The sequence below is a fragment of the Sturnira hondurensis genome, unplaced genomic scaffold (assembly GCF_014824575.4).
Source record: "Sturnira hondurensis isolate 20B ecotype Veracruz unplaced genomic scaffold, ASM1482457v3 Scaffold0004136, whole genome shotgun sequence".
Lineage (NCBI taxonomy): Eukaryota > Metazoa > Chordata > Mammalia > Chiroptera > Phyllostomidae > Sturnira > Sturnira hondurensis.
The window spans coordinates 41,680,193-41,788,940 of record NW_028076767.1 but is presented as its reverse complement, the minus strand read 5'-3'; the positions used below and the strand labels follow the sequence as shown (position 1 = coordinate 41,788,940).

General features: G+C 39.4%; 1 protein-coding gene across 3 annotated transcripts; it reads right to left on the bottom strand.

The window, feature by feature from the left end:
- Window positions 1-38,870: 38,870 nt before the first annotated feature.
- On the bottom strand, window positions 38,871-97,996 carry SP3 (Sp3 transcription factor). 3 transcript variants are annotated; one of them, XM_037044432.1, is made up of 7 exons: window positions 97,334-97,996; window positions 96,570-96,721; window positions 95,966-96,094; window positions 86,051-87,410; window positions 49,026-49,218; window positions 43,615-43,811; window positions 38,871-40,600 (listed from the first exon to the last, which is right to left on the bottom strand). In XM_037044432.1, the coding sequence occupies exons 1-7, from the start codon at window positions 97,338-97,340 to the stop codon at window positions 40,284-40,286; spliced, it is 2,355 nt and encodes a 784-aa protein (XP_036900327.1). In that variant the 5' UTR covers window positions 97,341-97,996; the 3' UTR covers window positions 38,871-40,283. The 3 variants fall into 3 exon arrangements, with proteins under 3 accessions (XP_036900327.1, XP_036900328.1, XP_036900329.1); XM_037044433.1 differs by having other exon boundaries at window positions 95,966-96,085; XM_037044434.1 differs by having other exon boundaries at window positions 96,570-96,710.
- Window positions 97,997-108,748: the final 10,752 nt, after the last annotated feature.

Genomic DNA, 108,748 nt, shown 5'->3' with positions numbered 1-108,748 from the left:
ATTCCAGTAGCATTGTTGTAGCTTCTTTTTCCGTTGGTATTACTAGAAGTTGCTATTTTAAACCTTTTATCTACCATTAATCTAACACAACTATACTAGATTAAATTGTTTCATACCACTTCATTTAGGGGGGTTCCATTGTCACTCCTCAATAGACGGTATTTCTCATAGACTTCCTCATTCATTAGTTCGTTCAGTTCTGCAGGGTTACTCAGTGTCGTCTTGTTAAGCCAACCATCTTTATAATAAGATTCGTGTGGGGATTACAGCGGGGAGGGAGTATAAGGGGACTAAATGGTAATGAAAAAAGTACAAAAAAATTAAGTGAAAAAGAAAAGATGTGTGGACAGGTCCTGGATTTTCTGCATGAGCTTCATTAATTTCTGTCACTTCTCCTGATAGAGGAGCACAGAGTTCGCTAGCAGCTTTCACACATTCCAGAGCACCAGACTCATCTTGTGTGTTCAATTTTGTCTCAACTTCAGGCAGACTACGGTAAACAACATCTCCCAAAGCTTGCTATGCAAAATGGCTCATTCCCAGTGTCCCAACACCATACTCTGTTTTTGTCCTTTCATGTTTCTCTGTGAATTTTCACACAGAGAGCAGATTGGGGCAGGTGTGCAGTGCTTAGACAGCGCCAGCCCTCAGGGGCCACAGCCAAGCACGGGCAGGGTGTGCTGGGCCCACGGGTGCACAGGCTGCAGGCTGCAGGACTTGGCCACATGCTCCGTGCCACTGGGAGCACCACATTCGCAGAGGTACTTTTCAAGCCCTGTAGGCCTCCCAGAGAAGGTGACCTTACATTAAGACCCAAATAACTTATAATATTGTAACAGCGATCTGGAGGGAAGAGCGTTGCAGGCGTCATAAACAGCCAGTGCAAGGGCCCTGGGTCCAGAGTGTGGCTGGCTTGCTGGAAGGGCAAGGATTTCTGTATGGCTGCAGAGGAAGGAACAAGAGGAGTAGGAGAGATGGTCAGAGTCAGCACAAGGCCAGACCTGTTGGGCCTTACACAGCACATTTAGAATTTTCACTTTTATCAAGAGTGAGCTGGCAAAGCAAAGAGGGTTTTGAGCAGTGGCATGATGTGGTCTGACTTATGTTGTAACAGGATCTCTCTGGCTGCTGGGGCAAGGATAGGCAGAAGCAGGGAGAGCCATAAGCAGGCTGGAAGAGTCCAGCCAGGGGACTTGGAGCTTGGTGATAGCGGCGGCTGCAGTGAGGAGAGGCTGGATTCTGGATATTGAGTGAAGGTAGAGCCAAGAGGATTTCCTGGCCTGTTGTTGAATGTGGAGTGACTCCAGGATTTTTGGACTGAATCCCTGGGAAGATGAAGTTGCCATTTTCTGAAATAAGGAAGACCGCAGGCAGGTCAAGCCAAACAAAAGATTCTGAAACAGCAGAGCATGGTGCAAAGCATTGGAGGAAAAAAAAACATGTCATGTTTTTATTTCACCTGTTCTGGGAGCAAGTAGTTTTTAGTTTTAGTCGGAAAAGTGAAGTTAGGTGTTTGCTCCTCCTTTACTTTAAAGGATGAACGAGAATATCCAATTACCAGATCCTTGCCAAATGTCAGCAGTGAGCTGGCACCAAATGCGCGTGAGTTGGTACATCGCGCTGGGCACAAACAGTGAGGATCCTGCTCCCTGCAATGGAAACCATAGCTGGATCGAAACAAGAAACTGGGTGAGCGCTGTGAGTCACGCTTCCTGGCACTCCTGCAACGTCTTGATTCTCTCAGAACAAGCCTTTACTTAATGCTGCTTGGTGCTTGGCTTCTTCAGTCACAAGGGAGAAGAGCCCTTCTCTGCCTTACAGGGCCGCTAACAGGGCCAGCGGAAGACCTGCCCAGGCACAGTGTGGCCAGGCTGATGGGCAGTTGGAGAACTCTTTTTCTCCAGCTTATAATGGACATCCCACATTGTGTAAATTTAAGGAATACAATGTCATGATTTGAGAAATGTATGCATTTTGAAATGTTTACCACCGTAAGGTTAGTTAACACATCACATAAGTAGCATTTTGTTGTGGCTGTTGCTACAATGAGAACATTAAAGCTCTGTTCTCACAGCAACTTTCAAGTATACATCATAGCACTGTTAACTATAGTCACTGTGCAGTGCATTGCATTCCTGAAACTGATTCACCTAACAACTGTAAGATTACACCCTATCACTAACATTTCCCCGTTTTCCCCGCCCATCAGCCCTGGCAACGACCATTCTACTCTCTGCTTCCCTGAGCTCAGCGATGCCACATGAAGTGAGATCGTGTGATATTTGTCTTTCTCTGCCTGACTTACTCCACTTAACATAATGCCCTCAATGTCCATCCATATTGTTGCAAATTGTTGTAGGGTTTCCTTCTTTGCTGTGGCTGAGTAATACTCCATCACGTACCTATGATACATTTCTTTATCCACTCATCTCTTGATGGACACTTGGGTCGTTTCCATGTTTTGGCTATTCTGAATAATGTTGCAATGAATTGGGGAATGCAGATATCTCTTCAAGATAGTGATTTCATCTCCTTTGGATATGTACCCATAAAATGGAATTACTGAATCATAAGGTAGTTCTTTTTTTAAGTTGTTCAGGAACCTCTATACTGTTTTTCACAGTGACTACACCAATTTACATCTACCAACAGTGCACTAGGAATTCCTTTTCTGCACATCCTCACCAGCATTTTTCATCTCTTGTCTGTTCAGTAATAGCTATTCTGGCAGGTGTGAGGTGAAATGTTAGTGTGGCTTTGCTGTGTATTTGCCCAATAGTTAGTGACGGTGAGTGCCTTCTCATGTACATGTTAATCATTTGTATGTCTTTGTTGGAAAAATATTTATTCAACTACTCTCCCACTTTCTAATTGGACTGTTTGGACTTTTTTGCTACTGAGATGTATGAATGTCTTACATATTTTGGATATTAACTTTATCAGGTATTCGGTTTACAAAGACTTTCTTCCACTCCATAGGTTGCCTACTCATCTTTTAAAAATAATTCTATTGTATTTTTTCCATTACCATTTAGTCCCCTCCCACCCCTCTCCCTGCCACAATTACCACACTGATGTCCATACCCATGAGTCTTTTTTCCTCTTTGCTTAATCAATATCCTCCCATGCTTAGCTGTCATCCTGCTCTTTATGACTCTCTGTTTTGCATGTTAGTTCAGTTTGTCCATTAGATTCCACATATGAGTGAAATCACGTGGTATTTGTATTTCTCTGGCTTATTCCACATAACATAATTTTCTGGACTACTACTCAGCCATAAAAAAAGAAGGAAGTTTTACCCTTTGTAAGAGTATGGATGGACCTGGAGAACATTCATCTTTTTTATTGTTTCTTTTGCAGTGCAGAAGCTTTTTAGTTTGATGTAGTCACACTTACTGATTTTTGCTTTTGTTGCTTGTGGTTTTGGTGTGGTATCCAAAAGAAAATCATTGCTAAGACTTGTGTTAAGAAGCTTTTTTCCTATGTTTTCTTCTAGTTTTATAGTTTCAGTTCTTATGCTTAAGTCTTCAGTCCATTTTGAGTTAATTTTTATGAGTGGTATAATAATATAGGGTCCAATGTCATTCCTGTGTCTGCAGATACCCAGTCCGCCCAACACCATTGGGCAAGTTGAAGAGACTGTCTCTTCCCCACCGAGTATTGCTGGCAGTTGGAGACCTCTTTATTGAACCTTTACGAAAACTGATAATGCTAAGGCCACCTGAGATTCAAATCTGGTTGTCGTCTTTAAAAAAAGCCCACAATGTATACACTACCCTCAGAAAAATTTGGCTTATATTATGCATATTCAGCACTGGGATCTTTTTCAAAATTCATCAATTTAATGAGTTTACAGATGGTGAAAAGAGTCTACAGACTAGCTAGAGCTACACAGTTAGTTAGAGGCAGAACCAAAACAAAGATACCCTCGACCCTGACTCCGTCACATCCAACTTCCGGGACCAGGCTGGGCAGCGTACCGGGTGCACCGCAGGCAGGCCAAGAAATGGCAGGCCCCACAAGCTCTTGCAGAAAGAACACGCTGGAACTGCTTCTTATGTATCTAGTCAAAATTATGTTTGAGTAGGACTTGCATAGCTCTCTCTGGAAACACCCCAAATTGCTAATTACTACTTCAACCTGTGTGAGATTTCAGTGACGCGGCTGCCTCCAGAGCGTGCTCTAGCGCAGGGGTGTCAGACTCACTTTCACCGGCCTCACAGTCGCCCTCCAAGGGACACACGTAAGTTTAGGACTGAATAAATGTAACTACTCCTTAACAGTGATGCCGCCGGGTAGAAACAAGGTGTTGGGCCAGATAAAGCAGGGTGGAGGGCCAGATTCAGCCCGCAGGCCCGTGTGTGCCCCCCGTGCTCTGGAGCAATCACACCACACCGCCCCTCCAGGGCAGGACCTGGAGTAGTCACACTACACCACACCCCCCAGCTGGGCCTCTCAAATACTGTGAGTTTGGTCGGTACCATGATAAGAGAAGGGTCAATAACTTTCCCATTCTTTTTATATTTTATTTTTTATAATAATCTTAAAATATATCGATGTCGATCCCTCTATTTTCCAGCCCATCAACCCCCGAACAATATTGCATGTTTCTCAGAGAGCATGGCTGAGAGTCATCTGAGACGCATCCTCCACTCCAGTGCCCACGAAAGACGCTCAGTGGGGCACGCCGTCTGCGGACGGAGACTGTGCCAACACAGGCGTCAGCCTCACGGCGACAGGACCCTGTCAGGTGTACTCGGGCTCCAGAAGAAATCTAACACCCTTTGACTGGGATTGGTTTCCTCCTATTAGATGTTTAAAATTGCTTCCAAGCCCTGCAATACTATACTTGTAGGGGTTCTCGGACTTTTTCTTCCCTCACTCTAGGTCCAATTCTTTAAGTCCTCTAGATTCAATGTTGTTAATCTTAGGGATGAGGTGTGTGTGAGCTGCCGTGAAAAGTATGTCCAATCAATGTGTGATGAAAGAATTATTGCAGTCAGAGTCTGTAAGTTACATGACAAAGTAAGATGTGATCCTGGTCATCAGCTTTAACTGAGTGGTACAGAGGAGTTTTCGAAGTTGTAAGAAAAATAGTCAATAGGTTTATTCAACAAAATAGAAGAAACAAATGGTAAAAGACAAAATACAATACAATAAAAAAATAGATTCACTGAGACAAAATTCAGCAAGTACCATCAATGTATTAGTACTAAAATGGTGTGATGTGATATGGAGAATATTTCTTAATAATCCACAAAACAACCAAATGGCAGAATGTCTCGCTGCTTTATTTAAAGAAGAATCACTGCTTTATTATTGTATCCAAGGATGATGTAAACCACCTGGAAATTACTATAACATTTGAAGCACAGGACAAAGCCTTCTAGCTAGAAATGTACAACTGTAAATGAGATGCGCTCACACACTTGGACTCACTATGCATTCTAATGGGATTTCAATTGTGCACAACATACTTGATTCTTTAAAGTTACTTAGTTAAAAGTTTCCTCTCTGCTCTTATATTTAAGCTCCTCTACTTCTTCCTTTTGGGAAGTCAGGGAACGAAAGGTCCACAGACCTTTCATCATGTCATATGGATATGCAATCAATATTAACACAAAATAACTTAAACAGTATATTTTCCATAAAAATAGGCCTTTGTTACTTTTTGTACTCTGAGTGGGCATTCACACACAAATACAAACACAAACACAAATCCCCTACAAATTAACTATGTATGTTTCCAGGAATACTCACTAAAACAGTACCATAGGAAATATTCTAGCCTGGATTCCTACCCCTTTAACACACAAACACAACAGCTGTATGGCTGTCAGTGAACCTGTGGGAATACTCTACTATACTTATAAGTACTCATTTGTGCTGCTTACCCATCCCTCTGTCTTCTTCTGTATTGCCAGAGACTATGCCAAGCCATCCTTTACTACATCACCCTGCAGTACCTCCCAGAGACCAACGCTGCATGCCATATGAAACCTCGCCATTCCTCGACTGGAGCACACAGGAGACTTCTCATGCCTCAACCCCTTTGCTCTTGGGCAAAGCCACATTACCAATGGGCTGTGGGAAGAAGGGAATATCATTTCTGGGATGAAGGTCCAAAAAGCCCAGGGGGCATCTTCCAGGGTGACGAGGAAGCAGCCTACTCCAGATGGCGCAGCTGTGAGACCATGGAGCTCTGTGTTTTGGGTTTCTAGGTGACTGTGTGGAGCAGAGCCTCCTGCCAATGTGGGTGGAACATATAAGCGGAGCTAGAAATGAAGGTTACTGTATGAAAACACTGAGCTTGGGGGTTGCTTGTTTCTACCGTAGTCTAAGGAATCCCATGACTGTAGCTGGCATTGTTTCAAAGCCACTTGGACCAGGTATTCTCCCTATAAACGTTCTGCACGCTCTCAGCAAGCCCCACTTTTCAGCCCTGGGGAAGGACACATAAATTCAGTCGCCAAGACCCAGAACTCCTCCGGGACATGCCTTCTACCTCAAGAAATACCCCCTTCCGCTGGCCCACCTCGCACACCTGTCCTGCTTTGCCACAACACGCTCAGGGGCATTCTGGGAAGACAATTGCTGGTAATCGCAGTGCGGCCAGGACTCACTTCCAGGAGCCTCCTCCCAGGAAGCTTCTGCCCAGACACCGGCTCCCTCAGGACAGTATCCTTAGCTGGCCTCCTGGCTCCCCTCCAGCCCATTCAGTGAGTTCAATGCACAGCCAGTTTTTCCGAACACAGGAGACTGAGACTCATCTCAGTGCCTACTAGAGGTGCCACTTCCTGCCTCTCTTCTTAAGTAATCACTCCTATTTCTGCATTTCTCTCTCTTCCACCGTAAAGGAATCAACCACTTCCCACTGGGAGCCAAAGCCGAAGGTTGAAATGCGGTCCTGAGGTCACCAGAATGATCTCATAGCTTATGTCATCTCCTCCAGCGCAGGCGGTTCCCACGCAGATGCTGACAACTAACCCTCCTCCAGGCTCCACTTCTGATTTTCCAGGGTTTCCTTGTCAGCGGAAGCCTGCCCCCTCCTGTTATTTTTAGATCCAGTTTTACTTTAAGAATATCAAGGGCCAGGGGTGGGGACAGGGATAATTTTTTTCTTTTTAACTAGAAGCAGACGACAAAGACAACTCAGTCATGGAAAATAATAGGAGTCATCATGTCTTGCTGGCTCCCATTTACATATTTCCATTTGCAGAGAAGCAACAACGCTAATTGAGTCTCCTCCGCCTTTTCTAGAAGGTACACATTGTCTAAGCAGATGGCTACCAGGATTCCATTAGAAAACTGCACATGTTATTCTTGCCTTTTCAGTCCTATTCGCAGAACGGTTGTATTTTGGAGCTGGAAGGACACTTGACTGTGTGTTCTATGACTAAAGGGAGGGGCCCAAGGCCAAGGGCAGTCAAGGGGGGGGGTGACTGAGAAGATCCAACCTACTGAGGTCTCTCCATGCTTACCTCCCCACCCACCACTGGGCCTGTCTATTGAACCCGTGTTTCTCAGCTGCCCTAACAGTCAAAATAGACCAAGAGCTCCTTCAGATGAGGCCCCTGCCTTGTATGTTCTGTTCCTCAAGTTCTCGGGAACTTCAGGACAGACCACTGCTCATGGTGAAGCAACGGGCTTTCGGTCAGTCTTCTATGTATTCTTTTTTTAGTTTACCTCCTTTCTAATTTTTTCCTCTCTGTCAGCCAAATCTAGCCTTGTGCACACTCTATGAACTTGGATGTTTGTGTGCTCGCCTGTTTGTTAACTCACAGACAGTTTAATTCCAGATTTTCTGCCAATACTTTATCTGCGGGTAAATTCAGCCTTCAAAGTTGCATTATTCAATGCGTTTCCAGGGAAGACGTTCTAGTATTACATACAGTAACTGAAAAGTCCCGCTCTCAGCGTGCAGGTAACCCACATAGAACAGAACACAGCGCTCACTGGAGCCGTGGCATGGGATTCGGTTCCGTATTGTCAGACTCTTGCCTTTCTTCCTGGTTTCTTCAAATATAAGAAGAAGGCCAGAGGATGAGAGTGACCAGGTAAAAGCATTTACAGGTAGGTCACCCATGAGACGAAGCCAGGGAGGCCTGAAGACAACCACATCAATGCCATATGGCACAGCGAAAGTGCGTGTCCCGGAACCCCTGTCCTGCTCACGAGCTAAATAAAGACCCTCAATTGTCAGAGATGGAAACCCTAACCACCCGTATTTTCCCACGTATAATGTGCACTTTTTGCCCAAATTTTTGTGGGAAAAAACTAAGGATGCACATTATACATGGGTAGTACTAATTCTGTATCTATATAAAATGTTTTTAATTCTTTTTAAAATTTCTTGTACCTTGTACCTGTTCTTGTGTTTTGTAATTATTTGTCACGTAAAATTTCTCATACCATAATATGTTCAAAAATAAATGCCAAAATTCCTTTATAATACAAAAAAACAAGTATCTAAATATAAACAAATTAAACTATTGAAACATTCAGGGGTTTTTACCCGAAACTTTGAGCCAAAACCGTAGGTGTGCATTATACATGGCAAAATTAAGTAGCTTGAGCAAAAAGGAAAACATTATTAGAAGGCCGATATCCTCATCTGGGCAGAGCAGAGATGCTACTGGACATCGGAGACAGCTGGGACCCGGCTGGGACCAGGGACAAGCCCCCAGCATGCCCTTTTCCCCACAGCTCTCTCTGCGTCAGCATTACTTCTCCCAGGCCAGCCGTGTCTACACAGTGAAGCCGTGAGCTCTCCCTCATCTCCAGTTCAACCATCAAGGACAGATTAGCTTCCTCTCCCCAGTCCCAGTTGCAAAAGCTCCAGTGAATGACGTGTTTGGCTTGACAAGGGCCATGTGCCTCCTCCTACCCCCGGGTATCAGAGGTCTTTCTCATAAGAGGGAAAGTCGTTGAGTCCCCCAGTGGCCTTAATTCATGTCTACCAACCTGTGCAGCAACAGGTAGCTGCCTTCACTTCTCTGAGCCTCATAAAATGAAGAAGTTGGAACATGGCAAAATAAATCTGTCTTCAAAGAGCCATTGGTCATTTTACATCGATAACCCATGTCAAAGGCTGGTGCAGTGTCTGGTACATACGAAACATCAGTAACATTCATTTTTATTTCAAGGTGAGTGTTGAAGTCTGCAAGTTCAAATAGAGAGGAAAATTATTTGGAGCCCAGGACACTACATGGGAACTGCTATACAATTCAGAGCAAGAGGCACTACAGGAGTTGTTAAAAGGACAGTAATTGAGCCTTCAATCATTCCCACTCGTAAATTACCCACGAGATCTGTATTCTGGAAAAAGGGGGGCCAGAGGTAGCTATTGGGAACCTATATTGTCAAGTTGACCAATTAATCTTCAGCTTGGGAGACACTCTTTGCTCTCAAGGGGAAGACTGTTTCAGTCAAGTAACCTTTTAGTGCCCAGGTAAAGAGAGCTGTAAGGGATTTGGAGGCTGATGAACTCCGAGGGGCAGAAGCTGCATTTGCAGGTGTTCCCTCTTTACCTCTTTGGAGTGAGGCCAATGAACATGCCCAGCTATGCAAGGATAAACTGAATTGATTACTAGTGGTTCTACAAAAATATTCCCCATGTTGTCTTCTCTCATACGTCTCATCCTTAAGATTTTTTTTTATTTTTAGATTTTATTTATTTGCTTCTAGAGAAAGGAGAAGGGAGGGAGAAAGAGAGGGAGAAAAACAGCAATGTGAGAAAGATACATTGATTGGTTCCCTCTCACACGTCGCCAACTGGGGACCTAGTCCGCAACCCAAAGATGTACCCTGACTGGGAATCGAACTGGCAACCTTTCGGCTTGCAGGCCAGCGCTCAGTTCACTGAGCCACACTAGCCAGGCTCATCCTTAAGTTTTATCAGAGGGAAAATAGACCTCATATTATATATTTCCTAGGTAATATTACTACACCAGTGGAGCACTGAAATCAAGAGATCATAAAATTTCCAGTTTTTTCAAAGCTTAGAGAATTTAGTACATCCAAGTTTTGGCTTTTTTTTTGTATTTTAATCAATTGACTCACACCAACATCTGTTCTTGTAAAATAATATGAAGTATAATGTCTGCATGATGGCACAGAATCAAACTTCACCCCCTCTCCTTGCTTCTCACCCCTTTTTTCAACGGTCCTCACCCATGTCCTCTGTCCCTCCAACTGGTAAATAACTATGTCTGACAACTCACTAGAACTCACCTGCCTCAGGTCCCCATTTCCCTAGATGCATGAGGGCTCCTAATGACATCTTCCTCTACGAGTTGTCCTGTAGGTCTAGAACAAAGCATATGGAGATAAAAGGAAACAAGGTGCCTTCAGGGATGACGTGAAGCTGTGGCCAGGAGATGGGCAAGCATCCCAAATCCTGGTCCAGGGACTGAATGGCCTGCATCCTGACCAATCACCAAAAAGCAGGTTCTGTGATCTAGGGCAAGTCATTGAATCTTTCTGAGCCCAAGAAAATGTATAGAAAATCTACCAACGTATATACAGATTCCCCCCTTGGAGGCAGCAGAGCAAGTTCCTACAGGGCTACACAAGCATCCGTTTGAAGGTCTAAGTCAGTGGGTCCATTGTCAACCTAACACAAGATTTGCCTCCCCAGGAGAAAACCACCTGCAGGCCTAGCGGCTGCTGGAACAATCATCACAAGGTGGGCAGAGCCATCGAAACCACTAACAGGTGACCCTCAGAACTAAGGAGCAGCGAGTCCCTTCTCCCTGGACACGGGGGGAGCCCAAGCATCCCCCCCAGATGGGCTATGGGAAGGAGAGCTGGGAAAGGAAAGGCACTGGCGTGCCCCCAGAGGGGCAGAGCCAGATCTGGGGGGTGTACAGTTCTGGCTGCCCAAGTAGCACCCCTTCCAGGTCAAATCAGAACGTCCCCGAATGTCCTGGGGTGGAAGCCACGACAAGTGGAATAGGGAAACTGAGGCAGATAGTTAACCAGTCAAGCCCTTTACTGCCATTTAGTAAATGGAAAAATCCAATCCTCCCTAAACCAAGGACACGTAAGAGTAAATGGTTTACACTTCTCCTCCCAACCAGAGACTAAATAGCTCAATCACCCCACTCAGAGAGACAGGTAACAAAAATCCCATTAGAGGTTTCAGCAGCAACCACACCAAAGGATGGATGAAGTCAGGGGAATAAATCTCATTTTGGTGCGTCGGGATAAAACTGATAGATATTCTACTGAGATCTCCCCCCCAAGACCTCTCCCAAACTCCCAGCCTATAAAACCCTCAGGATGAAGGGCCCACCCATGCTCTCCCTCTCCGGGGTGCACCCACGCCTTTCCCACCCCCTCTTCTTCCTCCCGGGAGCTCCTCCCCTAAGCTCCAAGGGTCCTTTTTGCCTCTTGTAATTGGTTTCTTGAGCCCATTTCTTCTATGGCTCACTTTGACTACCTCTGAACTTTCTAAATAAACTTTTTTCTTGGAATTTGAGTTCTTGGCTCTAAATTCTTTCTTTGCCCAACTCAGGAACCAAGGTCCAACTTTGCCAGTGACAAATGGTGCTGTTTTGCCACCTGCAGTGCCGGCAACAATTACAGTGTGTAGAGAAGTTTAGGGACCACTCTCAAATCGCCCAACAAAGGCCCTGAGATCAGAGTTGCCAGAAAAGACAAGAACTATGAAATACAGAAAATAGGTTGGGACAGCAGAGGGCAGGCCCAGCAGGAAACGAAGATCCGTTAGGAGATGAAATGACTAGAAGCAGCTTCCCAGAAGTCGCTGGAAGATAGAGAACACACACCATTTGGATGTTCTTCAAGGATCAGCAAGAAGCAGATAGTTCAAAACGGGAAGGATGAAGGTTCTCCCCCACATCGCAGGCCCTTTCTGAACACGCTCGAGCACTGTTAGCATCCTATGATTATCGCCTGACCCCTAATGGGATTGGGTGAATAGCTACCCAGTAGACTGGATCCCAGGGTGCAGAATGATGGTGAAGAGAAGGGGGAGGGGAGGCAGGGGGTGGGGGAGAGGAGGAGAGCTAACCTCCTTGAGAGCTTCCTGTATATTCAGGGCCTCGGTCATTTTCTCATCTAACCAACCGCACACAGCAACTGCATTTCACAGTGGGCAGTGGGCAGTCTTGTTACAGAGAGATCTGCTCAGATCCCTGGGGAAGAGCAGGGAGGGGCTGTAGGAGGAGGTTGCCCAAGGCAATGGCAAACAGCCTAGGATGGGACGGCTGAGAAGCTGAAAGCCTCCAGATGGGAAGGCTACTCAAGGAGCAAGGATGCTAGGGGGCAAGAAAGAGACCCCGAGGGGGCAGATGAAGGTTCCAGGGGATGGGCAGGGGCCAGATCTGTAGCCTGGAGAAGCACTTCAAAACTCAGCTTCATCATCTGGTCCGGTCCAGGTGTGGTGTTCTGGATCGTGGGGGCAACACGATGAGGGGTTCCTGCGGGGGACGAAGCAGCCCGGTGAGGAAGAGGGTGTGGGCCGGGGCAGTCTACCGGTGGGCATGGGCAGAGTTCCACCTTCAAACAGCCAGGGTGCACATCGGTGTGTACCAGCAAAATATGAGTCCTAGTTTAACTTGCTACAGATACACAGCATAAGGTTTTTGTGGTTTAGGAGGTTTAACATTTTAAAACATTTTTTATTGATTTGAGAGAGGAACATCAATGTTTTGTTGTTCCAGTTATTGATGCATTCATTGGTTGCGTCCTATACGTGCCCTGACCAGAGATTGAACCCACAACCTTGACATATTGGGGACGATGCTCCAACCAACTGAGCTACCTGGCCAGGGGGAGATTTAAATTTTTAAAAAGCCCTCTGGCATCCTCCCAAACTGACCTTCAGTGAGGTCCCAGAAGCCTCAACTGGACCACCAGCATAAGCACCTCTACCTGCATCCGGAGCACACGGCTCCCCTCCCTCCACCCCAAGGCCATCCTGGAGCTCTGTCTGGAAGCTGAGGACGACAATTGTTGCATATGAAGAACCTGGCAGGTAGAGTGGTAGGGAGAGAGGGGAAGAAGCTCCTAAAACATCACCCAAATTTATCTCAGACTTCCCGTTTGAGCTGGGAAAGACACACCCAGTGTGTCACCAACAGGAGCAGCCCATTGCTTTGCTTCAGTGCTGTACGTTTTCAGTCTGTTAGGCAAGAGTATCACAGTTTTGACAATTTCTGAGAAAACGTCACCCAGTGCCGAGGGGGAGGGGGAGGAAGGAGGGAAACAGGGAAGAGGGAGAAGAAAGGAGGGAGCAAGGAGGAGGAAGGAAGCCCACAGGAATGTCAGCGGATTGCAGCAGAGCTGGGTGTCAGCAGGATACAGTGAAAACAAATCACGGGTTTGCTGCCGCAGAGATGCTAACCAAATTCTGGAAGAAAAGCTGTAGAGAAAACATGGGCTGACATATCTCGTCTGGGCAGTGCTCTGGCAATCACTTACACAGACTGAAGGAGCTCAGAGCACAAGAAAAGGGGCCTCCAGTGCCAGTGCCCATGTAGGGCAAATGGGTGAGGGGCCCTGGTCTGAACTTGAGCCAAGCCTCGCGCATCAGTCAATAGTTACAGGGTAACAGTAAAAACGGAGCTCTTTGATGTAAAACCCACCTGAAAGCTGAAGGTTAGCACTGCAGAGATTCCAGTTACTAACCAGTGTTTACAGTCAGAACTGCCAGCACCCTCAGCACCCACTGAAGGGCACTGCCCTGCTGTGTTCTGGATGCCACCGCATGCAGTCCACCCTAACCCACAGGGCAACGCCAAGTGCAAGGTGCCAGTCCTAGTCCCGTGTTACAAAGAAGGAGGCAAGGAGCCCACATGGCAGTCCGTGGCAAAGTCAAGGTTTGGCTCCAAATAGCCAGCTTCTAGGGCCCATGATTTTCTTATATTTATAGGCCTTTTTGCTTCTAATCTTAATCACCAACATGTATAGGCACTTGCTATGTTCCAGACACTGTGCTAAGGGGTTCACGGGTGTTAATTCATCTAATTCTCATTGTTAGGAAATACTCTTTTCAACCTATTTTTATTTATTTTACTTATTATTATTTTCTGGCAAATGGGAAAACTAAGGCACAGAGAAGAGAGGCGAATTTCCCAAGATGTCACACGTCGGACATGGTGGAGTCAGCGTCCCAAACTCGGCAGCCTGGCTCTAGGACACATGCCCTTGACCAGCCAGTGAGAGCCTACGAAACACGTGTCAGGGTGGAGGAAAAGCAGTCCCTGAGATCTGAAAGCGGTCAGGGAATACCTCTGCCTGAAATCCGATCAAGGTCATGAGTGGGGCACACTTCCATCTGGCTGCCCACATTAGGGACACGGGAGTCACGGGGACATTTTATAAGCACACCCCTTGAGGTTACTGCTGTGCGAGCTGGGGCCCCAGTGCATCAGGTGTGGTTTTGCCCCAAGTACCCCCCTCTCGGCACAGGTGGGACGGCTCTCCCCGCAGGTCAGGGCATTCCGTTTGTGGTCTCAAAAAGTTAGCCTCTCCGTGTGGTTTCTCCAGAGTGCGGGTCTGCCCTGACTAGCACCTCAGGTTCTGAGCACTGCAACCCCCACAGGAGAACGGAGGCTCAGGATGACTGCCAGCGGCCCCAGCCCAAACCCTGCTGGAGGAAGTGACGGGTACAGAAGGACGTACTTACTCTACAACCTGGCCTTGGACTTAGAAGGACCACCGGAAAGGGAAGTGCTCAGGTGGTGTTGTCCTGGTCCCTGGTAGAATTTCTTCCCTTCAGTTGCGTTTAGACATTTTGCTGTGAACATTTATCAAAAATCCTTTGTGATGCAGTCAAATGAAACTCTTACAGTATTTGCAATGGGGGAAATTTGGGAGGTATTTTCCACTGGGACACCCAGTCCCCATAGGAAAGATCACATTAAAAAAAAACCCTTTTTTTAAAACTGAGAAAAGCTTTGTTATACCTTGGGGAAATAATGTTTTGTCACTTTTAAGAATGCAAATTATTTCCTAATGCCCCCCATCCCCCAATCTCATTCTCAATTGTTAAAGCAGCCTGGAAGCCCGGAGTCACACTTGAAATTCAAACACAGCCCAGGGTCTTTGCAGCTTATCCCAGGGGCCTCAAGCTTTTTTTCCTCACAAGCTCCAAAGGAAAAAAATTAAAGATGACCCCCTAAAATGGTTACTTATTCATCTATTTATTTATAAATTACATGCACATACCTGATTATATGTTATTACCTGATATTTTAAAGCACAATGTACTCAGAAGCCAAAGTCACTGTCCATGGCCTGAGGACGCAAATCCAGTACTTTGGATTAGTGCCTCCTAGTACTTCCAGAATTGTCTTAGCTCCGCTCAGCCCCTGCTGGCCTGAACTGTCTTCAGATTTACTGTTAATGAGCCGACAAGGGGTTCCTCAGAGGAGCATGAGAGGGACCAGCTCTGTGGTTTTCTTCTTGGCTTGAAGGTAATACTAGGTTGACAAGCCAAATCAGCCGTTTTTTTGCAGGGGTATTTTGAAGTCTCTGTCCTTTAGTGAGGCTTTACAGAAATGGGTGATATAAGCAAAAGTCCAACCTCTTTGTTGCCACATGTGAAGCAAGATGTCACAGTCTGCCAAGAGCACCCAGCAAACAAGGAGGTTCTGTGGCCTCTCTAGGGCGGATATCTGCCCAGGGCTCAGACACCTTTAGAGGTGTCATGGGCCAGCTGAGGGAAGAAGGGACAAATGTGTGGGAAATAGCTCTAATCCGTAACCTCTTGTCTCAGTATACAAAATGTCTCTCACTGAGCATCCTCATGAACTTTCTCCCCGGGCTACGTTGGTCTCGTGCGTCCACACTCCCAGGGCCCACCGTCCTGTGCCTCCATCCATTCCCACCCTTCCGGGGGCCCGGCCTTCTCCTCACTCTATTCCCTGCCCTCACTCTGCTTTCACTCATCCTACCGTCACGTTTGGCCTGTGTCCTACACCCTACAGGAGTGAGAGTGTACAGCCCTGTACGTTGTGGACAGACCATACAAAAAACTGACCAAGAACTCTTTCCAATGTCTTTCTTGTCACTTCAGCCAACCGTGTATTTGGGAATCTGTACATTTTGGATTATTCGATAGACCCATCTCTCCAACACTTGAAGGTCATGTCCAGAGGAGTAAATGTGGGTTGGCAATGATGACTGACTGCAACTGAAGTATCTAGGCTTTAAGATGTTAAGTATTTACCAAATCAGGGTAAGTTTGGTGACAGCTTTGGTGACAGCACACAGTGAGTGACTTTAACACACTAGATTTTATTTTTAAAATCAGGGAGGAGGGATCTTGGGTTCACAACAGTCTCTGCCGCATCTTCAACGTGAGATTTCCATGAGCAAAGTACAGGCCTCAATATGACAACTACATTCAGTAGAATTCTAATTCCAGACTATCAACTTATAACTGATTCTGATCTTCACCCCCTCCCCCTCCGCCCAAGATCCACTACCTATTACCATCCAGGGGTAGTTGAAATAAGAATCACCTCAGAAATGCATTGTACATTGTAAAAGCCCTGAAAATGTCCCTGTGAATGCATAGTTAATGCAGATGATCCCAAAGACTCTGTCTTGCAGAATCCGGGATAGGTATCTTCCTAAGACGTTGTCATACACCAGAGTTTGCAAATTTGATTCTCCTCCAAACATATCAGGAAAGTTTGCTATTTAATGAAGTCCACAGAGGGCGGGGGAGGACTTCCATTTCACAACGTGAGCAATCCCACTCTGACATCTGCGTCAGAATCCGCAACGTCCACTTACCAGGCTTCCCTCAGTTAGTGCGATCTCATCACTGATTGTAACTGACTGACGGGCAGCCTCTGAAACAGACCCACACTACAAATCTCCTCCTGGGCCCTCATTGCCATTTGAAGCCTCATTCCAGCCACTGCCGTGCGTCTAGTGGAGACCCCGTTGGGGAAACGGTCGTGGGGGGTAATGCCGCTTCCCCATTAACTGACTTCAACAGCTGGAGACGTGGGCAGATGCTGGGGACAGTTTTCTGTCGCCGAACATGAGTCAGGGAGAGACTTCATTATGCAACAGCACACATTTCTCATCTTTCGGATGCCAAATGTTCAAAGCATAAAAATACCTCAGCTGGTCACTCACTAGAGTGAGGCTGGCAGCGTTCCACCCATGAGCTCACACGGCAGAAGTGACATCACACTCTAACCATGAGGGCCTGTGCAGTTTATAACCCATCAACCAGGACGCTTAAAAGAGACAGCGTCTCCTCCGTGGGGCCTCGCCTCCCTCACCAGATCTGGAGGGCTTCCTCTACTGAGTTTACAGGAACCGCCCAAGAATTTGGAAGGCTTCCACTGAGCTGAAGAGTAAAACTCACTGGGGACAGGGGTGGACTCTCACTGTGTGCCTGTGAGCGATGACACTGCCATAGGAAGGGGTGTGGTTTCCTGAAAGATGACACCAACTGATCGCATTCACTCCACCCACCGACATTGACCTCCAACCCGTAGGGAGCAAAGAAAATCTCTTCCTGTGTTTTGCATATTTTTTCCCCTTTGAGTTTTCAGGGAAAGGGGAAAATTATAAAATCAGGGGCCTCCATACCCCCTGAGACATTTAAATGTAAGCTGGACCAAGCCTCACCGTGTATCACAGGCAACAATTTCACCCTGGCAGGGAAGTGGACTAAGTGACTTAATGGGTATTTTCCATCTCTAATTTCCATGATTAAAAGAAAGAGGTTGAGAGGGGTACATGTGGAGCCTATTGTGAGTTTGCCAATGAATCCTAATTTAGATCAAAGGGAGTCTATGTGACACTGAACCATAAACACCCTAGTGTGCGTTACTTCAAGGGAGTTGTTAGCGTGTCCCCGATGGCTATTATGCGATACAGTTGCGCTCTAGAGCCTGCATCCTTTAATTACTAATATAGAAGAAAATCCCATATAAGAGGGAGGAATGTAAATGAGACCTCTGCTCTTTTGAACATTTTATGCATTTGCTAAATTAAAATTTGCTGTGGACTTTGGTTTTTCCTGATCACTGTTGGTAGTGATCATTTGGCTCATGGGATTAAATCCGACTTTCCAAAGACTATTTCCGATCAGTGTGCGGGTTTCAGATATTTATGTGTGCTTTGCACTGAGACTTGGATCATCAGAACCAGATTGGGAATAATTTCTTTGAAGTTTTCAAAGGTAAGGAAGAAATCCTCTTTTATTCTCATCTTTCCTCCTGCCGCGCGTCATTCGGGGAAAGTCGAGGGGGCCGAGGCAGGGAGCTGGGCCTGTGGAAACCAGAGGAACAACATCATACCACACGCAAATGCCCCCGGCACATGGGTGTAGCTTCTGCGCAGAGAGGACCATGATGTAGGGACAGGGGTCTGGATCCATGCGCATAACCACACTCACTGCGGTGGGGTCAGACCACACTGAGTTTTAAAGCACAGTGTCAAGGTCAGGACAACCGCAGATGTCAACTTAAACAGCACGATTTTAATGGCCCTTCCTTCTCTAGGATTCTGCCACCCTCAGCTCATGTGTACAAAGAGGATTGATAACAATGTTGCACATAAATTAAGAGCTGAGTGTAGGGCCGGGGCCTGCACAAAAGTGAGGATACGTAATAGACAGAATGATTACTGAAGACGTTAACCATTCAGGGAGATCTGCCGTGCCCGATTCTGCATCTTGTTCAATAAAGCAAACTCTTTCTTTGCCATCTGTCTCACACTACAAAGAGATAATAATAATAAAACCGTTGCTTAATGAGTAAACTAAGTAGAGGATAATTCTCTGGTAGATCACACTGACGTTCTTCTCCAAAGGATGCCGTGTTCTCAATGAGGCAGAGAACACAGGGGAGAGTGCGTGACCGTGCACAAACGGGAATGCCTAAAATCAAAAACCAATGCAGCATATGTCAGTATTTAAATCCCCATCAAAGAAACATCCAACTTTTCAGCTGTAACCCAAATATAAATTTTCCTTACCCTGTCAATTAGTAGATTACAAAACTTCTGTAGCAGGAAGACCGTTCTGCCAGCAAAGCCGTAGTGTTTGGACTGGGTCCAGGTCAGACAGATGGTGTGGAAAAGGGGTGCAATGAGACGTTCCCCGTCGGCAGACTCAACTGCTCTTCCCTGCAGCAGACATACGGAACCTTTGAAGGGCGGGGCCACAAGGTGAAGTGCGCCTCCGCACAGCTGCAGAAGCACACACACATCTAGAGGCAGAGAAGCAGTGAGTGTGACGCTCACAGCGGCGGGCTGGCACAAGGGAGGCACTTAGAGAAGAAAAATATGCAAAACATTAAATAATTAGCAACCTTGTTCTTTGGCAACTAAAAAGTGCCGTCCCCCCGCCCCCCCGCCCCACACGCACAACCCTAAGCCAATAGGCACGAAGAATAGAACCCTCTCTTCTCCAAATAGGACATGATTGTTAAGTTAGTACAATAGGAAATTTTTGCTGTCTTCGGAAGAAGACATGCTGACTGTACGATAAATAGTCAAATGGTGTAACCACAAATGGAAGACAAAGGATGGTCACTGTACTATTATTAAATGCCACCTGTACAAGTCACAGTCTGCTTGCAGAACTGGCTCACTCACAAAGAGCACCTACTGAGTTGCACAGAAGCCTGACTCAGAAGTTGATAATTAATGAAGTTACTATGCATAGTAATAAATCACAGCCCACAGAATATTAAAAGTGAGTTTTAAAATGTAAACACTAATCGATGACTTTTTAAAACTTTTTAAGAATTTAAAATCCTTTTCATTAAGGTCAAAGAAGCCAAGCTACTTCATTAACTTAAACACTTTTAGGTAAAAGTGTCTGTTGCCATCTCTTTTAAATTAATAGTAACCAGCCACCTGTAAGCACCAATAATGCACCTCTTACTTTGTATGTGTCAACGTACCTAATCCTCTAAATAACCCTGCAAAACGGAATAGCTCTCATCACTTTAGAGGTAAGAGATTAAAGAGCTGAGAAAGGAACATGGCCAACTCCTACAGTAACTCAAAGCACAGCTCGTCCCGTCCCTGGGGTCTGGCCAAAAAGCCTGTGTTCTCTCCTCTCCGTGGCAGTGACCCTCAAGAGGGAGTGGGCTCCTCACATATTCCAAGGCCAACTTGTGTCTTCAAATGGAGAACTCCCACCTGATGAACTACAGATGAACAGGCTCAGGGCAAAAGAGCCAGTGGATTTATGACCTGGCTTTTATTTTAGTGAGTCCTAGGGCCTGGCCCAGGGAACGTGACTGTGCACCACGAAGCAAGGTGGGCCCAGGCACGAGCTGGAGTCGTAGCCTTAGGCCATTCTTCCAGCCACTGTTCCTGCTTCCACCCTGATGCCTGTCTCGGCCAAGTGAGACATACGCGACATCAGGTGGTCACTGCACTCTTTGCCTCCACGGTGCCCTTCCTCCACGGTATCTGATTCTTCTGTTATTTTTGCACCCACTCACAGAAGCCGGGGGCGGGGGGGGGGCGCTCCGTGTGGAAACCGTGTAGAGAGGACACTGAGGCTATTATCTTGATGATGCTAAACAACTCTTTTCAGCTTGCTTCAGCGACAGTGGAGTTTGCCTTCATACTGAGGCTGGTTTTTCTTGGACACGATCTTGACGGAACAAAATAGGAGAGAACTCACATGTCACGATCTGTCTACAACGGTCCCCTATTAAAGAGACTATAGACCTGGCAACACATCTGATGCCACAGAGATTTCGGAGCCAGAGCACAGCTGACCCGCCAAGCCTGCCGCGCAATTTTATGACTAGCACCACTGTTTTCACTTCCGAACAACCCATCAGAAAGATGATCCGATGATTAAAACAACAATGAACTTGGTCATCAGTTTAAACGTTTCAATCCAGGCCCCTGCCCTGTATTTAAACCCTGTGAAGAGAAGGAGGAAAAAAAAGCACAAAGCCTCATAGAAGTAACAATCGCCTATTTTAATGTTGGCAACGTATAAGTGACAATTATGTTGTTAATTGATAGTTATTTCAATGAGTTGTCATCCATGTAGATTGTTCAGATTAGCAATGTTGCTTTTGCATGATGATTACCCCGCCGAGGAGCTGCACAGAAACGGCTGTGCTCCATCGCAGATACTTTCGAAGTACCAGAGGAGAGACGGGACAGGCCCCTTTAAAGATACAGAGGACTTGTAAAAGGGGCCAGGAGGCACAACGTCTTGTTAAAATGTGATTTTCAGCAGAATGCTAGATTAAGGAAATGCAATGTTTAACCAAAGAAGTTTCTCTCTGTGTGTAAGTGAAGCATTAATTAGACGGAAGGCAATCAAAGAGGGAGAGACAGTTAGCAGCCCGGTTATTGAGTAAACCAAGTAAAACATTAGCCCTGACTCCTAAAAGGCTCACAGAGCCCACACTTGTTCCTGGAACTCTCTCTCACACTCAGAGCTGGTTTCTTTTTAGGGTTAGAGATCAGAGCAAGTACAATCCCAAAGAAGTCTGTCCTGAAAGATTTAGAATAAATTTATAGCCCAAGAGTAAACAGCGATTGTTAACTGTGCATCTTAACAACAACAACAAAGAAACCTCTACCTCTTATTTAAGTTTTCCATGGCTTTCCAATCTTGCAAGAACAGATTGAATTTCAAAGTTTTTCTACTGTATAAAAGTTTTAAGCTATAGCCATTTGATTAGTAACATCAAAAGAACTGACCTCAAAATCTGTGGGCAGCAACTCAAGGCCCCAGGGGCCCTTCAGTCTCATGGGCATTCCTCACCACAAAGTGGCGGCTGCCCAAATCTTGGGTCGTGTGGCTTGTTGAAATGAAAGAGTTTAGAAGCCATATTATAGTGTCCACATGAATTTGGACCAAAAAAAATTCAAGTTGTCAAGCTTCTATTTATTTCTTCTGGTTAGGTCAAGCTAACAAGCCTGGCAATAACTCTTGTTAAATTGGAGTGGTATTCCTTTTCCTATCAACTATACATACACCTTTTAAAATTCCCCTTTTTGTGGTCATTCACACCTGTACAGTATACAAACACGCCCCCTCTCCACCCCTATGCCTCTCAGCACGGACACTACTGTCCCATTCGATGGCACCGGTAGACATGAGTGCGTTTAACACGCCCAGAGTTACTTTCCTTTCTTCTGACACCTGCACTCTAATTTTCCTTTGGAGAAACATCCCTTATATACACCATTCCCTGTGGATGGAGTGGGACAGTCACCCCTCCCAGGCTCGGGGCCGGGCCCATTTCTCAGGCATGACCAGCCAAACTGCCCCAGCCCTCTGGCCACAGCAGATGGGTCGAGGATGAGCACTGAGCCCAGTCATTCCAGTAAGAACACATCTTGGAACTTTTTCTGGAACTTGTAGGAAAGAGAAAACAGTACTTTCTTCAAGGGTTATTGGAAAGTGTAAACTCAAAGATGCTGGGCCGCCACATGGAGAGAGTCTGACTGAGAGAGGCTTACACAGCAGAAAGCAGAGTCGAGAAAGAAGGGTACTCTTACAGANAACTGCCCCAGCCCTCTGGCCACAGCAGATGGGTCGAGGATGAGCACTGAACCCAGTCATTCCAGTAAGAACACATCTTGGAACTTTTTCTGGAACTTGTAGGAAAGAGAAAACAGCACTTTCTTCAAGGGTTATTGGAAAGTGTAAACTCAAAGATGCTGGGCCGCCACATGGAGAGAGTCTGACTGAGAGAGGCTTACACAGCAGAAAGCAGAGTCGAGAAAGAAGGGTACTCTTACAGAGAAATGGGTTAGTGATTGGGAGACTATATATTTTCACTAGGGTTGAGCAAATATATAAATATATTGTAGATAAAGAAAGGCAGTTTGCTGTCAGAGAAAGAAGTTAAAAATAAGGAAAGAGGGGAGGCTAACTAAACAATCCTGGGGTTTTGGATTGGAATTGGAGGTAATAGTATGAATTCCGGTTTTTTAAATACATACCCAGATAGACAGACACAGAAATAAATATAGTTGTGTGTGCATGCACAGATTAGTGTATTTCCTCACCTTGTCTTCTGAGGAGGCCGTAATGTAACACCGCCCCAGCAGTAGTGAGCACACCTGCCACCCAGATCTTGGGTTCTAAATATCATCCTCCAACTGAAATCCAGCCCAAGCCCCCCGGCCAAACCCGAAAGGGGGCTGCCTCTCCCGGACCCACGCCTTCTCTGACTGTTGCAAATGTTTTGCAGTGACAGCCCTGCATCAAAGTCATTTTCAAGCCTGTTTCCCCCATGGAAGGACAAGAGCATGCTGATACCTCCTGGTGACGCAATCTTCCACTTTGCGGAATGTGACAAGGGACCTCATTGCCTTCTACCTCAACTATGCACCCAGGCCACTGTCACCCCAGTCACCCTCCTGACACTCAGGCTTGTTTTGGAGGAGGCAGAAGGGTGAGGACAGGAGGCTGTTGCTGAAGAAAGAACTTCACAGCAGTTATCAAATTATTTTCAGTGACAGGGCTACCGGAGGGAAGTCTCTACTGGAACCCGGGTGTGTGCTGACCTGCTGTCCCGGGAGGTTAGAAGAGAGGGGCAGTGGGGGAAGGCTTCCCTTCTACCACAGTCCCAGTCAATGGAAATCAAAACCAGAACACCTTCATCCTGTTGTCTGCTACATTATTTACTGCAAACAATGCTACAGTGAGAGAAATCCCTGTGCCCTGCAAGGTACTTCTTCCTAGCGCTTTCAGAATGGTGACTTTGCAGGATGGCTTCTAACATATTTTGTCAGGAGAAAGTGACAGATCAGTACATTCTCTCTCTCTTTAGAGCACTGTGGAGCGGTTCAGAGAAAATCCCGTCTGGCCTTAGAGTGTCTTACCTGGTGGAGGCAATGAGCAAATGCTCTTTTGGGTTTGGGCCAAACTCTTTTTCTGCAGCTTTTTCTCTGGCCATTGGGCAAAGTTGAGGCTCCCTTTGGACCAGTGAGCTGCCAAGATTGCTGCCACCTCCACAGAGCACTGCACACCCTTGATGAGCCCAAATTCTACTTGTAACGGGAGACTGTCACTAGCATTTTTTCCTCGGGTTTTCCTTTCAGTCTCCCAATCAATGACATGATGCAGGTACTGAATGTAGAGGAGGCAGTCACCTAGGAGCTTTTAATTTGGAACACTGTCCGCCACTAAGTTTTCCCTCCCCAAAGTCAGCTCCTGCCCAAATATTTGCATAGGGTCAAGGTATGGTGTCTCCAAATGGCCCTGCTAAGTGCAAGCAGGATACTTCAAAAGGACAGAACATCAGTAGCCCTTTCCTCAGTCAGGCAATGAATATTTAGTGACTCCCTGCTATACTCAGTCAAGGCCCCTCTGGGCCCAGAGAAAACAGTGGAGTCTCCTAATTGGCCTCTCTTACCTGATTCTTTTTCATCTTCAGCTCTCATCACTCCTCCAGGAAGCCTTCCATGAGGCCCATCTCTGGTTGAAATGACCCTCTCCTATTCCTCTGTTCAGGGCACGCCCCAATGGCACCTGACACCAGAAGGGAACTCCCAGTTCCCAGGATCTAAAATAAGGGCAAAGGCTGGCTTATATCTCAAAATCTCCTTTCATTTTCACTTGTTATAGAAGATCACACACACACACACACACACACACACACACAAACCTTTTAAGACATCATTCTTAAGCACTACTCAAAGGAGGGAAAAATTGATATTCATTGCACAAAATCTGGAAAACATAGTCTATATTGCTCATAATGGCAAGTGGGGTTGTGGGTCATGAATCTGGTCTAAATCACTAAAATCCATAAAAGTAGTTACAGCTTGTTCATAAAACACCTCTTGCGAGACCCTGCATGAGAAACTTTAGAAGGTAATGAAACATCAGATAATGGGGAGAGCTAATTAACTCTGGCAGGGACTTGATAAGCGCTGCGTTATTACCGTAATTAGGCATGTTGCGAACACTGCGCCCCCAGACACACACCTTGTCCGCCCTGGTTCCCAGTGCCGGTGAGCGGAAGGACAGACCTTGCTGCCACCAGACTTACACAGCCCAGATTTTATGTTTTGAGTTTCACAATGTACCTTCTTCTGTCTTTCTGCACATTTTGGGGTTACCGAATAGAAGGATTTTGATGAATAGAGCTTATAATTGAGAATCGAGACTGTTCAAGGGTCCAGGTCCTGTGCTCACAATCTGGAATCAAAATCAGGCCTACAAATCATAGTGAAAGATGTACCAAGAAAGTGAAACCCAAGGGGAGAAAAATGATCAAACAGGCTAAGAAAACACTGTTCTGTCTAGCTTATCTCAAGTGTTGAAATGCACAGTCCCTCGGATTCCGAAAGCCCTTTTTATTCTTTCTCTGCCTTCCCCTGTTTTAAATCCATGATCATTCTCAGCTTCCCCAGGCCCATTAGCCACTTTGTATGACCGTGGTATTTAGGATCAGCTTGAGCTTCTGACAAAAGTAGAGGCAACTTCCCAGCACGGAGAAGCATTTGCTAAGTACTGACAAATACCATTTGCACATCCCCAAATGGAGCTAATGTTGATGAAATAAAATAGAGTAAGATTACTGAGTATCTGGGCTTCATAATGACCCACTTGATTTCACAAAATAATTCACAGGAAGGTAGGGAAATCCCCCGATTACCATCAAAAGCATATTAAGGGACATCATGGCACGTGTGGAGTTACTAGGTTAATCTACGGACCCGTCGTTGTCCCTGAATTTTCCCTCCCCAATCTTTGGTTTGATATTTACTCTGTTCACAGTGCCCTTTAATGCCTAAGAACTGTTTTAATAATCTTGAAACAGGAGAGATAATTAGCATATATTTGTAACAGAAGGTATATAGATATTGATGCTGTAATTATATTTCACAATAAAGGATGTAACTCAATGTCCTAAAAGACAGCTTCCCTAAAAACATGTAGGAAAATGCCGACTTGAGGACGAGTTTGGGGACATAGCAATTTGGTAGTTGGAAAATAATTTAGGCAGCAAGCAACGTGGTCTACTCACCCAAACCACAGAGCAAATACAATTAAAAAGGGGAATGGAAAAGACTGTGGGTTTAACTAAAAAAGACTGGGTAGGGACTTTTCCTGACTGACTATAATCTCTTGTTACGAACGTCAGCATGAAGAAGTACACAGATACAAGAACATGATACAGCAGCAGAGTGGATTTTACCCAGGGCTTTGCAGTTACCCCAGAACATCATCCCAAGGTCTTGAAACAGTAAGGTTGGTGTAACTAGGTCATATTTTACTATCACATACCACCAATGATGCTACACTCAGCCATAGAAGGATCGGTTATTTTTCATTTGTTAAGGTCAGGCTCCCAAAGGAGAGGTAGCTGAGGTGGGGTGAAAGCGTGGGAACCAAGAGGGCCGTGGCGCCAGGAGCTGGGGACACTGGGTGGGCTGGTGGAGCCAGATAGCAACTGGATTGCGCAGGTGCGTAAAGCAGTTCTTTGCTGTCTACTCAGGCTCACTATTGCCATCAATTCATCTCTCTCTCTAGGATGGGAAGTGAGAATAAATCCTGCTCTGTGGGCCCCATCTGCTCTCCGAGGCACAGTGAGCCTTCCCAATGGACATTTCGCCAGCTGGGGCTGCCCCTCACCTGTGAAAATGAAACAGAAGCACCTCAGGAAGAACAGAATGCAGGGCCCACTGAACCATCAGGGACAGTGCCTAGGTTTGCAGTAGGTTTAGGGACCCATGAAACTGTTTTTAATTGCTCTTAGAATCAGATGAATAATTAATCCAGCAATTCCATTCCTAGGTGTGTGTGTGTGTGTGTGTGTGTGTTATCCAATATCATTGAAACAGGCATTCAAATAAATCCTTGTACACAAACATTTACAACAGCACTCTTGATGACAGCAAAAATGCCCGTTAGTGGCTGAGTATATAAACAAAATGTGTTATATCCATGTCATACAATATTATTCAGCCACAAAAAGGAATAAAGTACTGATACGAGCTACAGTATGATGAACCTCAAGACATTATGCTAAGTGAAAGAAGCCAGCCATAAAAGACCATACAGTGTATGATCCCACTTACGTACAATGTCCAGAATAAGTAAATTTGGAAAGACAGAAAGCAGATTAATGGTTCTCAGAGACCAGAAGAAGGGGGTGATGGGGATCCACTGCTTACCTGGGCACAGGGTTTCCTTTTTGGTGATATTCTTTAACTACGGAAGAGACAGAGTGGTGGTTGCACAACACTGTGCCTGCATTATGCCACTGAACTGTGTGCTTTAAAATGGTCCATTTTGCCATGGCTGGTTAGTTGGGTGCCATCCCACAAACCAAAGGGTCACAGGTTCAATTCTCGGTTGGGGCACATGCCTGGGTTATGGGTTCAGTCCCCAGTTGGGGCACATGCAGGTAGCAACCAATTGATGTTTCTCTCCCTCTATTTCTAACCTCCCTTCCCCTCACTCTGGAATCAATTAAAGAAAATAATTTTTTTAAATGGGCGATTCTATGTATTCGAATGCTATCTTGATAGAAAAAAATGAATCAAACCTAAATTATATTCACCTTTGTACCAATATAGTCATAAAATAGAATTTTTAAAAAATGTAGGAAGGGGCCCATAAGGCCAAAGTGCCAGAGCCTGTAAAAGTCACAATGAAGCCACAGCAGAATACACCAAGCCCAGAGGCAGGTGGGGAGGAACAGGAGACGCCTGAGGGTGTGAGAGAAGCCATTGGGGGCACAGCATGAGCGGCTGACTCATCCGAGGGGCTGACAGTCAGCCAGGGACCAGCCGGATCTCAGCAAAGCCTCAGGAAGCTATCTAAAGTGTCTTAAGAAAATTAAGATTTTTAAAAGACCACTCTGGGCTGCTCTGTGGAGAGTGGACTAGTGGGGGTCAGTACAAGGGGTTATGGGCAGCCCGGACTAGAGGACAGTGCAGGCGAGGCTGCTGACGGAGGTGTTGTGGGAGCCACGGCCTTCGAGACACTTGGCCTGCCAACAGCATCCATGTAGGGATGGGAAGGAGAAGGCTGTTGAGGGTATTTCCACTTTCCTGGCATGAGTATTTAGATCATATGATGATGATCTACCATTATTCATTACGGTAAATACTGGTTTGGAAGCAGACACTCAGAAATTAGGCTTTGAACATATAAAATCTGAAGCACCTGTGAAACATCCAATAGAAAGGCCAAATAGGTAGCTCAATGCCTTGGCTGCCACTCAGGCGAGGAATGGAGGGAGGAAACTCAGAAGCTTTCCACGTCTGGAGTGGAAGGCAAATTCCCAGAATGAATGCGGTCATCCCTTCTTTACATTAAAAAAAAAAAGTAAAGTGAGAAATCAGTTCAGAATCAAGGCTTGAGAAAATGTGACATTTAAGGGTCAGGTATGAGAAGAAAAGCTGGCAAAGGAGAGGGAAGTGGAAAGAGGCAGAAGGAAAGTCAGAGGGGTCATGGAGGTCATGGAAAGTCAGTGTTTCAAGGAGGAAACAGCCAGCTGACCGGGACACCCGTGAGGTCAAGCAGAATGTGAATGTTTAAATGTTACAAGGTTTAGTGACACAGAGGTCATCCTTGACCTTTTCAAGAGCATCTTCATTGGAGTGATGGGGCGGAAGCCATGACTCCAGTCAACGTAGAGCGGACTGGGTGAGAGTCAACTGAAGTAGAAGGGGAGGTGGAGTGTGGCCAACTCTCTCGAGAAGCTGACTGTGAAGGTGAGGAGTGGGCGAAAGTGAGACAAGCCAACCCCAACCTCACTCTACCTAGCTGCCTGTCTCGCAAGAGGGAAACTAAGGCAGAAGAAATGTTGCTGAAAACAAAGCAGTTAGCAACCTAGTGCTGTTGATTCTTAGAGATCAATGACGAGCATGACCTGGGCCCTTCTGCAGCTGGAGGCCTGTCTAGCAACTTGAAAGAAACCACAGTGTGATCCTGTTCATTTTATGCCTGTTTGCAAAAGGCTAGTTTCTCTGCCCTTGCAGAGCAACACCAAAAGGGAATTTCAAGTTTGCAGCTTGCTCCCAGCAGCTCTCATTTTATGGCAGAGCCCCAAGAACAGAGGAGGTACAATCACATTGGGTCAGAATCCAAAATGCCACCTTCCAATAACGCCGATTCAGGAAGCAAGAAGTTGGCTCTCGTGAACAATGCCGGCAGTTCTGTATGTACAGTTAAGAGGACACCCAGCACTCAATGCTACAGGCTGAGCTGGCCCAATCCTCCTGCACATTCCTCCACCCCAGCTGCTCTTCACTGCTCGCTTCCTTCCTCCAAAACTCTCCTATGTCCTAAATTCTGGGACACAAGGATATCTCAAAAACTGTCCCATTATCCTTTACCAATTGAAAAGGGAACCAGCCCAACGGAAATGAACCCAGATAATAAGAGGCCCCTGGAGGTGGGCGGAATTTACACCTACTGCCCCCTCTGCGGTGTTTCATCAGTCACACAATGATCTTATAGGCAAAGTAGCACGTTTTCCTTCTTTGCCACCTGTGATTAGAAAGTTGGTCAAAGGCATGTTACTGCCATGTAGTCTCTAGTTTCCATTTCGGGGTTGACTCACTGTCTCTGGTACGAGAGTAGATCTGAGGAGACTTGGGCCTGAAAGACAGACACCATAAGCAACTTTCCTTATGTTTGCTTTTTCCTACCATGAACTTGCCTATCAAGTTCTCCCTGAGCATCACACTAGAGCCTGAGCAAATGAGCCCCTACCTTCTCTCTTTGGATGCCATAAAAGGTTTACGAGTTGTCCTATGAGTATAACCTTGTGCCAAGCAAACAGAGAGACTTCGCTCAGCTCTTGCACGCTCGGAGTGCCACGTTCCAGATGTTGCATCTGTGGACACCTAGCAGGGGTATGCTGTAGATCTTAGAGCATCATGTTTAAGAAAAAAAAAGCTACTCTTCCCCAAACTTTGAAACAAAAGGGAGTATATTGCTCTAATAAAGAGTTCAGGAAGTGAGATAAACCACTTTAAAAAATTTTTTTTAAAGTCTGAAAGGTAATTGTAGTGAGAATGTCATCAGCCTCTCATTATATCCTTCATGATAGAAACTAAGAATTATCGTTTTATCCCAAACGTTTGTTGAAGAAAGGAGAAAAATGTCATGGATCCTGTAAATTCTCTGAAGACAGGTGTGGTCCCTGGGATACTCACACAGGATTTGAAGTCAGAAGATCTGGATTTGAGTCCACATTCTCTAGCCATGACTTTGCATGATACTTTACCTAAGCCTGAACTTTAAATGGAGACAGTGCCTATTCTGCCTATTTCGTAACATCAGAAACAGATCCAGTAAGACTGTATGCAGGAGAGAGAAGTAAACGGTGGTGAGGAAGAAGACAGAGATGTCTGTTACCAACACTTCTATTTCACATTAGACTGCTGATGCAATCCTTCTTTCAAGGGGACATCAGAATTGGAAGTGAAGAGATAAACATTTTCCTACTTGAAACAACATGACTGACTCCATAAAAAACTGTGTGGAACCTACAGGAAAACTACTTGAACTAGCAAAAGTATGTGAGACAAAACCAATTTACAAAAGTCAATGGCATTTACACAGACCAGCACTGACCAATGCACAAACTTAACTATCAAAAACACCTATTCCCTTGCCCCGGCTGGGGTAGCTCAATGGATTGAGCACAGGCCTGTGAAGCAAAGGCTCGCCAGTTCGATTCCCAGTCAGGGCACATGCCTAGGTTGCAGGTCAGGCCCCCAGTAGGGGACACATGAGAGGCAACCCCACACTGATGTTTTTCTCTCCCTTTCTCCTTCTCTTCCCCTCTAAAAATAAATAATGTTTTTAAAAAACACCTCTTCCCCAAAGCAACAAGTCTGAAAAAGCTACACAGAAATGTAAGAGACACGCAAGACTTTTCAAAGAGAAAACAATAATTTAAAAAAGGACATTAAAGCAGATGACAAATGAAGATAAAGAATATCCACGGGTAGGAAGATAACGTTCTGCCTCCAAATCAATCTATAATCTCAATGTAATGCAAACACAAGTCCAAACATGACTTTTCGAAGGTACTTGACAATTTCATACTAAAACTCATAGAAAGAGCCAGAGCTCAAGAACAATCAAACCCATTTTGAAGGACAGGTTAAGGGGTGGGTGGAGGAGACTTGCCCCACCAAATGTCAAAAGCTGACACACAGCGATGGTACTTATTTACGGTCTCGACAGTACAGGGAACACAGGAAGGAACAGACTGACACCAAATGGAAACCCCACACGTGACAGAGGCAGGCATGGCAACACGGGGGAAGGGGTGGGCCGCTCAATAAAGTGCCACGACAGCTGATTATCCACGTGGAGGGCAGAGCTGTTACACTGCAAGCAAAAATTATTTCGAAGTGGATTAATATGCTAAATTAAAAAGAAAAAAATCATACAATTTTTAAAGAAAAATATTTTTATGACAGCAGGCAGAGAATTTCTTCAGGAAAAAAAGTTTCAACTCAGAGATTCAATAAAACTTCTATAACACACACACACAAAACACCAAAGTTAAAGTTAACACCCTTTAACTTTGAGCCCATATCTCTCTAAAATATGTACCCAGAAAAATATTTTTATGACAGCAGGCAGAGAATTTCTTCAGGAAAAAAAGTTTCAACTCAGAGATTCAATAAAACTTCTATAATACACACACACAAAACACCAAAGTTAAAGTTAACACCCTTTAACTTTGAGCCCATATCTCTCTAAAATATGTACCCAGAATTTATTTAAAATGTTTAAAAATCAATGCAGAGGTGTAAATAAGCCCAAAAGGCAAGATGACAAAGGATTCAAATGAACAATACCCTTCAGAGGAAACTAATGGGTTACGCACTTAGTGAAAAGATGCTCAACCTCACCACCACACAGGGAAACGAGAATCAAAATCAGGAGTTATCACTTCACATCCATCATGCAGTCTCAGTCTCTCCCTCTCCCTCTCCCTCTTTCTCTCTCTCTCTCACACACACACACACACACACACACAGTGGCAATACTAAGGCCTCTTCAAGAAAGCCTTTCTTGCCCTGGATGGTGTAGCTCAGTGGATAGAGCACGGGCCTGCGAACCAGAGTATCACGGTTAGATTCCTAGTCAGGGCACATGCCTGGATTGCTAGGCCAGTTCCCAGCAGGGGACCCAAAAGAGGCAACCATACATTGACATTCTCTCCCTCTCTCCTTCCCTTCCCTTATCAATAAGATTGGGAAGGGAGAACTGGAGAGAAGAGGGCTGAGACACAACAGGCCACACAGTGCAGTAACCTATACTCCCAGCCCTTAGATGAGGTGAACACCAGGGGAAGTAGCTAGCTGGCTTGAGCCTTGAGCCTTCTTTACAGTCTACTGCGTGGAGAGACCCTTGCAGTGAGAGGCTGGGGGAGCACCATACTAGGGCAGGGGTTGAATGAGTTAAAAAGAGAGCCCTGGCTGGTGTGGCTCAGTGGATTGAGCACAAGCCTGCAAATGGGAAGTTTGCTGCTTCCATTCCCAGTCAGGGTACATGCCAGGTCCCCAGCTGGGGGCATGCAAGAGGCAACCAACTAATGTTTCTCTCTTCTCCCTCCTTTCCCCCAAGAATATGTACATAAAATCTTAAAATTTAATTAAAAAGGAAAGCTTTTTAAAAAAAGGTGGAACCCGTAAGAAAAACACGCGTTGTGTTACAGCTAACAACTGTTTGGTATGCCTACTGGGACCAGTCTATATATACAGGGCTTAGTGTTTCTGATTCTTTGTTAACTTTTTAGTTACACTGGCTTTTCTCCCAGATGAATTTTACACCATTTTGTCAAATTCCAAAATAAAATCATGTTGTTTTTCCATTGGAAAGAAACATCTGCCAAAGCCAAGGATTGGGGAAGGTGTAGGAAAACGTGAACTATACACTGGTAGCAGGAGCGCAATTTGGGATGTACACTGTGGAGATCAATTTGACAGTATCTGGTGAATTGAAAGGTAAGAATATCCAATAGGCCAGTGATTGACAGTATGTGATACCATTTATATGAAGTCTCAAAAACATGAAAACATTCCTATATGTACACGTATAAGAATGTAAATCCATTCATGGCATCACTCTGAGAAACACCAAATAAGAGCAGCAATAATCTCTGTGAGAGAATGGAGATACAGATTTTAACTGTAACTATCATCTTTTCTTTTTTGAAGAAAACAAGCAAATATTTATAAAACAACTGCAAAAGCTGGATGGTAGACACACAGGTACTCGCTGCATCTTCCGTATTCTGTTCTGTACCTTTGAAATGCTTCATAATAAAAAAGGCACAATATAAATGCTGGCAATTTTGTTAATAAATGTCTGCTGGCAACTGTGTGGATCAGAGTGCGTGAACACATTCACACAGAGTGGGGATGATCATGGCCAAGTGTAGAAGGAAGGTTGCTCTCTCCAAGGCTTATTTACCAGTACTTCATTATGTGTCAGGCACTGTGGGAAGTGGTTTACATGCACGTACCTATTTAATCTTCTCTATAGCCCTATGAAGATATTACTATTAACTCCATTTTACACACTAGAAAACTGAGGCCTGGAGCGGAAAGGCAGTCAAGATCACACAGCTAGTTAAGCAGCAGAGCCAGGACACGAACACAGGTGTGCTAAGTCTAAAACCAATGTGCTACGTTATACTGTGAAAATCACTAAATGACTCAAGATGGAAAAGCCACACAAAGTTATGAAGAGTAAAAATGAGAGAGAGCCAATTAAGAATTTTTGAAGGACTGGGGTGAGAGGCAGACTATGAAAGTGGCTTTACACAATTAAAAGTGAGGCCCAAACAAAACCTGAGCCCAAATACCTAAGGAAAATATAAAGGGAAGACCCTGGGATGTGAGATATTAACTATAAAGCTAATGTTGGCAGAAAGTCATTTCGTAAGACCAGACACTGACAGAAACGGACACACCCTTTGATAAGAGTGTGTTGACTGCAGATGGACTTCTAAGCCTTTTAATCGGGTCTCTTGGGAACATTTCACTGGCTCTTTAAGGTCCACCCTGCTCACTCAGGCTCCATACTAAATCCACCCTGAACTATCCTGACACACCCAGCACTCACCATGACTCTTTGTGGTATATTCTGCAGGACCAAGTCATCAACTATTTCAAACCACTGTATTTCATGCAAGAAAGACTCGTATCTCAGATGTTTCAATCATCATTATTAGGTAGCAAATAACAGGCTCCCAAATTTAAGGGGAAAAAACTAACAGTGGAAGCGGGGCAGTCTTCCTGTAAGGTTTTAGGGTGCCAGGAGTAAGAAATGCAGACACAAAAACACTGAAATAAAAACTAGCTATCAGGAATTCAGGCAGCCATTTTCATCTGGGGTTGGATCTCTCATCTTTGCTTTATTCCTTCTGCTTCGCAAACATGTTCCAAATGCAACCTCCCAAGACATCGGCTTTCCAACTTCAAATTCTCAGAAGAAATCATCTGACTGGCTCAGATTTGACCAGCTGTCCATTCCTTATCCCATCACCTGAACAGCTCATGCCTGAAGGGGGCAGGAATACTCAAAACACTGGACATAGCTGGACAGATACCCCATCTACTCCATAAGTTACCCACTCTTAACACTTCATTTCCCTGTCGTCTAGTAATTGGAGGCTTACACTTTTGAATAAGCTGCATTTCTTTGATGGCCTTTTCCAGCTTAAAGTTGGAACCACTAAAAGCTAAATTTTATCTTTCAACTGAAATCAACCTAAAAATTCTTTGGCTGGCTTCTAGAAATACGATAGAATTTAAAATATGATAGAATTCTACACCACAGTGTAATTTCAAGACACTTTTTTGTGCTTCATTCTTTTCTTCTTATTCCATCCTTTCTAAAGCACAGACACTTCAGGCACGGTGTCCTCTATCAATTTAGGTCCTATTGTTGACTTTCCATATTTCTACATTAAAAACAAAACTACCCCTTATTCTGAAAAAGAAAATCAACACATGAACTAGACAACAGAAACTCCAAAATACTACTTCACTGCAGAAAAATAAAATCTCCCAAGTTAACAGATGTGAAAAAACACACACACCATTTATAGAGTCTGTAAAATGAGTCAGATACTATGCTAAATGCTTACATTTTAATCCTCACAACAATCCTGGTGGGTACTATTGTTAGTGATCCCTTTTATGATGATGGAAAGTAGGTTTCTAGGCAAGACATCTACCCAATATCACACATCTAGTATGTAGTTTAAAATGGAATTAGAGGCCAGAAAGTTAAAAGCTGGGAAGCGGGGAGGAAAGGCTAAAGGAAATAAAGACCCCCATTCTGGCACATCATTTTTAACATTAAAAAAATTGTACCTTAAATACATAATAATGAAATGGTATGAATCATGTTACACGGCAGCGTATTGTGCACTTTTTAAAAACCAACTTGTTTTGTTATGCATTTATCCCTGGGTAGCGTAGTGGTCACTTAAATTCTTCTATTCTCTCATTTTCTTAATACTCAGCAATGTTGTATGCTTGCTGTCTCCAGAGCCTCTTCTGTGCCCTCAATTAACTTAACTCTCTTCCCAAGACTCTCAACTGCTTACAGAACCAGCAGGCAACTAACTCACCACCAAAATCGAAAGCCATTTCTCGCTTTTCATCCGACTCAAGCTTTCTGTACTGCATTTGGTGTTTGTCACCACCTTGACAGTTTCCATGGTCTGAGTCTCCTTAAAGACTCCTCTTCCTCACCAGTTCCTTGAGTGTGACCATTTTCAAATGTCCAGACCTTAGCTCAAAGATGCCCAGGCAGTATTTTAACACCGTGAACCTGAATGAATTTAAGGTGCATTTTTCTAAGACCTATGATCCCCCAAAAGATCAAGAACCACTGGCAGGCTAAACTCGGAACTCCTTTGCAAGTTCACAGTCCCTGCTGTAGAACTTTGCCGCTCCGTCCCTCATCTCAGAAACTCCCCGTTCACCTGTAACAAACCACTGTACCTTTGCTAATGCCATTTCCTCTGCCCAAGTTTCCCCAACTTCTCCATGCAGAATTCTGCTAGTTCTAGAGCACTTTTTATCTGCCACTAGTATAAATTCACTGCAACACATGTGAGGACTGCGAATCTAACTGAACAAAGGGAAAGGGGCCAAACCGATGTGTCTTCAGCACGAAACAAGGGTGATTCCACTAAAATATCAAATCTTGTTCCCAAGACATAGACCAATTTGTTTTGTGCTACCAGAAAAAAAAATTACTTACTACTCAACTCATGGCAAAAAGTTCTGAATGTACTATTTCGTGAAACAAATAGTTCTTTTACACTGAGAATAATTTTTACCAAGTTAGTAGCATTAAAACTGAAAACCACAGTACCTACTAATAGGTAGTATGAACATGTCAACATATATTTTAAAATCAAATGTTAATTGTAATATCCCCAAATTTCTAACCATATTGACTACAATAAAATTTTTTTATTAAAACAAATGTTTTGAAGAGTCAGTATTAAGATGGTAAGGGATGCTTGCTCTATTGGAATGATTTCTAGTCCAGAAGTGTTTATCAAAGACATTTGAGAAGCTGTTACAAAATACATATAGACTCACCATCCCCAGGGAAGTAGATTCTGTAGGTCGAGGATGAAGCTAGGCCTACGGTTATTGTAAAATGCTCCTAGCATTTTCTGTTGAATAGTGGCTAAGAATTATTTCCCATAAATATGTTTGACATGCCTTCAGTTTATACATACATGTATGCTTAGTATTTAAGTGACTTTGCTATTTGAAATACTGTAATAAGCATTTTGTTATCTGGCCAAAGTCACTTATAGGGAACCTGACTTTCACAGTAAGTGTACTCCTTTTAGGCTTTACATACCTTTTGGTTAACTGAATTACTTCTCAAAATCCTTAACTCTCAATATATAGGAAATAAAATTTGTTTAAGTCATATTTTCTTTAAAGTATAGAGTACAGACAAACCTAGTCTACTAGATGATTCAGTTCTGATAAATACAAATTATTTCTATATAAATACGCTGAATATGCGCTAACTCTAGTTTTTACAAAAAATAAAGCAATTAACAAAAATAACTATTAAAGAATATACAGTGGTGGGCAGAAAGTAGATTTATAGTTGTGAATACGCAAGTTTATTATTGTTATTTACCATATGAACTATAAACCTACTTTTGACAAGCCCTATATTTATAATATTATACTCATAAACAATAGACTTAAAAACTAGAAAATAATGACTTTAGGGTAATTCTTCAAATACTGTATTTCCAAAGTATATTCAACATCTTTTAATACAAAAATAGAAATATTTAAAAATCACCTGTATTAGTGCATACTGATTTCTTTGTTAGTTAAAAATTCAGCCCTGGCTGGTGTAGCTCAGTGGATTGAGCGCGGGCCTGCGAACCAGAGGATCGCGGTTCGATTCCCAGTCAGGGCACATGCCTGGGTTGCAGGCCGGTTCCCTGCAGGCCAACTCCCAGCAGGGGATGCATGAAAGGCAACCATACATTGACGTTTCTCTCCCGCTCTCCTTCCCCTCTAAAGATAAATAAATAAATAAAATCTTTAAAAAAATTATTAAAAAAAAATTCAAAGTTCACTGATGAATCTTTCTAATAATGAGCACTCAAAAAAATCCAAAAACTGGCCCTGGCTGGTGTAGCTCAGTGTATTGAATGCAGGCCTGCAAACCGAAGCATCGCCAGTTTGATTCCCAGTCAGGGCACATGCCTGAGTTGCAGGCCAGGTCCCCAGTATGGGGTGTGCTAGAGGCAACCACACACTGATGTTTCACTCCTTTTCTTTCTCCCTCTCTTGCCCATCTCTCTAAAATAAATTTTAAAAATCTAAAAAAAAAAAATCAAAAAGCTTATATAAATTATTTTAAATACTACTTACTTTCTTTATTGCATTCATGCTCTAAGAACTGAGAAAATAGGCTTGGAAACTCATAGATCAAAAAAACACTCTATAAACTTAATGTAAAATTTCATTATCATTTAAAAACACCTCAACTATCACTAAAAAGATTTTTAATCTCCTGACTTATGGGTATTTTGGTTTAGTGAACAACCTTCTAACGTAATCCTCTTCACACATCCTCAATAAAAATAAAAAGTTATCTAAAGAAGTTTAAAGATTTAAAGTCTAATGCCTATAACTTCAAAATAACTGTACAACCAATTCATTAACTTCTGTAATTCTAAGTCCTATTTCAAACCACGAGCTTAACTTTCACTCAGAAAAACTTTGTGTTTATACGTATTTCTAGAGTTGTCCTATACAGTTAAAAATATAATGGACAGTGTCAGATTGAGCCTGGAAAACAATGGAAATCTTTACCCCCACTGTACACAGGGGGAGAGAACTGAGTTTTTGTTTTAGAAGTATCTAAAATACAGTCATGTTAATATTGTTAAAATTTCCCTTCCTCCTACCCTGCTTTTTTCAAAGAATCTGTGAGACACACAGATTCAAAACATAACCTTTTCAAATAACATGCTATTGTTACCAAAGGTTGTCTTACATTTTCATTTAAAAGAACCTTTATGTAAACTCAAGTTTTTGATAAATCAATATATCCTGCATTGCTTTAACAGGGAAAAGAAGTAAATAAAAAACAGGTTTGCAAAGTGGCATTGATGAAATTGGTATTACTCAATATGGGCAAAGAATTTTTTCAAAAGTTTTACTTAATAAGCTTATTCTTCGGTGAAAAATTAGAATTCTGCTGGTGCCTCGATTCTTCCCTTTTTAATGAAATATACCCAAGAAAATTTTGGTGTCTGAAATCAACAATGGCAAATAAAACGCTAAGTTGAAAAAAAAACAACACACAGATTTTCTTACCCCATACCACTGTAATATTTTAAATGCATAGGAATACAACAAACTCAAAAGAAAAAAAATAGTGTTTTATTAACTACCACACTGTTATAATACACTTTAAACGTACAATAAGGTAGCCTTTAAATTTGAGGTGGTCTTAATAACAAATGAACAGAATTCCAAATTTCTGAAATAGGTGAACTGCTGCAGTTATAAGTATACATTTAGGAAAATTGTATAGCTCTTACAAGACCAGCAATGAAACTTTATTTTGTACATTTTTTAATAATTGAAAATATAAACAATTAAAAAACAAAAAGAAAATACAGCATAATAAAAAACATATGTTTCTCAATTAAATGTACTGATACATATAAATTTTAAGGGAAGAAGCAAAAAAGGAAAATGGTTGATATTTAAGTGCAGACTGACTACCTAGACAAAAAAAAAGACTTAAAAAAATATCATAAAACCACTAGTTTTCTATGACTAATATCCATATGGTTGGAGTATTGTCACTATGGAAGTGATTTTGTTATGTTTGCATATGTTATACTTTACTGGTAATTTACATGATGGCTTTTAAGGCCCTGGCAGACATATGGTTTTTGGAAACAAGATTGGATAAAAAAGTCGCTGCTAAGACGCAATACACCTTATTTTTTGGTCCTCCAATATGCAAGAAAAGGGATATTTCACTATAACATTTTCTTACCACCCAAATGCCTCAACCTATACATTTTAAACTTTTTTAAACATTGGTTATATTGCCCAACTTCATTATTGAAAGAATATTAACAAGACATTATTTTGGCAAATTAAATTTTAAACATGGCTTTTCAACAGGATTTAAAAGGTGACTATCCCTAGAGTTCCATGTTAAAATGTAGTTTTCAAAATCTTACAAGAGTAATGCTTAAAATATTGTACATAGTTAACCTAATTAAAATAATTAGCTTCAAAATGACAAATTGATAAGCTAAGTAAAGCCTACACTATGTAACATTTGCTTGGAAACTTGATTTGTCAGTTATGCATAATAAAAATTCCAGTCATCAAGAAAATTACAAAAAAATTTTTTTATCATAACATGATTTCTTTCACCCACCAACTTTTTTTTTTATCTTACAATAGATAAATACCAACATGTTCTCATTTTTACACTAAACCACACAGGATTGATGCATTTGGTTAGACTACCATTTTCATTGTTAAATTCAATTTTCTCTTTATATAACTTGGTAAAATTTCATTTCTTCTAGATTCCAAAAGTACCTACAAAACCCATGCAATTTTACCATTTTTAATATACTATGGAATATCATACAAAGTAAGGCATTTCAGTGTCATGTATAACCAAGTTACTGTCAATCCAAAAATTTTTGCACATCAATAAAAAGATATCTAAGAACTTAGGAACAATATTCTTCTCACTACTGTATAAAAATAACCACAATGAATAAGTATTTGTGTAATATTTACTCCATTGTCTCATTTCCAGAAACTGTGACAAGCTGTAAAGGTATTTCAGTGTTGGTAAGGATATCTTGATTGCTGGTGGTGGAAGTATTAACAGTTCCTATCCCTGAAACAGAACCTTGTTGAATATTTGCAAGGATAAGTGTCGTTCCTCCTGCAGTAATCAAAGTATCATCTCGCGCAGCTTCCACAGATGCCAGCACTGTACTGCTAGAGTGAATACCTTTTTTATTCTGATGTGTTTTAATATGTTTGGCAAGGTGATCACTTCTCATAAAGCGTTTTGAACATTCTGGACAAACAAATTTCTTCTCACCTGTTAGAAATAAAATTAAGTTACTTAGTTTTCAAAATTCAACATTCATAGGTTGCTAATACCCTGAGAAAGAAAATAAGCCAACACTGACAGGTAAGGACAGGGAACAGAGTTCACTTAAAAGTGTATTAATTTAATGAGCTGCCTCTGCAAATTTCTCTCATAAAGTATTTCTCCTCAAAATCAATGTCATCTTTACTTTTTGATGAAAAGCAACCTTCAAACTTATTATAGACCGTCATTCAGATATTTTAACATCTCGACTATGCTAATAGTAAGTTTTGAAACTTGTTATACCAACTAAAAAATGATCATTTGTAACATATAAGGGGTCCTTGAATAAACTTTTGTTCTTTTTTGTGCAACAGTGAGAAGGAAAAAGCCTGACTCTGAGTTAGTAGGGCCGTAAAGCATGCACATCCTCCTCCCGTCTGCGTGGGTCTGCTCCAAGTACTCTGCTTTCCTCCCATCCCGAAAACACCCATGTGAGGTGGACTGGTGTGTCCACACCGTCCCAGCCTAGTGCGTGGTGGTTGTGGGTGTGAGCGCACCTCGCTCTGGAAGCACATTCTGTCTAGGTGGGTTCCCTCCTCACGCCCAGGGCTGCTAAGAGGTTCCAGCCCACCCACAACCCTGAACCTAGGACAAGCAGGTTGGAAAACACTTTGTTTTTATTCATCTTTCTTTAAAAGAAAAAATATATATTTAGATCTCACACGTACTTTAATGTTTCATATTACAAGTATTTGGGGTCTTTATATAGAAGTGCAGTGAGGTTTTATGACCAAAATGTGCCATACGAATTAACTCTTGCTTACATCAATTAGCCTATGGTAAAAAAATTTTTTTCCTACATTTCACTTCAAGTGTCAGTTTCCAAGAACCCATGGACTACATTTAAGTGAGGACTCCTTGTATTTCTTTAAAGAAAAATATAGTTTTAAGCTATATTTAAGGTATTGTTAACATGTTATATCCATATTAAACCTCCAACTCTTTTATCTGAATTCAAGTAACTACACAATAGTTCTAGATTAAAGCAAAGATGAAAGCCTGAAGTTCACCAAGATTGACTAACCCCAAGAGATGGCTAGCTGACTTGATTTCAGCTGGAATAATTAAGAGCAAGCCTAAAATATCATGTGTTAAAAGTTAATAAGACCCTGAAACCTAATTTTATCTCCCAACATGAGTAAGATATTTTTAATACAAAAGACAGACTTAATAGCCATGTTGAAGACCCACTATGTAAGATGCTTAGAAGATAAGGCAAAGGCCAACCTAAAAGGAATCCAGTGAGAGACCCATCAACAGGACTCATTATTTTCTCAGTTTCGTCATTTTCTCAGTTTCGTCGTACCTCCTGTTCCACCACCTCTCCTCTAGGGAGGCCCTCATCAGAACTCATGTCTGGATTATATTGTAGTGACACCCTTGTCTTTCCCTCTCTAATCCAACAAACCAATGCCAGACAAATCTACCTTAAATACCAAATTTTACTACAGCACAGAACTTCACCACTCTAATAAATGGTATGGGAATGCAAGACTAACTTGCAGATAGCTAGGATTATGGGTCAACCGTACTTAACAAAAATGCGTCATATAAAATATCATCTTCACTCATGTCAAATGGTCTCTCAGCTCTTTAATTCACATACTCTTCTTCTTAAAGTTATTTCCCAAAGTTTCTCTTGGAACATTAGTCCTAAGAGATGTTCCATGGCAAATGGCACAACGATCAAAGACAGTTGGGAAATGCTCCACACACTACAACCCACCCCCCTCACACACACAGAGATGCAAAGTACTCATTAACACTCAATCAACAGTACTAATGGTGTTGCCTCGAAGGTACATTAAATAACCCTCTTTCACCTGGGATTTCCCACACATTTGATCATAGACCTTTCCTCCCCTTTTACATTGCTTTTTGCATTCTGCTGATGAAAGTCCATTGAGAAAAAGTGTGTTATAGGCCATCTTAAGGTCTACTATCCCAGCCAACTGCCCCAAAATGAATGGCTTACTATCCCAAGCAATAATGATCTCTGCCTCTGAGCATATGTTATCTTTTTTATACTGTTCATTGCAGTTACAAACAGTTCATATGTCTACCTACCTCATGAGACAAAAACAAGTAGAGCATCTAATATGTGTACTACAAAATATTTCACAGGTTATTTTATGTAACATTTAAACCAATACAAGAGATGTGAAAGCAGTCAGAGACAACTTCTTTGCTTAACCTAAAGAGTACATGGATTTGCATACAGATCTAGGAGACTTCAGAATCCATAATTTCATCCATGTCATCATGTGTCTTTCTTCTAATTCTCTAGGGACTGTAAATACATCACATATTTTTCAATTTTTCAGTGTTGTGCACAGACCGATGAATACCTTGATTATTAATTACGGTAGCAGGAGAAAACTATCTCTAAGTTATAGAAAACTAGGATTCAGTCTGGGTCACTCCTAAGTCCGTCAATATTAACAGCCACACACTATACAAAAGCAATTAAATGAAAGCATCTTGACATCAACAATGCCTTGATTATTCCTCAATGAAATGTCTTTTGCTTACTTCACAGATACTAAAATAAGAGAAAAGGTGAAATACTTAAGTTCATCAGAGAAAAAGGAATTATTCTCTACTAAAGTGTTGAGGAGGATGGAAAAAAGATCAAGAATAAAAGCAGAAAACTAATTTAAAACATTACCATAAACAATAACAGCATAAATGTGGCATAATGCTGTCAAAAGAAAAAATACTTTAAAAAAAAACCAAACTGATTGAAGTCTGCAGAAAGTAAAATGTTATTTTACAAGATAAGTAACACTGGCTTGGTTGGAATTTGTGCTTTTAAATTGGTACTACTGAAGGTAAAAATTTGGTGTGATTAGTCACATTTTAAAAATTCAGCTCAGTGACATATGCTAAAAAAAACCTCCCAAGGTAGTAGATATAGCCCTATAATTCATTTTTGTCTGTTAAAAGTAAATATTAGTAACCTGTATGTGTTCTTCTGTGCCTCTGTAATTCATCACTTCGAGTAAATCTTTTACCACAGAACATCCAGTTACAAACAAAAGGGCGCTCCCCAGAATGCCAACGCAGGTGAGCTCTCAGGTGTGAGGTCTTCCCATAGACTTTACCACATCCTGGTATGTGACAAATGTGTTGCTTCTTTTTCCCAAGATTGGTACCTCTAAAAAACACACACAGAATAATATAGACTTACATGAAAATATTCCAATGGACCACTTACACCATATACCCCCATACTAAATTTCAAAAAGACATTATCACCATGAGGTCAATCAGCAACCAAGATCAATTAAAATCAATTTAAATAAAAACATATATCTCAAACATGTAAGTTTTACATATTAATTTTACTCCAAAATTAACACAATTGCTGTCCAAATGTAAATATGCTAAAGTATTATATAATTTAGATATTCCACATATAAAAAATGTGCAACAAAGCTATTTATAACTCCATCAGAACCATTCACAAATTCTATGGCATAGGCCCAACTCCAATTTAGTTGTATGGGAAACTAAGTGGTATACTCAAAGTCATGCTGTCAGCTAATTTAAAAAGAAAATAAACCAAGCATGAATGCATAACTAATCACAGGTACAATTAAAAGGTAGATAGGAACCTTAAGCAGACTTTAACATGATTTAAGTATATTTATTCATATATTTGTATGGCCACACCCTGAATATACTCTGGAGAAAGTTTTTTCAAAAATCTGGACACAATTTGTCTTATCTCCCTTAGTACTATATAAAATAAATATAAATAAATATTATCTTTACAGTTAAAAGTCCCTTATTAACCATGTAAAGATATCAAAAATTATACATCACATATATAATGAAGTACATCGCAAAATTTGACATTTGTTGTATTTCGTATTGATCTTAAGAACAGGGTTTAGGAGATATATGCTTACACAGGTGAACAGGTCTTTTAGCCTAAGCAAGAAGGAAAAATTCTGATTCCAGAACCGATATTCAAATAATACTAAAGACTACTGAAAATGTTATTACTCAAGCTTTAAAGAAGAATAAGCTTGTTACTGAATAAAACTGAGTTGATAAAAAACATGACATTTTAGAAACCCAATTGTCATAATCATATTACATAAACTTTGCAATGCTTCTCTAAGATTAACAAAGGTACATTTAAGAACCCCCCAACTTTCCCTCCTCCCCCAATCTCAGTCTAAGCTATAGCCTGTAAAACTTCCTTAAGCCTGAAAATCCTCCTGTATATAACACACCTATCATTTTTCAAATTTTACTGGAAAAATGCGTATTTCCCCACATTTATATTTTAATGTACTCACACTCAGTAGCATGTGAAATTGCCATAGGACAAACAGTGCTAAACGGTGCAGTGCTGGCTGTTAGATGCCATAGGTGTTCTGAACAGGGAGACATCAATGTGGGCTCCAGTAGTTAGAGAAGGCTTCGTGGAGGAGGTGGGTAGGATTTAGATAGAAAGGAGGGAAGGCATTCCAGGCAGAGGAATAGCATAAGTAAAGACAAGGAGGAGTCATGCTGTTGTCTCAAGGGCAAGGATGTCATAATCTAACACAATTCTAGTTTCTGCTCCAGTCCACCCCCAATTTCTACAACTCTATTAAAAGAGCTGAGTTGAGAGAAACATGTTTTTCTGGCTCATCTGTTAATGCCAAAGTCTTAACCAAAGCCAATATGGTTTCCATTTAATTTAGCTTTTTTAAATTTATTTTTTCTTAAACAGCCCTAAGAAAAAGAGTAAAGCCTGTGGCTGCTAGCACACAAACCAATTTTATACATTGTGTTCACCATAGCAATTTCACAGAGAACCCAATTCAGTTCACTGTTGTACTCATGACCTCTTGCCTCTCCTCTAAGCCTACAACTCAAGTAAATTATTGTGCTTTTATAAACTCAAAACGCTATTTTACTTACTTAGCAAAATTTAGCTTGAAAACAATGAGAAAGCACAAAATTGTTAACATATTACAACAAATCTGGGTTCTCAAAGAACCAAGAAGCCAGGGAAAGATAAGGATATCCCTTATCATTAAAGATATTAAAGGTATTCTTCATTATAAGGAAATAAAAAGTATTCACTGTTAGGAAATGGGACAGGCATCTAAGAAAGAAAATAAAAATGGAAACGGGCACACACAAATATATAATTTAAGGGAAAAAGCTCAAAACCCAGGTTCAAGTTTCCCTTTAAAAAGGAAATTGTACTCTAGATAAAATCTAAATATCCTACATATGGATTTATAGCGCGTGATGTAAAGGCAGGAGAAGAATTAAAGTAAATTTCTTAACAAACTTTAGTAAACAAAAGATTCAGCCCAAAGTTTTCTTGATTTTCATAATCATTCTGCTAATACCTTTATATAACCTGAAAAAGACAGTTTTAAGTTTCTACCATTCTTGAGTGCCTAAACATGCTCCAAATAATTCAATAATGCCAGGACAGAGTGACATAGAGTAAACAAACTAAAGGTACAGGGGTTAATAAAAGTTAAATAAATCAAGTCTTTCTTTTGCTTGGGATGGGAGAAAGGGGATACAAACTGAAATGACCAAAAACAAAAACAGACTTTGCAAAATAACTTCATTTTTAAAATAAAAATTAATGTTTAATTACACAAAACCTAAAAATAACAATGTCTTTAGAATGTATTTTACTTTATTAAAATTATTTGTCTCTTCCACTGGAGTAAAAATTTCTAAAGGGTGGTTTTGATTAATAAATATTGGCTAAATGGCCAAGTAAATACTATTTTTCATATTTAATTTTATTTTACACCTTGCTGAAAAGGGTAAACAAATGAAATTTAGTTTTCTAAATTAATGCCACCTTTCACATATTCTTTTCAAAGAATATGACTGAGAAAAAAAGGCTAATATCCTAAATGTTGTTTACGTACCACCTACCTCACCTTTGCAGAACACATTGAAATATTTTGGATTTACTATACATTTTATGCTTTTAGTCACTGCAACAACTGTCAATGATACAATTGTGCCTACCATATAATGCTGAATTTTGTTCATAGAGCTCTAAGAAACAATATAGTGTTTTTCTCAAGAACATCAATTTTTGAATGCTTAGAATAAGTTATTTTAAAATGAACTCACAAAACCTCTACGAAAAAATATAACCACTTTCACAATCCTGAGGATTGAAAAGATTTTAAAAGTATGATAACAAGGTATCTCATGAAGACTGACCAGCTAAAAATTTTGTGCTTCAAAATATCTGCATGTGACAGAATTAAACACATAAATTAACAAATTCACAAAAGACATAGAAAAATAATTCACAAAAGAAATTTTAAAATGGTAAAATAAATGTACCAAAAAATGTTCAATCTCACAAAGTAATAAAAATATACTAAATAAAACAATATTGAGGTATTACTTTTTATCTATCAGACTTTAAAAAGGTTTGAAAAAATAGTAAAATTCATTGCTGGCAAGGGTGTGAAAAAGCAGATACTCTTATCATACACCACTGGTGGAAGTATATAGACACTGACACAACCTTTCTTGCACATAACTCCCTCTGATCCAAAACTCCACTTCTGCCAGTTTACACTGATGAAATAATCAGACAAAATGCAAAGATGCATGTGTGAGGATGAGAATGACAACAAACTCCAAAAAAAGATGTTAAATTCTTATACATCCATTCAATAGACTACTTAATATATACAGCCATAAAAAATTTTATGTAAAATATAGACTTGGAAATGTGGTCACAGAAACTTTCAAAATAAGGACAGACACATAAAGCAGTAAGAATAAAATGACCATGCTTTAAAATATATATAAAGTCTGGAAGGATGGATATACATATATGTCACAGTGGTTATCCTGAAGTAAGGTAGGGTTTTGACACTCTTTTAATATTCTTCTATACTTCTGAATTTTTATGAGCATGCATTAGTTTAACAAACAGATATTCTAAAGATTTTCATTTTAAAGAATAAAACACAGGTCAGACCTTGATCCTCAATTAAATTCGACTTTCATAAACAATTATCTCGAAAGTTCCTCTAAACAATGTGTCAATTTCAGAAGTGTCTGCCTAACTAGAATTCCATTTACTTATTTAAATTGACCAAACTATTTCAAATATATAAAATTTTAAACAACTGATTAAGTACCAACAAGTACAAATATCTAAGCATCAGCTACAGAAGCAAATACACTTAAGAGGCAGTGGAGTAGTAAAGTTCTGGAGTATGTGCTCATGCTAGTCAGTCACTTCTCTATGCCTCACTTCTAAGACTATTTAGAACACAATAAGCTCTCAATGTTAAAAGTTATCATTACTATTATTTCTAATTGGCTAACCAATGTACAAATCAATTAGTAAGACCAACTCAAAGGCAGAAAGTACTATATCAAATTCATTAACTGTACCAATAGCATTTGGGTCTTATTTAAACAGTGCATTTCTGAGAGAAGTACATTAAGGCCTTTCACTATGGCTGGAGATTTGGTTAGTATGTCTTTAGAGTTCTCAGTTTTTGCTCTGTATATTTCAAAGATGTGGGAAAATATACCATGACTACTAATCTTCTTAGTGAAAACTTTGTATTATTAAAATATCCCTAACTATTTAATGATTTCTACCTTAATCCTACCTTGCTTAATATTAACACTGTTATCCAATTCCCTTTTTAAATTTCCCTAATAAATCTTTTTCCATCTTTTTAGCTTCAAAATTCCTATACCAATTTATTTGAGGTGTTCCTTATAAACAAAATAAAGCTAGATTTTGTTTTTAAAACATGATCTGAATCTCCATCCCTTATTATTAAGCTTAATCCGTCTACATTTAATATAATTACTGATCTGTTGAGTTTATTCCCATCACAATATTGTCTTAATATTTATTTTTAAAAACACTAAATTGAAATATTACAGTTTTACTTTTTTAAAAATTCCATCACTAGGGCTTATTATTTATTTCTGTTGGAAATGGAAATGCTTATGGTTATCAACTATTTCTGAACTTCTTATGTTTATACAACTGTTATTCTCAAGCTAAGAATCAACTTTTCATGTTGGACAAATCCCATGGCCAATTTGCAAATATGCTGATTTCTGACATGGGCCTATTAAATGGCATCTGTTATACTAGTTTTGTTTTGTTTTTCAATAGAAAACCAAGCAATTTTCATTTGGAAAAAGGTGTTTAGATCTGAAAGTTTTAATTTCATATATTTTGTTCCCTTAATTTTTTCTGCCACACTCATACACATACACACAAAATGATTATGTCACGACTAATATCCCATAAGTAAGTGATATGGCATGCAGTACTTCAAAAATTAGGGTGATGATATCAGCAGTCTTAAAAAATGTATGTTTCATGTGTGCATACCTCCCACCACCTTCTTTACAGTTGGGACAGGTGCAAGCTACCCTCCGAAGTCTTTTTCCTTCTTGATGTTGTTGGTCCCCTTCTTCATCTACCACCTGTACTCTTAAGTGTGTTAGATCATTGGTGTTCAAGGTAGAATCACCACTGAGCTGCCACTCTTCAGGATCAGGTTCTTCTTCCTTGATCCTAATATCTAAAGAAGAAAACAAAAACCAATGAGAGCAGCCCATTGGCCCCAAAACACAGCATGAGTCCTGAGCCACACTAAGGTAAAGTGAATAAATACTACATAAAAGTCAAAAAGCAACTGCTTATGGAGCATTCTTTTAAAACAATCTCTTTTATTCCAAATGTCAAATATTACGGCAAAAAGGGAATAAAATCGGCATCTGCTTACTGTTTCAAAAGACTCATTAAGAAAAACAAGTAGTTTTTTTACACAAGCTCAGTCATAAACAATCTGAAACTCCAATTATAACTGTTCAATTAGGCAATAAGTCCAATGTCAATTCAGACTGGAACAAACTCTAATACCCTAAACCTCTCTCTCACAACCTAGTCTGTAGGTACTACGTGAATACAAAAAGGGGGCATTCACTTTAAACTGGTTCTCATACTTAAGCATTAAACATCAGTCATTACTAAAATATCCCAAATGGCCACAACATCACTGTGAGAGGAGGTATAAAAGTATGAGAGACAGTTTCTACTTTCAATGAGTTTTTTATAAACCAGACTGGGAAACAAACTGAGCAATAGTGAGAAAGAGTGAATATGACAAGAAGTTATGTCATCCTCTAAGCAGAGCTAAACATCTTTATTTATATCAATAATGATATAACATCATTTTCTACTAGAAACTAAGGTTTTTTCACCTTAGAAAACCAATTTTTAAAGAAACGATATAATTTAGAACAAACACTGAACATAATCACTCAGTAAAATAAATTCCTACAAATTTTTATTTTGATTTATACAAACTAAAGAATCTCAATGAAAATTTATTTTAGATCTGCTAGTCACTAAAAATATGGCAAAAGAGCCTAAAAATATCAAATGTACCCCAAACCTCCTAAATTTGTATCAATGAAAACTAGAATGTATAACCAACAACTAAGAAAAATGGCTCAAACAGTTTAAAACTAGTTTAACAGAATAACCACAACTAAGAATTGGGGGAAATATGGAAAGAGAGGGGACACAGGCCTGCACAACAAAGCACACAGATGGTAGTATGGATTACTGATACAGGAAACAATGGAGAAGGTGCAGATGGAGTCATAGAAGGACAGTTAATGAGCTCAAGGTTGAAGGTCATGGAGTCTAAACCATGTTTTTGTATGTTTTTATAACATACAAAAAAAAGAAGCTAGAACTCAGAAAGAAGTGCATGCTAGACATACAAAGGTTACCAAGTATACAAGTATACACAGTGATGGGGGTTCATCCAAGGAAATAGGTTAAATTGCTCACAGACTGTGAGTAGAATGAGAAGATAAAGTGGCTTATGAAGACTAACCATATTTAAGTATAGACAGAAGACGAGAACCTGAAAAGGAAAGAAGCAACCATGAAAATGTACTTTAAAAAAGGGAGAGAAAGAACGTGTTTCAAGAAAGAGAGGAAGTGATCAACATTAAATACTGCATATAAAAAGGAAACAAACTGACTTAAACAAGAAGCAAGAAAATGTTTAGTAACAAGTGTAGTTTGTTTTTCAAGAAGTCTGGCTTGAGAGAGAAAAACACAGCAACAGAAACTAAAGGGGACCTAGGAAGAGAGATGGAGGAAGGGATAGTTTCGTTTTGCTTTTAAAGATAAAAAAAGACTTGAATATATTTAGAAATGCTTATGAAAAAGATCTATTACAGAGGGAGAAGTTGAAAACACTGAATTCCCTAAGGAGTCAGGAGAGAATGATGATCCAGAGCACTTAGAAGTTTAAGCTGGTGGAGCACAACCACCTCTTCCTCTATCACATGAAGGAAGAAAGGATGCAGGCACAAAATTCATCCAGTAAATAATTACTTACTATGTACCACAAACTGTGCCCAGATGCAGAGAGAAAGTGATGGCTGGAAATTAAAGGGGAAATTGATTTCTACTTCCCAAGAGAAATAATGACTTAAGAATTAAATACGTGCCATTACACTCAAGCACACCCCCACCCCCGTGCAAGCCACAAATCTGTGGCTGCTTTGTACCTCCTGCAGGGAGGCGCTCCCCAACTTCCTTCCGAGGCTTCCAGACCACTGGGAAGATGAGCTGGGCGGCCCCTGGCAGCAAAGCTCCCCCATGCCACACACACATGACTTACTATGGGCTAGAGGCCCCTGTATAGAAGGTGCTGCCTCCTCTCCAGCCACGGGCATGGATTTCAGGACTCAATATTAGTGTGTTAGGATTCTCCCAAGAAATAGAACCAATAGGATGTGTATTTGAAGGGGGTTATGGAGGCCTGAAATCCATAGGAAAACCTAACAATTCCAGCAAGAGTTAAACGTTGTAGTCAGAAGGCAATCTGAAACAGAATTCCTTTCTACTTGTGGAACCTCAGTCTTTTCTTTTCAACTTGATTGGATGAGGCCCACCCACGTTACCAACGGTGATCTGTTTTACTCAAAGTCAACTGTTTTTGATATTAATCGCATCTAAAAATGCCTTTACACCAACATCCAAACTGAAGTTTTACCAAACAGCTGGGCACCATAGCCTAGTCAAGCGGACACAAAAAATGAACCATTGCAATTGGTAACTTAGTTCTCTTCAAACCCATCGTAAATTTCCTATAATCCCAATTAAATTCCAAGGAGGCTTAAAAAAAAAGACGACAGACTGATTCCAAAATTCACATGAAACTGCAATAGTCAACAACTATGATAGCCAATACAGTTTTGAAAAGGAAGATCAAAGTTGAAGGATTCACACTATCTGATTTCAAATCTTACCAGGAAGCTACGGTGACGGAATTAGTAAAAGGATAGATATACAGTGAAAGGAAGCTACAGTGTGGTATTAGTGAAAGGATAGATATACACAGATTAATGGAATAGAATGTAATCTAGAAATCAATTCACACATGGGTCAACTGAGTTTCCAAAAAAAGGTAAAGGCAATTCAGTGGAGAAAGTATAGTCTGTTCAACAAATGGTGCTGGAACAACTGGATACCCACATGTAAAAATTTAAATTAGTTCCATGTCTTGCAACATATTTTTTAAAATAGCACAAAATGGATCGAAGATCTAATGTAAAACCTAACCCCAATAAAAATGTAAAAAAATAATGTAAATCCTAAAACTATAATTTTAGAAGAAAACAGGAAAAAATCTTATGACCTTGGGTTAGGAAAAGAATTCTTAGATATTACACCAGAAGCACAATTCATAAAAGAACAAATTGATACAATGGACATAATAACAACTAAGAATTTTTGCTCTTTGAAAGACAGTTAAGTGAATGAAAAGACAAGCCACCAACTGGGAGAAAATATTTACAAAGATATAGCTAAAAAAAAGGGCTTGTTCCCAGCATATACAAAAAAAACTCTCAAAACTCAATAAAAGAAGAACCTGTAAAAAATAGGCAAAAGTTTTCAATAGGTATGTCACCAAAGACACACCAAAGATGTGGATGACAAATAGGAACATGAAAACAGTCAATAAGATGCAAATTAAAAACACAATAAGCTATTACTGTACACCTATAAGAAGGACTAAAATGTAAAAGTCTGGCCTTCCCAAGAATTGGCCAAGATGTGGAGGAACTGGTAGTAGAAAGACAAACTGGTACAGTAATGGTACAGTCATCTTTGAAAAAAGTTAAACAGATGCCCATGCTGTGGCCGAACACTTTCACTCCTAGGTATTTACCCGAAAGAAATGAAAGCATATGTCCATACACTTTAATTGTATACAAATGTTTATAGCAGTTGACTGGTGACAGCCAAAACTTGGGAACAACCTACACATCTCTCAACAGGTGAATTGATAATACACTGTGGTACAGAAGTCCTCACTTAACATCATCAATAGGTTCTGTGATTTTAAACAAGACTCTATAGAGCAAAACCAGTCTTACGACAGGCTATGGTACCTGATTATCATGATAAGGAAATGACAGTGAATGGAAGATTATTCAAGGACTTTCTATATATTCACACAATGGGTTACTGCTCAGAATAAAAAGGAATGAACTACTGATGCATGCTACAAAATAAAGCTCAAAATAATTATGCTAATTGAAAAAAAACAGATAAAAGGACACATACAAGCGTGATTCTATTTACATAAAAATGTAAACTAATATGTAGTTAAGTACTTGCATAAAAAGCTAATACTATACAGCATTAGCTTTTACAAGCTAAATAAAACACATAGCATATCCATTGCATATGGATATCACATAGGCAGCTTTGGTTAAAGTGCATAAAATGAGGGGTTTTATGAAGTGTCTTTAAAGTTGTTCATCTTACATTTGTGACAAGACAGCAGGAAAAAAGGAGGACAAAATACTAATATCAAGAATGAATAAAGAAGTCTAAAGACAGAAGATTTAAGAAAAACACTGGGAACACAAAAAGCAACTGGTGAGAGAGGGCCCTTTACTGAGGGGATGAAGATATGCTCCTGTTGCTAATTCTCTTACTGGAATCTATAAAATATATTTAAAGAATGTGTCAGGGACATGGATACTTACAACTTAATTTTCTTTCTTACTGAATCTGAACACAGACACAGAGAACTTAACACGTACAAATTAAACACATCTTTTCTATCCACCAAAACTTTCTCCTCCATAACAACGTTGTAAGTCATCTAAACACTCAAACTATCAACTTCAGGTGAGTCCTGTCAGTCCATTCCCAGCCTCTCACCTCTCTCTTGCCAATCCACCTTCTAATGGTCTCCAAAATTTTCTTCCTAAATAAAAATTCAATGGCATCACTTTCCTGATTCAAAACTTGAATTAATTTTGCTATTTCCTACAGTATAAAGTCCAAATTCATTAACTTGGTATTTAAGAATGTTCTCAATCTGGCCCCAACCTACTCTTCCAACTTGAGTATTAAACCACTGAAATTCTCATAATTTTTAGAACCCATATTCTTTCTCAAAGCCATGCCCTTCTATGTACATTTTGCCTGGCCTGTTTTCTGGCTCTTTCCTTTTTCATTTAACTAACCTCTACTTATCTTATAAAAGTAATTCAAATGTGTAGTATTCCATTATGTAAATGTACCATAATTCTCTAATCCACTCATTTACTGATGGGAATACTACACAGCAGAAAGAAAGAAGGAACTCCTACCATTCACAACAGCATAGATGATGGATCTAGAATGCTAAGTGAAATAAGCCAGGCAGTGAAAGACAAATACCATATGATCTCACCTATAAATGTAACCTGATCAACAAAACAAATAAGCAAGCAAAATATAGCCAGAAATACTGAAATAAAGAACAAATTGACAGTAACCAGAGGGAAGGGGGGCAGAGGAATAATGGGGGAAAATAAGGGGACATCAAGGAACATTTTTAAATGACACATGGACAAAGCCAAAGGGAGTAGGATGGAGGGTGGGAGGCAAAAATGGGTGGGGGTAGAGTGCTGGGGGGAGGGGGGAATGGAGACAACTGTATTTGCACAACAATAAAAGTGTTGTTTTCAATCAAGAGTTTACCAGGAAAAAAATAAAATAAAAAATGTAAAAACCAAAAAAAAAAAAAAAAGACTAGTTTTAAGTGTTATCTCCTTTATACATGTTTCTGGTAAAATTCATTAGATTTATTGACTCATTTATTTCTGTAGATAATGACTGCTTCATTCCAAAGTGCTCAGAAAATATAATCTGACTAAATGAACAAACCTTCCAATACAGAAGTTTTTGGAAAGACTTTGCCCTCTACTTTTCTATGCTCCTTCTATCTGCAAATAGTACATAAAGAGAAAATTTTTATAATTTTAAGAATTACCTCATATCACAGGATCATGAAGTGCTCAGTAAATAAATAATTTGCCCAAACAATCGTTACAACCAATTTTTAATCATTTCACGTGTTCATATACAACTGGGATATTTTAGAATCTTAATCATAAAATTAATCAATCTAGTAAGTCCTAAATAATTCAACTACATACCAATTTAATAGACACCTTAAAAATAAGTCTCTAGTACTGGACAGTCAAGCTTATTTCTTCTCAGTATCTTAGTATAGGTGATAGGAAAATACTTTTTTCTGTGCTGTACTAATGTCCGCTGTGGTCCCTAGTTATTCTTAGATATCTATTTATAAACTAGGGAGAACAGAAAATAATAATCCATCAAAATAGCTCATTAAAGTATTAAAAGCTACTCATTATTAGATATCAAAAAAATTAAATTAAAAACACAATGAGATGCTCCACACACCCACCAAAATAGCTACATTTTTTTAAATATTTTATTTATTTATTTATCTTTAGAGGGGAAGGAGAGAGGGAGTGAAACATCAATGTATGGTTGCCTTTTGTGCGTCCCCTGCTGGGAGTTGGCCTTGCAGGGAACTGGCCTGCAACCCAGGCATGTGCCCTGACTGGGAATTGAACCGCGATCATCTGGTTCGCAGGCCTGTGCTCAATCCACTGAGCTACACCAGCCAGGGCGCCAAAATAGCTACAATTTTTAAAAGAGACCAGGCCAATTGTTGACAAAGTAGTGGAACAACTGAAACTCTCCCACATTGTGGGTGGCTGTATATGGTAAATCAGTACAACAACTTTGGAAAATCTTGTGACCATATCTTCTAGAGCTTATACTGTATATACCCTACAACCCAAGCAATTTCATTCTAACAGAAATCCATATACATAACACTACAAGTACAAAGATTCCCCCTAAACAGGAAGCAACTCATATCTACTAGTATTGAAATAGAAAATATATCATGATATATTCATTGATACAATGAAATATGTTAAAACAATGAAAATCAAGTTATAGTCAAGAATAGGAATGAATGTCACAAACATAACAAAGGAAGGCATTCTCTCTCTCTACACACACACACACACACACACACACACACACACACACACACAGATACGTAAATATAAATTCTATTTATGTAAAGCTCAAAATGGGCAAAAACTGATGCCATGGTGGCTGTCTACCTTTAACAGAGGTAATGACTGGGTACAGGGAGATTTATGGGTTACTGGAAACATACAACTTCTTGATCTGGGTGGTAATTTTTCCTACACAGTCATTTCATAAAAATTCATCAGGTTATACATATATAATTCGTGCATTTTTCTGAATGTATATTCTACTTCAACATATAGATAATTCTAAATAAAATTTTTAAGTAATCTATAAGACATTACTTAGGAATCCTGTTAAAGACAGTCAGTTAACTAACATCTTTTGTTGTGGCTTTATTTCTAGTCCTTATATACCCATATTTTAGGACCATAAGATGCACCTAGGTTTTAGAGGAAAATGGGAAAAAATTCGAAGCCCAAAATGCGGTAAAATATTTAATAACATAATATTTCACCAATGTAAATGTAAACAAAACTCAACAGCAGCATTAACAACCATTATTCCTCCCAAATGGGGGGATTTGGAGGTGGGGGGGCATCTTATAGTCTGAAAAGTAAGGTAATCAACTAGCCTCTTCCACACAATAAGAATTTAAGAACAAAACAAAACAAAAAACAAAAAACCCCAAACTTATGATGAGTGTGCTCCGAAACTTAAGTCCATAATTTGAAATTCAGAATAAAAAACTCCTTCAACAAATACCCAAGTGACTACAATGTGCTGGTAACCCTTCTAGGTTCTAAGGATAAAACAGGAATTAGTTTATGCCTTTACTGAGTTTACTTTTTAGGTGGAAGAAGACAAAACAAGAACAAGTAAACAAGTAAACACGCAGTATTTTAAGGTGGTGGTTAAGTGTTATGGTATAAAGTAGGGTAAGGAGAGACAGGAAGTGAAAGGAGGGAAGTACCTGATATCGTAATAGAGTGGTCAGGGAAAGCTTTGCCAATACAGTGACATTTGATTCTTACTAAGGCAAAGGAGAAAGCAAGGGGGAAAGTATTACAGGCAGAAGAAGAACCAAGTTGAATGTATGCTTGATAGGTTCAGGGAAAAGCAAGGCCACCTGTGTGGCTAGAATGAAATGAATGTGGAGGACAAGAAATAAGGTATAAGATCAAGGAGGGGGAGGATAAGATCAGATCACATATGATATTATCCACTGTATAGTAAATTACCTCACAAGCCACTGTAAGGGCTTTACATTTTATTCAAAGTAAGGGAAGCTAATGAAAAATTAAGAGTAGAGGAGTAATATAATTTCAATTACATTTTGTTAAAAAAAAATCCAGGATTATTCCAAATGCTGTATTAAAGAAACTGTTAGATTCAAAAGAACATAGGCCACCTCTATGTTCACTGCAGCGTTATTTACAATCGCCAAGATATGGAAGCAGCCCAAGGGTCCATTAATAGAAGGATGGCTAAAACAACTATGAGACATTGACACAATGGAATACTACTTGGCCATAAAAAATTTTACCTTTTGTAACAGCATGGATGCACCTGGAGAACATTATATTAAGTGAAATAAGCCAGTCAGAGACAAATACCATGTGATTTCACACATATGTGTAATCCAAAGAAAAAACTGAACTAATAAGCAAAATAGAAACAGACTCATAGCGAGCAGGATGACAGCTATGGGGGGAAGGTTGGAGGAAAAGGGATCAAGCAAAAGTGGACAACAGGGTGGGAAAATAAAAAATCAACTGTGGGGAGTGTCAAGGGGAGAGGTAAGGTGACTAATTATATTAGGTGACTACTGTAATTGTTAAAGCAAAAGATAACGGGCTAAAACTGGGGTGTTGATGAGGAAATGATAAAGAATGGCCAAATTCAGAAAATATTTTGTAGATAAAAGTGAAGACATTTGCAAACAGATTTGATAACAGGGTTTTATGTGAGGTGACAGAACAAGAAAGGCATTAAAGATGATTCTAAGGTTTTTTTGTCCTGAGTATCACAAAGATGAAGTTGCCACTGATGGAAACAGAACAGGCTGGAAGTAGAAAAGACTGTAGAAAAGGAGTGCCAACCACTTTTGAATATGAATGTTTTGAGGTGCTTATTAAATATCCAAACAATGATGTTGTTCAGGCAGTTAGTTGATGGGTCTGCAGCTCAGACAGAAGTATGGCCTGCAAAGACAAATTTGGGAACTCTCAGCATACATGGTTGGTTCCCTGGAATGGGGTATAGATAGGAAGAAATGCTGAGGCACTTCAAAGTTAACAAAGAACCAACCAATGCGGTAAGAGGAAACTGATGTCCAGGAGCCAAGTAAAGAGGTTATTTCAAGGAGAACACAATTATAGGAGTCAAATGCTTGATGAAGTCAAGTAAAATGAGGACTGAGAAATGACTTTGGATGTGACAATGAGGTACATTAATCACTGGAGATATTGGAAAGAGCTGTTTCGAGCAGAGAAGTGAGGACACACCCCTGCCAGAATATATTCAAGAGAATGGAAGAAGATGAATTGGAAACAAGTACATACAATTCTTTCAACAGTTTAGCTGGGAAAGCAAGTATTATAAAACTGGCATTGGAATTCCTAAACTAGACCACAAAGATATATTTAACATAAAAGAATAACTGAAATGGTATAAATTATCCTTTGTGTTCAGTAGCAATTCCTGTGCAATACAGACTAGCAACATGAAAAAATAATATGCTTATTTAAACTTGACTTTGGGGGTGGGCTGGGATGGGAGTAAAAGACAGAAAACTGTACTTGAACAAAAATTAAATTAAAAAATAAAAGTAAAAAAATAAAAAGGATGCATCAAAAGAAAAGCAAAACCCAGAAAAAAAAACTAGACTCTTGATTAAGGAAAAACCAGATTAATGGAAAAAATGTAAGCAATGGAAATAGAAATTTCTCAAAGAGATTTGTATACATATTTAAGAATTTTATAAACTAACAAAAAGTTTGGCTGCTTTTGTAGATTAGGAAGAGGATGAAACCACTGATCTTGAAATGTTCCTGACTACTCAACAACAGTAGTAAAATTTTCAACATGGACCTCATAAATGTGTTTATTAATTAAACATATATGTAATAATATTCTGATTATGAAATATTATAAAACACAAATACATATATAAGAGAAATCATTTTACAGTGGAACTTCAGTTCTCAAACTTAATTTGTTCCAAGAGGCTGTTTGAGAAGTGACTTGTTCAAAAACCGAACCTCCTTTGAGACACATGACAGATCATATGTGTATCAGCATGACAGGATTGTCAGGTCATGAACTGAAGGTTTGTTTGACGAGAGACGTTTTTTTTCCATGAACAAGTTGGTCAAGAACCAAACTGTTCAAGATGGGAGACATTCGAGAACCAAGGTTTGGTTGGAATTGTATTGTTAATTGTGATAACTCAGTTTTAGATATGTCACAACAAAACATTTAGGCTGAGTTTCAATGTTATCCAGAGCAAAAGCAACACCATTGTCTTGTTGCTTCAGTGATACTTCCACTGCTTTTTCTATTCAATCTACAGTTTCTTTATATAAATATTAAAGCCACTTGTCCACTCTAAAGGTTACTCAGTCAAAACCAGAAAATATAAGTCAATTTAATCCAAGTATGTATAAATAGCAATATGCAACAGCATGCTCAACGTACACACAAAAGCCGAGGAGTGAATGGTATGTCATAGGAAACACAAACAACTAACACAGAATTAATGAAGGCACCAAACAGCAATATGTATAGTCATTTATAATAAGCACTGATAATTCTGAGCATGACTAGATTTCTATTAAAAATACTACCAGAAGAAAATGTTAAATGTTTTCTCCCAAAACTAATTCCTAATTACTTATCAATAAAGCTAATAGAGCCCTGGCTGGCATAGCTCAGTGGATTGAGCATGGGCCTGCGCACCAGAGGATCTCCGTTCAATTCCCAGTCAGGGCACATGCCTGGGTTGCAGGGGACCACATGCCTGGTCCCCAGTAGGGGACACATGAGAGGCAACCACACACTGATGTTTCTCTCCCACTCTTTCTCCTTCCCTTCCCCTCTCTCTAAAAATAAATAAATATTTTTTAAAAACACAATAAATTACCTACCACATAGTTAATACTCAATAAATGCTACCAAATCTAATTAAAAATAATAAAGCTAATAGAATATTTAAGATAAACTCTTAACTAGTTGAAGTCTAGAACACACACATTTAATTTAAATAACACTAGGTAAATATGAATTACAGTACTGTTGATAAAAATGAGACATTTTCCTTTATCAATAGCTTTCACAGGGTTTTGCTGTCCTCCTGCTGCAACTTTAAAAACACTGACAAAATTTACTTCATTTGATTTTAAAAATTTGTTTTATTTACATGTCTCCTTTAATCAGTTTCACCTACCATAAAAATCACCTAACAGAATTACAGAATAAACCTACAAGATCTCATATTATTTTAATTAGATTTTCACATTCCTAATTATTCAGATTCCTATGAACATTTTAGAGCTTCCAAAAAAGTCGTTACTTCCAATTTTCCTTTCAAAAGCATATTTCTAAATTATAGACATGAATCCCTAAAAATATAACTTTGCTACTGTAATCAAAATAAGGTAACACTTTAGGGGAAGACTGTAAAACCAAAGTTTACTTCTTTTTCAAAACTATTTACCTATGTATACATCCATTCATCCGTCTGTCCGTCTCTTATCTGCTTTAACACTAAGCAGTGTCTTTCCCACAAACCCCATTTCCTTAGATTTGGATCATTATTACTATTCTGTAACTATCCCCTTATCCCCATTTAAAATTAATCTCTAATTTCATCTCTACTAATCTTTTTCAAATCCCCCCTTCCATTTTTCAGTTTTCCAAATTGTATTCAAAGCTCTTCTACCCAATTGAAGATTATACATTAACAGGATTATTCTTATTAAATATAGAAATACAAACTTCTTATAGGATACACACACAGATATAAACACACAACTGATTTTCTAATATGGCTTATAGAAGACACCAATTTACAGTCATACCACAAGTATGAGAAAAAGACTTTGTGACTTATAATACACTGTAAATAGTGAAATATTAACTTGGCCTTATTTACTCTTAAGTACTAGATAAGTCCTTGTTAAGGGAACAGAGTCCTACTCTATCAGATGACAGTGATAACTTACACATAAGATTCACTACTTGTCAGACACTACTCTAAGCATGACATATATTAACTTACTTCATGCTCCCACTACCCTGAGATTAGTAAAATTCCTCCCCACTTTCTAGATAGGAAAACAAAGAGGTTAAGCACTTTGCCTGAAGTCACACAGTTGAAAATGAAGAGAGCCCAGACATAAGACCAAGAAATATGCAAAACCATATTGCTAGTTTCCAGAAAATAGTAGGTTTAAATTAGCCTCCCTACATATGAATGTGATTTTAATTCTAGTTTGATCAAACCAAATTAATGTAACTTTAAAAATCTGGGCAGGCCCTAGCTGGTGGCTCAGTAGATTGAGCACTGACCTGTGAACCAAAAGGTCACCTACTCGATTCCCAGTCAGGGTGCATGCCTAGGTTGCCAGCCAGGTCCCCAGTGGGGGTGTGTGAGAGGCAACTGATTGACATATCTCTCCCACATCATCATTTCTCTCCCTCTCCTTCTTCTTCCTCCCTTCCCCTCTCTCTAAAAATTAGATATTTTTTAAAAAAGTCTGGGGAGGACAAAGAAAATGTTGCAATGGAATGGTGTGTGGCCTTTAAAGAGGAAACCCTGTCCCATGCTGCAACATGGAAAAACCTTGAGAACATTAGGCTAAGTGAAACAGGCCAGTGGCAAAAGAACATACACTGTATTCTACCAATGTGAAGTACTGAAAGTAATCAAAATCATATAATAGAAACAGAAAGTTGAAAAGTAGTTGCTAGGGGCTAAGTAGAGGAAAAGGGGGAATGGGTATGAAGTTTCAGTTTTGCAAGCCGCAAAGTTCTAGATATCTATTGCTCAACAGTGAGGATATACCATATTTTTGCTGTGTATAATACGTACCTTGGGGCCCATATTTAAGGGGAAAATAAGGATGCACCTTATATGTAGGTATAGTGATTACATTCCATGGGTATAATAATCCCATGTATAATGTGCCTTAAAACAAGAGTGCACATTATACACTGGAGCACATTATATATGGCAAAATACGGTACTTAACACTACTGAACTGGACACTTGAAAATGGTTAAGATGGCAAACTTTTGTGTTATGTGTTTTTACCATAGTAAAACAAATCAGGGAAAATCTCCCTTGTTGCTTCCCACTCCCACAGAGAGGACTTATTTTAGGAACCTCACATATAAAATCTTCAACCTCACAGGTAAGAAGTTCGAAATACCTATGAACTGGTACACAGCAAGATATTACTGCAAACAATATGCTTTCCCAAGGCACCTCCCTTCCCCCATAACCTTTAGAAACTAGTTTTCCTCTGTCCTTCACATTTTTTAAAATAAGACACTAGTTTTAAAAAACTACAAAGCTTTTTAAAAAATAAAAAATTGTTTTCCTCTATCACTCACCCAGATTAATACCGAAAAGAACGATACTTTCCAATAACCCCTGGCTTCCATCTAACAAGAAAATGATTTGTTACCAACAGCTATCAAAACTGTCACTATTCAGACCCCACCAGTACCAAACATTCATCCTAAAGAGTAGATGTAATGTTTAGAGACAACTAAAGTCAATCTGAAGTCACATATTGTTAAGTGTTTAAACTGGAAAATATATTATTATTTTCTCTTGATTCAAAACAAACTATGACCATAATACAAACTGCATCCTACAGTAGTTTACCTCCCCATCACAAAATCTTCCAAACATTCTATCACTGGAATAAACAAACACCTTAGTCCAAGCACTCAAGAACAAAATACATGTTGTTTCTTACAGTCTTTTATTTAGTCTAGTAAGACCAAAGAGGATAAATACAAAACACGCAGTAAGTTACATGTAATTTCTAACCTCACCTCTCACAATCCTATTCTCAGTTTTCATACCATCTACCCTGTATGTGTATGTGTTTAACAGCCAAGATTATTAAAACTGGATACACATAGCAGATAAATAGGCCTTTTTAAACAAAGAACCCAAGGCTTCTAAGAAATCTAAACCCCCAAAAGTGAAGATGGTCACAGTGTTTCCAGCACAGAGACTTTCAAATTGTTTCCTTAAGGTCAACGGAAGTGCCAGCAGAAATAATAAATACATGGATGGGGTCACAAGTCCTCAACATAAATCAGAATACCCATCAGATCAGTTTTATACACTGGGGTTCTAAGACTTCACGCTTAAGGAATGGGTTCTACTATAGCTCTGGACTAAAATAAAACTGATATTGCTGCCACTGCTGCTATGGTCTTCCCCTACTCCCTATTTTAAAATAAATACTACCTTTAAACAAAAGATGCCCTTTCCTCGTCCTATGTTAGAAATGCATATTATTTTCTAAGGATTATTCACAACATTTTCTATGAATTCTCAACTAGCCTATTTTGAGTTGCTAACACCAGAAATAAGAAACAATGCCTTAAGCGATCTAGTATGCCACACCTATGTATAGCATTGAGCAGTTATTTCTAATGTACAAGTTACACTGTGTTCTAGTTTTTCCTGTGTACTCTACCTACATAACCTTTCTGCCACATTATCTACATAAAAGGACACTTAGTCATCATATGGACTGACTGTTATATTAAGAAACATAAGCCAGAAAGTTGTATCTTGGCAGTTTTGGAATTTGTACATTTTATTTTGCCCTCATAATTCAATATATTCAATTCAAACACTTTCTGAGCACCTACTATTACTAAAATTATAACCTATAAAATGTCCATCAGGACTAGTGAGGCTGTGCTACAGCAACCACCTCAAAATCTCAATGGCTTCACACAACAAAAGCTTTTTTCTAATTCTCTATGTCCAATTTGGATTGGTGGGAAAGATCTGCTCATCAGTCCCTCAGGAACCTAGGGTCCACTTGACACATGCTTCAAAGCAGGAAAAAGAAATGTTTAAATCACATTCTGCTCTTCAACCTCCATTCACATTCTATAGGCCACCTAAGTCACATGGCATTTCTGACTTCAGAAGTGACAGAAAGGACAATCATGCTTAGAAGATCCAACAATTTATGAAGTCTCATGACTCCCAAATTCCTTTACTGGCAACACACTGAGTTTACTCTTTTTTTTCCTAGAAAAATACACTTGTCCCCTCCAAGCAGAAAATAACCAGAAAATCCCATCTAGTTAATAGCATCAAGTTCAAAGACAAGGGATCAGTGGATAATGCAAAAATAAACTATCAGGTCCAGATGTGGCCCATCTTCACAGAGACCTATATACTGGGTTGGCAAAAAGTTTGTTTTATTTCCATACCATGGCTCTAGTCATACTTAGTTGTCTTGAACTTAATTCAAAACAATTTTGAATGTGTATTGTGACAGCTGCCACATCAGCATACATTAAAAAAAAAATCAAAATTGGTGAATCTTTGTGCAGCCATTTTAATACTGAAGATGGAAGAAAATACACAACATTTTAGGCATATTTTGCATTATTTCAAGAAAGGTAAAAACGCAATTGAAGTGCAACAAAAGATTTGTGCAATGTATGGAGAAGGTGCAGTGACTGATCACACATGTCCGAAGTAGTTTGTGAAGTTTCTTGGTGCTACTGACATTTTGGCTAAGTAATTCATTGCTGTGGGGCTGTCTTACGCGTTGGAAGATGTTTAGCAGTACTCCTGGCCTCTACTCACTAGAAGCCAATAGCAGGAGACGGCTGACATACTCAACTATCCAAATCAACAGTTATTGGTGAAAACAAAAAATGTGTATTTTATGGGGAAAAAAACAGGTGGACTTTTTGGCCAACCCAATAGCAAAACAAGTTATTTACGACTTGTACACACACAATACCCAATGATGACCACAGTAAGTACAGCCACCAAAAACACTCCCTTTCAAAAGAGGAGAAACAGGAGACAGTTTTGTCAGTGGTTCATAGCAATTCATAAACCCAGCTGAACAGATAATGCAAGAGGCTCTCTCCTCTGGGGGTGGAGGTGCTCTGATCAGTGGGAAGAGGTTGTCCATCCAGTGTTCTCTATGCCTCTTGGCTCTATCCTTCAGGAAAGTGAAGACCAAGAATATTAAATCTCTGACTCCCTAAAAAACTTAGGTTTCTTATCTGTTTCATTCTAGCCAGTTCCAAGTGCCAATTATCTACAGCCACAGCTTTTTTTCTGGATGTCTCTCAAATTTACTATACACTTTTGTTCTTGCCATGTGTTTTACTGATGCTAATGGGGTAGTTAGTGCCCATTCTCAAAAATCTTCCTTTTTATAATTTTCTTGTTCAGTTTATCTATTCTCATGACTTCAATTATGTTACCACCTCCATTCTATAGAATGTCAGTCCTTTGTCCGGAGATTAGTCTGCTGTCTCTACTACCAAGTCATTTCAACCTAGCTCTAAAAATTCAGTCCATTACAAGTGGTATCTCTTTGCCTCCTCCTGATCACAGCTTCCCTCCCCAACTCTGCCAATGATATAACCTTTTTTTAAAACAAAAGACTCATCTTTTATTCCCAATAGCTAATTACCAATTTGTAAAGATTCTTATTTTTAAATGAGTAGCATTCTTTCTTCCTTTATCCCTATTTAAGTGAAATAGTCTCCTATCTTCTTCAGTGCTAGTTTCTTCCCATTCCCAATCTATTCCTGGAATACATCTCCCAAACACTGATTTATTCATGTAATTCATCTACTCAAAAACCTTTAAGGGCTCCTTAAGCTAAAAATACTAAAATTCAAACTAGCAGTACTCAGTGCTCTCCACTCCCTTACAAAATGTGTCCTGTCAGCCTCTAGTACCCAAACAACATCCCAGCCCTCTACTCATGTTATTACAGCATTTCCCAAAGTGTTCCTCAAAATTAACCCAATAAAATACCAATCTCTAGAGATATATGATCTAAAAATGAGGAAGAATGCTGCTTCCTTTCCTTAAACAGTGGTTTCTCAGAGATTTTTTATAACTTATTTAATAATGCCTATTAATAATCTTAACCATTTTGGGGGGAAATGCTAGGTTATTAAGCTGTCTCCTGGATAGGATGACTCTATTCTCACTTATATTGTTTTCTGCCTTGTTAGTAAACATCTTCCCCTTACCTCTCTATCTATACAAGTCTAAATTCCTCCACTGAAGTTCTCCCTTCTCTGTAGTCTTCCCTGATCACTGGAGCCCTCTTTGATTTTTCACTTCTCTGAACTTCTACACAATTATCTGTAAAATACAATTAGTAAAATTACATTGATTTACATTAATGAATCACACACTTGTTTATAATGTTGATTACTGATCCATGTGTCTGCTTTAAATGACCTCAGCATCTGTAAGCAGTCTCTAGGAGATATGAACATGTACATACTTCTCTTACAAACCACACAAATTTTTTTAAATGCTAATTATTTGATTTGACTAAATGCAGTTCCACTCTAAGAAACTCGTTCAACTTCTCCTTTCTCTCAAGTTCTTGAGCTTTCACTATCCCCCAAGTAGGATGCCAAAATTTAAGCACCAAGAGAATTTATTAAAAAAGGTTTCCCGCTTTCCCCTTCATATGCAAGAAAGAACTAAAATAGTTTAATGTGACTGGCTGTCCTCTGAAATTTACTAACTACCTTCTTCATACTATAGGACATAAAGCAGGGAAACAGTGTAAACAATCAACATCCATCTTCAAGGTTTCACAGAACCATAAAATGCTCTTGATACACACATTGTAAAACAACTAAGTATCCACACCCAAACCAAGCTGTTACTATGAACAAGGCTCACTAACCCACTCACAAGAGATTTTGACACCAAAATTAAAGCCCAATCTTAGTAGTATATTAAATTGATTTTTAAAAACTTATAATCCAGCCCTAGCTGGCATAGCTCAGTGGATTGAACATGAGCCTGTAAACCGAAGGGTTGCTGGTTTGATTTCCAGTCTAGGACATGTGCCTGGGTTGTGGGCCAGGTCCCCAGGAGGGGGCACATGGGAGGTGGCCACACACTGATGTTTCGCTCCCTCCTTTTCTCTCTCCTTCCCTTCCCCTCTAACAAATAAAATCTTTTAAATATAAAAATAAAAATAAATAAAAATTATAATCCAAAATGTTTATTAATCAAAAACAGGAGAGGATAAAACCTTTTTATTATAGAAAAACCCCAAATATTGGGTTGCCTAAAAACCTCATTTAGTTTTTTCCTGTAAAATAAAAGACACATTTTTTTTTCACCAGTAACTTTACTAATTTGGACACTTTGAATATGTCATCCATCTCCCACACGGTATAAAATGATTGTTCTCAATTTGACCACTATCAACTTCAACCAGTCTACCCAACCATGGAGCATCTTCCAGCAAGAAATCTCTAGCACAAAACTTTACAAACTACTTCTGACATGTGGGATCAGTCACAGCACCTTCTCCATACACTGCACAAATCTCTGTTGCGTTTCAGTTGTGATTTTACCTTTCTTGAAATAGTAAAGCATAATATGCCAAAATGTTGTGTATTTTCTTCCATCTTTAATATTAAAATGGTTGCACAAAAACTCACCAGTTTTGATTTTTTTTCAATGCACTCTGATATGACAGCTGTCACAATATACTCTAACAAAATTGTTTTGAATGAAATTAAAGTCAACTAAGCATGAGCCATCTCACAGGAAAAAAACAAACCAACATTTTTGGCCAACCCAATGTACACAAGAGTAGAATACAACAAACCCCAAAGTATCTGTCACCCAGCTTCAACAATCAACTCTTGATCATTGTTTTGGCTACATCCCACACTGCTTCTATGTGATTTTGAAACAAACAGTAGACATAATTTTTCATCTACAAATATTTCAGTATGTACAACTCAAAAGACAAAGAACTTACATTTTAAAAACCTCTCACATTATTCTTAGAATAAACACATGGAAATTGCAGTGTTAAAGACTTTGGGGGAAGTCACTTAAGTCTTCTAAATTCCCTCATATTGTGAGGGAATTTGCAGACAAGCCTAAAAATAAAACCCCTTTTACTTCTCTTGCCTCTTCCCACCCCTGATTTATGGTATGGTTTCTAAAACAGTTCTCAATGCCAGGAGTCTATAAAAAGCTACAAATTTAATACAATTACAGAACTGGTAGTGGTTTGTAATAAACAGGTACCACGCATCTCACACACCCAAACAAAGTTAATTATTTCAGAAGCAAACAGGCAAAATTTACATTATATGTTTACTATACAAGTCTATGTTTATTTTCTGTATCTATTACTGACACTTCCTCATTCGTTAAAAAAGTAGAAAGATGAATAAGAAATTATTGCTGAATTCCAAAAGGACACAAACAGCTTATGTAAAATACAAAACAAAGAATATATGTGATATTAAAGTAATTCAAAGCACGAGAAGTCAGGAAAGGCTATGGGACAAGACAGTATCTGAGCTAAGTCTTGAAATATGTTAACTGGAAGATTAATCCTCTATTCCTTCCTGTTTCTGAAGTTTAGTATTAGTGTACCACTTACCACAGTATATCAGAATCTTGTGTAAGTATGTCTAACCCAATGGTTCTCCAAGGGAAGAGGGGAATTTGCCATCCAGGGGATATTTGGCAATTATCTGAAGCCATTTTTTATCGTTAAGACTAGAGGGTAGGGGGTGACAATGGCATCTAATAGGTGAGAGATGCTGCTGAACATCTTGTTAGGTCATGAATAACTTTAGTGCAAGTGTCGTATTTATCTTTGTATCCCCAGCATCTGGCACAACAGAAACGCATTAGATATGCAGTGTGTTTATGTATGTAGACGCACTAGACCACAATTTAAAAGCAATGGAATACAACATCATATTTCAATTAAACTTTAATAATGCTTTAATAAAAATAAATAAACAAAGGCAATTTTAAGATACAATGAAAATTTGAAAGGAGACAACATACGAACAACTTCTAATGTCATCCAAAGTTAAAAATGTGCCTGGCTGGTGTAGCTCAGTGGATTGAGCACGGGCCTGCGAACCAGAGGATCCTGGTTCAATTCTCAGTTAGGGCACATTGCAGGACAGTTCCCGGCAGGGGACACATGAGAGGCAACCATACACTGATCTCTCTCTCCCTTTCTCCTTCCCTTCCCCTCTAAAAATAAATAAATAAAACTTTTTAAAAAATGTACATAATCTGCACTGGCTGGTGTGGCTCAGTGGATTGAGTGCCAACCTGTGAACCAAAAGGTCACAGGTTCAATTCAGGGTCAGGACACATGCCTGGGTTGCAGGCCAAGCCCCCATATGGGGGCCTGCAAAAGACAACCAGTCAATGTGTCTCTCACACATCAGTGTGTTCTCTTTCTCTCTCCCTTCCCCTCTCTCTAAATAAATAAATGTATGTAATCTATAACTCAAGGATTTTACTTATAAATATGTCCTTCAGACATACATACTTTCTCCAAGGGGTAAAAATGTTTATAAGGAAACTCACTGCTGTATTATTTGATGTAAGACTGCAAATAAATACCCATCAATAAGGATCTTATTAAATAAATGAAAAGATATTTGTTCAAGAACTATTATTGCCATTGCTAAAAATAAGACAGCTCTACACTTGTAATATTAAAGAGATCCAACAAAAAAATCAAAGCAGAAGAATGAGTATGGAATGGTACAGTTTCAGGGAATGGCAAAGAATGTACAGGTATGGTAATGTTAGTAAGTATCCTTTCACCAGACATTGTATACATTAAAAGAAAAAAAAACGGTTATCTGCTAGGAGAGAAACTAGGGGTTAAGACAAGGGTAAAAAGACTTTCTAAAGTTTCCGAATTTGTGCCTTGTGCAGGTATTGCTTATTCAAGAAACACAGTAGTACCTACCCCGTTACCTGCGGTTTCGCTTTCTCAGGTTTCAGTTACCCCAAGGTCAACTGCGGTCTGAAAATATTAAATTGCCCCAACCATCAATACAGTCATGGCTTGATAATCTAGGATCACCCAAAGCAGATGATCTTTCTACTGACGTGTCATCAGTTGTTTCTGCTGGTTCTCACTGACTGTTGGTTCTCAATGGTAGCCTAACACTAGTCACAATGCCTATGTCATTCACCCCACTTCATCTCATCACACAGGTGTTGTATCATCTCATATCATCCCAAGAAGGTGCGTACAGTTAAGATATTTTGAGACCATATTCATATAACTTATTACAGTATATTGTTACCACTGTTCTATTTTACTGTTGTTAGCTGTACCCAGTTTATAAACTAAACTTTATCATAGGTATGTATGTACAGGAAATAACATAGTACATAGAGGGTTTGGTATTATCCATGGTTTCAGGCATCTCCTGGGAGTCTTGAAACATATCCCCTCCATCCCCCAATAAGATGGGGACTACTATAATTTTTTTAAAAATAATTTTAAATGCTCCAGAAAGAGGATAAGCATGAAAAACAAATTAAATGTTACTACAATGGTCCAGACATACAAAATGAGAATGAGGAGAAAGAACAAACTCCAAAAATAGATAAAACAAAAAGGACTTGGTGCTCTAGCTGGTCTCAGTTGGTTAGAACATCCTCTACACCGAAAGGTCACACAGGAAAACAACTGATTAGTGTTTCTCTTCCACATCAATCGACATTTCTATCTCTCTCCTTTTCTCCCTTCCCCTCCTTCTAAAATCAGTAAATATACATTTTAAAAAATAAAAATAAAAAAGACTTAGAAATTCATAACAGAAAACAGGGAAGTTAACCCTGTACCTGCATCTGAGCAACTAAAAGCGTAGAAAAGACACAAGTACACTAAGCACTCTGGAGGGGCACCCAGTAATAATCCCTGCCATTTGACATCTCACCAGTAATTTCACTTTCCAATGCTCTCAGATGACCACTTCATACCTTCTTCCTTCTTACATTTCTAACACCTGCCCTCCTCATCCATCTCAGCTTGTTTCTTATTACAAAAGGAAATTAGAAGCAATCTGACAAGAATTACCTTAGCTTCCTACAGACATACCTGCACCTGCAAAGTTCTAATTTATCTATGCCATTCCCATTAAAACATGATTACCCACAACCTTATGTGGCCAGTCTCTGTACCTGTGTCTAATTATTCCATCTTGCTGGTCTTCTTAAAAACTTCTTCTATTATATCTTCTTCCCACCTCATCAATTTCTCACTCTTTATTGAGACACATAAGAGAAAAACCCTCTCACAACCTCAAGTCCACTTTCAGCTACCATCTCCTATTTCAATGATCTTTTTCTTAATAAGAAAAAAAAAACAAAATAAGAAAAACAAAATATTGTCTTTATATACTCTCCACAGTATCTGAAAAGTTGAGTATATTCACTTGGCTTCCAGATATCCCCCTCTCCCGAGAGGTCCTTCTTGTTTCTTTTGCTGGCTTCTTCTCTACTTCTCCCTCTCAAAATGTTAAAACTGTTTTAGGATTCAATACTAAGGATTTCCCTCCCTCAATTTGGTTAAGTTTCAGTTCGCAAATTTCTATTTGGTCCTTTTACAAATCTGCTATGTAATTTTTGTTACAGTCTCCAATTCTCACTTAAAATTTTCTCAAGCTTCGCTTTTATCACCTAGATCAGAAATTTTCAACCTTTTTCATCACATGGCACATATAAACTAATTATAAAAATTCTTCAGCACACCAAAAAATCTATTTTTTGTTGGTCTGAGAGAAAAATAGGTACTTTGATTCACTGACACTAGATGGCTGTTGTTGTTTTGGCTGTTGTCATTTTTTTTCTTTGAAAATGAAGAGAAAAAGAGGTCAGTGCCCCCAACAACATAGTCAAGTATCGTATTTTTAAAAAATTCTTGTGGCACACTGGCTGAAAATCATTGAGCTAGACCATAATAAACGATCTAGTACCTGGAGTTACAGTAAGTCTATTTCTATTCCCTGCTGTTTCTCCCAGTTCCTGCTCATGGTGTCTCAATGCCTCAAATGCCTGGTCCCTCTTGATTCTGTGCTGGACACTGTATTTAGAAAACCTAGAAAAATAATTTGGAGCTCAAAATGATACTACTTTCTAATCTTCTCTCTATATTCTTTCCTTACTAAATTACTAATATCCACACCAGCTTTACTTCAAAATCACTTGGGAACTTTTAAAATACATCTTTCCTAAGCCTCATGCAGAGCCATTAAAAAAACATCTATTCATTATTTCACTTATTTATGCATTCACTGGTTCATTCTTGTATGTGCCCTGACCAGACATCAAAGCTGCAAACTTGGCCTATTAGGACAATGCTCAAACCAACAGAGCTACCCAGCCAGACATTTTTGCCAGAGCTACCATTGCTGACATTTTTGGTAAGCTCCCTGTGAGAGTCTTCCTGACCAGGTGGCTCAGTTGGTTGAAGCATCATCCCATACATCAAAAAGTTGCAAGTTTGTTTTCCAGTCAGGGCTCATACCTAGGCTGTGGGTCCCCTCCCTGGTACAGGCACCTACAGGAGGAAACGGATCGATGCTTCTCTTTCTAAGAGCAATATATATACTATGTATACATATGTATATATGTGTATGCATATACATGTATGTATATATATAATACAAAGAAACACATGTAAGTGTGCATGATATACACACACACTCTGTCCAGAAAGTATCCATCCACATACTATGAAAAAGAGACATTTACTGAAGATACGAGACACAAAAAACAATGAACACAGGACAATGACGTTTCAGTTCCCTTCAAAGCAGGCACCTTGGGACCTCACACTGTTCTCCCAGTTTCCATTAGCTGCCCCATCCTATTTTCTTGAATCTCACTAATGGCCTGTACTCTCTTCCCTTTCAAAGGTGATTTTAGTTTGGAGAAAAGCCAGAAGTCACAGGGTGCCAAATCTGGGCTGTAGGGGGATTGAGTCACCTGAGTGATTTGATATTTTACTAGAAAACTCTACACAAGACATGATGCATGAGCAGGCACACTGTCATGTTGAACCTGCCAATCACCAGCTGCCCATAGCTGCAGCATTCTTAATCATCCGGCTAGTTTCCACAGAGGAAATGTTCAAGCTTAATACAAAATATGATGCTACTCACTGTCATTCTGAATGCCAGGGCCACATAGTACACATGCTCATTCAATGGCATCTACTGCCCCCACTGACTAGTACAGCAGTACAGCAAAGTTGTCAATGTTCACGCATGCGCATACCAGTCTATTCTCCTTGGCTGCCAGGTTACACCGATGTAGTGCAAACCATTCTCGTTATATTAACAATGGCTGGAATTTTTTCAGACAGAACTCAGGTGAGGATTATATCCTCAGATGAGGGTTATTTTAAAAAGTTCCCTGTGAGATTCAACCATCAGCCAAATATTGCAAGGCTATTACCCAAATGATTTCATCTGGTCACAGCCATCCATATTAACAACTCCAAAAATTTTATCTCTAGCCCAACCTGAGCTCCAGATTGCAATATCCAAATGTTTTCTTGAACCATCCACTTGGATTTCTAACAGGCATTTCAAATTAACAAAGGCAAAACAGAAGTCTTAATTCTCCTTTACCCCATCCTTCTACCAGCCTAGCCAATCTCACTATCCTCTTTTGCCAGTATTACTACATCCTTTCCAACTTGCACCATTGCAACCCGCATGCCTTCATCCCTATCTGCTGCAGGAATCTTTTAAAAATGTAAATAAAATTATGTCATTTCCCTGTTCAAAACCCTCCAATGTTTTCATATTAAAAAATAAAACCCAGCCCTGGCAGGTGTGCTCAGTGGTTTGAGCAGCAGACTGCAAACTGAAAGATCACCCACCACTTGACTTCCCCGTTGGGTTGCAGGCCAGGTCGCCCACTAGCAGGCATGCAGGCAGCAGCCAATCGATGCTCCTCACACATTGATGTTTCTCTCCCTCTTTTTCCCTCTCTCTAGAACTAATAAATAAATAAAATCTTTAAAAAAATAAAATAGAATCCAAATTCCTTACTGTGGCCTATATTATATAGTCCCCAGCCTATTTCAATCTCAACTTCTACCACCACTAAGCCCAGCCAACGTGGCTCATTCTCTCTTCTTAAAATACTGTTTTCCTTCAGATCTCAACATGACAGACAGGCTCCTTTCTCAATGTTCAGATCTGTACTTCAACGTTATCTCTTTATGAGGCGGTATATTTGTTAACCATCTTACTGAAAATGACTACCATCCTCCATGGTTTTTCCATATTACCTAGCATTCTATAACATAACTTTATTTTTTTCATAACACTCTAAAATTACTATTTGTTTATATGTCTTCACTAAAACACAAAATTCATGGGGTAGGTGGCGGACTTTGTGTCTTTCACTGTTGCTAATCCAAGTTGTGGGGAGAATGGCACTATCCATTAGAGGAAAACAGTACGATTTATGAGAAGCGTCACATGTCAAGCACTGTCATAAAGTTGAATGCAAAAACTGTCCTCACAAACCACTAAAATGGTCATGTAATTCAGAGATTAGCTTTAATAACGTTATTTTTTTAAGATTTATTTATTTTTACAGAGAGAGGAAGGGAAGCAGAAAGAGAGGGAGAGAAACATCAAATGGCCAACTCTCACACATCTTCAACTGGGAGCTTGGCCCACAACCCAGGCCTGTGCCCTGACAGGGAATCAAACCAGTGATCTTTTGTTTCCCAGGCTGGTGTTCAATCCACTGAGCCATCCTGGTTAGGGCAAATAAAGTCATTATTCTAGATTAAAAGTAATATGGCATGATAAAACAAGGTATCAAAGGAAGAGAATTTCTAATGAGAAGTCACACATTAGGTGATTTCCATTCTGTTGTGGCCACCCTGAATTCTAATTTGCATTATTACTGACTACATTATGTAAATGTGCTTAATTACAAATTAAATATACTAACTCATAAAATTAAAAGTCAGCAAAATGTGAGGGGGAAGAAAAAAAGGATTTAAAAAGAAAAACTGAACAGCAATTTGTTGAAGATACATCTGTTAATCAGTTAACCTTTCTAAGATTCCATGGTTTAAATCATATTGCTACATCAAAGTAATAGTTATTTACCAACGTTAAACTAAATAGATATTTGAGACTGCTGTAAGTATTATCTTCAAGAAATTACTCTGGGATCTCTGAGCACTATTTTTCCATAGAATACTAAGAAAATAACAAGTGTAACCAATAACATATAGTTAAAATGATTTTAAGGTACATAATGTATGCTAGATATTGTTCAGTCATAGAAATAATTTTAAATCCCCAATTTTTTCCACAAACTATTAAAATGCATCAGGTGATCTGTAAATCATACAAACTAAACTCAAAAACTATGCTTGAAAGTTTCTAAATTCAGTTTTGCTCAAAAAGAAAATTAGAAAAAAAAGGCTAGTAAGAACTTAAATGTACTACAAACCCACCAGGACCAAACTTAAAGGAATGTAAACGAAGAATATTTTACAGTGTGTGACAGAACATTAATTAATGCTCTTAACACATAAAAATGTTATTTTTTCAATGTCTTACAAATTAGTTGTAGGGGGAAAACAAGCAGAAAACATACAAGGCAACTGACCAAAGAAACAGAAACAGCCAATAAACAAACAAAAAAAAGTTCAAGTTTCTTAATAATAAATGAATGCATTATTCTCTTTTTACCCTTTAAATTTTGCTATTTGATGCCCTCCCTATACTGTCATACAATGCTGGTTAAAGAACATTTTACAATATATTTAAAAACCTTAAATAGTAACATTTTTATTCAACAATTCTACTTTTAGTACTTCTGGGTAAAGAAATAATTAGAAATATGAGCAAAGATTTCTATATAACAGGAAAAATAAGAAATAACTTAAACATATAACAATACAGGATTAAACCATGGAACAGCCATACAAAAATACTTAGTAATAAAACCAAATAATCATACTGCAGAAAACTACTGGTGTGGGAAAACACACACAATATACTGTTATAAAAAGTTATAAAGCTGCTGTGTATATGCCCCTAATTTCATAAAGACACATTATATATATGCTCAGAAAAGACGGAAGATTACATGGCAGAATATCAACAGATAAACTACCAACTTTACTGGCTTAGGAACTATTAATTTTTTCCCTATTTTCTTTTTAGAACTGCCCTGCATTTCTACATCTGCTGTTACTCTTTTTCTTTGGTGCATTTCTTCCCCTTCCCTATTTTTTTGGTTGGAATGATAATGTTCTATGGGCTGCCCCAGTTTAGAAATTAAAAATTACACTTTTATTCTCTTGACAGTTACTTATAGCCATATTATAAATTTCTGTAAAAAGGCTAAAACTATTCTCTATAAAGATCATGTTTCTCAAAATGACAAGAACCTTCACCCACAGACCAATACACCCCCAACCCCACATACCAATTTCTTTGTTTTCATGTTTAGCATTTTTTTCTCTCCCGATACAAACATTAACTACCAAGAATGATTCCATGAATTAAAACTCAACAAATAAAAAAATTAGTTCATGATGACACTGCAAAAAGACAACATCTGATGACAGCTCAGACAGCAACTCATTCTGAAAATAAAAGAATGAATTTAATAGTTTATTCCACCTTTCTTGTACAAACTGTATGTTGGAATAATAAATATAAATAGCTAACAAGCTAAAGTTCATTATGGAGGAATTACAGCTATAAATACATAAGGACTGGAAAAAAAAGCCATTTTGCAAACCTTGATGAGGTAAATGAATCCAAATGACAACACTGGATTAGAAAAGTTGCTAAAACCGTTAATTGAAAATCTGAGACTTGGACGCACATCAACCAATAAAATACCCAGTCCTTGCTTGAATCTTAATTTCAACAAATCAATTCCGAAGACATTTTTTAATCAATTGAGGGAAACTGAACACATTGTGAGGATATTAAGTAATATTAAGAGATTACTATAAATTTAGAATATTGTAAATAATGGTACTATGTGTATGCTTTTAAAAATCCCTAGCCCTGGTTGGTGTCGCTCAGTAGATGCGGTGCTGGCCTGTGAACCAAAGGGTCGTGGGTTCGATTCCCACAAGGTACAAGTCTGGGTTGCGGGACAGGTCCCAAATAGAGGACATGTGAGAGGCAACCATACATTGATGTTTCTCTTCCTCTCTTTCTCCCTCTCTTCCCTTTTCTAAAACTAAATAAACAAAATATATTTAAAAATAAATAAAAACCCGTATTTATCAGAGCAGCAGCTCTAAAACTTAATTTGATACCAGGATCACTTTATCTTTTAAAAATTACTGAGGCCCTGGCCAGGTGCCTCAGTTTGTTGGAGTATTACCCCATGCACCAAAGGGTTGCAGGTTCAATCCCCAAGCAGGACACATACCTAGGTTACAGGTTTGATCCTCAACTGGGGCACATACAGGAGGCAATCCATCTATCATGGATCAATGTTTCTCTCTAGCATCAATGTGCTCCTGTTTGTCTGTCTGTCTTTCACCATCCTCCTCCCTCCCTCCCATCTCTCTCTCTAAAATCAGTAAACATATCCTCAGGCAAGGAGTAAAAAAAAATTACTGAGAACATCAATAAGTTTTGTCTATAAGAGTCACACCTATTTGCTAGAGAAGGGGCATGAGGGAGAATGACTGGCACATGGTAATGGAGGGGAGTGATGAAATGATACTGTATCTTGATTATGGTGAGTACACAACTGTGTACAGCTGTCAAAACGTGCTGAACTGTACACTAAAAAAGGTGAATTTTACTACACATCAATTATGACTTTATAAAAAAATGAAAAAATTTAAATTTGAGGACCTCAAAGGGCCTTTGTATACATAAGCACATGTATCTATTAATATTCACAATATTAGAAATCAAAACTGAGATAATTTTAAAGATATATTTATTTTATTTTATTTTTTAAGATATATTATTTTAAAATAAACTTACTAAGTGTTAATGTAAGTAGCATCTTTTAATGAAAAATGTATTTTAAAAAAATGTATTAAGAACATTTCACATCTTTGCAAATCTAGTATCTGGCTTTGCCATTATTCAATCTGTTATGACACATCATGTAGCCTGTGGAAAATTCCTCTGTACACTAATTCTGAAGTAAGACTGCAACAAATAACATCCTAGTATTATACTCTATGTGTGTTTAATATATTGTTGTTGTTATTATTATTATGAACTCAATGACCTCCCCATGAAAGGATTTCAGGGACTCAGAGACCACACCCTGGAAACCAATCCATTAAAATTTTGGGGTAAAATTATACAATGTCTGGGATCTACTTTAAAGTATTCTAGCAAAAATAACATTTTAAATGGTGGGAACAGAGAAAACAAGAATGGCAGAATGGCAGTAACTGTTGAAGCTGTCAGGTAACTGAGAACATTACGGCTCATTACACATTTCTCTTTTGTTTATTTTTAAAATTTTCTGTAATTTTTGAAGTTACTAGTATTTTACAGTCAAGTTAAATTATTATTTTTTTTACTGACTCCTCTGATCACTATTAAATGCTCATTCCCCACTCATTTCCTCTGGATCTATTTTTCTAATTAATCCTCAGTAGTTACTTTAGGAAAGGTCTTTGTATAATAAACTCTCAGTCCTTGAATATTTTAAATATCTTCATTATACCTTAATTCTTGAGTAGGGGTTTACGTGCATATAGAACTTTTGGCTGCTGGTTATTTTCTCACATTACTATGAAAATACTACTACACAACCTCCTGGCATCTGTGTGGCTGACAGAAGTTTGTAAGTAATCTGTCTTTTCTGTGCATTAAAATTTAAGATTATCTCTTTCTCTGTAATTTCATTATAAATCAAGGGTGCACTTGTTTTGATTTATCTTAATACTGAAGTAAAATTTTCATCTGTGAACTGTACTTGTTCAACACAAGAAAAATTTCAGCCATTATCTCAGCAAATACTGTGTTGGTTGCTTTTTGCCATTCACTGTACTCTTACTGAAACTCCTATGAGGTGGCACGCACATACATAGACTCCCAATGAGCTCAGAATTAGAGACAAAGCTGAGTACACTGTACGCTATCTAAAATACCCTCCAGTTATGTTTAATGATAAAACTTTAAATCTATATAAAAATAGCTAAGCTGGTCCTCCAATTGTATGAGAGGGCTAAAGATCTACCAATTACTTTAAATCAGCATAGATCATATTCACACACTGCCCCCCACTCTTTAGTTCTAAGACTGCTCTTTCCACCATATACTTCTGCTTTTCATGCAGTAGCTCTGGCCTTTTAGTATTACTTGTTCTGGCCTTAGGTAAAACCAATAAAGACTTTAGGTTTTCTGTTAGAATTGCTAATAAAAATGTTTCAGGTGACTTCCTCCATTTACCATAAAAAAGAACATAAAGCTAGTCTCCCCCCCCCCAATAAAAAATACTGAAGCAAAAATAACTACAAAAAAAGGGAAGAAAATCACACTACTGAAGTAAATGAAACAAAATACCAAGTCACTGTAGTATAGTAAGGAAAAAAAAACAAACAGACTAGTTGTGAAGCCTTGGGATAGTTTCCTTCCCTACCCAAATATCGAAACAGTACTAGGATTACTACAAGAAAAAATTATGTAAAACAGTATTTCTAAAAATACCTAAATAGTACCTCCACAAAAGGAGTACATAAAAGATCTCTCCCTTTGCCTTTCAATACTTAAGCAATTAAGTATACAATTTTAAAAATTCAATTTTTGTAGTGCTTCCATTCTCTCACTACTAATTTTTTTAAAGATTTTATTCATTTATCTTAGAGGGAAAGGGAAGGAGAGAGAGAAATATCAATGTATGGTTGCCTCTCGTGCATCCCCTGCCGGGAACCAGGAACTGGCCTGCAACCTAGACATGTGCCCTGACTGGGAATCAAACCGCGATCGTGTGGTTCACAGGCCTGCGCTCAATCCACTGAGCTAAACCAGCCAGGGCCTCTCACTACTAATTTTAAAAAGTACACCTACCCATTTGTCCACAACTTTGCAGATTTCCATGGATAATGAGAATTCTAAACATTAGGTTTTTTGCTTTTAAGTAAGTATGGATTTCTATAAACCTTTCTTCCTACCTCAAATATCTAACTGCATTTTAAATATGGCCAGTCTTAAAGGGTAATTCTGCATTTAGATAAAACAAAATCAGGTACAGAAGTGGTCCCCAACCTTTTTGGCACCAAGGACCAGTTCGTGGAAGACAATTTTCCCAAGGACCAGGGTAGGGGGAATGGATTTGATGTGATTCAAACACATTACATTCAGGCTCACCTCCTCCGATGTGGCCCAGTTCCTAACAGTCTAGGCCAGTACCAGTCCCCAGGCAGAGGTTGGGAAGCTCTGTAGTAGGGGCTTCTGTAGAAGCTCTGTAGTAGCCAAGACTAAGTCTTGGCTAGAATTTTAGGGAAGTTTCCTAACTAGAAAAGAGACTGGAAAGAAATGTAAATTCATACTTTGTCTCCTCCCACCCAGTTTCAAATACACGATAGCAAATTAAAAATAAAAAACAAGTTCTCTAAAACAACACCCATTCTCAAAGGGCAAGAAATTAATAGAAATGTAAGCAATGAGTGGGGCTGAAGTTTGGGGCCTGATGAGCTCTATGTACATTCCAAGAAAGATGTGGGTTTGACTTCTAAGGGATAAAAGGCTTGTGACAAACCCTTCTCATGAGGGGCGTGGAGTCATTTTTGTTAAGAGAGAATCCAGAAGTCAAAGAAATTCCACGGCCCCAAAATGTGCATTCTCATGTATCTTGGAAAATTGTTACATTAATTCCATATTTACTAAAAATAAACATGCAAACCAATGATGTGAAAGGTTTAAGTATTTCACCTGGGCATACAACGCCATAATAGATTAAATTTTTACCAGCTATTCAGGTGAAAAAAAATCCTAAAATAATTTATCTTCCTTCTTGTCGATCAAAAAGACTGTATACCAAAGGGATGGTTTTCCTATTACCAAATATCCCCCAAATTAAAATTTCTTGGTTTTTATCACTAAATATGCTATGTACATTGCAGCATTTTAACTTATTTTCTCTTTTTCCTCATTCCTTTAAATTGGGACAAAATTCAAATTTAATGGTCTTCTGGAATGCTTCTTAATTTTACCTTTCCTTGCTATGTTCAATAAACTAAATTACCCCTTTTTAAATTCCTTTCTGCATTTAATTCATATAGTATTGCTGTTTTGATAGTATTTTAGAAATAAATTAGTGTCCTGAAACACTTGGTGCTTTATACCAGTCTAATTTCATGACCAACATAAATCCACAAAATCACAAATAAATTCTCTAAATGTGTTTTTCTAACACAATCGTTTTACCAAAAAGTATGTTTAGTTTTTTTCAATATGATGGCTCTAGTCATACTTAGTTGTTTTAAACTTCATTAGAAACAATTTTGTTAGATTGTATTATTACAGCTGTCACATAAGTTTGCATTTTAAGAAAAAAACCTTAGCAGCCCTGGCTGGTGTGGCTCAGTGGACTGAGTGCCAGCCTAGAAATCAAAAGGTAGCTGGTTCCATTCCAATCAGGGCACATGCTGGGATATGGGCCAGGTCCCCAGTAGGGGGCGCATGAGCGGCAACCACACACTGACGTTTCTCTACTTTTCTTTCTCCCTCCCTACCCCTCTCTATAAACAAACAAACAAGCACTTAACAAAACTGGTGAATTTCTGTGCAGCCATTTAATATTGAATATGGAAGAAAATACAAAATATTTCTGCCGTATTTTGTTTCATTATTTCAAGAAAGGTAGAGCCCAACTGAAAGGCAAAAAAGGATCTGTGTGGTGTATGCAGAAAGTGCTGTTTCTTTTTTTTTTAATTAAGAGGAAACTTTTTTTATAAAGATTTTATTTATTTATTTATATTTAGAGGGGAAGGAGAGAGGGAGAGAAACATCAATGTATGGTTGCCTTTCGTGCATCCCCTGCTGGTAGTTGGCCTACAAGGAACCAGCCTGCAACCCAGGCATGTGCCCTGACTGGGAATCGAACCGCGATCCTCTGGTATGCAGGCCCGCGCTCAATCCACTGAGCTACACCAGCCAGGGCAGAAAGTGCTGTTTCTTGATACTACTGACATTTTGGCCAAGTAATTCTTTGCTATGGTGCTGTCTTTTACGCATTGGAAGATGTGTAGCAGTACCTCTGGCCTCTATCTACCCACTAGAAGCCAATAGTGGGAGACAGCTGACATACTTAAAATATCTAAGTCATGTAAGTTATCGTGAAAGTGAAAAAAATGTGTATTTTAATTATGAAAAAAACTAAACAAACTTTTGGCCAACCCAATGTAGAACTCCATAACCTTAACTTTGTAGAAGCTTTAAAAACTGGTTTCTAAAAACGATCTGCTATGTCTTCAGAAATGTGTCATTCTACCAGTAGTTCTCAAACTTTCCAGTTTCAGGACTCTTTCTAAACTCTTAGAAAGAGTTTAATTATTGAGGTCCCCAAAAAGCTTTTGTACATGTAGAATATACATTGTGACACTTACTGTATTCTAAATTATAAGAGAAATTTACATTTCAATTGATTTTAAAATAGTAAATTCCATGTTAACACAAATTAACATTTTATGAAAAACAACTATTTTCTACAAATATAAATAAAAGGTTGATTAGAAGAGAGACCATGCTTTACACTTTTGCAGATCTCTTTAATGTCTAGATTTTAAAAAGACAACTAGAGTCTTGTATTTGCTTCTATATTCAATCTGTTGCAATATGTAGTTTGGGTTGAAGCATATGCAAAGTATCTAGTCTCACAAAGATTATGTGGCTGGAAAAGGAATTGTAGGTACTCTTTTATAATTGCCCAAACTTGACAAGTAGCAGTTTCATAAAGGTCTATTGCAATACAGAATCTGAAACCACATTGGTAAACGTTCCATATGCTTGTTACTGGTCTACCTGTAATTTTAAATGGATCTTTTACCCATGCATGATTTTGTAACATGAGCTGATCATTTGAAAACTACTGGTTCACTAAGTAAGTCATATACATCTTCCAAATGTTAGCACATTCCATTACACTACAGTATCCAAACAAATCTTACCTATTTAATATCATTATCCTCATCAGAAAAGTACTGTATTCATTAACACACTATCAAGTTCATAGTCGTAGATTCAAGTTTTCCAAAGTTCAAACTTTCACTATAAAACCCAAATTTTACCAATGACAACAAATACTGTCAGGTTTTTTTCTTTTAAATACACAATTATTAAGTAATATTCAATTCATTATTTTAAAGAAAATATGTCACTTAAATACAGGAGTCTCCCAATAACCATAGCTTGTCAATCATTCTTTCAAGTAAAGTTTAATGAAAATATCATCTAGTTCAGCTTGCAACTCACACAGCTACACAATGGAAAAAAAGTATTTTTTTTGGTAATACAATCTTCGTAAAGTCCTTTACTAAAGCATACTCTTTGTCACAAAAAAAAACCATTACAAAGACATGCCATCAGGAAATGCAAGTCAAAAACACTCACTAGGATGGCTATAATCAAAAAGGACAATGGTAAGTATTGGTAAGGATGTAGAGAAACCCTCATACATTGCTGGTGAGAATGTACGAGGTGCAGTCACTTTGGAAAACCATTTTGGAAGTTCTTCAAAATGTCAAACATGGAATTACCATACGATCTAGCAATTCCACTGCTAAGCATACATCCAAAAGAAATTGAACAGTCCACACAGACACACACACAAAAAAACCTGTACCCACATGATGTGCATAGGAGCATTGTTCGTAATGGCCAAAACATGGAAACTTTGTCCACCAACAGATAAATAAAATGTAGTATATTCATACAATGGAATATTATTCAACCACAAAAAGAATCTTGAAAATATGCTTAAATGAAAAAAGCCAGACACAAAAAAGCCATTTATTATATGATTTCATTAATATGAAATAGAATTCCATTAATATTAATAGCAAATGCAGAAAGAGAAAATAGATTAGTGGTTGCCAAGGGCTAAGGTGGGTGGGGGAATGAAGAGTGACTGCTAATACTGAAAAACAATTTTTTAAAAAAGTGACCGCTAATAGGTACGGGGGTTGGGGGAGTTGTGATGAAAATGCTCCAAAATTAGACAGTGGTAATGGTTGCACAAGGCTATAACTATATTAAAAATAACTAAGTTGAAAACTTTGGAGGGTGAATTTTACGGTATGTGACTTACCATAATAAAGCTATTATTTTTTTTAAAAAAACATGCAGCACTCAAGGGTCAAAATTTAGTAAAAGTAACTATTTTGACTGGTTTAAACAAGGTCATTCTTCAGTGAAACACACTTCTTTTACTTTTTTTATTCCTTACTGGAGGAAATGTTTACTGATGTTAGAGAGAGGGAGGGAGAGACACAGTGATTTGAGAGAGAAACATCAGTTACCTTTACTCAAAGGCATCCCCACCAGGGACTGAACTCTGTACCCTAGGTATGTACCCTGGCTGGACCTGAACCCACAATCCTTTGGTGCATGGGACAACACTCCAACCGAGTCACCCAGACAGGGTCAAACACATTTTTCTTTAACTGTAAGTGCAATGTCATAAAAGAATACAACTAGGATAGTTCTGTGCCACTGTTTTGATTTGTGCTAAGATACAAGCAGTTATAGCCACCATCAGTGGAAATGTCAACACATTAAAAAAGGCAAATAACCTGTGTAGTATTATTATGAAAAGCAGTTTGACATTAAGGACCACTAAGTGTCTCAGAGACCCCCCCCCAAGGGTCCAAAGACCATACTTTGAGAACTGTTGCTCTAAACCACAGCTTTACTAGACTCAAATTCAAATAAAGGCTTTTCAAGAACAGACCAAAGGCTTCAAGACAATTCCAGTTTTCTAAACATGTATCAAAAATTTCTCAAGGAAAAAAAAAAAGTAGTCTTTAGTGTAATAAAACTTATATCAATAAATCATTTCAAATGTCCCAATTTAAGAGTTTAGAATCACTGAGTTACTGGAAGGTTAAAATCTAATAAGTAAATAAATAAATAAATAAATGTAGAAGAGTGAAAGTAATAATTTAGCACACAGAACATTCATAAAATGTTACCTAAATAAATAACAATAAGGTAATGATGACAGTATTTCTTTTGAAACTATACTATTTAATTCTTGCACAACTCTTTGTTTCTATTCAAAGAGTAGACCTCTGAAATTTCTACCCATGCTATCAATAACAACATATCTAGCACAGCTAAGTTCAATGCCCACTACACACTTAGAATAAACTATCACAGAATCAAAGAATTTTAAGCCTGGAAGTAACCCTTGTTACAATTACCCAGTCCAACAACCCAATTTTACACGATGAGGAACAGAGTTTGCAAGAGAAAAAGTAACTTGGCCAAAATCACATCACTAGCTACTGGCTGAGACAGCATGAATAATCTTTATTCCCAGTACCATGTTTTTACTTCGCCAACCAGATTCCTTAACCAAACACAGTACAGTGCAGAAAACACTTTAACTTATATCACACCAAGGACAACCAAGACACTTTACCTGCCAAATAAAAATTTTGTAATGATTTGTAATGTCAATCAAACAAGAAAATAAATACAAAATTGAGTAAGGAAAAACTACAAATATATTGACATGATGGAGAAATAAAATCTTTGACTTCAAAAACCACAAACTTTCAATGAAGAATAATTTGGAAAGCAGCTGGATGTCTGCTTTTCATACAAACAGGGCAATTTACCTTTAAAGATAAAGAGATACTGATAAATACCCAAAGCAAAAAATTTCCAGACATTATTAACAGATCACTGAAGCTACCTATGGTATGACATGACTTAAGACTTACCTGCAGGACTGTCAGCATTCTCTCCTGGGTGTAGCTGTATACCTGTAGAATCTATAGAATTTACTGTAACTGTCTGTAGATTTGGCAACTGACCAGTGCTTAGACTAACTGGAGTTGAAGTCAAGGCTCCACCTGCTGCAACTTGACCAAGTGTGAGTGTCTGAACAGGCGTCAAAGTTATTTGTTGGGCAGCAGTATTCTGTATTTGCAAATTCTGCAAGTTCTGGACCCCTTGTACTTGAAATGTTTGCCAAGTTATTTGTCCAGAAGGGGTCACTGTCTGTGCCTGAATTAAAAAGGTTCCAGGATTCAGCTGCAACTGAAGATTTTGCAAAGCCTGTTGTGATATATTCTGACCACTGGCTTGCACACCATGGATTGTCTGTGGTGCAATACCTTGCACAATCTGGGCTTGACTGGTTGGCTGCTGAGTCTCTTGAAGTTGTAGATGTTGTACAACAGGCTGTGCCGTAGAAACCTGAATATTCTGAGCCTGTGCCTCTTCAGAAACAGGCGACTGGATATAATTTCCCTGAAGATCTGAAGAATGAACTTGCCCACTAGAAGTAGTCAAGCTATTTGTGTTTTGTTGCAATATACCTGTACTATCTATAGTGACAGGCAACTGTGATGAAGAGGACGTTGGCACAAATAAATCTGTATCAGTATTAGTTTCATTAATATCAGGAGAAACCCGCTCACCAGTCCTTTCTGAATTGTCTGAACTATCCATAGCTTGTCCTGTATTTATCAAATGTCCATCGGCATTAATGCCTGCAGTCATTGTCTGAGAACTGCTCGAGAGTCCCAAAGAATCTAGATCGACACTATTAATTGGTACAAAGGTAATATTTCCTGGCAGACCAAGAGGCACATTAGCAACTACTTGGGTTTGGCCAGGAAAAGATGAACCACCAATTGCAACTCCCTGAACCTGGACTTGACCAGTCTGTGGTATGAGATTCTGGATATTAGCAGGAGGTGTTCCAGAGGCAAGCAAGGTCTGATTAGAGCCAGGAATGATCTGAATTTGACCACTTTCTTGATTTATACTTCCATTATCTGAAGTTCCTGTGAAACCAATCTGAACCTGCTGACCATCTGTGGACTGAATCTGTGGTATTACTTGATATTGAACATTGGACACTGTACCATTCGATGACTCCGATCCTGGTGCAACTGAAAATATTTGTTGATTCTGCAAATTCTGAAGGGGAAGAACATACTGCCCACTAGAAGTAGCAGCACTTGGAATCTGTACTAGATTACCCGCTTCATCTTTTATAGTTGTAGGTGTGGCTGACAAAACCTCCCATCGGTTTGGTGCTCCTCCTAACTGTGCAGCAGCCAAATCACCTGTCTGGATGAAGAAAACAAAAAAATGCTTTGTAATATAGTCTTTACTTTATGATCATACACTAACCCTTTTTTTTTTGGTGGCGGGGGGACGGGGGGGTGGAGGCAGAGAAACATGGATTGAGCATCTCACACATATGCCCCACACCCCAACCGGGGACCAGACCTACAAACCAGGCACATGTCCTGACCAGGAATTGAACCCACAATGTTCTCCTTGCAGGATGATGCCCAGTCAGTCAACTGAGCCACACCAGTCAGGGTCACAAACTAATCTTTTAATCACTCATCTATGGTCTATAATGTTATACAGTTAGAAGTAAATAAATATAAGTGGCTAGAAAAAAAATGAACAGCTCAAACCAGAAACACCTCAAACACTGAAAAGAGTTCAAAAATTATACAATGCACTAAAAATTATCACTTAATCAAATGCATTATAAATAAGAAAAAACAATGCAGTGTTATCAAATCACCCTAATTAGAAAAGTTGAGATTCATATATTATTAGTATAAACCTTAAATCAATCAATTAAACTAACTCTTTTATGGCATGTATTAATAATGTACTCCAGTGCAAACTCATGGTTAGGGATAGTCTATTACTTTACTTTTCCTCTGAACTACTTAAAAAAATATGACACCTTTAAAATTTAGTATGAAAAGGTTAGTGCCCTGTGACCACATGACATCACCCCATCCAAAAAGTTTTTCTAGAATCTAAGAGCTGAAGGATGACTGTGGCATTACCTACTACTCTATTTAAGTTTGCAATAAAGTGCCAGGCATACCCATTTTACATTCAGTGACCTGGTGGAATCTCAGGTATCATCCCCATATTTCACAGATTAAGCAATACAGGAAAAATACCAATGTAGGAAAGCAAAAAGTAATAAAATCCTACATCTCAATATCAAAGGACAGATTTTCTTTTTTTTGGATATAGTAACAGTAATATCTAACATTTGAGCTGTTCTTTTACATGGCAAGTACTATAATTGGGACCTATAAAATTTAACCATTTACTCCTCACAACAATCCTAAGAGGAAAGTGTTAGCATTATTCCCATTTTACAGATGAGAAAATCGAGAGACAAAAATCATGTAACTATCTAATGCAAAAACAAGGTATATAACTAGGCCAAGTCTAATCCCAGAACCTAGGCTCTTAAATACTAGATGACACTGTCTCTCACTAACACCAGGGGTAAAGACATGGAGAATGAGATCCTACCCTATATTAGTTACTCACCATCAAAATAAAACCATCCCTATCCCAGTTTCCTTCTAGATCTACATGTGATCTCCTAAAATGCCACATACCAGTAGACAATGAGAACATAAGCATATCTAGCCCAGCATTCTCAACCTAGGATCCACACCTGAGTTTCAAAGATCTCTGAATCCTCTAAAGCAGCATACCAACTTTTTGAGAAAGTTCAAAGTGCAACTGAGGAGAGGAGTGGAAATGGGGAAGGAGGCAAGATAACCTAGAGTTTCATCATATTTTCAAAGGGGGGGGGTCTGTGACCATAAAGTTTATTAAAGAAACTACCTAATTTTCATGCAGATAGTTAAAAGGATATGTTTCAATGGATAAACCACAGGATTAATGACTCAATTCAAGATATTTGTTCTTATCTATCAAGATGAAATAAACATGAATAATTAAGAGATACAATCTTTCTTGTCAAATGGTTCACAATCTAGCTAAGCAGCCATACACATATATGCTACTACAGTCATCCCTCGATATATCGTGGTTCACTTATGGTGGATTCACTGTAATGAGGTTAAAAAAGCAAAACAAAACAGTGAATCTGCAATAAGTGAACTGTGATATAGTGAAGGACGACTATATACTTCACTGATGAGTACCCAAACAGAATTTTATATGTTGTTAAAATTATGGAGGTTTAAGAGTGTAGAAAGTGTTTAAGAGCATATGAAGTGTTTATAAGAGTGTGGGAAAGGTTTATAGGAGTGTGGGAAGGGTTTATAGTCTTAAAATATATATAAATAATAAAATAAATATAATGCTGTTACTTCACGGATTTTCACCTATTGCGGGGGTCTCTGGAATGTAACTCCCGCGATAGGTGAGGGATTACTGTGTATGTGAACAGTGGTGTACACTAGCCACATGATCCAAATGCTATTTGAGAACACAGAAGATTGAAGAGATATTTACATAAGACATATTAAAAGTAATCAGAATAAAATTTAATTGTCCAGAATCCATGCTGGACAATTAGAAAATAGAGAAGCATGAATAAAGAAATAAAAACAATAAATTCACAGACAGAAAGAAACATGTAGTTTTGTGTTCAAGAGAAGATCCAGAAAAAGCTCAGATGCAGAGAAAAGTAATGGAGAACAGAACTAGACATTTTTATCAGGGCCTGTAATAAATGGCTTTGTAGATCCTGCTAAAGAGTTTGGACTTTATCCTACAGATAGTGAATCAAAGCTATAAAAGGTTTTTAAGAAAGTTAGCAGTGCAATCAGATCTGTTTTACAAAGATAAACTAAGGCAGAGAAACTGTGGGACCAGTACAAGCATCTAACCCTGAACTGAAATACTCATTTAAATATAATCTTTTAAACTTATCAAACTTATGTTATTAAAATGAAGTACCAGACATTAATGTCATTCAACTTCTATCTGAAACAGAAATTACAAGCTTAAGTCATCTTTCCCTATATTTGAGTTAACAATTCACATTTCATGTCAGTCTATTGATATTTTAAATAAAGTAAATCTATATTTTATTCTGAAATCTGCAGTAAAGCATATCTAAAATCTAATCCTTACCTTAAGGTTATCAATCACCTCGAAAGAATTAATTGCTGATTTTTTCCTGTCCAGCATTAAATTTATAATTATTCAACTTACATGAAAGAATATAGTGTCTAATTAATTAATTAGAAAAACTAATTAGACACTAACAAATTAACTTCATGATACTGGCATTTAGACCCTTTTTCATCTTCAAAAAAAAGGTTATTTTATGACAGCTAAAAAGTATTCTTTTTACAATATAAAGGACAGGTATTCAACCATTATTGAATAGCTTTCTAGTCAACAAAGTCTTTGAAAATACAACTCCTCAAATGATAGTTCTGAGTAAATAGCACCTGAGTACCACCCCTCCCTTTTGAGAAGCTAAATAAGTTGTAATACCACTTTTTCCAACAATTTAGGTCACTAACTAAAGAAACCCCCCCACAAAGAAATTTTAAAACAGGGAAATCCCCAAATTTTACGATAAAAGGATATATTTAAACTCTTTAGAGTAAACCTAAAGTGAAAAACATATATAAAAAATAATTGCCCTAGCTGATGTGGCTCACTGGGTAAAGTGCCAGCCTGTGAACTGAAAGATCACCAGTTCAATTCCCAGTTAGAGCACATGCCTGGGTTGCAGGCTAGATCTCCAGCTGGATTCATGCAAGGAGCAACTGATCCATGTTTCTCTCTCTTTCTCCCTCTCCTTTACCCTCTCTCTAAAAAACAAATAAATTTTAAAAAATATTGATGAAGCACAAGCCTGGGGGTTGGGGGTAGGGGGGCCTAGGAACAGCAAAAAATAATTTAAGAAAGAAAAAACAATAAGATTTTTCTTTAATGAAATAACTTACACTTTGAAAAGACTTACTTAGTAGTGTTTTGGGTTTTTTTTTTAAATGGGATGGCAGAAAACACTGAACTAGAAAACTAGACTTTCATGATTTAAGCTAAGGTTACACTTGGGAAAGAGAAGTATACTGCACTAGAGAGGGAAAAAACTTAGAACTGAGTTCGGTCCTAGCTAGACCTGTAGAACTGTGTGTGATTTAGAGCAGGACTGAATTTTCTTATGTGAAAAATATTACTTTGTAGGATTACACATTATAGTGCTTTACAAACTATAAAAATACCATACTATAAAGCACTATACAATCCTAAGGTATCATTATGATTACTAAGATTTTAAGAATAGATTTGAAAAATATCTATTAGATGCCTAGCATAATTCCTAGTACAAAGATTAGTATTTGTTGAATGGACAGTTAAAGCTGTCTTACTTTAAAATGATTGCAAAGAAAATGATGCAAAAAATGGATCAATAAAACTGACTTTGAGATATTAGTCTTCTATTAAAAAAACCTACATCAGCCCTGGCTGGTGTAGCTCAGTGGACTGAGCATGGGCCTGCAAACCACACAATCGCTGTTCGATTCCCAGTCAGGGCACATGCCTGGGTTGCAGGCCACTTCCCAGCAGGGGACTCATGAGAGGCAACCATACATTGATATTTCGCTCCTTCTCTCCTTCCCTTCCCCTTAAAAGATAAATAAAATCTTTAAAAAAAAAACCTACATCAATTTTAAAACTATTTATTTCCAAATTCCACAATGAAAAGACCCAAATATATCATACTACAAAGCCTACTAAGACTATTCATTTGTAAGAGAAATTTCATCAGTAGCCCACCACTAGAAGATATAAACTACACTAAATACCAGAAGGGACCCCTGGCTGGTGTAGCTCAGTGGATTGAGTGTGGGTCTGCGAACCACACGATCGCAGTTCCATTCCCAGTCAGGGCACATGCCTGGGTTGCAGCCCAGAGCCCAGTTCCCAGTTCCCAGTTCCCAGCAGCGGACAAATGAGAGGCAACCATACATTGATATTTCTCTCTCTCTCCTTCCCTTACCCTCTAAGATAAATAAATAAATAAAATCTTAAAAAAAATACCAGAAGGGAAAAGGACAAATTATAAAATCATCTGAGACCAAAGACAGCCATAAAAACATCTGCTGTCAGGCTATTTGGAAACACTATACAAAGGAAGACAGACAAAAAAAAATTCACCTAACTCAGGCAAGAACTAGTACTTGGTTTAGGTTCAAGACAACCCTCTATATAAGCTTCACACTAAAAAAAAACCAAACAAACAAAAAAACCCACCAGAGTTTCTCTCAGTAATTCTAATGTTCCCATTGGACAACTAACAAACAAAATACTGTCTAACATGGAAGCTGGCATTATTGTAAAACGTTGTTAACTGAAGGTACTCTAAGGCTCCCTCTGCATATAAATACATAATCACACAGTGAAAAGGACAACCAAGAGTAGCCCTGGGACATTGCCAAAGCAATTCATTATAAAGGCATTCTCCAGTACAATCAGGCATAAAAATGGGGAGTCAGGGCAAGTTGGGAATGAAAAAAGAGAAAAGAAAAAAAAGACTTTACCTTTTCAGATAATACCTGCAGATAGGGGAAAAAAAATCATACTACTTATTGCATTGCATTTGAGAAATATTAACTTCTCAGTTAATAATACTTTTATGAATACTTTCATAAAAGTATTCATAAAATATTTTATGTATTTTAAATGTATTCATAATGTATTTATGTATAAATACATTATATATAACATGTACTTTATGTCTTTTAATGTATTCATAAAATACTTTTTATGAAAGTATTCATAAAAGTATTATTGCCTTGCCTGCTTTGTCTTTCAAATGGCTTTATGAAGACAAAACAGGCAAGGAAGGAGTGTAACAAGAAACAAGAATAAGTGCAAAGCTAAAGTGGAAACAAGCAGGAAAACCATTATTCTTAGGCAAATACTCAAGTTTCTTAAAATCTTCAAGGAATACTAAAGAACTCAACAGACTTCAAATAAAAACAATTACCCAATAAATTCATTACGAAGACAATGTAGGTCTTATTTTAAGTAACAATAAAAATAACATTTTTAAAATAAACTATTATTCATCTTTTTAGCTCATCAACATTTATATACTATATTAATGAACACTAAATTTACTACCTAAACTGAAGATGAGGCAACAACTTTGATGTTTTCTTGTGCAGTTTATTAAACTATAATACAAATGAAATAATTATCCACAAGTACACGCAAATGCAAAATGGACAAGCTAATAATGCATAAAGGTCTACTTTATTCCATTTTCTGATATATTACAAAAATTAACTACACAACTTGCAATAATAAAGTACAAAGGAGCCTTACCATCAAACCAACCTTGGGAGTCCATGTTTAGTAGGGCCATACAGCTAAGATTGCTTTGTGATTAGACCTATTCAGTACTGTACTAAGGGTATCCATTCTTGGCCAGGATCCAGGATGAACCCATACCATATTATAACAAACTCTAAATTCAAAATATGTAAAGCAAATCTCCAGTGCAGGTGAGTGGCTTTTCAGTGACCTTTTAATGTATCGAATCCTAAACTGGCATAAAATTGAAATATATGTATACATTTCACTTGATTTTAAACACAACAATGCTATATGCAATGTGGTGTATCCTGAATTGGATCCTGGAACAGAAATGGGCATTAGTGGAAAAATTGGTGAAATAAGAATGAAGTCTGTAGTTAATACTGTATTGCTGTTAACTTCCTAGTTTTGACAAACATTGCCATGGCTATATTAACATTAGGGGAAGCTGGATGAAGGGTGTAAGATAACCCTCAGTTTTACCTTTACAACTTTTCTGTAAATTTAAAATTCTTCCAAAATAAAATTTTTAAAAAACACAGCTACAAAAAAGACTCTACCGACCTCTCAAGATTCCCAGTAATTTGAGTAAAGATTCTCTAAGCAAATTTTTAAGTGGAAAAAAATGCCCATGAGATCATTTCAATTCTGTCATTTTCTGAAATGTACATATCTGAAATTCATTTGAACAGGAAAAAAAAATTCCCATTTGCTAAGGCAAACATTCAAGCCAGTCTCACCAATTTTACTCAGTGAAAAATTTTATGCACAGGTACCAAACATACAAAGGAAAAAATGTTCCAACTGAATTCTACTTCATGTTCATCTAAGGGAAATATGTATCAACAGAGATCTGGTAGTTCAGAGGAAGAGGAGCTGAAAAAGCATGCAAACAACTTTCCTACATGTGATATATGGCCACAGTAGGCTACACTGGAGATAATATTCAATTCCCAAGGCTGAGATTCACACATACATGTACAAATACGTATTTTTCACACACAACTTCCTCCTCAACTTCTCCCCTCCCCCATCAGGGAGTTGATACCTAAACTTGGTAAGTTGCCATTACAAGAAGTGTTCTGTTCCAATCAGAAATATTAAAAAGTAGAAACAATCTGATTTGCAATTTTACTTATACAGTGGTTTCAATTTTCTTGGCACTGGAGAACTAGAGAAATACAGTAAAAAAGGTTTACCAATCCATAATTGTTTAACAGTAACAATGCCTCATACAGAAATAATTCTATGCTTTTAACATTTCAATTTGCTTACAAAAGCACAAGACCTAAAGTCGTACTTTCAGGACACTAAAACCATTCACATCCCTCTAGAATATAACTCGAAGTACTAAAATTACAAATACATTTAACAATATAGCTTAACAGTTAAGTGAAGCTTAACTTTAGCTTCACTTTTAATGCCTAAAAATATTAAGAATTACCCAGAGACTATATCAAATACCAAACTTTACTGTCTAATTCCAAATCAATTCCTATAATCATCTCAAAAGATTAAGATTTCAATTACTTTAATAAGTAAACATTATGTGTTACACTAATGCATCAGCAACGATTCAAACAAGTATGAAATTCACAAGTAACAGTCCTAAAAACTGTTTTCTAGATCATATGAATTAAACCCTCATAAACACTGGTCAGCTCCTCCCCCTGCCCCAGACACACTAAAACACTACAAAAAGGATCCCAACCACGTCCTATTGGGCTAGCAATCACAATAAAACGAAAATAATGGCTGCCAACGAAATTCAACTGTTTAAGTATGGTGTGCATTAGCATGCATGTAAATACAATTTCCCACATGTACTTTTATTCTTAACACTGGTATTCATTTTCAATTTTAAAAGCCTAAGTATTATCTAAGTCACTTGACCGATTTCAACAGTCACTAATTTAGTGTTTCACTTATTCCACTTGTGAAAAATTACTGCAAAATTAGTGTCTGCAAAAACTAAAATTCAACAATGTAATGGCCATTGAAAAACCACTCAAAGTGTCCACTCCTGTATACAAAAAACAATTCAAAGAGTAAATCCTTCATTCCTTTTCTTCAACGATTTAGGGTTTAAATCAGTAATATCTAGTAACTCCCAGCAAAAAAAACCTCCGGGTTTAAAAATATTAAATGCTAAAGACACTGCTGCCTCTGTAGTTGATACTATCTATGGCCGATAGGCTGTGCTTAAAAATTTTGTAGTGTTCAGCGAAGGAGTTTTCAGCAGTGATATGAATTGCTCAAACATCCATTTTGGAGTCCTCCACCCCCACCCTCTGAGACTTCATTTTGTAGTGATTTTGGAACGAGGTTCCGCAGTGACAATTTAGAGAAAGCCTGGGTTGGCTTCTGATCCAAACAGGCTGTGAATGAGCACGAAAGGGAGCCCAGGCTGCGCGATCCGTCTGTACCCGGGAAGGCGCGGGCGCCCAGCAGGCCTTGTGGGCGGCGGGAGCTCCGCAGGCCCGGGATGGCGGGCGCTGGGCCTCGGCGGGGGCGGGCGGCGCGCGGGAGAGACTTACCGCTCCGGCCACTGCGGCGGGGACCCCAGCTGCGGCGGGCGCCGCCTCCTCCTCGTCGTCGCCCGGCGATGGCGGCCCAATCTTGCTGCAGGTAGCGGCCAGCAGAGCGAGCGGTGACGGCTGAGTGTCCTACCCCCGATGGGCGGGTTCAGAGAGAGACAGGGGGAGGGGGTGGCAGTTAGGGCCGGGCCGCCGCTCACACAGGAAGTGCGACTTGGGCCTCGCAGGCTGTGCCCGGACCAGCGCCAGCCCGCGCTCTCCTCCTCCTCCTCCTCCTCCTCCTGGACTCCTGCTCGCGTCCTCCCGCTCGCACGCACACCCGCTCCACCGAGGTGGGCGGCAGGCTGCGCGCGGGGCCTGCACCCTCTGCTCGGAACCCACCTCCGGGAGAGCGTACACACAGAGACGCACACGCACGCACTCACACACATACACAAAAAGGCTGCAGGAGGGGGAGAGCGGGCGGGGTCGGAGCGTTGGCGCCTCGGGCGGGCAGCTCCCGGGGCGGGGGGAGGGGAGGAGAGAGGCGCGGAGGGAGGGGAGAGCGAGGGGAGGAGAAAGCGGCGCGAGGGGGGAGCCGGCCCGGGGCTCAGTCGCTCCTCACCTGGGCCGCTGCCGCCGCCGCCGCCGCCACCGCGCCGTTTCCGTGCTGCTGCTGTTGCTGCAGATACTCGCCGTGGCCGCCGCCGCTACCGCCGCCGCCGCTGTCCACGTCCAAGGCAGCCATTTCCTCTTGTTTCACGGGCTTTTCGGGAGCTGCAGGCACAGCGCGGGGGGGTGGGGGGAGGGGGAGGAAGGCGGGTGGAGGAGAGGGAGGGGGCCCGCGGGCCGAGTCGAAATTATTCCGAAAGCCCGGACCGAATCCCCTTCCCCTCCCCCACCCGCCCCGCGGCGGCGGCGGCGGCGGCTCCCTCCTCCCCTCCTGCTGCTGCCCCCGCCCGCCGCTGCCTGTAACCCTCCTCCTCCTCCTCTTTCCCTCCTCCTCCTCCCCGCGCTGCCCCTGCCCCCTCTCCTCTCCTCTCCTCCCCTTTCCCTTCGCGCCGCTCGCTCTCACTCGCGCTCGCTCCTCTCGCACCGTCAGTCACTCACACGCTCGCCCGCCGCCCGGGCCCGCACACAGGGGGATGCGCTCCCGGCGGACCCCGCCGCCCGTCCCGGGGCCCGGCAGGGACACGGCGTTGCTGGGGCTTGAGGGGTGGACCGTAGCTGGCGGGGAGGGGAGGGAGACGACGGGAAGTGCGGCTTTCTGCCTCTCACAGACTCTCGGTCGCACACACGGAGCCGGACCCGTCGGCGACGGCCCGGGGCTGGCTGTGGTTGACGGCGGCGGCGGCGGCAGCAGCAAGGGTTGCTCTTGGCTTTACGTACCGGTCATAGTGTTTAGGGCACCTCAGGCGGGGCTCCCCGCCGCCTTACACATGGTGAGGAGCGAAGGCGGCGGCGGCGGGAGAGGATGCGGGAAGCGGCGGCGGACACGGCCGGAGCGGTCCGGGGATTTTTTTTTCCTATTTTGATTGACTGTGCGGGAAACACAAAAGGTGGAGCCTCCAGCCCAAAAGGGGGGAAGAGGGTGACAGCCCGCCCGGAAGTCCCGCCCCTCTTCTCCGCGTTCATTCGTCGTTACGCTCTCTGTCGCCAGTGCTCATTGGTCTGGACTCCCGTCCGTCGTTCGGCTAGGCGGTGCGCTTCCTGTTTGCCCCGGGGTGGAAGGGGAGAGACAATGAGCGGCCTTGGCGGCGTAGGCTTCCGAAAGCGGCTACGGCTGGCCAGTTACCCCGCTGTGCCCGACTCGCACGCCGGCCGCCGCTGCCAGGCCCGATGCATAGGCCTCTTCCACCTGGCAGGGACTCAAACCAGGCCTCGATAAGCTGGGGAGCAAATCTGTCCCAGGTGGCTCGGCTCCACTCGACGCTTCCTCCATCCCCGCGGCAGCCTCGGCCGGATCTCCCCAGGGCCTCGCTCTCTCGGAACTGCGGCTTCCCTGCATGGCCAGAAGGCCTCCGCCGCCGCCGCTCAGGCCTGGGGCTGCTGCTGCGGCCGCTGCTGCTACTGAGCAAACCAGACCCGCCCAGCGAGCCCGGGGGGAGGGAGCTGGTATTGGGGGAGACACCCCCTCCGAGGCTGGAGGAGGATTTTCTCTCACACATTCATTCAGCACAGAGATTCACAGTCCCAGCAATCTCGGTCCCATCCCCTTTAGCCCCAGGTTTCTATTTCATCTCCCACTTCTACATAGCCTGGAGGCCAGCATTTAAAAACAAAAAGGATAATTCGCCTCAGAACAGAGTTTTCATTCTTGCCAGTGGCACCAAAACAGGCACTAGGTGGTATGTATATATAGTCAAAGGTGCAGAATCCGTTTCATTAAAAAATCTAGTCGCATAATCATAGTCCCTGCTTCTTAACATGTTTGACTTGCGTCTTGGTAGCAAGTCAAACGTGAAAAAACCCATCAACATTTGCCAACATTTTTAAAATAGTGAATCTCAGCGAGTATTGTTTTGCTTGGAACATTTTAGTTATTAGAACCTCATTTCACTGACTTGGTTAGGTTACCACTCCGTTTCTCCTTGGCACCCCTGGTATCTTGCTGTCATCCTCGGGAGGGAAATGGTCATGTTTTACGTGTACGTTTTGCCAGCTAAGAGAAATCTATGTCTGCCTGTTGTTACCTTTAGATCTAATTGCCAAGGAAGGTTAAATTCAAGAGGTGGAAACGCTGTCCATGATAGCCTTTTCATAGAAATCTAACTCAAGCATTAGTAGTGTTCCAATTACTGTGATTATTATATTTTGTGGACAGAGTTGTGCAGGGGGGATGGGGTTGTAAAGTCTAGCACTTGAATTACATTTACATGTGCGAACTAAAATAGAACTCCTAATCCATTTGTGAATTTGTGTCTCAGTTCTAAAGCACTTAAACTTTCAACCTATACTCATAGGGTCAGAAAAATTGCTTGGTTACATGGCACTGAATTGTACAAAAGATAGAACTTCCAAGGAAGTGACCTAAAAACCACAAAAAAGCAAAAACAAGACTTGAAATTATGACTCCAAGAATTGGGTTGATCTCTTTCAAAAGTATGCCTTTTCATGTCATATTTAAGTTGACAGATCATTTAAAAAAGTAAGTAGTAGAAAATCTGTGCTATTTTACACTTTAAAATTGAAGGAAAATTTTAAAGAATAAGCTGATTGGGGGAGGTGGATAGAAAAAGACATAGGAGGCTGAAGAGGACTAGTGAAAACAAGTTGGAGAGAGGGAGGAAACTCACAGTATTGTTACTCTTCTTATATGGATATGTTCATTAGAGGACAGCTCTCAAAGGAGAGTTTTTCTCAGGTGTTTTTCCACGAATGGGCATGTGTTTTTATGGGTCTAAGCATATTACTTCCATGCCCCTTTTACAAAGTGTCAGTCTAGCCACCCATAGAGAGCAAAGTACCTGGCCACAAGAAGTCGATTCATTTCCTCATTGATGCTACTTGAAAAATGAAGTCATTTTCAGACCTTTTTGGCCCATAGACCATTCTGACAAAACGTAAAAATATTTCATCTAATCTTTTTGAAAAGAGAAAGTAACTTACCAAAGTTAACAATTCTGCTTTTAATGCAGTGTTTTAAAGAGATACATGTGCCAAAAGTATCAAAATCAGGTTCCTAGGACCCTCTCAGACCACACTTAAAATTGCCATGGAATATTAAGAAGGCTGGAAACAGTTTCTGGAAAGAATACCTTTTCTTAGCTATTCCAGTACCATAGTCAAATCTTGAAATACGGTTTATATTAATTAAAAGCTACCTGTTTTTTCAGCAGAAGTCAGCCTGTTAATGGCACCTACTGCTACATTACATAGGAATCCAGCATTGCACTTGCTAATCAGAAAAGCACTGTGCTGGAAATTACTTATACTTTCTCCTTTCCAAGGATGGTTTGAGGAAGCTCTGTGCTGGCCACTCTTTACATCACAGTAGGAGACCTGAGTATCACATTATTTTCCCTTATCCTCAATTTCCTCACCTTTTTTTAAAATCATATGTGTGTTTTTGTAAATTTTCCAATCCTTTGGAAACTGATGAATATCAGAGGGCCTTAAAGACTTCTATAGACCCGTATAAACTCCCACTCACCTTCAACCTCTTTATCTACAAAGAGAAGAGGGCACTAAATAATGTTGGTTCACATCTGCAAGAGCCTACCCATTCTATATTAAAAATGACCAGAGCCCCAGTTATCTGCACCACACCTGAAGGGCTGCCCTTCCTTCCCAGTCAGTCCCTACTGCTCTTCGCTCCTGAGCATTTAGTAAGTGGGCCACATGAAATTGCCGGTATTCAACCATTTCTTACCTAGAAAGGTGGCAGTTTTATATAGCTCTACCTAAATCAATGTCTCCTTTAAGATAACCTTTTGTTTCCGTGATTGTAACCCTCCTTTGACCTGCCCACCCTGGGTCTCTAACCCGTTCACACTGGATTTCAGGAATCTTCCAGTTTGTTCTGTTGACATAATCACTACTGTATTTTAGAAGCATTCTGACTGACACTGACTAGGTATACTTAACAACTTAACCCCTTTATATTCCTTATCGTCCTTACTTTCTCAAAAGTATATCTCAAAAGCCATATCTTGTCTTCTTTTTTAAAGATTGTATTTATTTTTAGAGAAGTAGGAAGGGAGGGGGAAAGAGGGATAGAAACATCAATGTGTGAGAGATACATTGACCAGTTGCTTCTCCCATGCTACCAACGGGACCTGGCCCACAACCCAGGCATAGCCCTGATTGGGAATCAAACCGACAGCCCTGTGGTTCACAGGCTGGCACTCAATTGCTTGAGCCACACCAGTCAGAGTTTTTTTTTTTTTCATAATCTACTGTAAGGGAGGGGTAACAGTTTTGAACATTTACTATTTGTGAGCTCTTTCACCTCTTTACCCCATAGAGCCCTAGGGGTTAAGTATCATAGGTTTATCATTTTATAAAATGACTGGTGAGGAAACTGAGGATCAGCAAGATTATGAGATTTGCTCATTGTTATTTTCAGATATGTGGCAGATTCAAACCCACATGTGCCAGTCTCACCAGTCAACATATCAAGTGTGCTTCAGTGGTCCACTTAAGAAATTCACCTCCTCACTATGTAAAAAATAAAAAGATAAAGAAAAAATAGATGAAATTGGCATGTATTGGTAAGTTAGGTAGTTTTTAAAGCAAGTCTTTTACAATGTGAGCTCCTTGTATTAGGGATCATGTATTTTGAATGCTCTAACCAATACCTAATATGTTGAAGATGTTTAATATTAAGCAGAAAGATTATTAAAAGTTATCTTGTGGGAAAATAAAGGATGGCTGGAAAATAAAGAAAATTACAATTAACCAATAAATACTGTGTGATAAAATTTCTTTGACCTCATAATAGTTCACCTCTTTCAACATCACATTTTCCAAATAAGTTAGACCTTTATATTCATTCAAGCTTCATACCAATGATATCATCATGGTACAAAAGGACTGACGTTTTTATAGTTCAAGAAATCCCGTTCTCTTATGCAGGCTATTGACATCTCTAGGTATTCCAAATTTTCTAATTATCCATAACACACATGAACTCATCTTCATATCAGTCAATAAGCTTAGTCCACTGACAGATTTCCGAGTTGGTGCAGTTTTCTGTAAAAGATAGTTTACATATTTCTACTCTGTGAGTCTGTCTTAGAAGGATATAGAATGCTAGAAAGTGTCATGTTAATTACCTTTCTTAGAACAGTATAGAATGCTAGAAATTATCTTGGGTAGCAAACTTACCAAGGAGGTTTACTTGACAATTCTAATAAATGACCTACAGTTACTTAATAGACAATGTGAGATGCCACAAAGGTGTGGTGTCCTTAAATGAGGAGAAACAACCTTCAGCATGAAGTGTATTTGTACTTCATGAGTCAATCTTTGTCTTATAACAGAATTTGTTTCTATCCTTTAATCCTATAAATCAGACATATCCATCAACTAGCTCCAAAAGAGCCAGCAATACCCAAGGCCTAGTTAGAGAAGAGAAAGGGAGAAAAATTGAAAATGAGGTGGCAAGGAGAGAGTTGGGTAGAACTGTAGGAAACGTTGAAAACTTTTTATCTGCCTTTGAAGGAAGAGAATTTTTCCAATTATCCCTAAAATGGCTGAATGCTACACCATGATATCACTCCATTTCAACACAAGAGGAGTAAAAAATAAATGCAATTGTACACACAGGTATGTGTGATACATATAGAATTATAATATATAATTTAACATATATAGTGTAATGCACAATGATTCATAAAATATGTTCTATTCATTAAACATATGAGATAAAAAGATGACATGGATAAATCTCAAAAATAATGAGTGATAAAAGCTATTATAGCAGGATAAACAGTATAATACCATTTATAGAAAGCTTTAAAACATGCAAATTTATAACCTATACTATATGTAGATCCATGTATGTAGAGTAAAGCTATAAATTCTTGCACAGGAATGATAAATGCTAAATTTTAAATGGCGATTACTCTTGGTGTGGACAGGAGAATGAGATTTGAATGAGTATCCCAGGGGCTTTGTATTTGGAAGTTTTCCTTAAACTAGATTAAGTATATTATTAAGATACCATTTTCTATTACTACTCTGCCTGAAATACTTCATAATTATTATTTTTTTAAAAAATAAAGTGAGTAAGTTAATAAATGAGTCCATGGCAGAGGCAGCAAAATAAGCATCTTCAGGAAACTGGTTGACCTAAGAAGTGGAGGGTAGGGAAAGAATGATTCACATATGACTAAGTTTTTCGGTTTTAGTAACAGGAAAGATGAGCTGGAATAAAGAATGTAAAAAATGTTAATGGGTATGGGATGGACAATCACGAGTTCGGTTTTAGATGTGTTGAGTTGGAGGTACCAGCAGGATATCCATGATATATCCAACAGACCACTCTAAATTTGAACCCATAGCTCAAACGAGAAGCAAGTGCAGGGCATGGATTTGGGAGCCTGTGAAAGAATAGAAAATGCATATTGGTCTCTGCCCCTGGCTCCTAGCACAAATCTGAAACGCTGGTGACTGCCTAAGTGATAAGAGCACTAGGTGCAGCTTTTGTTCAAATATTTGGTCTTTGACTCTGGATCTTGACACAGAGCTCCTAAATCCCTTGGAATTTCCTGGATGAAAGGAGCATCTTTTGTACTAATGAGGCGACTTTGGGTGAGTTCCTGGATGGGGGCTTGTCCCTAGGAAGACCAAACCATGATTAGGAAGTTAGAACTTTCAGTCCCACCCTGCATCCTCTGAAGAGGGCCTGGAAAATGAGTTAATAATCAGTCATGCCTACACAATGGAGTCTCCAAAAAAAGCCCTAAAGTATGGAGTTTGGAATGCGTGCAGGTTACTGAACACATGAAGGTGATAGTAAGGCGACCTACCCAGAGAGCATGCAGAAACTCTGCACCCCTTCCCCACACTTCCCCATATGGTTCTCTTCATCGGGCTGTTCATCTATATCCTTTACGCTAAACTGGTAAACATGTTTCCCTGAGTTCTGTGAGCTATTCCAGCAAATTACCCAGCCCCAGGGTTGGGTTTGTGGGAACCCAATTTTATAGCTGGTAGATCAGAAGTAGTGGATTTGCAATTGGTGTCTGAACTGGAGGCAGTCTTCTAGGACTGAGCCCTTAACCCACAGGTGGCAAACACAAGGCGTGCAGGTTGCATCCAGCCCTTCACCTTGTTTTATCCGGCCAGCTCCTTGTTTCTACCTGGTGGCAGCACCAAGCTCTCGCTTAACTGTTAAGGAGTAGTTACGTTTGTACAGCCCTAAACTTACATCCGGCCCTTTGAAGACAACCATGAGGCTGATGTGGCCCCCATTGAAAATGAGTTTGGCACCCCTGCCTTAACCTTCAAGAGCTGACAGTAATTACAGGTAGATTCAGGTAGAGAGTGTCAGAACTTAATTGAATTATAGGACACCCAGCTAGAGTTGAAGAATTGTTTGGGGTAGGAATAAGCACACACAACTGTTGACCAGAAGTGAAATGTTTTGATTATTGTTGAGTGTGCAAGTACAGAGAAAAATGGAGTTTCTCCTAGACAGAGCCCTTACCATCTTCACAGGCCTCTGTTCATTTCTCTTCAAACAGGAAAAAGTCTTTCCATCTTTAGAAGCCCTCCATGTGACTATCAAGTTTCCTCTATAGTCTTCTTTCTTTCCTTTCCTTGTCCAAGTTCTCAATAACATGCTACCTACTACCTTCCTAATGTAATGCTACACCCAGTTTCTGTCCTACCAAGCTACTCAAAATTGCTATCTTAATGGTTTCCAATGACTTTTTATTGCCAAATCCATGGATCTCCCACCCTAATTTTCATTCCTTTTCAGTTCTTCTCAATATTTGACACTATAAACATTTCCTCTCTAAAACTCTGTCCTCCCTTGAAAGGTCGTCTGCTTTCTGGATTCTTCTCAAAGGGTATTTCTCTGTACCTTGGCCATGCTGTCCAATAAAACTATCTGCGATGGTGGCAACAGTTGGTTTGTGTTGTCCGTTACAGTAGCCACTGACCACATGTGGCTCTTGAGCACTTGCAATGTGGCTAGTGTGACCAGGGAACTGAATTTTAAATTCAATCATTATTTTATTCTTTTTCCGCTACCCTTTAGTCCCCTTATACTCCCTCCCCCATGAATTTTCAATTACTTAATTTTGATTCATTTAAATTTAAAGGGCCCCATGTAGCTAGTCACTAACTTATTGGACAGTGAAGCTTTAAGGATTCTTTACCTCCCTCCAGCCCCTAAATATGAACCATACTCCAGACTCAGCTTTTGATTCCCTGAGCTTTTCTTCGTAAGTTCATTCCCTAAAAGCACAACCATCCCTGCAACTTCAGCCCTATCTCTAAATTCAACCCCAAATCTTATCTTCAGTTGTCACCAGGGTTCCAGTTCCATGTCCTCGAGCACTGTAAATCCCTCTTGAAGGTCTCACTTTTACTTCAAACTCAGGATGTTCCGAGCTGAACCCATAACTTTTTCTACAGAACCAGTTCTCCCTCTCCCTTAAGACATTCTTGTCTCTGACAACAATGTCTTCATTGTTTTCTCAGACTTCCAGACTTGAAATTACCTTTCACACATCCCTCATTTTTTTCCTCCATTGACAGCTGGTTACCAGGTGCTAACATATTTCTTGGCAGAATCCCTTTCAGCCACCCATTCATTGAAATCACAAAATTTATTGAACCCCACTCTGCATGGCCCCTACCCACAAGAAGCCAATAATCCAATTAAGAGATGAAATGGAAACATACACAGATTCAGAAAATATAGAAGAGAAATAACAAAGTCTAAAGTACACTAGATGCACTTAAAAGTTCCCTCCAAATTCAGGAATGCCGGGCATCAGTCAGCTCCTTCTGGAAGAGATCAAAGCGTGCTCTGCCCTGCCGGGACTTCTGCAGCTCTACTTGGTACTCCAGACTTTCCTGCTCCTTTCTGTTCTGCATCTGCCATCAAATTAATCTTCCTCTACCTGGCTCACAAAACGTTAGTGATTCCCATGATCTACCAAAGCAAGAGGCTCTCTGGCAACTCCTCTGCCTGATACTCTTACCTCTGAGCAAGTTAACTCACCCTCACACCAGAATTGTCCGTTCCTCTCCCCCCACCCCCCCACCCCCCACTCCACTCTCCACACCCACAGTGCTGATGCAGTTTCTAACCATTGTATTTTCCTAACAAGCCTTTAAACTTCAAGTCTTAACTTCTTTCCATAAAGCCATTGCTTCCAGCAATCCATTACTCCCTTGCCTTTAACTTCCCATTATACTCAGGAGTAAGCACCCTTACTATTGCACTTAATTCATGGCAGCCTTGTCCCCACCGTTTCAATCGTAAGCATTCTGTGCACAGCACATCTCACCCTTGCATGGCTCACGGGCAGTGGTTCTCAAAGAAGGGGAGTGGTATGGTTTGCAAACAAAACAGCTCTTCATTTGTCCCACTGGGGCTTTTTTTAAAGCTATGACTAACTTATTTGAATTTCAAATATTAAAGGAAAATGTTAGATTTCTATACTTTATCAAAGGAGACATATTGTTTATTGAAAGAGTTCAAGAAACAGTTCTACGGTGTTGAGCAAATAGAAGATCATCAACAAATATCTATTAAATAATTCATTGATTGCAGTAAGCCACAAGTTTGGGTTCCATTAGGGCTGAAGTTTCAGACTTCTTATTTTAATGGAGAAACTACTAGAAATATGACCTGTTCATTGTAAAGAGACCAGAAAACTAGTATTTACCAGCTGAACAAATGATCAAAAACTTATAGGGAAATCTTTAAATGTTTTATTACAAGCCATTTGACATATACAAAATATATATAATGTATATGTAAGTTATAAAGCCTAATAATAAACTACCACCTAATTTAAAATATTTCTGGTACTAATAACTAGCCATAATTTATTTATTTTTTATTACCCATTATTTAGGGTTCTATCATCCTCGACGGTGTTATTATTTTTGCTCTAATTATATATACTCCAGTGAGTTATTTTCTTAGGCTAGTGTATTAAAGATATATTTTTTAAAATTAAGATATTAATATTTAAGTTCATATTTAAATTCTATGGTTCAATATTTCTATCTTATTCATAGCATTAGAATTATTTTAACTTATTTCTAGTATGCTTGTTTACTCATCTCAAGAGCTGTTACATTTTACCCTGTTTTTAACATTCTGATTTCACCTTACTGGGAGGTCATCTTTCTACCGCGTGCCTCCTCCAGGCTGAAGTGCATGGACCACGTGTGTGCTTCTGCTCCTCGTCTGCCGGAGCTCCCATTCCATTCCCGCTCCGCAGTGACTATGCCTCCCTCAGGTTTTGTACAGCAAGTTCACTGCATGTCCATTCTACGTCCCTTCACAGGTAGAATGAATAAGAGTGGTTCCAATCTTGATCTCTGGAGCTCTGTAAACCCTCGGTTCCAAACTCTGTCACGCTTTGATATCAAAGTCAATGTTTAATCCACTTAAGTGGTTGGTCCCTATTCCATACTTCTCTAACTTCTGGATTAGTTTTCTGTACAGCATTATTTTCCCTTTCTTTACTTTATCCCAAGTGATTGGTTCCGGGTCCCCTCAGCTGATATCCGTCATTAGACCCAGAGGTTTTCTCACATCACGGAGGCAGATAAAGTGTGAGTCCATGCTGGCTCTTTAAATTAAATCAAAACATTCTGGAATTTCCAATGGTTAATTTTCTACAAAATATGTCAGTGTCCTGTCATCCACTGAAGCTAAACTTAATAATTCTGAATCTTGAATTCAGGTGAAAAGGGATATTTAGGGAATTAGCAATAATTTAATATGAATTTTATTTATTATAACTGATGTAGACTTGGTCAAAGATAAGATATTTAAGTCATCTTTATGTTTATTGATGAATTCAACATCTACCAAGACTGAACAAAAAACTATTTGAACTACATAGTCAAAATCTAGTACAGTAGTAAAAAATTCATAGAATGGCAACTAAAGAGTAGGTAAGTTTTCCCGTGTGCAAATTATAACTTACTTTCTAAATGGGTGGAACCATAGGATACTGATGGTGAAAGACCATGAACATAGTATAAGGTCTGTACAAGGCAGGGCTGAACAGAATTTAATCATGGAAATTTTTTAGGAGGAACTCAGAGCATACAAAGAAAAGATTAGAAAAGAATATTATGAAGGTAGGTAAAATCCATGGTAAAGCAATACAATGGAAAGAAGTACAACTTTATAAAATGTATTTAATGTACGTTAAAAGTGAATGCATATAAAGGACAAATTAATAAACCCACCGAGTTCCCCACAAAGACATATCTCTGAAAATATAACAACAAGATAATAGAAAGAAGAGCAGTGTGTATATTTTTTAAATTTTTAATTATTTATTTTTAGACAGAGGTGAAGGGAGGGAGAATGAGAGGGAGAGAAACATCAATTAGTTGCCTCTCCTGCATGCCCTGACCCTACAACCCAGACCTGTGCCCTGACCAGGAATGGAAGCAGGGACATCAACCCAACCAACTGAGCCATACCGGTCAGGGCAAGAGCAGTGTACATTTGGATGTATATGCCTTGTCCACTTAAAAGCAGGGACTGGCAGAAAACTGACCATGTAGTAGGACTTCAGTGAACTTATTGAATACATGAGATTTAACTTCTTTAGGCTATTATGCATTATTAGTCAGCTGTCCCTAATTTATTTTGTGTTTTATTTTTAATTTATTTTGCTATTTTTAATAAACTTTTTTTAGAATACCTATAGACTTAGAAAGAAAAAGATTACAAAGAAAATAGAGTTCCTATATACCTCTAGCCTAGTTCTCCCTAAGGTGGGCTTACCAGTCATCCCAGTTTTCCAGGGACTGTCACGGTTTTAGCACCAAAGTCCCACATCCCAAGAAACCCTTCTCCCAGGCAAACAAGGGTGGTTAGTCACACTACAATGTTAATATCTTACATTACTGTGGTACATTAATCAAAAGTAAGAAACCAACCAACATTGGTGCGTTACTACCAACTAAACTGCAGACTTCATTTGGATTTCACCACATTCTTTTTTCCCTCTGTTCCAGGATCTAATTTAGGACACCACATTGTGAGAATCAATTGTCCACATTGCCAGGTTTCAGCGTCTTCTAGCTTGTGAGAACAGTCTTTCCTTGCTTCTCATGGCCTTAACTCTTATACAGAGTAAT

Bases quoted from the DNA above. Each gene is read 5' to 3' on its own strand.
- SP3 (XM_037044432.1), bottom strand. The intron at 49,219-86,050 runs GTAAGTCTTAAG...TTTCTTCTTTAG, and splicing joins GAATGCTGACAGTCCTGCAG to ATATTAGGATCAAGGAAGAA. The intron at 43,812-49,025 runs GTATGCACACAT...TGTGTTTTTTAG, and splicing joins TGTAAAGAAGGTGGTGGGAG to AGGTACCAATCTTGGGAAAA.